This window comes from Pholis gunnellus (assembly GCF_910591455.1).
Source record: "Pholis gunnellus genome assembly, chromosome: 10".
In the NCBI taxonomy this organism is placed as follows: domain Eukaryota; kingdom Metazoa; phylum Chordata; class Actinopteri; order Perciformes; family Pholidae; genus Pholis; species Pholis gunnellus.
Window position 1 is genome coordinate 13,837,217 of NC_136537.1, and position 120,989 is coordinate 13,958,205.

At 41.6% G+C, this 120,989-nt stretch overlaps 3 protein-coding genes across 3 annotated transcripts; 2 read left to right on the forward strand and 1 right to left on the reverse strand.

Annotated features, from left to right (window-relative positions):
* Nucleotides 1–20,867: 20,867 nt before the first annotated feature.
* Nucleotides 20,868–108,502, reverse strand: dock2 (dedicator of cytokinesis 2). Its single transcript, XM_079167992.1, has 51 exons — nt 108,394–108,502; nt 106,115–106,198; nt 105,647–105,687; nt 105,408–105,463; nt 105,224–105,320; nt 104,983–105,131; nt 104,658–104,793; nt 103,753–103,910; nt 102,262–102,343; nt 101,867–102,002; nt 101,179–101,254; nt 100,947–101,023; nt 98,886–99,136; nt 98,484–98,582; nt 98,208–98,280; nt 97,834–97,937; nt 96,034–96,232; nt 94,538–94,635; nt 94,349–94,438; nt 93,979–94,079; nt 91,656–91,790; nt 87,273–87,381; nt 86,840–86,910; nt 84,305–84,411; nt 69,900–70,042; nt 64,858–64,953; nt 38,699–38,797; nt 38,479–38,573; nt 36,994–37,072; nt 36,754–36,854; nt 36,378–36,436; nt 35,899–36,047; nt 35,524–35,609; nt 35,034–35,190; nt 33,184–33,224; nt 30,773–30,863; nt 29,785–29,895; nt 29,111–29,200; nt 28,109–28,213; nt 27,409–27,550; nt 26,932–27,013; nt 26,679–26,763; nt 25,240–25,326; nt 24,938–25,114; nt 24,415–24,498; nt 24,170–24,307; nt 23,485–23,612; nt 22,615–22,819; nt 22,390–22,495; nt 21,685–21,833; nt 20,868–21,201 (listed from the first exon to the last, which is right to left on the reverse strand). The coding sequence occupies exons 1-51, from the start codon at nt 108,434–108,436 to the stop codon at nt 21,139–21,141; spliced, it is 5,520 nt and encodes a 1,839-aa protein (XP_079024118.1). The 5' UTR covers nt 108,437–108,502; the 3' UTR covers nt 20,868–21,138.
* On the forward strand, nt 54,482–62,783 carry insyn2b (inhibitory synaptic factor family member 2B; the record flags this gene model as incomplete). The annotated part of the gene is made up of 4 exons (XM_079168162.1): nt 54,482–55,557; nt 55,654–56,049; nt 58,438–58,512; nt 62,600–62,783. The coding sequence occupies 4 exons, from the start codon at nt 54,482–54,484 to the stop codon at nt 62,781–62,783; spliced, it is 1,731 nt and encodes a 576-aa protein (XP_079024288.1).
* Nucleotides 108,503–117,055: 8,553 nt separating the features above from the next.
* hrh2a (histamine receptor H2a) lies at nt 117,056–118,841 on the forward strand (the record flags this gene model as incomplete). The annotated part of the gene is made up of 3 exons (XM_079168042.1): nt 117,056–118,061; nt 118,237–118,408; nt 118,746–118,841. 3 exons carry the CDS (start codon nt 117,056–117,058, stop codon nt 118,753–118,755), a joined length of 1,188 nt encoding a protein of 395 aa, XP_079024168.1. The 3' UTR covers nt 118,756–118,841.
* Between the last annotated feature and the right edge of the window lie 2,148 nt (nt 118,842–120,989).

Below are 120,989 nucleotides of genomic sequence, written 5' to 3' on the forward strand. Positions count from 1 at the left end.
TCACTTGCTCATGCCAATATGAGTTTAATAAAGCAAACACCAACATAAAAGGATTATATTCAGTATATTCATGTCAGGTTGTTATTAAATAGAAAGTACAGTCTACAAATACACTGTTAAAGATTTATGAGGCAAATCTTATGCAAGACTGCTTTGGTAATCATACCCAACCCTGCCCAAAAACATACAAGTGTCTGCTTAATATATATATTAATTAATCATTTTAATGTTAATATGTGGAGATAACAAAGTCACTTACCACTACTCACCACCCCACCCTTCCATTCTTGCACATACAATGAGAGTCAATAGCGTACAGTACTTTCTCTTTCTGCATTAATATTTATTCCCTTATGCAACAATGTGGATATTCCACTGAGAGCCTCAGAGACGATTTTAAACTACTTCAAAAAGGAGAATGTGGAGTGCTGCTGCTCCTCTTTGCAAACCGAGAAAACAATGTTTAAGGTAGTTATACTGAGTAATGAAAAGGGTCTTTCCTCACAGTTAATTAAATTCATCAAGCTTGGTCTCCAGGCCTAATAAATATAATAGCACATTCAGGGGTATTAGGAAACCCGCATTTCTTGCCTGTCGCTAGTTTTCCCGTTATCAGGTTCTGGCCTTCAAAGATAAAGAGAGAGAGAGAGAGAGAGAGACACACACACACACATGGAGAGACTTCATAATATTGGGAGGAAGTGATACAAGAGGAGAGGAGAACGAGGGAGGAATGACAAAAGAGGCAGAGGATAAGCCGGGCGCTTGCAGTGTCTGGTCTGGAATTATTTCGTATAAGCACTCATCACAGACTTGTGATTCACAGCAGCTCACACAGTGTCCTTTTCCCTTTCAACTCAAATTCACTCCTCTGTCTCATCATCACCAATCACTCACAGACGGCACTGTTCTTCCATCTCTCCTCTTATAAACTGTCAGCCGAATTTAATTAACAAGTAAAAAAAGTACAACGCTCCCATTGGAGAGTAAACACAAATAGCCCCTTGAGAAAGAGACTTGTCAGTTTATAGTTTGTGTTCACATTGAAGAACACAATAGATGAGAATGGACAAGAGACAAGTGTCTACTGTATAGCATCATCGCTGTAAGTGGTTATAGTTGGGAAACCATTTAAAGTAGTGAGACAGGAAACCGATAAGAATCAAAGAATCAAAGAACCCAATCACAGCCTTCCACCGTGATAAATGGAAACTCTATACCAGACCAATAATTGAGTTATACAGCCCTTGCAGCTTCTCATTGAAAACACTCACGTAGATATAAAGGGCTCATTCTAAAGCAACGAAAACACAATGGTTCTTAATTTCAGGTGATTAAACACTAAACATAAACATATTTAGGAATATGTATTCCATTTCTGCTAGATCCCTGTAACGCTACATACTGGCCCTTTAAATCTATGAGCTAAATTCAGGGAAGAGGTTCGGAAGGAAAAGGCAACAAATCATCTCAATGTTAGAGGACAAGCACCGAGTAAAGCATCTATCAGACAGCAATTGATCGAAACTACGGAGTCCCAGGAAATATTGATTTTAAAAAGCACTGAGGCTTAGATTAAGACTTGAAACATAGATACATATATTTGCAGTATTGACTGATTATTTGCTTGAGTTTCCTAAAGATATACAGGTTCTAAGCTTGTGATGACATAATCGTATGGGGATTACGCTCAATATCTCCAACATTTATTTTTTCAATTTAGTCAAACAAAGTGAAACAGTGTTAGGTACTAAAATATGATCAAATAATGATTCATGCTTTCCTCTTTCCTAAGCTGACTGAGCTTAATCATACTACTGCTTGACATTGTATAAAGTCTTTGAGTAAATTGAATCAATTAGCTTTATTTCATTTAAAAAGATGACATACATTTTCAAAGCAAACAAAGTTAATCAATCATATATACATACATAGAGATACAATATAACATTAAAGAAAATGCATTAATAGACTAATGTCTAGGTACAGTAGGATGCATCAGTGCATCAATTAATGCTGTGCTCTGCTCTGTCCGACCACATACACATTTAGCATATGGAAAAATGGATGCTGACAAATATATGGCTATGGAAACATCCTCATGGCATGCTGCTCTTTTTAAAAAAAAAAAAAAAAGTGAGCAGCATACAGGGACATACAGCACAGCTGGCCCTGCACTAGACCCTTAAGAGGTCAACATCAGTTGAACTTGTATGAAATGCATGTTCAAGCATTTTACCCTAAACATTTGAGTTTCAATAATGATAATATGATTGAGCAAACCCCAAAAGCGATCAGCATTTCTGATTGGTAGAGGATTGTTTACTGCAGGCAGCTCCAGTTGTGCTGCTGAGCCAGAGCCAAAGATAGCTGGCAGCCCCAATTACCTTTTACCATGAAGAGTGAGCAAATATAAACGGGAAATTGGGAACGGTTGTACAAACAAAGCATCAGTTTGCTTATATTGAAACCATATTTATAGATGGCAAGGCAGCCTGAGAGAAAGAGACAAAACTGGTGGCCATAGTTACTTTGTGTTTCTATGTGTTTATGCGGGTGTGCGTGCGTGCGTGTGTGTGTGTGTGTGTGTGGGGGGGGGGGGTCTCCTTGATTTCATAACAGATAAATATGCTTGCCAGACCATTAAAACACATGTCTGCAGCAAATTAAATCTGCTGCCCAAATCTCAATGGATACCCTGTGAGCCCAACACATATTTCCTCTGAGACACCCTGCCTCCAACTACACTCTCAGATATTTTATTCTGTGCTTTGTCAGCTCAGGCTGCTTATGTTAGTAAGCCCATCAGTCCAAAATGGTACAGATGCATTACAGACTTCTCATAATCCACCTGATTACCATCCCGCCACTAACATTCGCCTCAGGGATCACAACGTAACATACAGACTTCAGCACCAACTGTCTGCAATACATCAAAACCAGCATAACACACAATGCAGAGATAACTAAGAAATCTCACAGTGAAACTCAGAGCTGTCTGGTCTAAGAGCAGCTGGGTTTAATGTGATATGACTATTACTGAGATATCAGACACAAGTACCGGATATAGTTTGGCAGAAAAGGAAAGGGGTATATCTCTTGATTTGAAAGAGGCAGAGTGAAATACATCAGAGAGAAGGATTACTAATAACACCTCCAGGTCTCTTTTCCCAGTCACAGCTCTAATGAAGAAGAATGTGTAGCCTGTGTGTGTGTGTACAGGCAAACATAAAGTTTAATGACTGAGTATTTGCAAGTGCTCACTCATATACGTGACAAATATATGTTTGCATGTGTGCTTATTTACCAGCACACTCCATCTACTAAATATTTGATCATTTTTAGAGGGCATACAGCACTGATGTAACTGATCTCCATAACAAAGCATTGTTCACCGTGAACTAAAAAGTTGCACTTCCACCTAGTAAGCTATAATGACTCATTGTCTCCAAGGGAGAAATATGAAAACAAAGTATTGGTAAGCTATCAACTGATTAGACAACACAAACAACAAAATGCTCATTAGTTTACTGTCCACACATTAGGCCTGTCTCGGCATTATGACTCATTGCATTTATGAATTCCATATTTACAACTTGCACACTCTCACTTGCCTTCTTCCCCCTCTTTCTTTGTTTAGCTTTTGTCCTCAAAAGTGCAAGAACGGCAAGGCATTCATACAGGCAAATTTGGTGACCACTTTGCGTGTTCCGTTATTTAGCGGCGCTGCCGTCACTGCGGTGGCAAGTCGTAGTGACTCAGTGTCTGCTAATTTTGTTGACTGGCAAATGCGTCCCTGGTTGCTTTTAGTAAGTATATATTCAAAATTGATGAAAGTAAAATTGGAGGCTTTTACGAGCAGACCTCTCAGCAGTCATTCACTTGCAGGAAAATGGAGGGAAAGCAGCCAAATGTAAGGAAATATAACCAGGAACTAATTAACAGGGCATTAAATAACTGAGACATCAGACAATCCACAGTATATAAAAGGTTAACAGGTTGTGTGCACTACCTTTAGAAATGTATTACAGTCATTTCCATGCATTATTGAAACACAGTATGTGCGTATACACACACACACACACACACACACACACACAGTAATAATAATTTGCAAGTGCTCATAAACCCCTCTTGGGACGCAAATAACAGCTGATTAAACAGCTATCAGATCGCATGAAGACCTCATGGTAAATTACAACAACCATTATCCCCGTCAGGTAGCAATATACAGTATATACACACACACACACACACACACACACACACACCTTCTCATACCACTATCAGTTTAATAAAGCAAACACGAACATAAAACGTTACCACAGATTGTGTGTCAGGTTGATATAAAATAGGAAATAAATAGAAGTTTAAAGATTGATGAGGAAATCATTCTGTTTATAAGCTTGATTTCTTAGACAGTGACTTCATTGCATAGAGCAACTACAGAAATACTAGACTGACCTCATTTTCTCTGCAGCTTTCAAAAACATTAATTTGGCGCTCAATAATGGAGACAGTGTATATGAAATTCAACAGAAAGACAAATTATGAATAATCTCATTTATAGCTGATAATGGATTGGTGGCTATTCACATAAAAACTACACAGTTTGACATTTTGGAACTGAAACCAAAATTACACTCTCTATTACTTGCTTTGAGATGTTTTTCTACAAAAACTATTTAACAAAAGAATTCAAACTATAGACAAGTTAAAGAAATAGTTTTATTTTTAGGGGCTAATATGCTTTCTTGCCACAAGTTAGATGAGAGGATTGATATCAGTCTCACACCTGTGTGCCAAGTATGTCGGAGGAGCGGGGCCGTCAATTAGCAACATAATATTTCTTAAAAATTGGCATAAAAGTGATTGAAATCCGGCGTTACCTGATCAAAACTAAGTAGACAAAACTGTAATCTGACCGGACCTTCAATTGCAACTGTCAGTAGTTGAGATATTTTGTGCTACTGAAACATTTCAGGTGATGCCACAAAAGTCCTGAGATTCCATACCCATTCAGCACTAATCAATGCATCAATTAGAAACACCTTCTACCAGTGATTCACAACAACATGAATGACTTAACAGAGGAGAAATGTGTGTAGGTGTTCATATCTGAATGTTCTTGTGCTGTGGTCCTACAACTCATTCCAGTCTGAAGCTTAAAAGGAACTCTACAAAAGCAATTGAGTGTAATGTGAACACCAGCGAAATGTCCTCACTTCTCACTGAGTTTATCATCTTCCTGACCTTCACAAGGATAGAAACACAAACAACCCCCTTTGCGTGGCCGTGTTGTGTGTGCATGAATGAGATATTGTAAAGGGGGGTGTTGTTTTCGTTGGATTGATGAGACCGCCATTGTCACAACCCTCCCATTCTGTTGACAGCCTGTCAGCGAGAAACATGAATGTAATTCTCCGTTGTGTACCTTTGACTTATGACTTAAACGCCTTCTGCATCAGCAGGAATAAAGCAATTCAAGGCACACACAGTCCCCAGCTGCACATGTCTATGTGTGTATTAAATATACACATAGAGACACAGCCGCTGTGCAGTTCCACTGTCTTACTTTATTGTTCCTTCACTTCGGAAAACAGAGGATTTATTTTATTTGCATGAACAGCAGAGATGTTGTGTCCCTCTCTCTCACACAAACATACACACACTTGCACAAACTTAGCTTATTTAAAATTTTGGTCAGTACCAGAAGAAAATAATTTAAAATGCAGAAGTCACTTGTGCATTGCTGCTGCGGATACATTTTAAATGCGGAAATCACCAAATGTTCGTTATTTGTCAGACGGCAAACAGCACGAACAGTCAGCTGCTCCCTCCAGCATATTTAAATAATGCAGCAGAGGAGTGAGGGAGAAACAATTCTCGGATTGACCTTGGAGTCTTGCCTATACGTCACTGTTAAGGAGGGCCAAGAGAATTTGTCTGAACTAAACTTTCAAATCCAAGAGGAAACATATAAGCTATTTTTGAGCAGAAAAAGCAATCTTTACCTACAATGCTTGTGATGTGATGTGTACACATATTTACAGTGGCGTTCCTCTTTAAATACATCAGATGATAAAAACACAACTATGAGGAGTTTTAACAATGTCCGTTTGCTGCCAGGACAAAACGAGCATGGAGTGTGAAAGATCCAAACATTTCCACGTCAGCTCATGTCTGGTACTTTGGGCATTGATGCAAGAGACATTCTCAAAGCTTCTCAAAATGTCTCCTGTTTACGCCCATCCCCATCTGGACAAATGGTCGAATGGGCTCCCACTCTACCAGGTGAGCTATCAAACATTTACCATTGCACCAAGGGTGATTCCTTACCGCAGCGAACGGGGTTCGAGTCTGACCCACAGCCCTTTGCTGCATGTCGACTCCTCTTTCCTCACATCTCTAAAAAACCTAAATTGACAGTGCAGTGGCCAGCTCCGACAGCGATACAGTTCTGCTGCATAGACTAAAGCAGACGCTTCAGATTCTCCTGGATATATCCAAAATCACTTTTTTTGTTTTATGTGTATTCATATATAGTCAGGGAGTGCAGTTAGTGACAGTGTGGGCTCCATTGTAGCTCTGCCAGCTTGACGGAGGAGGAGTAGGGGGCGGAGCTTAGCAAAGAGTCATTTACTATGACTCACTTCTGTGTCCACGGTTGACTTATTTGACAATCAGTACACAGAGTGTAATACCGAGCACCTGCTTCATTTATAGTAACACTGGTTTACTGTATAATTTCCCACTATCAGTACTTAATCCCTCATTCATGACTTTAAACTTTTATCCAGCTCTCATAGTTTTCCTGCTCTGCATTTTTCAGTCATTTGTCTCTCTTCCTGCCACTCACTCCATCTTCTAATAACACCGTTCTACTGGGAGTAGATAAGTGTGGCTGTAGTGATAAGGAGCTGGGAGAGGGAAAGATGCAATCTGTCTCCATCTCCTCCCACTGTCGCAGCAGTTCTGATCGACTAGTGGATATGCACGTCAGCTCTACTGATGTGCGTTACAGCATGGCTGGTATCTGTGATCTACAAAGGACGCAGCGTCTCATCCACAGATGCTGATCATTTTTCCTTTGCTTATCCTGAGTATTTCTAATAATGAAAGATGAAAGCTTTAGTGAGGATGTAACGGTCGTCAATGAATCTCTTTCAAAGGTTTAACAGGTTAAATGTTTCAGGTTATAAGTAATCTTTGATTTGAATTAAAAGATATAAGTTGATTAATTATAGCTCATTTTGAATCCTTTGGAATGTGAGAAACTTAATCGAAATACGTTTAATGGTTTTCCCTTTGCTTATTATTTCTATACGCATGTTAAAGACATACAGAGACAGGGATGTGCTGTTCAAGACTTAATTAGTTATTGATCTATTTATGCTGATATTCAGCCACTTTTCAACTATTGATCCAGCCCATCTAAAAGGAGCACATTGTGTTGCGTAAAGCAGCGCACATTTGCATGACAAACACAAAAATGCTAAATTCATTAAAAAAAGCATTCATTATTATTATTATAATTACTTGAGCTTACACAACTAACCCTTATGATTGACCTGACTTGGCTTCATCCTTTCATCACAATACCTGAACTGAATAAAAAAGATGTCTTAAACGTTATATAACTGAAATCCACTCAAATTCAGACACATTACAGGTGCATGGTGGATGCTTGCATTTGTTGTCAAAATGAATCAAAAAAATCACAAAGTGAAAAAATTACTTTACTCTAGATATTTAAGTTTCCCTCATCATCCCCACCTAAAATTGTCATTTCTGTGATGAGCAAGACCATGTTTCTGGACTTACCATCATCTAGGAGTCTGTGTTTCTTGGCTTGAAGATTGTATCACGTCCATCTCACACTTTTCACTCCTCCTTGTTATGAACATTTGACTGTCTAGTCCTTGAATATATAACAAACAAACATTTTTTAAACTATCTCCTAGAAAATCAATAAATCACAACTCTCCAGTAGGCTATATGTTTGTGCTATCGCCGGACTTTCCTTTAACTACTCTAGAAATGTACTCTCCATTCGCTGTGGGTTCTGTCACGAAGTCTTACTGTAACTGCTGGCTGAAAATAGCTTTCTTTTCATATGACCACAGGGCCCTCCACCACCTGCTCTCATTGCTCCTGATCCTAGCCTTAAACCTATTCATACTTTGTGGTAGCCGAGTAGTATTATTATATTTATTGGGGCCTGAAATTGAAGTGCCAGCAGAGATTTGATCTTCTGCTCCTGAAATGTGCTGGCAAATGCCTGCAAATCTTGTCACCAATCTGACGACAACAGTCTGCTCCAAGGATAATTGCTGATCCCACACAACACACACGCGTTCGTTCACACACACACACACATACACACAAAAACACACACGCACACTATCTCTCTCCCTCTAACTGTTTGAACTTGACTCAACCACTTCAGCCAGGACACACACACACATTTTCTCTTAAACATCTGTATTTTGTTCACAGTTTCTCTTCGTCACACTCTGTCACCTGCCTTAGCAAACATGTCTTTGTTCACCTCCATGTCATTGTTTGATCCCTCTCTACCCATTGCCTCGCTCCAAGGCACTCAGACACACATTTGTCTGTCCCCCACCTTTCACTTTCTTACTTTGACACATGCTCTAGACTGCACGTCTGGTGACACACACCTTTTTCACAGCAGGTATGTTGGTTTGGTTGTTCAACTCATTAATTACACCTGTGATTTTCCTGCTATCTGCTGTGTTGGTGCTGTCAATCTCTTGATGTTTTCTATCTTTTGACAAGTAGAGAGCAACTCTTTTCCCAGTTGTCATATTACACAAAACAAAATAATTACTGCCATGCTAAAGTGGCAGTGTGATTGTTTTTATCACTGAAAAAGTGTGGGAGGAGATTCAAATATAACTCCAGGGGGTTAACTCGTTGTATCATCTGATTCCTCTCCCTTGCGTTAGTGTGAAAACAACCCTCTGCTCTGATATAACCACCTCCGCTCAGCAGGAGTTTTCAGATAACTTCACCTCTGGCAAGAGACTTGAAGAAAACGGACGTCTCCGGGGAAGTCCCCCGCTGAATCCCGACATTTAAACTCCCCACGGGTCTTCCTCTTATTCCTCTTTACGCATGCTATAACCGGCCATCTGCTTTGCTTTTGAAGCATTAATATCAATTTCTGTTTCTCTTCAGCGATGCATTTGTCTCAGTGGGAGATTTGTTCAAAGATTGTATTATTTTTAGGCAGATAAAGGAGTTGGTATTATATCTTTCATATAAGTTCTCGCACCCAATACTGTACATAACTATGAAAAGTACAGTATGTTCATTTAAGCAAATTCTATTTGTTTTGTACCACCCTTTAAAGCGCCTTGGTATTGGTCGCATATCTTGACTGTGAAACAACTTGCAGAATTTGGCTGATGCAGCCATTGAGTCAATCTAAAGACTGACAAGACTCATATTTACATTCACATCCTCTTGCAATACAGGAAATAACTGTTTCACCTTCCATAGGGGAGAATGTTTCTGTAAGGTCAACTCCCTTTTAAAAGGTCAGGGTTCAAATGATATGGGGCAATACAATGTATTTCCCATTGTCATGCCTGGAAGAATCTTGTAATACGATTTCAGACGCCCCTAAAGTGGACCATAACTTTCCAGTCAGCTGCTGTTGTGTGTGTGGGTTTAACTGGCTGTCACTTTTGCTCTAGAATTAGCTAGTTGGTGACCCCCAACAACACAAGTTGTTGTGTGGCATTTGCTGCATGAGCTGGTGTAATGGATTTCGATTTATCATCATCTAAACAAGATACTGAAATGATTGTAAGACTGAAGCACGCGCCTGTTCTGTACTGGGTAGCCACTACACTCTTGCACTCTGTTTTAACTGAAATAGTGTTACCTAGTAACTATATGTTGAAGTAATTGTTGTCTACCCCATCGGCAGAGTTTGTCTTGATAAGGTTTCACTAAATTCAGAGGTTTTCGCCTGTTTCCAGCAAGGATTTCCTCACGTTTTTGGTGTGTATTTTTTTTTTTTGCAACATCTGAAATTATGATTCAGCCTTAAGTGTTTTCTAGTCACGCTAGAGTTTGAATCTCTTTATTAGTGTATTTTTTTCTTCTTTTTTTGTTCTGCATTTTCCTTCGTTTTCGCTTTCTGGTTGTTGAAAAAACCTAGTCCCTAAACTCAAACTCTAGTCTCTCGTCAAAACAATCAGCGCATGGAAAAGGAGGTCTTTGCCCGGATATCCATCGGCTACACCGGAACCCCAGAAATATAGCCCCTTGCCCCCAGAGGCTTATCCGTCATCTGACCGATAGCCGATGGGTTCTGAGTTTGGGGAGATGAGAAATGGCTGTGGACTTGTTTCTCGATTTAAGAGAACAGGCAATTGTGACTGTACCTTTGTGATACACACTTCACATCAAAGCACACACTCATGCACCTGGATAGATTACAACAAACAAAACATGTGCAACAGCTCACTCAGCAGCCTTTCATTGCTAAGAATGCAAACAGAGCGTCAGTGTTATACAGTTCCATGAGTGCTTGTTCTCACACTGGGTGACATTGAGACGGAGCACGCTGATCTGGAAACTCCAGAGTAATTAATAAGCCCACTGTGCATCACAGGGACGTGAGAGGGAGGAGTAGAAGAAAGAGGGATGAGTAGAAGGAGGGGCGCCAATGAGAAGGCTGTGTTTAATTAGACTCATACAGAGGACTGTTCGTCCTGCGGGACCTGCCTGTCCTCCATAAACTCTTACACCAATTACCATTCTGCTGAGACAAGAGCCAATAAATGGACAGAGAGAACAGGAGAAGAATTAAGGGTGGTAAAAGGCAAAGACATTGGCAGGCATTAGGTTGTCCCAGTGTACTGTAGGTAGGGCATATACTGTACTTTGCATTCACAACTCAAATTTAAATCTACTTTTCCTATATTTTCGGTTCTAATCACATTTGCAAATTCAGATTGCAAGCACTGCAAATAATTGTTAATAATCCAAAGAAACAAAGTGAGAATGCAAGAATGAACATTTAAAAAAGGAAAAGCAACCAGTGGGACCACAGAAGGGAGGACAACATTTAGCAAGGCACACAGTTCCAGGTGGGTAGATGTGAGTTTAGGTCTGTATTGCTCTGATTCGGGCCGGGCAAAGCTCAGCATCCATCTGGCAGCCAGGCGCACACAGATGGAAGGGGTTGTCTCCGAAGCTCAGGGACAGTCACTCTATTCTCCATCTCTGGCGAGGTAGACATTACCCTCAGCAGTGTGTCTCACTCTCCCAAAGGCAATTTCATTCTCATCGGCAGATATACAGGTCAGATATCTGTCTGTGCCCAGGTGCACATGTCCTTTTTTTCGTTTTCGCTTGTGCATTTGAATTTAAGGTACAATGTATGGAACATTTTTGCTGTAAATAAACAAAAAGAGACCTCTGCTACTCTCTACAACAATTTCTGAAAAGAAAAGCGAAGTGAGGAAGAGGAAAATGAAGAAAGAAAGTGAACAGGAAGTGGACGTGGACAAGGACAGGGAGATTGAAGGGATATGTGGACGGTAATGATAGATTAAGGACATGAAGCCAAGTTGGACTCATTGAAGCAAGGAAGCCGAGGGTGAAGAAAGCAGAAAAAATGGAGGGAGAAAAAACATGGAGGGATGACAAGGTTAATGGAGAGAAGAGAGCATCAGACAAGCAAAGGAGGGAAGGCACTGGACAGTAGTGTGCAATTAGGAAATTAGGTAAAAGGGAGATGGATGAAAAATGACAAGGGTGAGGAAGGTGGAGAAAGAGAACGGTGAATTATAAACAACTCTTTCTCTCCGTCTGTCTTTCCAGCTCTGCACTGACAGACTTGTAGTGAGCTGCTGCAACAGATTGGCATCACAGTCCATCACCAGGGGAGACAGTGGCCACTCTGCGTGACTGATAACACAAAAACATGCTGTTGCTAACACACACACACACACAAACCCACAAACTTACACATACACATGGAGATGGACGCATGCGCTAGAAGTTTGCGAGCACTTGCCCTTTGGAAAAGAAAAAGACAAGGAACATGTAAGAGAGTGAGAGCGCAGCAGACAGTGGAGAGCAGCAGGAAGCGAATGAGAACAGGAGGTGACAGAGGGCTGTTACCTTGGCAACCAGGCCTCTGGTGACAACTGCCTAATCAGTGGGAGGACAGTCAGATACCCAGAGTGATTCCCCAGAGACGTATGATCATTTCCCCCGTGGATCACTGCAACTGTTTTACATTAATGACCAAGATGCAACTTTTCACACAATCCCTTTAAGTCCTGACAAAGCCTGCGTCTGTTCTGTACGCACGCGATGGTTGTTTAACAGAAGCTTTCGTCCAACACGATGCTAGCTGCTGATTTACATAATTGCTGGACTTCATATTCTTTGTTTTTGCTGGGAAATAGTATGCTTTATTGGAAAGACTAAATTAGTTGTTTTTTCATATGAAAATGTCATGTATAATATACAAAAAAACAAAATGAAGAATTGTATGAAGATGACCCCGGTTTTTGAAATAAATAAAAAACAGAATTAAACTATCTTTTTGTGCATGTTTATTGTTAAGAATGTATACATTTGTGTTTGCTTTTTACGCCCCATGAAACTTGAACTGCTTAAGATGTTTTTTCATATATGGGAGCTACAATTTGGCTGCAAAAGTGGATTTGCATCCTCGTCTACTAGGAATCCCACAATCTCAAAAGCACGAGTCAAAGAGAGGCCTCTGATTAGTGAAAGTCTGCTCTGGGACGTAAAACACAAACAGATTCTAATCAGCTGACAGTGTTGACAAATTAAGACAAGCGTCAAACACTCTTTGCATAAATTTAGGAATGCAAACACTAAATATGTGAGGTTTTCCAAAGGTGTGACACAAAGGCACTTGAATGGCTCCTAAGGCTATCAGCTTCAGCACCACTAAGGCCCTCGAGGGCTTTACACCTCAATCACGTCAATGGAAGCATCCTTATGTAGAGAACCTAATCTTAAATGCAATCTTGTGGCTGTAGATCAGAGGTCACAGCCAATTTGCCAAACAAGCATCAACCAGATCCCTCAGGGTCAACACTCACCATCTATCATGGGGGGGGGGGGGGGAGGAAACGCAATTTTATATATGAGTGTTCAAGTGTTGACTACATCCCCATATTCAATGTGTTGATCCAAGAAGCTTTTTTTGTTTACGCACACAACATCTAAGCATGCCGACTAAAGTATAAATTACCATCTATTTTTTTATTATCAGAATGTAATCTCAGTTCATAATTCTCTACACAAAGCCCCTCACTGGCTATTTCTTTCTTCCACCAGCAGATAATATCCTCTCCTTTCAGTCTCCCTCCATCTTCCCGTTTCTCCATTTCCTCTGTTGCCATTGTGTCTCTGGCCAGCACAGACTGTCATTAGGCCGAGGAAATATCTGTAAGCAAAAATAGTGCCACAGAGCACACACAGACACAATACTCAAACAACTCATGTGGCACCGCAGATTGCACGCACTGAGCTTGGAGACAGTATGGCCATCACCAATTAGGATGTCGATTTAAGATGTCAAACTCCCTCATCATCCTCTGCTGCTGCCAGCCCTGCAGCTACTGATGAATGCCAGGCTTGTTAGTCACACTTCTATAGAGCGTGTGGCAGGATGACATGGATCCCGCTTACCAAACTTTAATTCCAGCCACCGAAGATCATTCCGATCAAACTGAGGAAGAGCTGCTGCCCTCATTGCTCCTGTCTGGTAGAAATCAGAAATATCTGCCTGCAGTGTTACATCCCATGGCAGGTTGAGCCATGAGATATGTTCCAATTTGTATGGATATAAACCTTAATATGACTCTTTCAGTCATACATTTTGTCACTTATTATTCACATCATTACTGTACTTTTGAGCAAAACGGAAAATGAATTCTCTCATCATGCCTCTCAAAAGTATTTCACATGAGTTTAATATTGATATTTTATGCAATCACTCTAGCTATAGTATTGCAATCTGTGCAGCTACAGCTAAACTGTATTTGTTATCTTCGCCAGAACACTCTTGCGCCTGGTTGTGTGTGTGTGTGTGTGTGTGTGTGTCCGCGTCCATGAGTAAGTGTGCACCTCTGTGTCTTTCCACAGTGCTCAAGAACCTCTAGTGGTTGCAGTGACTCACACTTTCTCAAACACCTTTTACAGCCTGTTTTCTTTACTGGCATTGGCTGCCTGCGGACTCCTTACTCACACTCTTCCCCAGCTCTCTTTTCCAGGGCGTGAAATACCGACGCTTTTGTAACCCCCTCCGCGTCCAATACTGATACACAAGGCATTTTTCAGCATCTGTAGAGACGCACTGGGGTTTTAAGTAATTACAATGTTAACCCCTCCGTGTCATGTTTAGACGATCAGAGAAAATGCTCTTGGAGTGATGACGTTGTACAATCGCTGAAAAAAACAACCCCTTGCGGGTGGGAGGGGAGGTGGATGGGTCAAGAATACACATGGACTTTCAACAAGCTGAGACTAGTGTCGAGTTATTTAGAGTTACGTAGTTATTTTAAGCCCAACTATATTTTCCCTAAACCTGACTAGTTTGTTTTGTTGCTTGATCCAAGAAAGCCTTTTTGTTATAAATCACAGCGTCAACCGTGTGTTTACTGCGAACAGGTGAGGGGTCTGACAGGGCCTCAGTGTGTGAAGAGTTGGGATGAGAACGTGTCGCCATTACACAGCATGTCATTTGTTACAAATCCTGATTATGCTGCATTCACATGGAATCAGACAGATGAGACGGCAAACTGGATATCTCACAAATGAATGGGCTGTCGTGCCGTTACGCCTGATTAAAAGGTGCTGAATCATGCTGATTACAATTTGCTGCATACTTCTGCATACCAGGTGGAATAAATGGTTGGATACACACAAGAATAAAAGTGCACAGAGTAGCAGACTGAATCTCAAATGTCAAATATCCTGCTCTTGCATCAGGTTGTAGTGGGTTCCCCCGCTACACACAGTTTACTATTTTCTGCTTAAGTAGAGCAGCTGGTGCCGGGCGAACATAAGCGCCCTATACAAATGTTCCTATATGGTGAGGGAGGTGAGAGACTGAATTATATTAACCTGACACAGTAACAAAACTCTATCTGTACCCCTACAAAAGGGAAGAAACATATATAATTGAGTTATCAGTAAGAAAGCAGACGTGCACGGTATTGTCATTACATTACGGTAATTCTGAGATCAAGCTGTGCATTAAAATCTGTCAGTAGTCCTGAAAATACTGTAATTCCTCTCGTCACACACACACTCCAGCACCCTGTCATTTGCAATTTTAAGCTGAACGACATGCTGCAGTGTATATTAAACAGTATATGTGCTGCAGTATGTTGTACATATACATAATCCATACTCACAGGCCTGCAGGCATAATTATATGTGATTCCAGAAAGAGGGAGTGTGAGCAGCTGCGTAGATGAGCTGTCACATTAAGGATTATTCCCATCAGCCCCATTAAAACTCACAGCACTACTGTTCCACTTTCTGCTCCCCCATCAGCTGTTGCGAAACCTGTCAGAGAGCGTTTCAATGGTCAGAGATTGTGGACTGGTAAGAGTAAGGAGAAGTTAAGAAGTGCTGGCAGTAACGAGTAAGAACAATACAATTAAAAAGAGGCAGGGAGAGGAACATTAACTGACAGTAGAAAAGTAGAGGATGCCGAGGAGACGGACGGCTGATAACGAGCATGTTGTGTTGGCTATTCAACGGCCTTCATTCCTAACACATCAGCTTCCTCAATCCAACCAAGGAGGCAAACAAAAGGGGAAATCACATCATGCAGAACAACACATAGCGCAATCAAATCTAGTCTGCCCTTGCCAAAAGGCTCACCAGCTTGTGCACGATCATAGAACATGGGGATGATTGATACGCTTCACTGAGGTGTCCGCAGTCGGCCTCGGGTCGGAGAGAGGAGACGTTGGGACTTGGGTTCAATAAACTGCCTCAAATCAAATGTTAATACGCAGCAAAACTGTAGACTATCTTTCGTCCCAAAAGGTTCTGTCAGGCTCGTTGCATCGTCTGCTGCAGCTCTCCAACGTCACAGTGCATTTGTCACACCCTATAGCTCCCATCAGGTCAGAGCCAGAGACATCATTCATTTAACAGCCTTGGGCTCACTGCTGGCTCACTCAACACTGCACTCTACAGCCTGGAGCCGGAATTTCAAAAGAAAAGGTGACTTGGAATGGATATTATAAATCTTTTTTTTTTATCTTAAACCAAATAAAGTATCTGATACAATTGCTTTGACCTGAAATTAAAAATAATAAGAAGCAGCTCTTAAAGCCTCTGTGTGTTTGTTTACCAGTTTCTCCTTACTGACACATTTGTCAACATGTAACACCAGAGTTAATTGACAATGGCAGCTGTTGTGTTATGTTGCCGTTTAGACACTGAACTGTGTGAAACTTGGTGTAGAAATGAAACTGAGTGCATATCACAACACAATAAAAGCAACAACTCAGTCAGCAATTCACAAAGCCACATAAGAAAAATGATAACCACAAAGAGCTGGACTCTATGAGGAGACACAGCAACGTTTCAACCTTGCATACCACTGTCATATTTTCTAATACAATTGCTTTCTTGTGCTCTTTTCCCACTCTTTGATATTAATACCCGACATCAAGCACACACTGTGATGTGACAATATTCCGTCTTCCCTAAACCCAACCGTTTATTTACACAAACGCATACCAAAGACTACGGGATTAGATTTTAAGACCGTGGCTGGTAAAAGGGGAGCATAGATCAAAACATAGCTGACCAAAGGCAAACTGAGAGCTGAGGAAATGAGAAAACGACCTTGTGCATAAGTTTAACTCTGGAGGGAGAAAAGCCAATATCTTGGAGCCAATTTGAACCATTACATTAAAGATGTAATACCAAAGAGAGCCCATAACACTTTGTTCTTTCCTGAACTTCAAGATCAATTCAGGTGTTAACCCAAGCAGCCTCTGGCTGTGTAGCACAACATACAGAATTGCTTGTAAGTGTGCTACAGGATGTGTGAGGATGGAATGAGTTACCCTTCATGTTTCTACTGGCTGACATCTTGGTGAGGTGGATGCTTGCTAGGAGAGGGGATGAGCAGAAAGTCCCTGCAGCTGTGTGTAGCTCACACTTCCTGGTGGCTAAAAACACCAGCAGGTGTGAGAAGCAGAGATTCATTGAAGCCTTTAATTCTCACAGGGGGTGGTCTGCCTCTCTAATGAGAGAAAACACTCTTAACTGTACAGAAAAAAAAACTACTTCACCTTTCCTGCGCTTACAAAAGCAGAACATATTTCATTCAGTCACCAGGACAGTTTATCACATGATTTCTTACATTTCTTTGTTCCTCTGAGGATTCACAACACGCATGCTGGGGGTCCGTGTCGTCATTGTTCTCGGTTCTGTAAAGCCTTACATCCTACTGCCACCTAGTGGACATATAGAACTACAGCTACCCATCATAGTGCTCAGGGACATGAGCCTGCCATCCTCAGGACTACAGGCCCAGTTTTTGTGCGACGACACAATGTTTTCACTGCCACAGTCGTTGCAATAATCATAAAACTTATGAGGAATTTGCGATGCTGATCTATAATTTGCTTGAAATTAGCTGTAATGAGCTTGCTTCCACTGCGCTACCTACACATTAGTATCACTGTTTTCAAATTACCACCTTTATTACTTTCCCAATTAATTTCTATAAACTGATACCTGCACATGAATGCTAAATCGTCGTCGGACCATTTGCCGATGGAACCGCTCATTATGAAATTCATTATGATCGCTGACAGAGCGGAGCTGCTCAGTCGTGTCTGTCATCCTCCAGAGCTGCAGCAGCACTGAGCAGCCTGCAGATCTCAGGCTCAGCAGAGCTCTGTGCAGCTGTGCACAGTTTAGATAGAACACTACACAGTGAGCTCAATCTATAATTTACTGACCACTTTACTCCATCCTAAATAAATTAGACCTCTTCATGTTCAATGGTGGTTTAATCAAATCCCCCGACAGTAACATTTCAAACAGCATTAACCAAACGCATCCAATCTTTCAAACTTTCTGGGGAAGCGCGAACAAGATACAGCTTTGTTTATATATTGATATACGTTTTAAGTATACATCCAGGCCTTCTGTCTGCCCTGAACCTCCAGCATTTTATGCGAATAAGCATGTGTCTGTCAGCTTCTTTACTCGTTATACATTTGACATTAACAGATATTTGAATAAAGCATTCATTGTGGGGAAAATATATAGTGATTAATAGATATACATTAGCCAGGTAAACACACAAGCTGTCTTTTTCTGTTTTGTGCCCTAAACTTTCTGTTTGACAAATTCAACATCTCTATATAACTGGTATATGTACTGGTACTTTGTAGAAGAACGATTATTTTCTATGTGTAAAATATACTGCAGACGTGACAACTCATGTCCTCTCTTAATACAGAAAACATCCTGTGATGGTTTCAACGAGATATATTTCTTAATTAGAGTGCATTTCATTCTTTTTAACATTTTCCAAATTCTATCACACTGAAACAAAATGTGCTTATTAAGTATAACTCATGTACTTTTGACAGACACAACACTGTCTGTTGCACATGCAAGCCTTGAGCTTATCTGATCACTTGACCCGCAGATCTGAGCTGAACAAGACAGAGCGGCTTTACGTATGAAGGTGGTGGGTTGGATACGATAACAAGTCTTCAAAATGTAGCACATAAGTTATACCAATTAATATGACATGTAAGTAATAGCCTTCAGAGGCTCAAAGCAACACTTAATAATAATCTCAGGAGATGTGTGATGAGCTTTTGACGTGTTTTCCGTCTGGAAACCGAAGAAGCCACAGAGCTGGATCATTAACTTTGATATGAAAATCGTGAATATAGCCACAGGCTATTAATGAGTCATAGTTTTCAAATAAATCTCTGATAGCTTTGTGAGCATGATTCCTGTACTTTTAAAATGCAATGTTTTACACATTTCTCCCTTTACACACCAGAGATTTTAACGATCAGTATTTTGGTAACTTTCCAAGTTAGTTCTTAGTATTTTAGATGGGAATGAATCGGTTGATCAGTGATCCGATGCAGCCCTTTCATCCCTTGTGAACACACACACAGCATATCATTGGACTGAGCCACCCACCCATCCTTTTCTTGCAGAAGTGAGATGGATGACTCTGGACTAATATCACTCTGTGGTCATGGAGCAATGGTTTAATCAGAAGATCCACACCCCGGACTGAAGTATTGCAGTACAAGACTTTGGATGAATTATACAAGGCTATTCTGCAACTTTAAATTGGCTGCGGAGAAATCTTGTGGTCAGTGTGGCACCAGATAATGGCAGTATTAATAAGAGAAAGGAAAATGTCTCCATTGTTCTTAATCACCCTCTGAATGTCCGCACTCCTGCAGGACGGAGCACAGAGAGGCCGTGAGGAAATATAACCACCATAGGGCAAAAGGGAGATATTCATCCACATCTATGAATCATTAAAACAGCCTAATTTTTTTATTTATTTTCGAAAATAATTACCTTTTTACAATGTAGGTGATATGTTGTCTCCCTCATTGACTGCACTGGCCACTAATTCCTATTCATCAAATGCAATGGTCTGTCTGCTCTTTTAACAATTGATCTGAATATATTTATTAAAATATCACTAAAGTCAATGAACAAAGCTAATTTCCTGTCCACCTCTGTCAGGACTTTGACGTGTTTTGTTGCATGGATTCAGGATGGACCTGAAGGGTTGACTGTACCTGTGTGTATTACCAACAAACTGCGTGAGGGTGGGATAGCACAAGTTGTACAATAAAGTTCCACATTGGCCTTAAGGCTGCAATGTTTCTCCGACTCATATTAGTTATTCTGCTGCAGGAGAAAAGAGAAAATCAGCTCAACACCCTCTTGAGCTTTTTTTCTACTTGAGTACTTGAGACCCAGGGAGATTTGTCCCTGCAGACCCGTCTGTCCTTACATTATTCACACTCCCTCTTACTCAGCGATCAGATTCTTTGGGGAAACCAATGTGCTCGTATCCAGCAACATCAACAAAGACTACAAATCACACAGTGTGCTTTTTCTATAACTCAGAGGAGTTGGCAACTCTCATACTCGCATACTAAGTATTCCGTGGTGACCCCCAAAAGGACCAAGCAACATCCGTGGCATCACCGTAAAATAATAATCACTAGCTCAACATTTCAGGAAACAGATCTATAAGAAGTAACTAGTTACATTTATTCAGTCACATGTACTTAAGTAACATTTTTGAGTAAATTGTTGTCGTTAGACTACTTTTTATGCACCACACATTTTACTCTTACTCAAGTACATTTTTGGAGAATCATTTTGTGAAGACTACGACATACTGGATTAAACTAGATCCAGGAGGCAATTAGCAAAACAAACTATTCCTTTAAGCTTGATGCTTTTAGATTTTAACAGGATTTATGTTGAGGAAAAAATACTAAACAGTTTTGTCTCATCTCTGTGAGCACACAACAAATCCTGTAGCATTTGTACAGTAGGCTCCACAGTTTGTTGCTCCCTATTATTTTTTAATTTATTAGACTTTGTTTGTTGTATCAGCTCCAAAGCTTTTTTGGCAGCGTGTTTAAAGTCCTTTGGGAGGACACGGTGAACCTTTGTGCTTAATCAAGTGATTATTTTCCCATTAACTTCAGTCAGTCACAACAATGCTGAAAACCGTATAATAAGAAGCTTTTTAATCAAGCACGGTGGCAGGATGGTTTGTGTTTGCTCGTTCTTGTAGAAGCACAATTGATTGAAAAGCTGTAAGATGGCATTTAGCTTCACTGGGAATCAGTTGAATTACCAGGAAAAGGTCACGCCACAAAAATAGTCTTTATTGACAGGCAAAATCAATTATATTAAGGCAACAGCAATACTGAGACTGACAGGCAGACTGAGTGAGTGGGTGCATAATTTGGTTTTGCTTGCAGGTTTATGTGAACTTCTTTGCAAAACAAACGCAGAAAGATAAGTAAAGCAAACAAGAAATTAAAATAAAGGATTTCAGAAATGATTGGCGCTGCCTTTGGCTGAATCACTGGGCTTCACATCCTCTGATTTGGAGCTCTGTTGAAACAAACAACATGCGTAATGTAAACACAAGGTTTAGCTCAAAATATGTCTGGGAAAATTGTGTTGATGTAAAATATATTCAAATAACACATATCAGTATATCAGATCTTTTACATTTTAACATTGTTTGTAATAAACTAGATACGACTGATTTTGGGATGATGTGAAACATTCTTATTCACTTTCTTGCCAAGAGTTAGATGAAAGGATCGATAACACTCCAATGTCTGTAGGATAAACAAGAAGCCAGCCAGCAGCTGGTTTCCTTAGCGTAGATGACCATAGCATAGTATTTTTACTATTAAACAGAGCTAGGCTAACTGTTTCCGTCTGTTTCCAGCTTTTATGCTAAGCTAACCATCCCCTGGCTGTAGCTTCATATTCGGCATACATCGTCTATACCCAAACTGCAGTTCTGATTCTTGAACGTCAACCGGATGTTTCTATAGGGGACCGCACGAAACCTGTTGGTCTCACCTTGGACTTGAAGAGGAGGTTGATGACGCCCTTCGAGCGTCTGTCCGCTGTTCGGTCAGAGTTCCCACAGACAGACATGCTCTTGCTGTCCCTCCTGGCTCTGACAGAGTCCACCTCCTCTGCGCCCCCGATCACCGCCAAGGACAGACCTCCACACAGAAAAACGGAGGATTTAGTTTTCGTCTCATTCATAACCAACTTAGAATGAACCCTCCTCCTGCCGCCAGACCATTTAATGTGACTAATTGTGCTCCTGCAGCTGTTCTGCTGATGAACTGCGTGCTCCGGTGTCACCGCTAGAACTTGTGTTTATGTTCAGTGAGGCTGTACAGCTTGTAGCCGGCGATGCACAATAGACATGGTGTCACCACACCACAGTCGATGCTGGCTCAGCTGGCCTGGACCAACATGGCAAGACGCCAGAGACACTGATACACTATTTGGCAACTGCGGCAATGATATATAAACTGAATGAGGTTGGTGCCCATTTCTGAAACGATTACAAGCAACAAGACTGATTCACTAATTTGCCACCTTGCATCAGAGCTTCTGTTAGGTCAGGCTATTACTGCAACAACTTGCCAGTTTGTTTTTAACACACATTATTTTAAAAACCATGAACTTATGTGTGTGTTTCCTTACAGTCAGGATAAAACAAAGGCCATGTCTTTCTGTTTTGACTCTGTGGGCCGTTGGTTTAGTCACCTGTGATGGCAGGCAGGGATCTGGAGTTGGCATTGGTCAAAAACACATTTCCTTCATTCGGCTCAGACAAGTTGGTGTCACTGCGGAACTCCTGTTTCTTGGACAGCTAGAGGGAGACAGAGATCACACAAAGTTCAACAACAACACTTCCACTCAGCTCTACTACTCCACTTCTTTCTCTTTACCTCATCCCATGATCTACCTCCCACTAAAGCTCAGTCTCACCCGTTTGGAGTCCAGTGTATTCATCCTTTCTCTTTCCTCTGTGATGAAGATCATGCTGCTCCTCTTCTTCTTCTTCTTACTCTTCCTCAGCTTTACCTCCGCATCGCCCACCGTCACCACCGTCTCCACTGTGCCTGCACTCATGCTGCCGCTGGAGCGCGGCAAGGAGGAGGTCCAAGAGGAGGGCGACTCTGGGGGGAAGTCCCTGGGAGGAGGCAGGAAGGGTGCGAGTTGTAAATTAAAGGGGATCTATGTTAATTGTTCATATTCACGTTGTTGTGGAGTATTTTTCATGAAGAATACATCTTTGCAGTTTGAGATAAGATGTATGCCTGACCTTATGCCATCAATTTGAAATTGACGGCCATGTTATTGCACCGCAGTACATACAGACTCAGCCTGTCTGCCAGCCTCTAGCAGACTTTGTTTGTTGTGATGTATGGAGAGAGAGAGAGAGAGAGAGAGAGAGAGAGAGAGAGAGAGAGAGAGAGAGAGAGAGAGAGAGAGAGAGAGAGAGAGAGAGAGAGAGAGCGAGCAGTGGACTAAAACGTCCTACACCTTGGCCCAGTGTGGAGATTCATTGAAAGGGTGGTTCAATTCCTGTTTTAGAACTTCAGACTGCTGCTTGGTTGAGTAATTTGTGTCAACACTTCCCCCCCCCAGCTGTTCCTATGGACTATGGACCAGGGCATATGCAGGGGTGAATCTGAACGGTTTCTTGGGCGGTCCTCGGCTGGGTATCATTGGGCATCGGGATAGTGGAGTCCAGCTCCACATCACAACATTTAGGTAAAACAACAAGGATCTAAATAGTGTTTCATAAAATGATGGCTTAAAACTGGACAAAATATCAATTTATGACAGAGCTACCTGTCTGCATTGAGCTTGGTTGGAGTCCCACATTCAGATCCCTGGAGCGAGGAGATTGAGATGATGGACTGACGAATGGAGCGCAGCATGGAGCGAGGACGAGTGGACTTCCTCTCGTCCATGTCCGGCTAGAAATAGAGAGTTGAACATTGTTATATAGGACAATGCAACAGTATAATATTACAATATATAAGACAACACTGCAAGGATAATATTCTACTGATACTCCTGTAAATAGTGACAGTGAATCAAAGCAGAAGAACTTCATTTGAAAATGTAATAAAAGCAAAACCAAGTGGGGTTACTCTTAAAAACAGCACATCACTCCGGCTCATCATCAGTTTAATCTCTCCTCAAGGGCAGAACCAATTTACAAGTTAACGACCACATTCAGCCCCAGTCAGACCATCCGAACCATGCTGTGGTGGGTAGAGAATTTAAAAGGTACAAAATCCTACATCAACAATACACTCAAAGGCTTTTGAAAGTGCTTTGATCTTTAAAGTTCGCCTGGGCCAGCTCATTTGCAGCTTAATTAGCGCAGCTTTTCCACAGTAACTATGTGACCAGACTTGCAGAAAAAGAACATATTTGGGATTACAGAGAAACACCATGTTTTAGTAAAAAGTTGCTCCCCACATTTTGTCTCTTCTCCCTCTCTCATCCGTTCTCCCCCAGTTCTTACCAGCTCTCTCACTCCGTACTCCTTCTCCACTTTCTTCTTCAGCTGCTTGAAACACTCCTCCATGCGCTCGTGGAAGGGACGCAGGTCATCCATCACTCTCTTCCCATGGAGAGATATCCCTCCACCCAATAATGGGATCTATAAATACAAATAACATGGTGTCAACAGAACGGCCACATAAAAGCAACACATCTATGTGTGGTGTGTACATGTATTCCAAAAACGTGTGTTAGAGTCTTCAGTACCTGCCATGCGATGAGGTCTTTGAGGCGCATCAGCTTATCTCTGTCCTCTGGGTGCTGCTGATTGTACTCTTCGGTGAAGAACGCCTGATACAGAGGAAACATTAAAAACTCATTTAAAACATTGCAGCTACACATATCACCTGCCCAGGCTCAGTTTGTAAATGAATGACTGACTCTTCAACCCACATGTGCACTTTATAAGGCCCCTGAATTCATCCTATGCGTGATATGATAACACTGAAAATGTTTGAGGATGAAAACTAATAATATTTGAAGTTATGCTTACACCCTACTCTCATAAGTTCCTTGTATTTATGTCATTCTCAGTGGTGAGTCACAATGAATCATAGCCTTTTTAGATAGAACATTAAGGCCAATGAAAAGCAAGCCAAAATCAAAGTAAACTTGTGATAGGTGTAATAAACAATGGATTTTTAAATCCAATGCTCCCATACCATCTTAAAAAAACAATATGGTCAACAATGGTTATAGCAAAGGGTTATAAATTGGGTTGATTCTTTACCTTTTCATACTTGGCAAAGCCGCCCATGACAGCAGGGTCTACGATGCCATTGAGCAGCATGGAGAGGGGGTTGATGGGAAGGGTCCAATCAGCCTGATATTGGTTAATCAGGGTCAGGATCTTCTCATTGGTGGACTCCATTGTCTCTATGGCATTCTCCAATGGAGACAAGGTAGTCTGGAGAGAGAAGCAGAGTGGTGGGATGTTGGAGAATAGAATAAAAAATTCAGAAAAAAAAGAAAATATTTTTGTAATCAGTGGTGCTGACACACACATACACACACACATACACACACACTTACATGTTTCATGTCAGTAGCTTCAAACCAGCGCAGGATCCCTGGCAGCTTATACACAGTGGTGAAGGTTGTGCGTTCAATCCACATAGACTAAAACACAGGAACGGAAAGGAGAAGAAAAAAATTAAGCAATAAATTGAGCGTCAGCCACTTGTGAATGCTCATAACAAGATACCATATATTGTATTAAAGTCTGAACTCTTTCCAGAGACTTAATGCTGTTGAAGACATCATTCAAAGTCCTGTTCAGAAGTTTGCTATAACGGAGCGTTTAACGGTATATACTGGTTTACGTTGAAATTGGTAGCAGGATGGTTTGGTCAGGACCAGCAGGGTTTCAGTTGTTTTTTTTGGTCAGAGTTCTGAGGCAGATCCAGTCTCCCGGTTGGATTATTTGGCATGGTTTGTCACTTGGAGAAGATTGGAAGGCCTCTACCCGGTAAAGATTATCTGAACAGCTGCGGTTAGGTCACAGTCGAATGAGACCATTTTCTCTTTCACAGCATGGAGAGCAAAACCTGCGATATCTTCTATCGGGGCATTTTACGAGTTCCTACTTCAGACCAGTTTGAGAACCTATCTTTACATTACATACAAAACATTTACAAATGATCACACCTTAAAGCAAAGCAGACTTTTAGCATTATTTAACACATCCCCCTCTGCCCAGGTAGAGATGTGGGGGCCATTGTGGACTCAGTCATTTAGATCTATGAGAAAGTCATCAGCTGTACTCACAAGGTTGTTAGGAGGTATGGAGGGACAGGGCTTTAACACGGTCTTTTTTATCTTCATCACTGTCCCGTTTCATATTGGATTTGGAGAGTTATGGAAGCTATAAGCTTCTGGCTCAAAGATGAGTTTTTTCACATCTGGGATCCCTTTCTATACTATATTGGAGGTGATGGGGCCTTTTGTAGTGGTCTCTACGTACTAGCATGGAGTGAGATCTCGCGGTACATTTCCATACAGGTAATAAGTGTTTAATATGCCATTATTCCATCATTATGCCTAAGGTGATCACCCTTGTACATACATGTAAAACCATTCCATCTTGTATTTTTTGTTCTCTTGCATGTGTGGAGAATGTGTTCACCCTTCCCCCTTAATGGTTTGTCCCTGGGAGCTAATCACATTCCTACTTCTTCCCATCGGTCCTACACAGACCTATTTCTTTTGCTCAGAGTGTTTTAAACACTCGGCACACATTTCATTGGCCATTTATTTTATTATTATTTCAGTTATACCTGAATCTAATGTTGCGTCTTAAATGCTCATTTGAAATCTTATAATATAATCCGATATACCACCACTCTGCTATTGAATAAAATCGTATTATCTTATTTAACAGGAGCTCATCTTTTCAGATAATGCAAGTACACACTAGTTTATGAAACACTTTAATGGTCCCGGTAGTCTTAAGTGTTTTAAGAAAAACTCACAACAAACTCATTGTTTGGGTCCACGGGTCCTTTCCTCACCGGCCGGGAATAGTTAAAACGCTGCACGTAGTTGGACTTGTAGAAGCTGCACATAGTGTAAGCATAGAGAGAGACAGAGGTGAAAGTCAAACAAAGAAGGAAGGAAACATGATAATATCAGGACTGTCTATTCTTTTTCAGTGCATATCATTTCACAGAAATTCACATTTTTCTTTATCAAAATATGCAGATTAAAACACGCTGTTTAACAGACTTGATAATCTGGTCGGGACAAGGTTTGTTCTTCAGGCGAGGAGGAATCTCGAGGACTGGCCTCACTGTGAAACACTGGATATCTGGTTCAGATCACTCAGGAATGAAACATCACTACATTTTAGAGAGTACCTCTACATCCCTGTGTTAGAATATATAGACTGATAGTTGAGAGATGCATCAGACCTCCAGCGGCTGGGTTTTAAACATTTAAATATGACTATACATTTGTGCTATTAAAAAAGTTTACTTTATTAGAACCGTCATGTACAAGAATGAAATTTGACCTCTGCATTTAGCCCATCGGAAGCATAAGGAGCAGTTCGCTGCTGTAAAGCACCAGGAGACTAACTTGTGGTTCTGATCAAGGACACTTCAACATGCAGACAGTAGGAGTTGGAGATAAAACAATTCCCTCTACCCACTGAGCTACAGCCACCACTTTACTAATGGGTTTGTTATGCTCGCAGAAGGATACACTGCAGCGGAGAGTTCCTGATGTCGTCTCCTGGTATGGTGGTGGTGTTGAGGCGCACAGCGCTGGGGAACTGGCTCATCAGCTGGTTCTGAAAGTCCTCTCTGCGTTCATACTCCTTGCCGCGGTGGATAAACACCTTGTTCTGAAGCCACGGGAAATGTACTGGTGTTAACAATGATACAGATTAAGCCCTTATTTCTCCTGCGACCACAAAGGGGCATTCTCTTTTCATCTGGACTAATTTATAGGACAGTCAGTTCATATAGAGCCGGTAGATCAAAGTGGTCCTATGCCTTGTCTCCTTTCTCTACCCTGCCCCCCTCAAAACAGACTAACTTCCTTACCACAGCAGTTCAACACATCGAATGAGTAAAGGAGCTATAAACAGTGGAATATTATATTTCTGCAATTTGCTGAAATGTACAACGTTCCCATAAGGTACTTCATGTCCCATTCTGTTAATCATCTCACTGGTGTGTTTAGGAGGCACTGCTGCAATTTTAAACAGCTTAGTTTCAGTGCTGATGATGGAGAAAAAAATGTTTTTGTAACCTCTTTGTAAAAGGAAAGGAGTCTGTGATACCTACCTGTGCTCCTCACTCATAGTGTGAATCTGTTTGCTTCTATTCTATGACAAGTGACAACTTTATTTGTAACACTGCTCACTTTTAATTTCACCAAACAGTGACAAAACACAAACCCTGAGGAATGGAGGGTAGCCATGGCCATAGTAGCCCACTGCAAAGTAGTCTGGTTTAGGCCTCAGGATCTTCATAATGTTTTCGTAGAACTTGGCTTGTTTCTCCTGTAGAGAGGGAGACAGAGAGACAGAGCACGTGTTCAGAAGAGAGATTCAGATGTGCACTGTGTGCAGCCGTAGCAGTTTTATCAGCTTGAGCCAATGAGAACGCTGCCCTCAGCAGAATGCTGGGCCTTTGATAGATGGAGCAAAAATAAAATGCACAGCATACAAGGGCAATGTCTGCAATTTATAGAACCACATAGATTCAACATTAGCAGAGAGAGCCACTGCTGCAGTAAAGAAAGATTTTTTTCCCATTGTTGGTGGAAAAAGTGTAATTCTGTGGGGAGAATTGAGGGAAGGGGAGATAGAGGAGAAGGTGGTGCTGGATTTGGGCATGGAGGGAATCACTTCTGCTATACTGTTGAAGCAAGAGATGAAAGAAACAGAAGAGTGATTGAGAGGTTTTAAGTTGCTAATGATTGGCAATGAAGAATCACACTTTGGGGGTCATATGGTAATTGAGGAAGCTCAAACTAGAGTTCTTCAGAAAAAGATTTATTTTAAAGGAGGACTTGAAGTGTCAAGCAAGTATTCATTTTTAAACATGGATGAATGGTTGTGCTGAATCGTTTGTAGTATCTGAGAGTGTCGATGACTAATTTAGTGTGGAAACTGCTGACTGGGGAGAATGTTTCCTGAGGTTGTGCAATTTAGAACTTACAGACTTGGCAGCTGGACAATTTACTCAGGAAGTGAGCTATGCTACTGCTGCTATCAAAAACTTAAATACATTGACCGTGTCTTCCTTTCCTTCTAACACTCCCTTACACCCAGGGACATCTATAACATCTTTGAAGGGAATTTAGGAGAAACAGGATGAGCGAATGAAATACAGAGACAAATGTGAGATCATGTGCAGAAGATAGAGCATGAAGGTTTGAGAGAGTCATGTATTACCAGTCTCCTGCTGAGTAACTCGTAGTCAAAGATCTCGTTTTCGTACTGTTCAGCTAGTTCCTTACACAGAGTGATGGCCTCCTCCCACATCTAAACACATATGCACACACACACACACACACACACACAAGGAGAGGAAGAAGTGTCCTTCATTACACCATCTGCTTATAGCTCGGCAGCAGCTGTCGTGGTGGGAATTCATCTGGTGGAAATCTCTGTTTCCAGGTCTCTGGAGAGTGGAGGAGGGAAACTTCTCTTTCTCTGCTTCAGAGAACATAAAGCACTCATAGAGAATACAAAATGAATGAAATACCAACATATCGCTCGGAGACCATGACTGCATGATTGCAACACTGTCTCATCCTTGAAAGATATTGAATGTTTGATACAGGGAAGGAAAATGTCCCTGAATTAAAGTCTGAGCATTGATTTCTGATATTCTTTTGGGCCTTTCACTTAAGTGAACAACGTTATTTGCCTAGTCTTGCGATTTTTTTCCAATCGTTCTGTAAAAGGAATTCAGAAACTGACTGCTAACACCTTTCTTCAGAGTAGAAAGCCTCTTTTTGATGTTAGAACATTGATCAACATTTCTTTGAAATCATCACGTTACTCTATGAGGGTGTTTTTAAGAAAGAGACTGTAGAGATGCTGTAGTCTAAAACAGGGCTGACCTTGCCCTTGTCAAAGTAGTCGATGATGGTGTCGTAGAGAGTTTCTTTGAGCTGCCGCTGGGTCTGCGAGCCATGGAACTCAAACTGGGGACTGCATGTCTCGTCTAACCACTGGAACGGAGACAGAAGGAAGATCAAAAATAAGGACAGGAAAGTGAGACACAGTATTGCTGAAATGAAAGAGAAAAAGTTACAGTCAGACCAACTTAGTTTTTTACTGTTCCATTTATCATGATGTTGAAACAAGAGAGGAGAAGAACTAAAAGCTTCGTTTCTGGATGGTAATAAATCAATATTAGTCATAGGCCGAGTGCACACAAAAACACGCAGCGCAATGTTCATTAATTATGATGAGACAATAGTTAATCTTCCATTACAGAAATTACACAGAAATTCATTTGGAAACAAAACAAAAATCCGAAACTGACTTATATTATTGGAGCAGGTCTATGTGCTAAGAAGGAGAGGAGGATTAGAGCATGCTGTGCTTTACAGCCCGCTCTTTTCAATAATGTGAAGCAGGTATGACAGGACTGACACTGGAGATGAATGGAGAATATAAAATGTTTTTATAGAGTTCAACTGCTTTGATGTGATGACACTAGACAGCGAGAGGAGAGAGACGAGAGAATGGGAGCGACGCCCTTATTCCCCTGTTCCTCTCTGTGGGCCTCTAAGTGTCCCATAAAAGAGATGAAGAGACAAAAGAGGTCCAGTACACATGCGTGCGCTGACGCTCACACGAAAAGCTGCGCACACACGGGATCGCGGCGATGCGCACACAGCGATGCGATGCCATAAACTAACCATCGGAGCGGAATCTTTTGGAGGCCAGCGACGAAGCAACCATTTAAAGGATAATCAAAAACTGTCTTGTTCGTGGCAAACAGAAAAGTGATTAGACAGAGCAAGACACTGGGTGCAGCATTAAAACATCAGAGGAGCGTGTGTGTGTGTGTGTGTGTGTGTGTGTGTGTGTGTGTCCTACCTTGAGCAGACGAGAGTGGAGCAGCAGTGTGTATGCTGCCTCGGTGTAGTTTTCACCCTCCAGATGAAGGTCCCTCAACTTGTAAAGGTACCTGAGCACATGTGTACAAACACACAAACACACACACACACACAGAGTTACAGGAGGTCAGGTTACCGTAATATGCAATGTATACATCACTCCACTAGATGCCCCTGTTGGGCAACTTGAAACATATGGAGCATTTATTTGTTTATTTATTTATTTACACACTACAGTAGTGTGTCACTGCCCCACTCAATCTGTCTCATGCTCACACACACACACCTATATACGTACCATGAAATATATACACAACAGAGACCGGTCATTCAAGCGCACACACATGCGAACACGCAAAAGTACAATTTGACGCAGATAATTTGTCAGATATTTTGTAGCCCATATGTTTATGTTTTATAAGCGCGACAAAGTGGAAGATGGGAACATTAGGCTGCTAGCCAACCAGCATACTCGTTTACTGCTTGTTTTTTGTTTTTCTGTATCTCTCTCTGTCTTCTCCCTCTGTTAGGGGAAAACATTTTGCCACACAGGCAGAGGCTGGACTTTCTTGCTTAGGGCATCGATGACAAAGCAAGAAAGCGGTGGCTTTCTGGATGCTTTCAAATGAAAGATCCTCTGCATGCGTGATGCACTCTCAGGTCAATCATTCTGTCGAGGTAAATGTTGAAGGGTCTTGCTTTCTATTCTCTTTAACCTCATCTCCTCCTAGAGCTTCCGCCTGTTCTATTAGTTAGGACAACAGTTGCTGTTGACTGTGTGAATGTCAAGTCAATCTGCACCTCCATCTACTTACTGAACCAGTTTGTTTGATTGACCCTTCGCTCTTCATCCTTCCTGTTCTTCCACCCTTCCCTCTCTTCCATCCTCCATCTCTCTCTGTGTTTTTCACCAGTAATTTGAGGTTTTCAATTAGCAAGAGACCAATTCTTCTATACCTGGGTGTTAAGAAACCTAGGAAACCTGGGAGATGAAGTTTGTAGAATTCATCTTTTCATTTTAGATTATTCTAAAGTTGCTCGAGTCTAATGTTGCTCTAATTAATTAAGTACAATTAAGGTTATATCATTATTCTATGTAAACATTGGCCAAGTTGTGCTTAAATTGTTGCAGAAACATCGCTGATGTATAATCTGTAACTCTGGAAAAAATACAGCCTTCTACCCTCTTTGAGCATGACATAGGCGATCACCCAATTCCACACTACACTCAAATTCAAAGCGTTTGAGTACAGTATGTTGTTTGTAAACGTTAAAAAGGTAACACAATTCCAGGAAGTACAATGATTAAAAACAGTCAGTAAACTTTTAAGTGCTTAATTCCTTGGTGTGCCACAATATAATGCAATATAATGCAACGAGGCAATGTAAGTTGCATCAGGGCTGCAGACAATTTAAATAAATTAAATCTCCTAATGAGACAGCTCCACAAAGATCTCATAAAACAAAACATGAAATGTTTGTAAACCATTTTCTAAAGTTACAGATTGATCGAGGTCTGACAAAGTTCCTGTTAGTGCAAAACTGTAAAGAAAGTTCAATCCTTACTAATACTAATTAACATAAACATACTAATTGGAAAAAATGGTTTACTATAAGGATACACATTTAATACCTTGGGCATATAATTAATACAGTTTAGGGAATAACAAGTTGTCATGTTAGCATTAGTTTCATTTTCAATATAAATGTAAGCAATTAAGATGCAAATTTAATGATCTTTAATTCACACGCTGGGCCAGACCATAATTAGTTTGAGGTTTTATTATCCATGCATGGCGTTTAGTAATATAGCTAGAACTGTGTAAGATAATATTCTGCTTTATTATACAGCACATAGGCTTACTGCTTTAATGTGTATTTCCATTAAATTATGTTTGTTTCCTAATGTTATTAAGCGAGCTGGCCAAATGTTACGGGTATTCTCCACAGGATAGATGGAGGCAGCTGATCAACCACAGAGTTGAGCTAACATTCCCACATACAGATAACTAATTATGTCCATAAGCTATCCCCAGAAATGCACGTGGGACCTGACGGGATATGTATTTCTCCCTCTCTCTCTCTCTCTCTCTCTCTCTCTCTCTCCTGCCATCATCCTGTCTTCCTCTGTCTCTTCCTCGTACCAATCATGTCTCTCATTCTCTCGGTTCGCCCTCCAGTCCGACTAAGAGCTGATCCTGTGGATTCTGACATTAATTCAGTGGGGCTCTTATAATCCCTTGTCAGATTACGGAGCAACACAGACACACACACACACACACGTACGTACAGACTTTCAGACACACACAAACACACACACACATGCATTCATTTACAAAGCAAAAATGCACCACTTAAATGTATTTAATGTCAAAGTCAGCTCATAAATACCTGATGTACATCCCTTCACGATTGATGTCCTTGTAAAAGTTCTGCAAAATCAAAAGGAAAAGTTGGGTCAACGTGTGTGTGACTGATTTTAAATCATTCTACTTTGTCGTCTTGTATTTATGTAGAGGAGTGTTTGTTTTAAAAGGTGGTTTGTGTGTGTTATGTGGGTTATACTTCAGACTGCCTGTGTGTGTTTGTGTGTGGGAGTGTGTGCATGCACATTTGTTAGTTAAGCAGCACAAACTCCCAGATTAATGAAGTTTAATGACATCTGCAGAGAACAGAGGAGTGGAATGAACTGATGTAACCCAAACTCTCATCCCCATCACGAGTCAGCAGACACAACACACTCTCCCACACACACACACACACACACACAAACAAACAATCAGAAATATGCAAAAACCAAGCTCAATTACTGTGAAATTCACTGTGAAGCCGTAGCATATGGTATGCATATTTATGGCTACTTGCTTTATTTTTGCAAAGGTCGGATACATCATTGTTTGCATCAATGCATTTTTACTTGAGTAGCCAATGTCCTGCTGGAGGCAGGTCAGATGATTTTACTCTGAGCAGTCTTTTCAACATGCAACACAATCCATAGTAGAACTACAGTATCACCTTCATGCATCTTTCCTAACCAACAACACACCAGGTGACAGCCATTTTAAAATCGGTATATACTGTATATCTTATATGAAGAAAGTGTTTTCTGTAATACCAACATGCTTTTTTCAGCAGCTGAAAGTATCCGAGTTATTCCGGAAAGCCTTTAGCACGCGGTTAGCCAAGGTTATTTCAGCCTGAGCTTTGAGTGTAGGCTTGTAAATGCATCTAAGTGTATTTGTGATTCTTTGAAAAGTGCATCCACATGAGGAGGCATAGCAAATACCTGTGCGTATGTGTGTGTACTTCCTAAGTGAAGTTAGCCTGGGGGGGCTGCTCGCCTGCAGGAGGGACTTTTTAGCTGGCCGAACAAATGAAAGAGAATAGCTAATAGGCAGCTGCCACAGGCTACAAGCTAAACATCTCTGTCATGTGGCAATAGCCTCAAGTCCGAAAGAGGAAAATAGCACATTGTAGATACCAACACAGACACAACCATTCATCATTAACTGATCCTGCTGAATGTTAGCGTGTCAGAAATGTCTTCTAATAAGAAATAAACAAACGCAGATACAAAAGAACGAAAACAAATTATGAAGGAACTATAACGTTTAATTGTTCTGTGGAGACAATAGCATGGTGGGTAGATGGGATCCATTTCTAAACTTGTGTATACAGTGGGGGAGAATATGATTAGGAGATCACATAAGAGAAAAGATGTGCAGCACACAGGAGCTGATGCAACGCTCTGCAAAAACAGTCATAGCCCAGACACAGAGATGAATCGTTTCCTTTAGATCAATCAGCACACATATCAAATGAGGAAAAGGGAAACAAAGACCTCGGCATGAAAGACAAGACATAAAATCTGCATTGCATAATGAACTGTTCAATCAGTGGGGCTCTTATTGTATGGATGAGATTATCGACCGAGGTCTCTGTGGAACAAACTCACTCACTAGTCTGTTCTCAACCATACATAAAGTTAATTTCAATAATAATGAGTTTAACGATGTGTGTGTGTGTCTGAGCACCTTTCTACAAAGTACAGAACATGTATCACAAGGTTGGTGTGAACAAATTCAAATCCATGGTGACGCATGCCAGATTCACAACATATAGTAGATTTCGAAAGATTTGCATCATGAAGAAAACAAAAAAATATTAAAGTATTAATGGAGAGGTCCACAGCAATATGGTGAAATTCAAAGATCTAACTTCTTACGTAAGTTGGGACTTACCAGAAGGTTGACAGTGCAGCTCATGCGGTTGTTGCGGCTGTCATCGCTCATCACAGTGCGGTAGTCAAGGAGACGAATGAGGAGTCCCTTCACCAAGGCGACAAAGTGCTGCACCTGTGGCCTCAGCGTGGGTTTCTCTGCAGCACAGTCCAGCAGGCTGGCAGACAACAAGCATCCACAAGTTAATCATCAGAGGATTTGGTCTTGATTTTCAGTGTTTGAGTGCTGCAAGCTTTGTCAATGTTTATCTGTTAAACCAGTGACATGACTCCAAAGGTAAAGCAGGAAATCCACTCTCTGAAGTCATGTTTAATGTCAATCGCAAAGCCAGGCCAGTCACGATTTACACCATTTTTCAAATGTCATACCGTATTTTATCAGTGCTATCCCTTTTATTCTCATGTGCGTGTTTATATACAATAGGCAGTATAACTTGTCAAGCATTAATGGCTGCTGTAATTGTCATTTCTATTCCAATACTAAGGCCTACATGGTCTCCAGTAGTTGCATGTATCGCTCGTCTCCTCCTCCACCCTCCACCTCATGGTCCAACTTCAGAATGATCTCGTTCTCAAACTACAGAAGAAAATAGAGAGAGAGAGAGAAAGAGCGAGAGAGAGCGTAAAGAGGAGAAAACAAATAAGAGAAGGAATAGAAGGAAAAAATCAATTATGCAAGCATAATTAAGGTGTCTCTTTTACTTTCATGCAGTGGCACAGGAAATCGATGGATGAGCACAATGTGCATGTGCCAGTGTGTCTTTGTGTGGTTGGAGCACGCAAATGTGAATTAGTCTTTCGCATCCTCTGATGTTTTGTTTGAACATTTCTGCACATTGTGCGACATTGTATTGGTGCGTTTCTACCTTGTGGAAGTCTCCAGAATGTGCATTTTCACAGGTGATCATGTCGAAGAAGATGGGGATGGTGGCCCTTCTCAGCTCTTCTTCTGGGATCAAAGTCATCTCCAGGATGGGGCCCACCATGCCGGGGATGAAACAGATCTTATGACTGCCTGAAAGACACACACACACACACACACACACACATACACAGAAACGTAATGAAAATGCACGTAACACCATATCTGACCCATCTCCCCTTGCTCACCAGCTATCCTCTGAAAGGCTCCACAGGTCTCTGACCACCAACACATCCTAATTCAAGGGCAGTGTTTCCTCCAACAATAAAGATTTGAACTCTGATTCCTATCTCCAGAGGATAACCACTCTACATGCTGTCTCTCTATGTGAATGAATTCCCCCGTTCACCCACCTACACCGGTATGTGTTCATATGAGAGTGAACATGTTTGCATACCCAGAAGCAAAACTACATTTTCTTACCTAGTTTGTACCAGATGTCACGTATAGCGAAGCCAATGAGTTCTCTCATATCTCCATATCTGGAATTAAGAGACACAAAATTAGACATAAACAGAGACAGAAAGAGAAATCAGCCCAGTAGTTTAAAACCAATGTCTTGATCAATACTGATATTTTCATCTTCAAAAACTGAGGACCCCAGTGGGAAAGATAATGCTGTGTTAATCTGCCCCAACATGAACTAAATTGAATGTCTCTCTACAGGCATCACACGGTTTTAATAGGCAGTGGGAGTGTAAACAGTAAATGCAGACTCCATAATAGATCACAAATCACTGAGTGTTTCATTAGAGCAGGGAGAGTGTGTGTGGTAAAATGATATGCCCCCTTCGCTCACTTGGCCAGAATCTTGTTCCTCTTGGTTGACGAGAAATGCTGAAGCTGCAGAGACTCCTGGGTAATAAACGCCACCGCCAAGTGGAAGTAGTTATTCCACAACTAGACGAAGAATCAAAGCGACGAAGAGTGGGGATGTAGAGAGAGACAATCGAGATCTTTGTTAAAAGCAGTACAGCCCCCCCAAAAAAGGCGCTGTCATTATGAGTAAAAGCCTGGAAATACACACAAACACACTTACCTGTACTTCAAAGTCGTCGTTATTCAGGAACTTTTGGTTCATTGTGTCCGCATAGGTATTGATGGCTCGCAGGAACACTCTAATGGAGAGAAACACACAAATTGATTGTACAAACACACACACACACACACACACACAGACACAAAGTAAACCTATAAAATCGAATGGTGAAAATCAATGCTACGAAAAAAGAACTTCCTCATGCAGCAGTTTGATTGCAGATGAGTAATTAATAAATATATTAAAAACCTTTAATTCAGAGCATTTTGCCATGTTGAGAGCCCTGATATAACAGCTTGCAACTAAAGGTGCTAACAGTGCAAACAACAGCAACAGTGCTGAAGGAGCTGACAGCGTTAACCTGGGGGGGGGGGACCAAAAGATGCAGCGCTTCTGCAAAGATGCCGTCGGTGTGCATGTTTGTTATCATCTGTAGCCGCCGTCTGAACGCAGGGCAGAGCAGCGGACATGAGCTACACAGTGGGTCACACACACATGCACTAACATGCACTAAGAGCAAGTGCAGCCGCCATGCGATGTCAACAAAGCAAGCTCAGATTACAACACACACAGAAGGGGAGCGACCTCATATCTGCTTCGGTAGACATTACTACTCCACTATATCTTTACATAGCAAATAGTTGTTTGCTGCAATATTAATGCCCTGAATGCCATATAGAGGACATTTAAGGAAAAAACGTGACAATGATCACAAATGCAATGTATTTGTTGTTAATCAACGATTTGCCACTTTAAAAGCTCTAGCCCACAGCTTTATTCAGCTATTTCAAGACTGCAATATTGCTTCAGATTCAAAGCTTCTGTCACAATGATAGCTCTTGATAGCAGCTTCACACAGTGTGCAGGTGCATCAGTGATTTGTGACTTTATGAATTTCTAAAGTTAAGTGGCAAATCTGTCTTTCTGCACGAACACGATCCATCTATCAATCATCGTTATTCACAGCCAACTGACATTACCTCTGCCTGCCCTTTTCAGTGGGACGTTTTCTCTCTACCTGCCTGCACATCTCTTCCCAAGGCCCAGTCTGCAGACTCCTTATTACCCTGTCTTTTCCTCTACCGCACTCTCACTTTTACCTATTTGCCTTTTCTCTTCCTCTGACACAGCTGTAGCCTCCCCTCTAGCTTACATCACAAAACATACACAGCAGCAGTTCACACACACAGACCTACACACACACACACAGGCATGCACGCACGCACGCACGCACATTTGTCACCTCAGCCTTTTTCATCATCGCAGCCCTGATCCCCAGCTTTACTATCTCTAAGTTATCCCAATGTGGGTTTGTGTGTGCAAAAGTCGCTGTGAATGTCTTTTATGATTCACAGACACCAGGCCTCACTGTCCCGAGAGCAGGTCGTACTGAGGCAGTTGTGGCCTATTCAGTTAGAGAGGCAGACCTGGGACAAGTAGGTGGATGGTTCAAATCTCGGGTCTGTATGTGTGTGCTTGTAGTACCTGTTCTGTACCATGATCATGGCCATCCAGTCAGAGGGGTACACATGTTTCCCAATCAGGTCCTTGAAAAGTAGGAAGGACTCCATCAGGAAGTCCTGCAGTGAAATGAGGAAGAAGAATGTGTGTTGTAGAACAGAGAAAGATGTATTTGTACCATTGGTGTGTATTTAACAGTAATCTGCAGGTGTGTGTATGTGTGTGTGTGTGTGTGTGTACATACCACTAGATCAGAGGATCCAGCGAAGGTTTCAATGTATGCATCATAGTGACGATCATCCATCTGACTGAGGATTGCTGTCATGCAGGCGACCACCCTGGACTACAAAGGAAAAGTGTGTGAGAGAGAGAAAGAGACGCATTACTTTCCGGGCAGTGTGCAGCTGCTCTTACACTGAATGCTATGATTCTAAAGCCAAAGACATTTAAATCTATTCAGGTAAATTATTGCTGCACCATGTCTAAGGCTGTCTGCAGTATATTTCAACAAAAACCTCACACCAGTTCTGTCACTTGCTAATTTGAGGCGCAATTCTTAAGACGAAACAGCATCGACGTCATCACATATTACAGGACCTGGAACAAAAGGCCAGCGCTCTGAGCAAGACACTGTGATGTTATGTTTTAACAATGCTGTTTGTATGAAAAAGTTGTTATTCACAAATTACCATAATTACGATAAACAAACATAACCAGGAAGACTGTCAGCCTCTCAAGTTTCTAAATTGGAAATTTACAGTAGAAATTGTGGCCGTCTGCTCGGTAAGATTTAAAAAATACATTCTGAATTACTATGTAACATAAAAAAAGATATACATAACTGCAAAAAAACAGCTTAATGAAAAATTACTTTTCATACGTGTTTTACTTTTGTAAAGAAGAAAAACAGAAGACAACTTCAGGACAGAGCAATATCAGCAACATCAAGGCAAGTGGTAATTTTGACAAACAATAGGGCGCTGTTCATATAATGTGAAATGCAAGATGTGATCTTACATAATGATTTACAGGTTGTTTTTTGTATTGGTGTTTTTAATGAGGTATTAGCTCCTCCGTATGTGCACTTAACTCTGAATATGGCCCACGGTGAGTACACAAAAACACACACAGAGAGACTGGTAATAGGGAGAATTGGATATAGATGAAAGTGAAGGAGAGTCGGGAGACAGGAGAGGGGGCAGAAGGAGTGAGCATCGCTTTGAAAGGAAGACAGACATGAAAGATGAGGAGAGGGGGACAAAAAGTTTTTAACAAGTTTCAAGTTGTAAGTGTGTGTGAAAACTACTTATGCTGAGAAAAGAATCCTTGAGCTGGATTAAAGCACTAAATTCACGGGAAAGTTAGAGCAAACCTTTCCACAACCAGAGGCTGAGAGGAGGAAGACACTGAGAGGGGCCGCAGGCAAAGGAGAGGAAAACAGAGAAGACATGGACAAATACTCAACTACACTGACCAGAACAGAAATAACCGATGCATGAATGTTGTTTGCATATATTACAGAAGCGTTTTTATAGACCACTGAAATATTAATTGGTTAGTCATTTATCATCCCTCTTCTCCATCTACTCCACCGGTTTGTCTGATTAATCATTCTTCGCTGTGAACATCCCCGCCCTTTGTACTTTCCAGCCAATACGATTACTGACAACCTAAAATGAAACATGGTAAAGCTCGAGTTGAAAATGTTTCTGGTAAATTAAAAAAAAGAATGTTTCTAAATGACAAATGATCTGCAAAACATAAAGCGGCGCTGTTACTTTCGTGATTCAATTTCTTTCCACTTTCTCTTTTCCATCTGCCATTTTTTCATTTCTGTCCGTAAACATGCAGGAATGACCCTCATACCACCGAGAGCCATCAGTGGTGTGCCGTGCTTAAAAGTCACCGTCATTTAGTTTTGTTCCACTGCTACGTTAATGTTTTCTGATCATTCCCTCTGCCGGGCTTAATTGCTGGAATCAAGTTCGCAAAACCTTTTTCAGAAACCTTGGCAGATGTGCAGGTATTTCTGCTTCATCGTAACGGCCACGGTTTGGGTGAAATTATTCTCCAGAGTTGTTGGCACAGTTGGGAAACACGAGACAGAGATGAAGCATGGTGGATGGCTGATTGAAGATGAAAGATGAACGGCATCTCATGCGGCGACGGCTTTCATCTAATCAAAATGAGAAGGGCGTGTGGGTATGCGTGCGTGCACTTGCCTTCATTCTAATATAAGAAAACATACTTTTTCAGTCACATATGCAAATATAAAGGCAGACACACACAGCAATTGGTAAAGGAAGTGTTTTCAGTTGGACTTCAAACTGTCTATGTCTTACTGGTAGAGAATTGTATGTTCTTGGATGTGTGTGTGTGTGTGTGTGACTACCTTCATCCTCCACTCAACTTTCTTCCTGCAGTGCAGTGACACCAGACCCACCCTGTCCATTTCATTTAACCTCTCCTGCTTTCTTTCCCCCCTCATCTCCCCAACACATGACTCTGAGATCAATATAATGTGACACGAAAGTAAGTCTTTAAATAATGTCTCTTTTGTCTTGGAGGCCTTCAAATTAACTCGAGTTATTGGAAGTAAAACTCAATATGGAGAAATTGTGTTATTGGCAGTTTTCCTAAGAGGATAGCAAGCGTTTACAGAGTGGCAAGTAGAGAAGCTCACTTCTCCGTCACCCTCTCTTCCGTCTTTGCCTCCTTAGAGTGTAATGGTTGATCAATAATAGGATTAAGCGCACACACACACACACACACCAAAACTACTCTACAGTTCAGTACTTTCTGGGTTTCAGATTCACTGTTTGTGTGAGCCAGTGTGTGTGTTTGTGAAGGTCACGTGTCGTATTGCCCTACTTCTGTGTAATTGGTCTTCTCTGAGGACTTATGCTCTCAATCTCCTATAACACCATCTAGAAACACACACAAACACAAAGGGCCAAATATCTGACCATCAATTGTTTGTGTCCTCACACATCAATGTGTTTAATCAACACATTACATGCAGAGGCATACAAGAAGCATCTGAGCCTTGTGCGTATAAATAAAACTGACAATTGGAGTATGACAGACAGAGAGAGAGAGAGAGAGAGGGAGGGGGGGAGAGAGAGGGGGGGAAGAGAGAGAGAGGGAGGGGGGGAAGAGAAAGAGAGAGAGAGAGAGAGAGAGAGAGAGAGAGAGAGCGAGACGAAGGCCTTACGCAACAGTGAAGAGATTACTGACAAAACAGGACACAGATGCTGGCGAGGTCTGGGATTTCTCCCCTCCTCCACCTCCTCTTTCCATCATTTGTCCATCCATTTTCTCACATTTTGGACACTCTCATTAATAATGTATTGACAGCTGTATTTTCAGAGTTGCATCGAAATGACAGCTACCTCAAAATGCACCTGCATGACTAGCTAAACTATGCCGTGCCAGCAAGCTAGAAGCTGCAATGTTGATTATACTCCACGGTGCAAAAGTGTCAAACTAAAGAACTACTAAACAACTTCAGCTGGGCCTTACAGCCCATAAAAGCTGGCCCATGGGCTCTCTGTCTCTCCCTTCCTACAGCTGACAGCCAACCTGCACCACCTTCTTTTCACCTTCAGCAGCTCCGGAGCACACATCCATCCACTGACGATGTTGCTGATTTCCACACTGCTAACTTTTCTTTATTTAACCATATCAAATCCACTGAGAAAAAAAACTCTTTTGCGATGGCGATCTTGCCAAGAAAGCAGGAAAATTCAACATCAGAATCATGTTTCATCCATCCAATAAAACAAAAACTAAACTTAACATTACAGAGTAAAAACGTAAGTCCACGCAGCAACAGAAGAAGATGAATTGAAACAGAACATGTATGAATCATGTGGGAGAAAAGGCAACAGGACATGACTAAATTGTTATGCATTGTAGGAGAAACAGTTTGTGATTTGAACCTCTGATAACTTTTGCCACCATAAGCAACAGGTCAAAGTAACGCTGTAGCTGCAAATGCAAAAGTTTCAGCTATTTCTTCTTTTAAAAGTCAAGTTTGAATTCTCTGTTTAAAGTTAATTATCCCCAAGAGATGCCAGGTGGGAGGAACAGTGAAACACTGCAATTAGATATAATTAACATATCATTCTTTTTAAATTAAGACAGAGCATGAAAGCAATTACTTTGTCAACTCTAATTTAAATAGATTCATCTGCTAGAAGTACACAAATATTTTCTTCTGGCATGTTGGTCTCAACTGTCACTCAATAGCGTGGAAGAGTAGAGCAAATAATCCACCGGCCACACTTGGATGATTTCGGTCTTTGTTCTCCCCTATTAAATTGCCAATATCTGAGACATTTAGGCTATTCTGAGGACTAGTCGACAGACGGACAAAGTAGAAAAATAGACTACGAACACAAATACATGAATAAATGACCGCAAGCTAAAAAGGGACATGATGACAACCATCCATTCAAATACGTTTTTATTAGACTCATTGATGCCTTTCACAGCCCTCCATTTAGGTCCATACCCTAAAGGTGCTCTCCTCTCTCCTCCTCACCCTTTCTTTGTGTGTGTGTGTGTGTGTGTGTGTGTGTGTGTGTGTGTGTGTGTGTGTGTGTGTGTGTGTGTGGTGTCCTCTCCAGGAAGCAAGTCATTTTTGCTGCTCTCAACTGTGATTTTTCATATAAAAAAAAAATAGAAAAAATAGAACATCTACAAAACAGTCTCACAGGAAGCCTGCATCATCCCTCACTGTATCATTGCAGACACACACTCGTCACTGACCCCGCTCTATAACATGCGTCTATTACACACACACACACATTTTGCCAGACAGCTGGTGGGGAGTAGAGGGGGGGTTGAAAGAGAGAGATGGATAGTGCGGAGGTGCAATTAAGAGTTGCTGTGTGCCTCAGGCTGATGTGACTGTGTCTTTGTCTGAGGCAGAGAAAGAGAACGAGGGAACATGTGTGTCTATGTGTGTGCATGGGTGTTTGAATTTCAGTGTGATATGTGAACATGTTCGTCTATTCATAAAACAGATCAATGCGGCTTCAGATTCCCATCTCCCTGTCAAAGTACAAAGAGTAACTAGGCGATAGAAATAATGAAGAGACAGCAAATAGAGGGAGGGAGGTCAAGAGAAGAGGAATAACAAGAGAGGAGGAGACGAGAAACCTATAGTCTCCAGCTCAGACAGTGTACTCATCCTACATTTCCTCCTCCTGTTCGATAATGACATACTTCTCCTCCTCCAATCCAAAATCAAATTACTGTGACCTCAGAGCTCCAGCCAACTTTCTCATGCTTCGTCAACCTTGTATGTTTTTGTCCATACGTGTGTTGTATATGAAGGACCATGTGTTGCACTGCACTCACACCGCATATGTAATTCATGCACACACACACACACACACACACACACACCTTTGCTTGCCTCATCAGAGGTCAAATGAAACACAACGCAAGGTGAGTCAACCACTTACATCACCAGTCATTTTCAGGTGGGGGAAGGGTCAACAGGGACATTTACACAGACACTGCATCAAGGGACCACTCAGGGAACACACACACACCTTCACATGTAATAATTCATTGTCCATACAATTTGAGTTATAACTCAAAACACAGACACATAAGCCCTTACGAATAAAAAAAAAAAAACACAACAGTTTTACCATATTTGTGAGAACTTAGTGTTCATCTCTTTCACTTATTTTAGCTAACTAACGTTGACCTTACCTTAAGTGAATTAACTGAACTCTGATTTAGAGGTTAAAACTCTTACACTTGCCTGTAAAAGATGTTAGAAATATCATTGTCTTCCCTGATGCATGACGAATGAGGAAATCATTTTTCAAACAGTCATGCTGTGCACAAAAAAACAAAAGCAGTCATAATTAAGCTTAATTAGAGCCTGATGTCATATGGCGTTTAATCTCACTTTCTATACAATTAATCTCGTGTTTTTTTTGTCTCGTTTGCCCGGAGAAAGAAAGCAGCAGCATCCCCAGCCGGTATGAATAGGAGCAGAGAAACGAAGAGAATGAGAGGATGGGAGCTGGGACAGTCAAACACAGAGGATGAGGTGAGTGTAAGGGATGAAGATAAAAGAGGAGGAAAGAACGGTGTGAGGAGGCTAAAGTGGGGCAAAGAAGAGGGAGGACAGCGAAAAAAACAGCTCAAAGGGGGAGAGCGAGGTGAAGCTACCAGGGAGATAAAGCGACAGACCAAGACAGAGAGAGAGAAAGAGAGAGGCAATAGCACAACGCGTTTGAAAAGCAAAGATATAAATAAAGTGACTGATAGAAGTGAGTGTGTGTTGCTGTGTGTGTGTGCGCGAGCAAGCGTGTGTTTGTTTGGGTCCTGGCTCGCCTCCCGGGAGCAGATACTTCTGTGCTGCCAAAGTTTCATTGGGTCTACCACCATGCCAGGGTCAACGCAGACACACACACACACACAAACCAGGGCATGGCATGGGATTAGCCACCATTAAAGAGACAGCAATGGGGAAAGAGAAAGAGAGTGAAAGAGAGAGAGAAGGTGGAGGAATTCAAATCAAAGTGACAGTATTTGAGAGGTGAGAGCTAAAGAGATAATGGGTTGAGAAGGAACTGCAGTAGGTAGAGAAAAAAACTGAGATAGAGATAAATCAGAGATAGGCGAGAAAGAGAGGCAGGGAGATAGAGGGGGAGAGAGGGGGGAGGGAGGGAGAGAGAAAGAGAGAGAGAGAGAGAAAGGAGGGAGGATCACTGGGCTCCGCGAGCATGCGAGGATCAGTAGCACCAGAATGAGACGGAGAGAGCGAGAGCGCGGTAAAGGGTTGGAGGAGAGCGCTCCGGAGGACTAAAGGACTATCAGAGATGAGAGAGAGACATCGAGAACAAGCATGTGGGCTAAAGGGGAGGATAAGAAAAGGTAAGGGACTGAGAAAGCAACGGTGGACAGTTGTGAGGAAAGGTTACAGTGTGCACAGTAAGTGTATGTGAGTGTAAGCAAACAAGCCTGAAATGTTTTCTTGTTTGTTAAAGAGGCTCTATTTTGACCATCTGTGGAATCTCTCCAGTCGCGTAGGTCGCAGCTATAGTTCTTTATTTTCAAAGCAGCTCATTCAAGATTTAAGACACCGGACAGAATTTGAACGGATGTACTGGTGATTGTATGGAAGCGAGCCACAGTGAGCCAACTGGAGTAATGGACAAAATCCTAAGGTTTAACCTCTGGACTCTGGAATCCCCCCCACACCCTTAAAAACAAAAACAAAATCCACAGTAAACGGCTTTGTTTGGGCGTCTTGTTTACTAGACTCAGTAGCTTTGACAAAGGTGCGCACATATCTACTTCAGGAAGGCTGTTTAAAGCAACAGTTTGTATGCTTATTTCTTTTTAAAGTAGAATGGTCACAGCATCACAGTGTGTATGTGAATATGTGTATGTGTGTATGTGTGTGTGTGTGTGTGTGTGTGTGTGTGTGTGTGTGTGTGGCAGGTGAGTAATCCTACCCATCTGTCACAGTAGGATTTGCTGCATATGATTACGTCTGTGTGCCTTTATGTACTGTCTGTGCATAGTGCTTATTTTGTGGGTTATACCATGCAACATCAGTTATAACTTTTGCTTTTAACAAGGAGTCCAAATGCTTCTGTCAATGTGCAATGTGTGTGTGTGTGTGTGTGTGTGTCTGTATATGAGGGTGTGTTTGTGTGTCTGTTGCCTGATTGCTATTAAAAGCCTCTGAATCAATCGTGAGAACAGCTAGTGTAGCTTTAATATGGGATTATATTGCAATAACCCTTCTCTTATACACTAATGCTGCCTCTGTACATCTGCGTGTGTGTGTGTGTGTGTGCGAGGGAGAGTACAAGCAAATGTGTGCAGGAATCTACAAATGAGACAGTGTTGATAAATGTGACCTGTGCACTTTACTATTTAATAACCTCATCAGTTAGTTAAGAACATTCCTTACGTGTGTGCATATGCATGAGTGTTTGTGTAACACTATCAAACAGTCTTTCATTGGCAAAGACAAACATCAAGTCAAGTCAAAAACAGTCAGGACATATTCTTAGTCTCTCTTTTATATTTAGTTATATTCACAGATTTATTTTGTTTGAATCACTCTAAAAAATCCAATTTGCTTGACAAATATATATTTTATAAAATACTTTGAAGCACAATTATTGATAGAAATGCCAAAACACTTGAATGTGTAGGGAGCGTGTTGTGGGTTAGGGGTTATAAATACTAAGTGCTTTTCTCGGTTTTCGTCCTTGGATGAAAGAATGATGCAAAGCCAACATATGCTGGAATTTGAGTCAGTACTAATCAAATCCTTACAGATTACATTTCTTCTAACACATGTGTACTATACATTTGTATTTTGTTATTATCTTAATGCTTTGTTTTTCAATGTTGTATATTTGCTTTGAGTCATCAGCTAAGAGAAACAAATCAAAACTTATTTTGCCAACATTTCAAAACTCTGTGTAAGATGTGCTTGCAAGTTGTTTACATGTCTCGTATTAAAATCATCCAGGCAGAGATAACACACATATTGGAAACAACTGCAACCTAGAAGGAGATCAGGGGTATAATGGGTATAATGCAAATCAGAGGCTAGGGAAACCCAATCAATAGGTTAGGACATGAAACGGCCTTCACTTTAATTACATCACTTTTCTCCAGAGAATGACGGATGATGGGTAGAAAGAGAGATAAAGGTTAAAAGAGATTGACAGCGAGACAAAATCAGGAGAAATGTGTGTACTTTCATATGCATCCTTGTGTGTGTGTGTCACTGACACTCTGCTAACTGTGAAAAGGTGATGAGAGGCGGTGAAAGAGAGAAGGACTAGAAAGTCAGAAGGGCAGGGAGATGGATTAGGGAGGGGGAGGGAGGGCAGCGGGGGGGGGGGGCAACAGGATGGAGAGGAGAGAGGAGGAGAGATAGACTGGGGGTTAATGATGGAGATTGGAGGGGATGTGTGGACAGGATGAGTGATATGGCAGAGGAGAGAAGGATAAGATGGTAGAGGAGGATAGAGAGAAGAGAGAGAAATGAAAGAGTGAAGATAGGTGAAAAGGAGAGATAAAAAGATGACTCCAAAACAGACTATACAGTATCACAATCTATTAGCACACTGATAAGATGTGTATATGTGTGTGTGTGTGTGTGTGTGTGTGTGTGTGTGTGTGTGTGTGTGTGTGTGTGTGTGTGTGAGTGTGTGTTCCCCTGATGGCTTACAGGATCTAGTTTTCCACTTTATCGTGTTTATCTCTGATTATCAAATATTTGTAGGCAAATCTCATAAATATTCAGTTTTACTTTGGTTTCTCGGCTCTGTTGCTCAGCTAACACACTCTCCTCTAGCCAACAACAAAACAAATGAAGCAAGCCGGCAGAGGGATTTGTCAATGGTACACTCTTTGTCTATATTTCACCCCTTTCCTTGTTACACATAACTGGCTGTAAATACGACTGCACCATAAAACCAAACATAATTATTATTTTCTTCCCTCTGAATGGAACAGGACATCACGTTGAATCTTGTCCTATTTTTTTCCCTCGTAAACAAGTAAAAGAGGCTAAAAACTTTTCAGGAAAAGAAGTTCAAGTTGGATTTGTAGAAAAAGAGCCCAAAACAGGTATAAACACATCCTCAGTTAATTAATTCATATTTGTGGAAGTGCAAATGAAGATGAAAGTTGATTTATATACTGATATTAAATGGCCATTGATCTCTGGATGTAATCCCTTAACATTTTAAGATGCAATTTATGACATCTACTGATGTTCATGCATGCTAGGTGCAACTGAAAAGGCTCAAACACTTTCTAATTAAGTCAAATTAATATCATTATTATTCCTCAGAGAAGCATAGTCTGCTTCTCATGTCTAATGGACTAAATTCATTTTCTGCCTTTGTCTTAATGGTGCATCACTGATTAAAACATGCACACACACACACACACACACACACACACACACACACACACACACACACATGGTGAAGTACAAGGTGAAGTACACCGTTTTTGCAGAGGCGAGGACTGTTGGCTCACAACAACTTATAGCTTACAGGGGGTCTGTAGACACATGACGGCAAAACACAGAATCCTGGAATTCATTCATGTTCAGAGCAAAGTTTAATTCTCATAAGCAAATCAAAGATGGTGGACTAGATTGTAACGTAACTTTATCATGAACACAGGGCAGTTGTTCCCAAAGTCGGTGCCTTGAGGACAGGCCCTGGATGCCACTAGATTTATCATATTGTTCGTTTATGGTGCCTTTTTACAGTTTCAAAACTTTCAAAAGAGCTAATGACTTAGTAACACAACATGCTTTCCGGCTCGGGAGATTCTCAGGAGCTCAGCAGATCAGAGAAATAGTGACGGTCAGAGCTAGCGATGATAAGATATGACAGAGCTCATAGAAATGATGATACATCTCAGCCCTCAGGAGTAAAGTCAGACTGGCCACTACTTGGCTTAACGGACGGGTTCTGGCTGCTGTAGAACGAGGGATATCTATCATTGTCCGATTAACTGTGGTATTCCCACCATCATACACGTGTGACGCGGCTCTCTCTTCTCAGGTACACTTGAAAACAAAACAAGAAACCGACAGTCAGTGGGGTCAAAACCTGCAGCTTGTGTTCTCTCTCTCCACATCGACAGCTGGCCAACATGTTCTATTAAAATGCCTGCAACCTTTTTTTGTTTTGTTTTGTTAATCTGTCCTTGTACACCTGAAAAATAAGCTCAATTAAATTTAGAAAAAACAACTAATACATGTTAGCGTATTTAATTGTTTATTTTAAGTTCAATATTTATCTAATATGATATTGCATAGGTAGGGGATATTTCCAGCGTTCTAAAAGTTTGGGATCCATCACTGTAGCGCACAGTCCTTTCTAATATTCTATTTATCATCAAATAATGTTTTGTGAGTGAGTGTCGAAAACCTACATTACGTTCTGTGTTTCCATGTTTCCATTGTTTGAACTATAGCTGCCTTGGGGAGACACTTGAGTGTCTCACTATCAGCGAGGTACACGCAATCTGCCCCAAACAATGCGAATGAGAGCCAAACTTGGATTACGCAGGGTTGGCCCGAGATACTTGGCTTTTGAGAGATGAATTATTCGCCTTTGTGGCTCTTCAGTTGAAATGCTGATTAAAGTGCACTGTCCCTGAAAAATACAGTTGAACCCAATTAAAATGCACAACAAAACAAACTGCAGAAAGCTGAGCAGGTTTCCGGGTTGTTTTGAGGATCATTACTGGATCCCTCCTTCTGCCTGAAGTGCAGTGATAAATGTTAAACTGTACCATGGCACTTGTGAAAAGGTGAAACCAATTATGTAGACAAAAGAATAAAACGTTTAAAATGTGCAAACATCTGCAATGCAGCATGCAAATACCGAACATCTGCAGACATACCATATTCATTTACAAGCAGAAATTAAACTAACACTAGCATTTGCTGCTGCTACTGACAGAAAATAGTCCCTTTCCATCAGTTCACTGTACTTATTACACACACATGTAGAACATTACGGTAAAACACAAGCTGCCTTATATTTCTAAAGAGTATTATCAGTAATTCTGCTGAGTTTCCATTTTAACCATGTTCATTCAAGGTAAAGCAGAGAAGTCGTAGATTTCCCATCAATCAGATCAGAACGAGTTTGAGAGGAGGTCTTAAAATGTATCAGCTCACAGCCATACTTAGTTGATTGCTGTGGCTTCTGTGCTGACATCACTCCAGCTTCTTCCTACAATTATTCATTGACAAATATCTGTGCATGTTAATATTTCAGATGTTGTGCTTTGATTCATATTATGGAAATATAAGATGTTGCAAGAACTCTTTTACACTTACTCACATTGATTTGGGGAGGGCCCTCAAGAGTAGGACCTTGTTTCTTTTCAATTATTTTCACTAATACAATTATATAATAATATAATGGAAAACAAAATCTTTTGTTGCTTTGAGCCCAGACAGCAGAAAAAAAAAAAAACTGACTACACTACCCAAAATGCAGTGTGTGCCCTGTCTCTAAGGGCCAATAAAGAGCTGCGTTTGTTCTGGTGGTGGGTGGGCGAGAGACGGTAAGTGAGAAAAGCAGTGTGATTACAGAGCAGTAAAGCGAGTCTCAGTCTCCCTAAACCCCCCCCCCCACACACACACACACACACACACACACACGCAGCCCGTCAATCGGCAGTTGAAAAATGAGGCTCACCTTGAAACGACAGAGGACTAGACTCGCTGGAGCATTCAGTGCTCTGTTACCACTGCAAAGGCGTTGGTGTGCACTCATTCACACACAGACATACACACACACACACACACACACACACACACACACACACACACACACACACACACACACACACACACACACACACACACACACACACACTACAAGGCCTCACTTGTAGACAATTCTTGAAAAGCCCAAATCCACCAACTGGTAAATTAAAACTCGTTGCATGTATAAACAGATTTCATAAAAAGTGTGTGTTTGTGTGTGTGTGTGTGGTGACAGATGCTCAAGCACACTTGCAGTGCGTATTGGTTACTGGCAAGCAGTGTGTGCAGCTTCCCACATCTTCCTCCCTTTCAATGTCTGTGTCTTCATGGCACCCTTCCCCTCTCTGCCATGCTCCTGTCTTTATTCTTTAACCAAACACTTTTGGAGATTTCAACATAAGAAAATGAGCCTCTTCCTCTCGCTCTCTCACACACACACAATCACACGCACCACTTTCATCTTGTCTGTGATCCTTCTCCTTCATCTGTTCTCTCCCCTTATCCCTCCACCACCTTTCTGCATCTCCCAGTGCTACTGTCTCTCCCCCGTTCTCCACTTTTGTCGCCTCCCCTTCATCCCCTTCATCCCCTTCATCACCCCCAGCCAACAGAGTCACCACCCATTCTCCTCCCCGCTCATTTTGCCCAGCCAGAGGTGGGATGTGGGCGAGAGTTTAAGATTAAATATAGAGACAGAGCGAGAGGGGAGAGGGAAACACACGGCGAATCAAAGACAGCATGACAGAAATGGAAAAGGGGGCGGTGAGTGGAAAAAGTGTGACAACAAACACGGGTAACGATGAAAGACGAAGGCGACAAGAGCAGAGTGGTATCCAATAAGATATATATAGAGAGAGAGAGAGAGCAAGAGAGTGGTAGAAGGATGAAGAGAGACAGGCGTGTGAATCAGAGAAACTGACTTCTGAAGATATGGTGCCACTTTCTGCCCGACAGCCTGGAGGTCAGGGGTGAGACTTGAGATGGTAGACAGACACACACACGTACATGCACTCTCACACACACACACACACACACACACACACACACACACACACACACACACACACACAGGTAGGCAGTGACAGCAGGTGCTTTAGTATTTGTTGTGGCTGCTGGTGGAAAGACAAATGCTTGGAAATGAGCTGCAGTGAAATTACCTTCAATTGACTTAGTCTGAATCATTCCAAAGCAAACTGCCTGACAGCACATATAAACACTCAAACATGCACATCTGCAGTCCTCACGCTCTCCATCGCACACACAAACACTGGCTCTCTCATTCCGTCTTCCCCTCTCTCCCTTCAATTTCTTCTTGCAAACAACACAATCCCTTTCTGGCTGCAGCCTACTTTGCAAATAGATTACACACACACACACACACACACGCACACACCTGAAAGGATGGTGTGAACTCTGGGTCAAGACCCTTGTGGTCGACTCCAGGACCATTTTTACCACACTTACCATGGCAACCAGTCTGGACTGTCAATTATGTGTGACCCCATGGCAATGTAGCAGTCCTTGAGCCAAACACACTGTCACGATATTCATATAAATAGCAGCAATATGTCACTGAAGTGGAAATCCTTTGATCTATAGCGTCTTGCGTAAAGCGCTTACGTTTCCAAGCTCTGCTGGCTGTCAGCGAAGCTCTCGAGCACAACTGTGTCCCAGGAACTTTGTCATGAGCACTAACAACACAGTACTGTGTGACACTGTGTAGAAAGTTTCATAAACTAGAGATACAGAGAGAGAGAACATTCTAAATTTATACTGTTCCCAATTCTATAAAGCTGTCCATGGGCAGGCCCACCAGCATAATAAACTGTATTCACTCAGTTTTAATAATTCACGACATTAAATGAAAACTGAATTTCCGAAGAGATTGACAAAATTAATTACACTTGCTGTCAGGGAAGAAAAGGAATAAAAGGGCTAAAATGCCCATTTCTATTCTGCTCATGCATCAGAACAGCATGTGACATATGGCTTAAAAATTAGTTGAGGTCACACAGTCAGCAGTCAGTCAGTATACGAGTCCGCTAGTGAGAATACATCTTTAACTGCTAGGCCATTACTGAAAGGCCCATTTCTAAAACCTCTGGAAACCTCGAGCATGAATCCGACGTCAGCCTTTGCTTTTGAGCCTCCGAATGGATTTTTTTCATTTTCTTTCTCAGTAATCTCGTGAATATTTAATCTATCAGGTGAACAGGGCCATATTTCATTTATTTTGTAAAATAAACTGTACTGTTCTCCAACCTTGACCTCACAGCCAGGATCTGCTGTGATATTGCACCAGCTGGCAGGGGTCTGATTTAAATGTAGGTGGATGTACATCACGTCTTCAATTGATGCTTTTATTTTGTGCAGAGACACATTGAAGTCACAAAGCAACCACATAGGATTTTAAACCACTGCTCCTATTGTTTTGCTCTTAATAAAGCATAACCTCCATTTACTCTCTTATTTCGTCTTTTTTTTCTCCTTGATGTGTCCAGCCAATGTGTACTTCTGCCATGGCCCAATTTCCTCCAGAGGAAAGATGTGATATATTGCCCCAATTGTGTCAGCTAATCAAAGTGTCATCATGCAGGTATTCTGAGTCAATTCTCGAGTGCTTTGAAGTGGGTCTAACTTCTAATTGTCCTCCCCTTCCAAATATTCCCAAAACCGTGACCAAAAATAATAATACAAAACCAGAAGATGCTTTAACATAACCTAGCTAGGCATTTAAATACATTTTCCTACCCAACACACAATTAAATAAAAGTAACAGATGTATTAACACCGAGTTTAGGCAACATGACTGTCTTACACAATTAAACAATGTTGTAGAGTTTATCATTATGCTGAACTCATTAGACAGATTTCCAAACTGCTTCCATGAGAGTTGTCAAGGGATGATGCATCATCAGTTTACATACTGCTGTGGGAGGCAAAGATAACCTCATTTGAAATGCGTCACGCTGTGTCATCACGTAATAAAAGACCACAACAACATCTGTAGTCCTAAATTTATAAGATTTAATGACATAGCTCCTTGGGGTTTGTGCAAATTGACTATAGAGATATAAACTATTACCCTAAGTTTTTTTCTGTTCCCTCAAGAGAAACCGCTTGATGAGATTTAGAGTTTTGCCTCTGTAACTCCCACCCACCTGCTGGTCTAATAAGAGGTTGATAGAGTTCTATCGATCTGGTCACTGTGTGCATTCGGTCGAGGTTGAAGCTTTTATATGGTGCTTTACGTGCCTAATGTCTGTGTCTTCTTGCCAACCTGACATTTATTCCCCGTCTCCCTCCTTTCTTCTGTCGTTTCTCTCATTCATTGCCTCTCTCTTTTTCTCTCTCTCCAGAACGAACCCGCAATGCCCAGAGACTCCGTCCAACTCATCCTCTGCGGGTCATTGGTTAAAGACTGAGAAAAGCCTTGACTGTGATGTCCAATCAGCAGTAGCTAATCTAGTAAGGAGGTCATTAATGGAAGGACATTGAGAGTTTAAAATCTTATTGGATATTAAATTCCTGTCTCCAGCCTTTCACATACAAACGCTCTCACACTGCCTCACAAACCCACTAATTCACTTGCGTAAACAAAAGCTGGAAACATTCCGGGTATTTTATTGGATATAATCCTACTGACGTTAGCTGATGTCTATGCTTGCCGCCATCGCGTTCAGCTCGTCTGGGGGCTGAGCCAACCTGCAGAGGATTATGGGCAGGAGGGTGGCTGATCCAACCAATCCCGTGCCTGCGCTGGGGGTTCCCTTGGCGGGGGGGAGATGGGGGCCGCTGTGCAGTGTCGGGGTGCAAACATCTCCTGGACTGCGGACTATCCCCTCCATCAAACGACACGGCAGCCAACCGACCAACACACATCGGCCACTCACCACGGCAACAGACAAAACAACGACAGTGGAGACTGGGGGAGTTATCAGAAGTGACAGCAACAGTCTGCCGGTGTCCAAGGAGAGATCTCAGAACGAGATCAATAGCCTGACACAGGACGACATGGGGTCACAGGGGTCAGGCAGTGGAGTTTACTGCCAGATCAAAACGATAAACCCCAAGGACACAAGAGATAAAAGGACAGCTAGGTATACAAATGGCAGTGTGGTGGCCTCTGATGCGGTGGGAGGGGTTTGCACGGAGGCCACAGAAGGTAAGGAGCCGGCCAGAGAGAGGAGGAGGGTGCAGTCCCTGCGAGGGGAGGGCCATGGCTCGGTATTAAAGACCGGGAGTGCTTGTACGACCGTGCACGCCACCCCACCGCGGCCCTGTCGCGTGATGCCGACTTCTTCACCCAGTCTTTGTGGGACATGTGGGAGGAGACGATCACAGATTACACCGTGCACAGGCGCATGTCGCAGGAAGGCTGTCAATCAAATAACAGCCAGCCAGACTTTACCTAATCCGCCACGGAAACCCAACCAGTCAAGAAAAGAATCTGCTCTGGACTCTCAGCATTGCACCAAAAACACAGATACGGCAAACACCTCCACGTGCGCATCAGTAAAGTCTTCTCAAATACCACAGCTGTCACACACTATACCAAAAACACACAGCTCCCATTCCAACCACACATCACACACCCAGAACAAAACAACAGAGTCAAAGCAGCAGACAAGGCCACATTCTGCAGACTTCACTTATTACAAGGACTCAGCCACGCAAACAACAGCCACACAAATGCACAACAACACAGACAGGACCACAGCTACCACGCATACACAGCGACCGCACACACCATCTGCAGAAGCAATGGAGCCACATTTGACTGACAAACGCAAGTATGACTTGGCTAATATCCAGCACGCTGATGAACACACACACCAACACACATCAGTCCGTATCACTTCTAAACATCCAGCTCCTTCCTTTCACAGTGACTTAAAATCTACTGACACTCCACCTCTCCCATCAAAAAACTCTCCGAAACCCGATGGTTCCAAACCGGCCACACCTGTAGCGCAAACCAAAAACACTCAGGAGATCACAAACACACCGAAACAAACACCCTCAGAACGGATCAAACTCAAGGACTACGCAAAACAGGAGAGCAAATCATTCGACGACGGCACTCCGCCTTGCAAGACTCATATAAAAGCACAATGTAATGGAGCTCCAGGAGGGTTGTTGGTTGCACCCGCAGGGAGCGCACCACGCGGGCTGGAGAGGCAGCTGCAGAGCGTGGAGGAGAACCTACAGTCCAATCAGGAGAAGATCAAAGTGCTTCTCAACGTCATTCAAGACCTGGAGAAGAGCAAGGCCCTCAGCGAAGGGTGAGAGAGGGTAGTAAATGGGGGAGACGGCAGGAATGAAAAAATAACAAATGGAGGATGTTGTGTGATATGAGACAAAACTAGATGGTTAGACACCTAGGCAGAGAGTGAAAAGAGGGAGGCATGAAGATAAGGATGACAACAGAGATAAGAGATGGAGAAAAAGTAAGATGCAGAGATATTCATTGCAATAGCAAGTGCTTCAGTTGGAGTGTGAGAGAGAGAAGAAGAGAGTATATTTCAGTTTTTATGGCAATATATACTGACAGGCTTTCAAGTCTGTGTAATAGATTTTAAATGTCAGGCCAGTGGATAACTGCTGCAGTGCGTGTGTTAGTGTGTGTGTGTGTGTGTGTGTGTGTGTGTGAGAGATGTAATCCTGTAGGGATACATATACAGTAGATGATACCTGCCAGCCTGGAGCCAATGCTAGTAGAGTCTTCCTCTGTTCCTTCACCTTAAAGGGCATGTACTCCCCATAGTAACAGTGTTCCTTATATATCTAACTAAAGCAAACTAATCAGTTCTTGCTTTCTCTCTTCAGCTAATTCTTTTATTCTTAAATTCTAGTCTCCTGATCCACATCTCTTTCTCCGCCTCCACTTTCACACCTATCTTTCTTCCATTCTTAATTAATACCTTTTTCTCTCTTCCTCCTCATTTCTTTCTGCACCTCCACATGTGAATCATGCCTCTAACACCTACATCAGTCCATATCCCCTCTCACCATTTTGTGATCTTCCCCCTTCTCTCTGCTCCGACAACCTGTCCATCACTCTCCCCTGCTGTCATGTGTTTGCTGTCACTCTGTTTGTTTCTATCGCTCCCAATTCTTTGCCTCCTCTTCCTCCTCCTCAACATTTCACCTTTACTGTCAGTAATTCTTCTCCTGAAGTTTATATTAGAGGTCTTTCTCCCATCCTAACTCATAACCACTTTCTACCACCTCATACCCATTGGTTGTTCTCCTCAGCCCAAACAACCTAAAACTAGAGTAGGAAGGAAAAAATACCCATCCTCTTTCAGCCCCATCTTCTCTATAATGATCCATCTTTCCCGACCTAAACAACCTCTTTTTAGCTCTTGACTCATGTTTTTACCCTGCTTCTTTCTGTTTAGGGTTAACAGATGAGCTCCAGACTAATCCCTATCATATTACCTTTGAGGAATGAAATTAATGTGTAAGCTGGAAAATAAGGCTCCTAAACTGTGTAGCGTAGCGTACACGCTGTCCTGCCCTGTGTGAGTCACTGTTTAAGAGTGTGTATTCATATTCTTCAGTGTGTGTGTGTGTGTGTGTGTGTGTGCTCACATGCCTCATGATAAGTGACAAATACTGTAAAAAGGCAGACAAAAGAGAAGAGACAGAAAGAGGGAGCAATTGAGAGATAAAGACATAAAGAGTGAGAAAGTAAGAGAACCAACAAGTAAGAGGGTCTACATGTAGCTGATGCTGTGACAGAAATGAAAGCACTTTAAGTGGGCCGCTGTGATAAACATGTCGGCTGAGCTAAGAGGTTGTCGCTGTGCTCAGCTCCTCGTTTTATTTTCTCTCCCGAAGCAAATAGTTGTCTTCTCTTGTGCCATTTGTCTTTGATAAAGACTGGTGGGGGAGAAAATATTATGCCAGTCACACGTTCTCCCTCCATGTAATTAAAATGTCTAATTTATCAACATAAATCAGCTACTCGTTCATCTGAACAGTTCAGTGAAAGGGGCAGCCAAACTATCTTGGCAAAATAAAGTGTTCAAATTAAACATCAGTCAGCATCAGCTTGTCGGATGTTTTTATCTGACTTTATTTTCCAAAAAGTCTTCGGCTCATGCTCTGTAGTCTTGTTCAACCTTGACAACATGGTTTGCACGTGTAATCATGTTTTTTTTTATAGCGAGAATAAAAGATACAAAGATAATGTTCATTGAACACTATGCTTATGATATGTGTGTCATGTAATGTTAAACCCACCTACACAGTCACTGCACACAGTGCTTGGTGGTTATTTTCACCTGCCTGGAATGCCAAACAGGCCACCCACCAAAACCATTCAGGTGAAGTCCTGAATTGTCCTGTTGTGGTACATCGTGTGCACTAAACATCTTTTGACAACCCCCAGAGAACACACATGATGTTGCTGCAGCATGTGGAGGGACCAATACACATTGTGACACCAGCAGTCAAGAGAGCGAGACTATTTCCAGTAAAGAAAAGCAAGGCCTGTTGTTAGTGCAAAAACAATCTATTGCTACCGTCTTCCTTTTCAAAGACGCCACATTTATAACACTTAAAAAAAAAAAGGTATTTGTAACATCAGATGTGTCGGTAAAGTATGTTGAATTAAACTTCTTCTGCGAGTGTGTGCGAATGTTTTACATCTGTTGTTTCTGCAGTCGCAGCTCATACAGAACTGGTCAGGACATTAACAACTGCTCTACCTGCCAAAAGACAGCCTGCATCATCTACAGGTAACCTGATCAAGATAATGAGCTTACTGCATTACATAACCCAACAATGACATCTCATCCTTTCCTGCAGTGGAATAAACAGACGTGAAACTTCTCCTTGACAACTATATGGCTTTTGTAGACTTGGAAATGTTGCATTTCACATTGTTTTTCTCACAGCTTTTCCATGATTTTTCACTTATTCAGCACATCTTTCTTTATAATTGTATTTTTCATTTGCCTTTCTTCCTGGTACCCTGCTGTCTCTGCCATTTTCCCCCCACTCTGATAATTGTGCTACTCATACAATATATTCCTATTATACGAAAGATGCAAGACTATGAGTGATCCGCCTCATCAATATTGAAAGAGATTAGACGAGGGTGCTCTCTCCAGGAAAGTTATTTACACATAAAAGAATCTTCTGTGCAAACAAGCAAATTAATTCAGCACCTAAATGATGCGTCTCTCCCGTTCCAGTCGTCCCTCGGGTGTGTGACCTAAATAACTAATTGCATTCTTAGATTCTCTGCATTTTACAGAGCTGCAACCTCACAATCTGATTCCACATACTGTAGTTTAATCCTCCCATCACCTCATCCCATCCCTCTCTTACTCTAATCATGTCATGCCTGCTCAAGCTCTCTTTCTTTCATCTCTAACTTTCAATCAAACTGGTTTCCACTGGACATCCTTGCCTCATTCCATCTGTCAAATGTCAAAGCTATGAACGCCTGAGCCCCACTCCCACCCAATCTCCAGGACTCTGTATGTGCACTGCGCCTCACACAAGCTGGAAATGTATGGTTTAACATATACAGTAGCTCCATGGAGAACACAGAAACATAAAAGGAAAATATTGACTTGCTGTAACTGGAATAATCCGGTATTAAAACCTCCTTTTAGTCCAAAACCTTTGTGCGGGCACGCATCAGACCCAAGCAATGCGTAAAGATAAATCTGCTTGTTTACAATCATAAATATAGATAAATCTCTCTTGCAGGCCACAGGGGATGAAGACACATTTTACAAGGCCTTTATCTCTGCAGCTCTCTCGAACCCAGCAGCCCCACATGCATCCTTCCTGTATTTCCATTTTCCATAACTTTGTTGTTTAATCTCTCCATCTCTTCACACACTTCTCCGACTCACTCTTCCTCCGATTCTCTCCTCCCCTTGATCTTAATTAACACAGCAGGATCCTTGGCCAAGTAATAATGAACTCCAAGGGGAAATGACTGCCACATGGTAACAAACTATCCCATCCATAAATCCATACAGATGCACACAGATGGGAATGAACACGCACAAACTTCCCCCACTTTACACAGAGTCATTATGCAAGTACATACAAACATCGATGAACTTGCATTACAACAAAAATTGCTCGCAAAAAGCATTATTCTGGTAATTCTTAAAATAGTTTGCTCTTCAAGATGCATTTCCTCACATGAATACGATGGAACTGAATTTTGAATAAGCAACAAGACATAAAAAAAGCTTCCAAAAAGCATCAAAGCTCTGAATATGTATAGTATAGTATAGATATTTAAGATTAGATAGATAGATCGATTTGTAGGGGCGTGGGGCTTCCCTAATCTGAAATATCTGTTGCTGCTTGCTACTCGCATCATTATCATCCAATTCAGAGATTTTCTTTCAGGCTCCACTTTCCCTTCATTCATTTTGCACACATGCAAATATAATCATGCATACATTCATGCTAATTAATCCAACGATAAGCGGAATCAGCTTTTATTGGGAACGTCTGTGCAAGCTTTTCATATGCATACTTGCATGCACACACTCATACCAACAAACAAAGAAATGGATATACTTCACGCTATTTGAAAGACATTAAGGACTTAGATAGATATGCGGAATCTCCTTGGTAATCATATTTCTCATATATTGGTTTAAGTTTCATACAAAATAATTACACATATTATGTAAGCAGAAAACATTTTCAGTGGCCCATTGTGACAAAAACACAAAAGTCAGAAGCTCCATTTGTTTGATTGGACGGCCTTATCAAACCGAGAGGATTCTGGGTAAAGAGGATGGCAGATAGGGGAAGAGAGACACACAAGCAGAAGATGAATTACTTGTGGGAGTGTAACATCCATCTTAATGAATTGTGGTAAAAAAAATTGGTTTTGATGTGGGCTGGCTGCCTGAAGATGTTTTGCCATTGTCTGTCCAGCTTAAACAGCTCAAACACACACACACACACACACACACACACACACACACACACACACACACACACACACACAGAGAGAGAGAGATATGTATGCATGTATACACACCCAGAGTAACACTTCTACAGTTCTTTTTCACACACACACACACACACACACACGCACACACACACACACACACACACACAGCTAATATGTAAGAGAGATAACGTGCAAAGCTTAACCCTGTCAATGACATGACTAACGGTCACCCTCACTTAAACTAAAAAGTAAAGGATACAACATTTAACAGGCTTTCACAAGGTAACAACAATGACACACAGTCACGCACAAAGTTGTGAAGATGACAGCTTGCACACCGAATTAAGGGCAGCGGCTTTTCCCATTGTGTCACAATCCCATGAAAAATTGTGAGAGAGGTATTTGTGGGTAGAGACAGGCAGTTAGAGAGGATTGAAAGAGAGGGAGGTTGAAACCCAGTGAAGTGTGTGGGTAAAGAGAGACCCAACAAAGAAAAGTCCTCCGCTCTAAAACATAAATTGAGTAGATGTGGGACAGGTGCACCACTTTATCTTTCCTTGTTTTTATGTTGTGTGTGTGTATGTGTGTGTAGTAATACAGTAGTACATCTCCGTAATCATTTATTCATGGCAGCCATCTCCCTTCCTCTATGCCCATCGGAGCTTTTACCTTCTACTTTATTCACTCGTTCCCTCACTCCCTCCATCCCTGCACTCCTTCTTAGAGAGCCAAGACCTTTCTGCCCTTCTCCTCTTCTCGTCTCTGGTGGCACTCATCCTCTCCTCCTTTACCTCCCTCTGCCCTGTTTTAGTAAAGCTTGCCCTTCTTTCCTGCATCCATCCCTCCAACAGCTTCTTTCCTCTCTCCTTATAAAAGTCCCTGCATGTTTCCCCTTCTCCCTCGCTCAGCCATGGCCTTGTTGTGGTAGATGCACACGTTGGGCGTCAGGGGAGCACACATGTGTTTGTACAGCATGTGTGTGTGATGTGTGTGTTTGGATGTTGGAATGTGAGATGAGGGGAGGGTGGGTTGTTGTCTCTTCTTTCGTTGCCTCATCATGTGGCTCATTAACTCCAGATGCCGGGCCCTATGCAGCTCCCACCCCTGTAATCCAACACACGTGCTTTCACACACAAAAACCCACTTATCAAAAGGAGAGACAAACTCAAAGTCTACTACACTATGACCCGAAGCGATGGACACTTCAGAGAGATGGTGAGAAAAAGAGCACGAGTCAGAGCAGAGTAGGGAGGGGGAATGACAGAAGCATAGAAAAAGAAAGCCAAGAGGGTCTGCTTTGAACATATCAAGAGGAGCAAAAAAAAAAAGTTCCTTCCTTGAGCTCGTCCATTTTGCAAATGCCCCTCTCCTTTCCTTTGCTCTCCTGCCTTTCCCGCTCTCTTTTTCCTTCTCCTTCCACTCCTCTCATCTCACCAGACTGTGATCTATTGGTGCACGAAGTGCAGAAGTATACTGGAAGTGAAATAAGCTGACTTGAGGCCTGTGTGGAAGTATGTGTGTGTGCTGAAGGTGCATATATATATATCAGAGTTAAGAACACAACATGATTTCACACCTCCATATAAAGCTGCATTATCCGGAAGTACAACCCAGCATTTTGGGATACACTTCGCATTTTGATGTCACTAAAACTCCTTCGCTCACCTTTCTCTCAATCCCTCTTTCTAATCTCTCTTTCTGCACAGTAAACTTCTAACTGTACTCACATCCCTCTGTTCATCCTCCTCCCTTATCTCTTGAAAAATGAGCTACATAAATGAATGTGACTCGACTTGACACTACCCAAACCTCTAAGTCGTGCTCCCGCTGCCTCTCCCTTATCCTCATCAGCCCCTTCATCTGCTCTCTCTTTCTTTCCTCTCCAGCGTAGAGCATGATTTCCGACAGCAGGAGGGACGTTTCCAGGGGGTGATGGAGGCCTTGGAGGCGGAGTACGATGTGCCTGCAGCCACTCTGACCAAGCCCACGCCAGCCCCTTCCTCCTCCAGTCGGCCCAGCACCAAGGCCCGTGTAAAGAAACTCCGCAAGAAGTGTTTCTGGTGGCTGTAAGATTTAGAAAAACAAAAACCCTTCTAGCCATATGGCATATGGGTGGCGATTGTGCTTTAGGAGACCACAGGCCCCAACGTTTTGAAAATAAAGCATCTCTCTCATGGGCCTGTTTGTGTGTAGTGTGTTTAAGTGTCATTAAATCAGTGGTGGCATCTGGTGCATCCCTGTAAATGGCACTTCTTCCACAGCAATCCATCCTCATCTTTGAAACTATACACCAGGTAACCAAGTAGAGAGAAAAGAAATGCACTAAAGACGGAAAACAGGACCAAAGGAGCTGCGGAACTTTCCTTTCTGATATATTTCAGAGGAATATTGAGAACAAGATCACCATGAACTTCTCTCTGCGGGAATCAGACGTCAGCGGCTAATTTGTGATTCACTTTTGACTGTGAGGATACCATTTCCCCATAATAATGCTGTAACAGAGAGATGAAGCATTGCCACTTTGGACGACAGACAGGCGTATTGTTTTTGTCACTTGGCTGAGTGGCTGTCTAGACAGATGGACAGATGTATGAACGGATTGACGCCAAGATGGATTCACGCTACAGCTGGGAATGAATCCCCACAAAAATGTTGGCTGAATCACAGCCATTAACAGAGGAATCAGAGCAATTCTGAAAATCCAAGCAATTTAAAAACTAGTCGCAATACTGTGTCTTTGGACGGCTTGACAAGCAAAATTTGAATGTAGCAACAACTGAAGAGCTAAAGAGGATACGAGTTGAAAATAAGCTGATGAGCTCTCTGGAAACAAAGAAACATGTCGCTGGAAGGATATCAGGGTTTTGGAGAGCAGTGGAGAGTGTTAAGACTGTGTTTAGAATACATTCAGAGACAATGTGATAGGCAGCTGATCACAGACTGACAAGCCGTGTCAGATGATTAAAAATTCTGTCATAGCTGTCTGGCAGACTGATTGATTCTCTCCTTTATTACCATTCAAAACAGACGTGTTTTGATGTAAGCTCAATCTAGTTTCAAAGATTTTCCAAGCACACATGTGCATACAAACACATGTATAAATGGCATATACACTTATAGGTACGAACACACACACACACGTGCAGTAAACTCACTGAAACACAAAGAAGTATATACACTTGTAAGGGTACACAAGTTATCACTCCACAGTTAGTTATTGGCCTGTGTTCATGTTTCAACATTGTATCAATAGTTGTAAAGCCTAAGCTAATGAGGCCCCGATACATTCTGTACACATTTATTTGAAACTAGCTGATTATGTCTAGAGTCTTTCTTAAGTTCCCATTGCACAAATTGTGCAGAGGAATGCTCTGTTGTTGTGCAACATATGGAAAGGCCTACATCATCAGTTCCACAGTCAGTACAACAAACATCACCGTGTTCACATTTAATATAACGTAAACAATAATTTCCATATTTATGTAGCAATCAGGGCACACTGCCACTGCTAGCTGGTTCATTAAGCTACAATAGAGAAACAAAACATGATGTTAAAAACATACGCAACACCAAAATGTACAAAAGAAGAATCTGTACCTTGTCAGGAGAAAGTACGTTATTCCCAATTCGTAGAAGAATATGGTATTTTATATTGACAGACAGTCTTTTATCAGAAATTCTGATTGAGTCTATCCCTGTTGCAAACACACACCCACATCATTATTTTGCACACACATAAAAACACATTATTTGCACAATGCTTAGTCTACAGCAGCTCAGAGGTTAACCACTAATCTCAGAAGGAGCTACTCCAGCTGCTTCTGGCTGACAAGTTGCCGCTAATTAGAATCCTGGATGATCCCACACTTAGTAATTATCCAAAACAGTGTGTGAGCTCCCATGATGCCCCTATCTTCCCCATGTATGTGCAATAAAAGTGTGTATTATAAACAATATGTGCTGGTGTTGGCATACGTTGTGTTTCAGAAAGACTTTGCAGAGCAGACAAGAGTGGATACGGAGTTGGCTTTTCTACAAATCCACTTTAAACACCAGAGAAAAAGACAAGAAAGAAGGTTGTGCAATGCTTGACTCATGGAAAGTCAGGCATATATGACACTTATGCAAAGTCGCATGTACTTACGATTAGAGCATGCTCACGACCCATTGTGATGACTGTCCGGTTGATGATCCTCAGCAGAGACACCACAATGTCCTGGATATGTTGAAATGTTTCACCCTAAAAAGACAGACAGAGAGCAGAGTAAGAGAAAGAGAATATCACAGAAGGATGGAGTGAAAAAATAGAATAATAAAGAAAAGACTTTTCTCAGGTGTAAACGCACACGAAAACACACACACAGATGAACAGGATCCGGTCCTGTTCATCAGCATCCACTCAGGCATGACGTTGGCGCTGCTCTGACAAACATCTCAGAACAAAACTTTGGAGATTCGTCAGGTTTTGTTTGTAGAGCTGGTTTCCCCTATTGTGAACTCTCCTTGAAAACAACCACGTTTGCACACACAGTCTAAAGCTTCACAGGGGCTCTGAATGGATGATTGGCAGATCAAATGAAACAAGAACGGGAATAAAGTTGTCTGCATCTGAAATGTAAAGTCTGTTCACTAATCAGAAATTGAGCCTCCAGTGTGGACATTTGAACCTCAAAAGGCACGTGGATGTGGATTTTTTTTTTGAGTGCAGACCTGCTTTCGTATTCCTGTCTCTCCCTTTGAAGCCCCTTTTCTGTCATCTTTCTTTTTCTCCATCTGGCCAGAGGCAAACAAGGGGAATCTAACAGTCTGTGTTCAAAACCAGTTCCTGTTCCAAATAGTTAAAATGTCATGAAATATAATATATATATATAAATATATATATGGGGCTGTTAGACATTAAGACCGGAACATTTTGGTTGTTTCACCTATTGAAACCTTTCTTGTCTAACTGTGTAAAACTTAAGAGTAGAAGATAAAGATACATCTTCTTTCACGGTATATGTAACTTTATAATATTTTCTGATAATTTAATTGAGAACTACATGTAAGTAAGCAGTGGTGATATTGAACAATTTAAATCTTACATCAAATATGTCATAAACATATTGATAAATAATACCAATATATGAGAATATAATGTGGGGATCACTAAAGGTGCTTTAAGAAACAAAACAATATCTTTGAATCTGAATATGATATCATTTTGGTGAGCAATATTATTTAGATGTTTTACTCTGCTGTATTTTCATCCATTCATCTGTATTATTTTTACATTGGACATGCAGAAGCCTGTCAACACATGATAAAAGAAAAACCTTCAATGGTACAACATCGCAGACATTATGCTAGTTAATAAGGCAACAAAAGCAATACAATTGTTTGATGACCTGTGAGGACTGCAAGTTGAGAGAAATTAGGTCTGACTAATGACACACAGAAATAGCACAAAGTCCATTCTCAAAAACCATCTGTGTCCATGTGCATACGACCACACACACACACACACACACACACACACACACACACACACACACACACACACACACACACACACACACACACTGCTAGAGGGAACCGGTAAATGGAAGCTGACTCAGACTTGCCTGGAGGTAACTCTAGTGAAGCATCTGCTGCATCCAAACACACCTTAGCAAAAATGCTACAGGGTGCATCTGTGTGCAACATTGTGAGCATAACTGACCTAAATGTGTATGTGTGTGTACTTACGTGTCCTTGTCTGATCAGTAAAGCATAAAAGCAAAGATCTGAAGGTCCGAAAAAAACAGTATTAAAAAAAGACTCAAGTTCAAAGTTTCAAGTACTCTCTCTTTTGCGTGTGTGTACATGTTAGTGTGTATGTGCATTTGTGTGCTGGCCTGATGGCAAATGATTTGAAAGATGAAAATCAGGTAGGCAAGGTTAAACCACATTGAATGCACCGACTCACAGCCACAGGGATAAACAACTGTACAGTTGTGTGTGTGTGTGTGATGGTGTGTGTGTGTGTGTGTGTGATGGTGTGTGTGTGCGTGTGTGTCATCTTGTATACCATTTCCATCTCAGACTACCTCAAACTCTCTCTTTCTCTCTCTCTCTCTCACACACACACACACACACACACACACACGCTCATGTAGATAGGTTGAGGCGCAGCTGTTGATCCTAAAATAAGACTACGATTGAGAATAGACACCGGAGCAAAGCAACCAAAAATCATGCACAAAAGAAAGGGAACTACCAATTTTCAATGTGTTCAAAATCTGCCTCGAACATTTAAATATGCCTGCCATATGTCCACTCTGTCAACGCAGCAATACACATTTCCAAAATGCTATTTGGTTTCGGCTGATTTGAAGTCGTCTGGCTATACTATGTCTTGAGATACATATGCAGCAAGTATATAGTTGTGCACAAAGAGCCAGTAGTGGGATCGGTAGCTAAATATGTAAAGTTATGGCAGGTTCCACTTGGCAGTCCAGCACTTGTTGCCATTACGTGGCCGGGTTGTGTGTGGGGTATTTTGGTTTCCTGGAAAGTTTTTCAGACAGTTCTCTCAGAGCAGGAAGACGAGAGAGGTGAGCCACAATGCTGTTCATATATTCCAAACTGAAGCCAGACTGGTTTATCATCTCTACTGGCGACGTGATGTGAAAAAGAAAACATTGTCTCGGGGGTAGGGGAAAGAAAAAAGCGAGAGTAGTCATGTGTTCCTGTCTGACTGTTAGCATCGTCTCTTTATCACACACACACACACACACACACACACACACACACACACACACACAAGTTACTTATAAATTCAACACAAACTATCCCACAGACATGAGCATCTGTCTATTGTGGAATCATCTCTTCCATCTCTGTTTCCCTTTCTTCATCTCTCTCCAGTTTGGAGACATCTGTGGTGTGACGACTTAATCAGGTACCACCCAGAGCGAGGAAGAGAGAGATGAAGAGATGGATGAAAAACAAAGGAGAGAAAATGCAGAAAATGAGAGATGGAGGGCAAGGAGGTGACACAGTCTGTCATCACCTCTTCCTCCTCTATTTTCTATCTTTCCCGTTCCAATTTCATCATCTCTTCAGCTCCCTGCATCGTTTTCTTGTTATTGTCTATGACATAAACACATTTACCTCCATCTGTTGAGTTGTTAACTCTCTATCTTGCTCCTGTTTTCCATCCTCCCTGCATGGCCATGAGCAGTATTCATTTCTCTGGCCTTTACTTTAACAAAAACAAAACACACCCATCTGTGTCTGTGTGTGTGTGTGTGTGTGTGTGTGTGTGTGTGTGTGTGTGTGTGTGTGTGTGTGTGTGTGTGTGTGTGTGTGTGTGTGTGTGTGTGTTTTACAAAAAGCTGTGCAGCATAAAGAGTTACAAAGGTTACAAATGAGTTGCCAGTCTGCATTGTGAAAGACTCCTCTACTCTAACTGACATCATTTCTCCTTTCTTAACTGCTTTAATGACAATTGTGTCTCTTCAGGTTTCTTATACGAGTCTTTATGTCCAAATCCACAACAGCCTGATAAGCAAGGAGCTCACTCTTCACCACACCCAACTCATTCCATGGCTCAAAACTTAGATTTTACTCCACTTGATGTGATAGAGGTCCACAGAGCCTGAAAGCAACTTGATCCTAACAAATCCTTAAGTCCTGTCAAGCGTGGTCCTCACTTGTACAAGTTAGCTGGAGACTTTATAGAAGAAGCTCTGACTATTATTTGGGACATTATTAATCGTTATCAATTCAACCATGAGATTCCTCACATATGGAAATCTGCCGACGCTCTCCCTTTGCTGAAAGGGGGATCTCTCAGTTGTTAATAACTACAGGCCTATCTATGTGTTTTAGCTGAGGTTAGTTCATGAACAACCTAAAGAATTCTTAAGACACAAATGGTATTCAATCACAACATCAGTCAGGCTTTAGAAAACCACAGAGCACAACATCGTATCAATCCGTGTGTGCGTAATCAGATTTGTAAACGTCTAAAAAAAAATCTCCAAATTCGTATTGAGATTTGGAAGTGTATTGAGATATGTAAATGAGTAGACACAACTGTAAATGCGTACCCAGATATTATTGCCTGAAAAGCATTTTGCTCCAAGAACTGGAAATACAGAGAAGTCATCAGTTACAACTCAGCAGGCCAATACATGTTCACATGTGAATGTTGCTATACTTCTGTGGTAGAGACATGTAAATGTGTGTGTACATATATGTGTATACATACTATACAGTATATGTATATATACTATGCTACCGCCTGCTTTCGTTTTTTTATACCTTAACTGACCCAAATTCGTCTCATCATATTTACTCCACAACATGTATTACTACTCTCTCTTCTCTTAGTTTCTCCTCTCTTGGCTCATGCTTCAATAGTGATAGCCATCGAGCTGAAGAAAGCCACACCTTCACTTAGAAGACTAAGCAGGTTGTCAAGAACTTTACTTTACTCTTTAGGAGACTGGTGACACTGGGGTAGCACAGAGATGCTAAAAAGATAAAGAATATGTTTTCTAATTCATGGAATGGATCATTTTTTTAATTTCAACACTTTCCCAATAACTACAAACATGCACTCAGCAGAGCGTAGACCTCCACCAGGTGTTTCTGCAAGGACCACTGCTGTAATGTTCATTAAACACATGATTACGCCTGGGGGAGATACAAATGCTTTGCAAGAAGGAGGTATTGTGACCGGTTTATACTTTTATGTATGCAGATTGTGTCTAGATAAAACGGGTGTATTTTCTGCTTGCTCCTGGCACTTGAGTTGCTCCTCAAATGACCCCTTGGGGTCTGATTTTGCTTTCCACTGGCATTTGATGATATCCGTGGAAACTGCAACCGTGGTAATCTACACATGATTGGGATTGCTGTTTGCATATCGGGTAAAACTACACAGGCAACCTCAAAATCAAAGAAGGTGTAAATAAATACAAGAAATCAGGTGACATACTGATGAGAGCGAGAGAGGAATAAATAGGAACAATAGAAGCTGGGATTATCAGTTTGTCATACTACAGTATATGCAACAGCATGGACCAGGTTGTCAAAAACATAAACATATGTTAAAACTACACTGAATTTGAATCAGTCACCCACAATGCAATTCAATGCCATGTGTGAGCATTGGCGTTGTGCGTTCTTTACTATAAACTTTGCGGTGCGTCTCACCACATTGTCTCTGCTCAGGACCTCCAGAATGTTGTTGAGCAGCTCCAGACTATTTCTCCTCTCATCATGAGGCCCGTCAGCCATACTGGCCAGTGCCCCGCCCAGCTCCCGCAGCATCATGGGTAACAACACATCACGGCACTCTGTAGGGAAACAAAACCACACGTGGTTAAAGATGACAGTCAGGTTTATTAAGCAAGAACAATTGGACGGTTTGAGAAAGGGAACGACAGAGTGATGTTTTATTTACTTCTTTTAGGCAAAGCCGTAAAAGATGAGAAGGCCTTAAGATGTTTAAACACAAGCATCAACAGTCACAACATCAAGATTTACTTTTATGTGATTTCTCTCTGAAAAACCCTTCAAAACCTAAACCCTGGACCCTTACATCAATTGGTGCAGCACCTGTGGAGACAGCTGCGCCCCCACACAGCTTTGAGTAATGATGCCACTCCACCCTGAAGACGAAATTCAACCATAACCCCAGAATGCATAATGGAGCGATATCAATCACGTGTTTATTTACAGTTCCATGCATGTCTGCGGCTCCGTCAGCCACACAGGCAACTCATCAATCACCATAGTCTAATGTTTTCTCTCTCAAATCTCGCTGATTGATCCTAATCTTTACTAATTCATGTGTAGTTTTGGTCAAAGGTGCAACGCATCATCAGTACTTACTTTAATAAAATATTATGTCAAAGTGGGAAAAGAATTTCACCCAGTGTTACCGTGAATTCTTAAACTAAACTTATTTTTCTTACATGCCTCCACAGAGAACGGAAAAAAAAAAAAAAACTGTTTAAACCTTACTATATAAAAAAGTCTCACGCTTTCCAGTCCAAAGTGTTTTAAATAGTCAAGTTTTACCTACTGTACATGGAGGCATCTATCACTATTATACTACTTAGATCATGGTGCTAAACCACTCCATAAAATCTTTATGGATGTTATAGAGTCACAGTCTTCTCTGGGGATTGTCCAAACTCATTTGAGGAATTATAGGAAATCACTGAAGGACTAAAGTAGCAAAAGTACTGTCATGAAATGAACTTCAAGCAGACCTGAGTAAATTAAAAGTGTGTCTAAAAGCAGTAAACATGTCATAAATCTTCTCAAAAGGGGTTTTGCCTCTTCAATAATAACATTAAGACTGGTAGTTTGCCATGCAGATAAACCGAAGAACGGATAGTGCTTCATGCACACGGTGATCATCGTTGGTGTTTAATGGCATACTTGGAAAACAAATTAACTGATGTAACTTTATTTGCTGTTTAGAGAATAAACACACACACTACTAAAAAGTAGGAATAAAAGTCAAATATACTGATCAATGTTTTTTTTGTTTTACTATATTACTATGATTAATTTATTCAGTGTTGTACTTCTATTTATTTGTTTTTCTTAACTTTATTTTGGGTGCAATAGTCTCTTCACCTTCTCTCCATTTTCATCTTGTTTTCGTCTTCTTAATCATTTGTAACACACTTTGAATTGCATTTGAATTGTTTGAAAGTTACTATATATATATATATATATATATATATATATATAAAACGTGATTGGTTCATTGATTGATTGATTGATTGATTGTGTTTATTTGCTGTCCAACAATATCCTGAATGCATCTGTGTTCTCAGCTGCAAACACAATTCATGTTATTTTAAACCTAAAGTGATTCAAGTTTCTGTTTATTGACATTCAAAGAAAAAGCTATGCTTCTCCAGAGGCTCCCAAAACGCAGGGTTTTTTACCTCCTGCTTTGTAAAATAGTTGCCTTTTCTTTTAAGATGTCTTTCTAAACTTTTCGCTTCTTTTGAGAACACAAAAGAACAACACGCTTCTGAAACTACACCTTGTTTTGTGGACAATAACACTGTCAATACTTTCAATTTGACCAGGCACGCTTTGACAGATAATTCAAATTATTGATTTTCATCCTACTAAAATTCTCATCGGATATTGTTTGAAAGTCAGCTAATTCAAGTCAAATAATTTACCTCAAGGTCATATTCAATGTTTAATACGAATATGCAGATAGAAATATGTACAATATAAGAAAACGGCGATTGCAATATAACTGAGCCTTCCTTTTTTTCAACTTGTCTACCTTGACCACCTCCTTCCTTGTCATCTTCTTTCTCTATCTTCCCCCCCCCCCCCCCCCCCCTCATCCCTCTCATATAGCTGCAAGTTGACAGAGCACATTAAAAGCTCATTTAGGCAGATGCTCGTTAGTTCCATTATTAACTGAGCCAGGCTTATACGCCTGCTGAGTGGACCCTCATCACAATACTCACTCCATCACACAAACATGCAGAGAGGACAGGGGAGGGAAAGAGAGACAGGGGGGGGGGGGGTCAGCATGAGTCACTGAATACCCTCAATGACTCAGAGAAATTGAGGGAGGAGACGGAGGAGGAGACGGAGGAGGAGACAGAGGAGGAGACAGAGGAGGAGATGGAGGAGACAGAGGAGGAGACAGAGGAGGAGATGGAGGAGACAGAGGAGGAGATGGAGGTTGGGGCCTGGACAGGTAGAGGAAATCCAACGGGAGGAAGGTGATGTTTCAGTGAGAAAACTGGAAAAAGTGGATGTCAACCAAAACCAGTATCTCAGTGCCATGCAATTTAAATATAATTAACATCATGTTTCATGTGAAACAAAAATGTCCATTAGACAAGAGGGAGGCCTCCTGGTCTGTGGCCTTACAGGATAGTGTTTTAGATGCTGCCAGCTTTGTATTGGAGTAGAAACCCTGATAAATCAGTTTTATCCATCAAAAAACAAACTCATCTTTTCTCCTTTCAGATAGAGAAAACAATGGGTTGTGTTTTATGGGTTGTGTTTTATAGCAGTATTCTTGTGTGTGCAATAATGAATCCATCTGCCTTACGGATGCTGGATGTAACATTAAACATGAGGAGAACTCCATTCCTGGTCAAATGACCCTAAAGCTACCTGCTTCCTTGTTTCTATTGATCTAAGGAATAAACCAAGCTGGTATTTCTAGGTGCAAAATGTTCAGGGGAGAGAATGTGAAATAGAGAGCAGGTGTTGGGATTGAAAGCGTTTCGTTTTTACTGTGCAGGGAGCCACGCGTAATGAAAATATAACTACAATTCAATTTCAAGGTCTACGCTAATGTGCAGTGAGATGGAAGAATACATTTACCGAAACTCCTCGCATAACATTACTGCACATCAAGTAGAAAACTAACGTGAATATACACAAATAAGTCGCACTCTATATGGCATCTAGCCTTTTGCTAAGGTGTTTTACATTTAAAGATTAGACAAGAACATATGGTCAAAGAGAACAAGTTGCCCTTTCTTTGTAGGTGCACAATTTTGTCTTGAGTAAGGTATGACCCGTCTTACTTTCTAAATCTATCCTCTCAGCCACCACACAGTGTTGCCTTAGATGAAAAACTGATGGAGAGAAAGAAAAAGCAATAGAAAGAGTGGAGATGGAGCGTTATAGAGACAAAGATTGAAATGTGATCTTATTTCCTATTTCATTGTTGTTTTCTAAATAAAGAGAACTTTCAGTAACAGTCAGGTAGCAGACTTACTCAGATTTCATGTACAGTACTACAGACTTGCAATGTCATGGTCCAAACACAGTGACACAATCCACACGACTCTGGTGGTACTTTTTACATAAGAAATATTAGACATTTTCATCAATTTAAAGAGTGATGGAAAAACAACCAGAGTCTCATGCTTTTTGAATACTCTCTATACAACGTGTGCTCTGCTGGGAGACTGTGTATGCAGAGTGAAACACCCTTGGTTCAGTCTGCAGCTGCTTCTCATCTTTAAATTCAGAAAACTTATAGAAAACCATGAGCACCCTAATAGCTAGCTCATCTCCAGCATCCTACTTTGACAGATCTGTCGGGGTGTGAATCGTCTGTTTTGATTTTACCTTACTTCCCTTTCCCTTCAAAAATGCCTCTGGAGTGCCTGAATATGAGCATAAAAAAATGATGAAGTACAGGCTGCCTTGGCAATGCTCCTCCAGACTCTGCGGCTTCAGTCACCAATGTGGAACAGTGCCTTTAACTCTGCACCTTGCCTCGCCTGGAATAACATCAGGAATGTTAATAATCTGCTGCTTCAGCCTGAATGTAAGCTTTCTTAGAGACTTCTTTGAACTGCAATGTGGTCCTCAGGGCTTTCAGTCTTGTAAGAACACCAACTACAATGGTGTGCAGCTCCCAGGGTCTAGGTCATTCTTTAAGAGGGCATTTGAAATTACAGCTAATTCAAAGGAATTCTTGCTCTGGGGCACTGCACTGTGGCTGACCGTACACTCAGACCTCTGTGAAGAAGGTGTGTTTGTCCCAACAAAGTGTATGCAAAAAAAAATAAAAAATCTTTCATGCACACCAATGAGCTTTTTAAATAAACAAATGATGCTTCCACACAGTGGATCACATCAGTGGTCCAATCAGACATGGTGGATGCCTCTTACATTTCTTGACTGAGGCAACATAAACATTAATAAGAGTGTTATCCTATTGGTTGAGTTCAACTATCTGTAAAAAGAAAAGCCTTTATTTGAGCTAGAGGAACTTTCCTTTTTACTGTGAAAAGCAATGGCTTGCTGACAACACGCAACTAGTGCCTGCAGATCTGTTGGGCCCTTAAATGCAAAAATCGTGTTAATTTAGCTTCCCACTTACAACCTGAAGCTTCTGCAACCTTATCCTCATCTCACTCCTCCTGGTGGCTTCCTTTCACTCTTGTATGTGCCTCACACTCTTCATCTGTTATTTCTGTTATTTGTGTTCCCTGGTTCTCTATGCATATTGCAATCTCCGTCTTCTCCATCTCAGTCTTTTGATGGTTGTTTTCCATCTGGTTTTTGTCTCTCTGCTGATCCCGCTACGTGTCCTTTCACACATTCCTCTTTGTTTCCATTTCTTGTCTTTCTGTCTGTCCGTCATAATTCTGCTTCTCTAATACAACATTTCAGGTCAAATTCTTTTTACCACAATCGTTCAATAAAGTATCAGTAATTTGAAAGCCATATAAACTAGTCTGACCAATCATCCGTTTTGTGCTGTCACAAGCTGCGTATCTCGTTTTCTCAGCGAGTATGTAGAACAGTACTACATGTGCCATGTGCTCTAGATTTTCTCTGGCTTGAGCCACTAAGACAGAACTTCCTTTCGGGCTCCATTCAAATCCGGCATTCCTTCTCTAGGATTGGTAGTGTCTAATCCCAGTCATGGACCTAATCCAATAACCGTAAACCATTTTTGCAAAGGTCTGTTTGGTCGGGCTTGCTAGCAGATGCCTTGTAAAGAATCATCCTAAAAAAAGATGCTGCCTGAGAAGCTCAACTAAGGATGGGAGGGGGGTCAAAACCTGAAGATGAAACCTCCTAATTTACAAGCCATTTTGTAATGGAAAAGGGGCAATTTGACAGACACTAAAATGAACATAGCTGAATACACCAATGGTTTCACTTTCTTATGCACACTTGTGCCACTTGCCTGTGTGATTTAGATGCGTGTTATGCGTTTTATCCCGTGGGACAACAATGCAGTAAATCAATCCCGCCATGCTGTGGAAGAAAGCTTCGCCAACAGGCACCGACAGGCAAATGGAAATCAATGTCTTACGGCAAACATTGGGATGCATTTTAACTTTTTCTCATCTAGCTTTAACCGTGAGCCGTTATACACACTAGTTCAAATAAACAGAAATCCACACAGGTGCTGACGCACAAGACACAAAATATTCAGAGTGCACACCAACAGAGCTTCAAGTACTCATCTATATTCAATTGGAAATGTCTATGTATTCTGGCTGTAATCTCAGCCTTTTATTATTAATACCAATGTGTGTCTATGTGCCCAACTGCAAACTGTCCTTTTTGTATCCGAGTTAGTGCTTCACCGCTATTTGATGTGTAAGAGTTGGAATCTCTTTGTGCCTGGTGTAAGCATGTGGAAAGTGTTTCAGTTACCAAGTTGGTGAGAGCCAACAGCCACTCGTGCTGGCAAACCACCACACAGAGAGTAGCTTTGATGGCTCAGCAGCCAGCTCATCCCTTCTCTGTTCTATGTTTTTCATTTGACAGCCAAACACAATAAACTATAGCACATGATAATGAGATGCAATCTCAGTTTCTAAGAGGCATGTAAATCAGAGTTTTCTTCCTTTTTCTCTCCATCCATCCCTCTCTCCTCCCTGTCGTCCCTTGCTTTTGGGAAGATAGAGTAATAGAAAAGATGATAATGAGGAGTTTTGGCAGCGTAACGACAAGTAAATCTTTTCTGTTGAGAGGGGGTTGGGACCAAGCCAACTGTCTTCCTATTTGTTGACGACTAAATGCCTCTCTCAGCAGGTTTTTCATCCCTCTGTGTCACTGTGGGTGTCTCCCCTCATCCACTCTGCCTCCACCCTTCATTTGTCTTCCTCCCTCATATTTTTTCTCTTGCTCCATCTTTAAAACCCTTTTGAAATTCAAAGCCTTACATTTTCTCTGTATGAATTTAGGTTGTGCCTGTCTGTCCTCACTTCTCCCTTTATTTAAATCGCTGGTTTGTTATGGTGTGGTGATAAAATATGTTTGACGAACAATTTGTAAACAAAATAGCCGTCTCAAAATGGTTTAGTGGGATGATATTTCTTTCATAGAAAGGCATAAAATGGTCTTGCCTGTGTAAATGAGTGCTCTCCCGAATAGTATAGGGCTATAAGTTAGTGAGGATAGAGTGCACTAGTGAATTATGTTGATATATAATGATGCCCAAAAGTGCATTTTTCACTTTGATCGTTGCTATGATGCTGAGGAGACTTGGCCCAGAACAAATACTGTCAGCAAAACCAAAGTAAACACAATCACAGAAAAGGGTGCTGTCTGGAACATAATTGCTTTTCTTCATGATTTCTTCAAACTATAGCTTGTTTGCGATCACCTGACTATTATGACACGTGACATTCAGATGGATGGCAGGAAGTGAAGAACCTATATCCTGCGCAAATTGAAAATGGAGCAAAGTGAACACAGCAGTTATCGCCAGAAAATAGAAACACATATTGTTGGATGGATCCCTACAAAATGAAGAGCGATTTTTCCCACAAGCCTCCACACCGATTTGCATGGTGTGGAGGCGATCGTCCTCCAGACCTCCTACTACACGGCTTGCCAGATGAAGGCGTACAAGAGTCTAAAGGCTTCCAACTATTTTGTGTGTGGTTGGGTCCACGACCTCGGAACCAAATTAGCATTGAACGACTGCCGTCTTGTTTTTTCCCGGGTAGCTAGCATCGCTAAAAGCAAATCTCCCAGTAGATAGCCAACTAGCTTTCTCCCGCATAAAATTAATGACAAAAAACACCAACAAAAACACCGACCATGTGGTGATGTCTTCGGAAACATAGCCAGCCACATCTGTGATATTATCACCCTGTGGTGTTTGTGCTGTGGCTAGTGTTTCGCAGTTTTAGCTTGCTCACTAGTTAGCTGGAGATAGCTAGCTAAAACACTGTCGTCGTTTCTCTGTGAGTTTTTTTAAACTTCTCACCTTTGTGTACAACTATTTTCATGGCTTAAAAGTAGGCCTTGTTTTTCCCCCGAAAACAGCCGTAAACACCGTAGGCATTATTGCTGCTGTATTGAAACTGCCTCTAGTTGCCTGCCCCCAATCTGAAAAGCATGCCGATGTGTAACATCATCTGCAAATAACCTATTTCTCATTAGTCCAGTCAGAAATGGGCATGTTTGTCATGTTTACCACTAAAACAAGAATGACAAAAACTAGATACTGTTGATACTGATCAGATTATCCCTTGAGCTGTCCTTTCAGATGTAGCTTTCATTTATTTTACCCTGTGATTCAAACAGCTGTCTTAGTCACTGTCTAGGAGTCACCCACTAATTGCCACCCCTCATATGTGCCTTCCTCCCCTGCTTCATCTTCCATATGACTATTTAATTGATTGCCCAATTAGGCTGTTGGTATAGCATTAGTTGCTACAGCGTTTTTGATCAATTTAACCAAGGCAGATCAATGGCAGATCAATGGCTTGTGGTGAACCATGTTCATGCTTTGACTGTTGGGCCGGTTAATTATCAGTGTCCTCGAACAAGAGAGTAATAAATCACGAAGCTGCTGGCTCTGCTTACGCCTGTATCTGATTTCAGTTTTTAAATCCTGCTTTGTATTTGTTCAGGTTGAAAGATAGGGTGAGCACAATTGTGATAACCTATGCTGAATCTTCAAATCTTTGTTCACATATTATGTATGTCACGTCCATTTTACTAAAGTGTTGAAATCATTTATCGTAATATATTCAATGCCATCTATTTCAACTGTTATCGCTGCTGTATAATGACCCAAGGTCCCAACAGGGATCACGAAGCTTTAATCAGTCCAAGAAATGTTATTTTGCTGCAACCGGAGAAACACAACAGCTACAGCACACCAAGCTGCTCTGTCAGGTAGCACCTGTCTCTGGTTAACATTCAACTACTCTCACACCTGTATTAAATTAATTAATGGGTAAGTGCATTGATACACTGACTGTTGTGTCCCTCCACTGTCCTTGGCTGCATTTAGTTTCCATCGAAGTCAACCAACAAACTCAAATGGATAAGAATATAAATGAGACAAAGGGAGATTGTGAGACAGAGTCATTTCCAAAAATAATTAAACTCCATTCCCTTTGCTCCATTAGTCTCATCCGTCCCTCTTTTCTTCCAGCATTACATCCACAATGTCCCTAACTGCAGCCCTTGCAGCCTCTGAATGAATGGCAAAAATACCTCCCTCTCTCATTAACCCTCTGGAACCATCAACCCACCGCTCTACAGTAAGCACCGCTATTTTGGGTCGGCTTATAAAACAACAGCCAAAAATAATATGTGGCAGACGGCTCCTGTGCTGTCAGACACCCAAACCCAAACACACGCCACTGCTTAATTTATGTTCATAATCCTCTACCAGGTATGGTGGGCAGGTTTTGCTGGCGTTTGTGAGCATGACCTCAATGCAGTTACAGCAAAGCGTGACATGGACCTTAATGTGATGTAACAATGGCTGATGTAATGTAACACGGCAAAGAATTATATATTAGAGCAAGACACAGTAGGAGGTAAGGGAAGAGGTGAGAGAAGAGTAGTGAGAAGATAATATGAGATAGAATAGAATAGAAGAGGTGTGCTGTAAAGATACTGTAGTGAAAAACAGAGAGAAGCACTTTAGATTTTAGACAGCTTTAAGAGAGACACAGCAGCCATTTGATTTTTTTTTCTTCTATGATTCACATAACTGTCTTTTAATATGTCTATATAACTAGGGATAGAACATATGGACACATGGGGGCTTCTTGGGCCAGCAAGCAACCTGTTTCATACTCAGACAACCTGAGCAGCAGTAAAGCTGACAGCTTTGAAATTACAGCTCAACAAGCTGCTTTGCTAAAGGCTTGCAGAAAGCCATAACAATAAATGCATGCAGGTCGTTTGTGGTGAACACACTTGCTTACCTTTAGGGTAACCCTCACACATATCACATACCATATTTTCACCAATAAAAACAATGGCTTTTTGCATTTGCTTTTAAACAAAGATTTAGTTTAAGATACAAACACAGCCTAATCTTACTTTAGACCACATAAATCCAGATTTATAGCCAAATCCTGCTTAGTTACAGGGTGATATCTCAGTCATCTTAAGCTCTCTTACAGGCCAGATGTAGAAAATCACATTCAGAATCCCCATAACTGGGGCCTTAAGTGACCTAGAGTCACTAATGCTGATTGGTACAGAATGCTGGAACAACCAAGATCACTCAACACTGATTAAATCCTGACGATAATAACTGTACAGTACATCACTCACCTATATTCATCAAGCACTGACATGCATCTGTTAAGTATATCACAGTGGGGGAGATATAGACATAGGTGTGAACAATGTCAACAATACGGTATAATGCGCTGCAGTAAAGCACAAGCAATTTAATAAATGGGATTGCTGTCGTTTTTATGGATCGATATGGATGACACATTAAAAAATAAACCATTGTTATAGTTAGAAATGGCACAGGCAGCTTTTATGATTTTCTGTATTATGGGATATTGTCACGTAGTGTTAAAGGGGTTTTCCTTGCTGTAGAAATTCAACTTACAAGAGCATTACACCAAAGCAAATGGGGTTTCCTTTAATCTCTTTAACAAGACGAGTGACAGGACTGCAGTCTTTTCTCCAGCTGTACAGATGGAGGAGGGGAAATGGCGGCCTGGCTGAGAAAATGTAGAGGGTTAGTGGATTGAATTGAATCGGGGACTTTGGCCAGCTTTGGGAAATGAGTGGGCGAACACAATGACAGACTCATCCCTATGTCCCTCTGCTATTTGCTCTCCCTGATCTCTCGTTCTTTTTTTCCCCTTATCAGTGTTGATGCTCTCAATCTGTCACAGTGATTGCCTGACGGCATTGTAATTTGCCTAAATTGAGCCATAATGCGCCTCGTAAATTTAATTTCGTCTCAAAATCAGATTAACCAGTAAGACAGGATGCACATGTGTATCTGTGCATGTGTGCCTGTGTGTGTTTGTGTGTATACAGTATGTGTTGCCAAAAGCCTTAATCAGGAGCGTAAGAAAGAAAAAAAAAATCCAATCCTTCAAATGCTGCCCATGGATGCAACCAGTCATGAGAAAGCCAAGCACATGGACAGACAAAATCTGCAAGTTAGCGCACACACACACACACACACACACACACACACACACACACACACACACACACACACACACACACACACACACACACACACACACACTTCAAATTTTGGAGAAAACCAAATACCTGTGACCATGTGACAGGACCTCATTACAAAAATAGCAAATGCTTTCCCACTGAATAACAACAATCTTACATACATGGTTGTTAAAGACTTATTATTTTCTGTGTTTTGCTCAATTTCACCAACATAATTTTCAGAAAGGAGCTGATTCATTGATACCAACTTTCATCCAGATTTTAAATACAGAGAGGATGCATTGCAGTCGGTGCTTTTATAATCCAATTACCACCCAAATGCTTGTATAATGGATTTTGTAATCAGTTCCTTTTACATCTGCAATAAAAGGACGATGAATATTCAGAATATACAGTAAAAGCCAAAAAATAATGATCCCTTGGATCGTTCATTCTTACACTCTGTCAAACATGATGGTGATCTCTTGTCTTACACTGACACACACACACACACACACACACACACACACACACACACACACCCTCCCCTTCTATCATCTAACCTCTCCTACACTGTCAGTGACATTTTTCCCTGGTGAGCGAGTGTGGCAGACCTGCTGAGACAGACAGTCAGACAGGCAGGTAGGGTTATTAAATATGTATTGCAGAGCAGTGATAGGACACCGGGGGCCATGAGCCATTATAAATATATGATCTAGCTCTGCTGCATTTTTCAGCCTCCCGGACAAATGACACCCTAGCATAGAAGCCCTCTGATTAGCATCCCAGTGCTAAAATGCATCTCAATTAGACCGAGTGTCAGCGCTCATTTGGTGAGGCAGAGATCGAGATGGAATAGACCAATGTATAAAAGAGCGAATAAATAAATAAGCACAGTGCCAGAGGATGGGGGAGAAGAGAGGGGGGAATGTGGGTTTGCTGATAGATTGCGTGTGAGCCGGCCTTAAAACTTTAATCACTGGACTGTTTAATAGCAAAACAAGGCCAGTCTCTCTCACAAACTTCTATTTTGCACTCTCCCCAAGCTATTTTGTTTCCTTTTGGCACCATCACCACCCACCTGTTCTCTCCTCTATCTTTATTGGTCTCAAATCCCTCGTTTCTTCTTTTTCTAACCAGCCTCTGTCACTTCCCTACTCCTCTGTCATCCATCTTTCCCATCCCTTTACCCTCTGCCCCACCTTTACCAATCATCATGTCGTCCCTCTTTCCTCTCTTCCCAGTCTCGTTTCTTCTATTTTCCCAAAGATTCTTCCCAACTCCTTTGTGTCTCATATCCCTTTTCCATTTTCCATCCTTTCCTCCTCTGTTTGTTCGTGTCTCCTTGGTCTCTCCTCTACCTCTGCCTGATACCATCTTCATAATTTTTTGCATCTGAAGTGGTTAATTCCCAACTGACACTTCCACCATTTAAAAAATGACAAACTCTATAAATGGCTATTGGCATATCGAAACACTCCAGGCTGATGATGACATAATGATAATTCCGAGGACTTAGTTTGCCAACAATATGTAGCTATATCTCTTTATTATGCTCTCTCTCTTTTCTACCCGACATCCCCATTGCTCCCTGTCCTGTTATTTCCATCGCTCTCTTCCCTCTCCCCTTCCTTTCCTGGTGACAGAGTGTGACTTTGAGCGTGCTGACAGCTAGCCAGAGACTGAGCCTGTCGTCGTCGCCCCCGGGGAGTCAATCATCTGAACCAGGATCAATACCAAAGGACCGTATTCTGGACCGGCCACTGACTTGGCTGGCAGTGACTGACTGATGAGAGGACCCACTGCTACAGTGGGAAGAAACAACATCCAAAAGTAGTGCCCATTTAGCATGCACCACTGCACAAACACTTAAATGCACAAATACACGCATGCCAGGATATAGTGTCACCAGTCTCTCTGATACAAATGCATACAAATGTGTTTGCTCCATGTGTGCATGAATTCATTCTCATACACAACCTGCAATGTCCATGAAGTCACTGAATCTGTCTGGCCCAGCCCAGCAGGTACCCCTTCTCAGTCCCACTTAGTGATTTCTGAACCAACTTTGGTCTACCACAATCACTCACAGCCTACTTACAACTCTTCAGTTGGCGCTGCAGAGTCCCGATTATCCCCCTTATCAACTGTGTAATATACACCAGCAAAACATTAGCCCACTCTATCCATCACCATGTGGTCCCCTGCAGGGGGAACCGCCACTTATCACCCCGCTACAAGCAAATTAGACAGACATAAAAGGGCTGAACAGAGGTAGGGGGTGCACTCAGATTGGTGGGGGGGGTGCGTTATCATTCATGTACTGGATTTTAAAGGTATGATACAGACAAAAACATGTGTCCCTGGCAATTATGCCAAATCTAGTGAAAATCACTTAGAATACTAGGCATGGTCTGAGAAGTGACACATTAATGACAGTGAAAACTGCAGCACTCTGAAAACACTTCCTGTCTTACAAATATGCCTGAAACGTTAGCCGACATTACTTCTTCTCTTTTGGCAGAAGACTCACCTGTGACATTAATATGGATAATGTTTGTATTTCTCTGTATTCACCACCATCACCTACTGGGGCGTGAATGGCATAGTCATTCTCTGCTTGCAATAAGGTTCATGGACATTTTCAGTCTGGGCGGATCGGTAATGTCAACACCTCAAGGACAAAAAAATATATATATATATATATTGCCAATGATTACAAATATATGTTTAGGTCGAATTTATTTTAGCCTCATGACTGTTTAATCTCAGCAAGAGTGACTTGAATTGACATTTACCATGACATTAACTGGTGCCTCTGCTGATTGTAATAAGGTGGTATCAGACTGGGGTCCATTGCGCTGATTGTAATGTCAGTGGAGGTGAACATAGCAGCACTGAAATGGTTTGTTTCAGCATCAACATCAAATGTCCATATTGCTTTCTTTATCTCAGTAGAAAATACCCAGAGGAAAAGATTGTTTTGGCAAACTACTCACAAATATCTATGTCGCCTTTTATTTGAATGCTACCATAATGGTAGAGTAGGTGTATCCTTCATTTTTTTAAAACCTAACAACAAACAAATGAACACGGTAAATCGGGTAAATATTCGCAATTCAAAATTCTTTCATTATGTTACATGATGGGACAAGTCATTTCTATATAAATGAAATCAACTTGAATGTGTGTGTGTGTGTGTGTGTGTGTGTGTGTGTGTGTGTGTGCGCATCAGTAAAGCAAATACAGCATGAATGCATAAACACTAGTATGACCTTTCACCATTTGGCTAATGCTTTTATCCAGAGTACTTTACTGGATTGCCCTACAGGGAATGGATATACCCTTGCACTTTGTATCACACTTTTATGCAATGTGCTGTATCAAGATTAAACCTCTGAAGCAAAAGACACCCTTACTGGTCATAAAGTACAGTGGGAACAGCTGTGTGCTCAGTCCTGTTGCTGGGCTGGAATTATTCACTGTATAATAGACCTTTTAATGTGATCTCAACCTTTAAGTGAGAAGCAACTAATGCTTGGTTGGATTTCAACCCGATTGAGTTGGCATTTGTTTGGTACTGTGCACATCTGTGATTGGTTCTTCACACAACCATTAAGTCAGCTATTTGTTAGCAGCTCAGTGCGAAGGCCTATAACTTTAAAAAAATGACACACCTTGTTTCTGGAAGAGTTGGCTGCTGACAATTTCAGTCATGGAGGCCACCTTCCGTTTCTGGAGTTTCTCAGGGGGGATGCAGGAATAAAAGTCATGCAGCTGCTCACTGGAGAGAGAAAGCAATAGGCAGTGGAATAAATAATCAGCAAGATCCTTACACAGGAGGAGCAACAGGGTTGTTTTCTTGAAAATGGGCACAATAAATTCTTCCACATTTTGATTAACAAAAAAAAATTTGCCTCACTCTGATTATTCCCAATACGTAATAAAGATTAAAAACACAACCACATCTTAATAAGTCAAGCTTTAAACATCTCTCCTTTAAGGTCATACATTATGCAACCACTAATAGCACAGTGGAAGTAGACATGAGCAAATCTGTGTATGCAGCATGAAAACAAATGAGCCAAAGCCTAAACACGCTTTAATGAAGACACAGGTTTGAGTCATCCTCCGCCCCAAATTCAATTTTAGAATAATTAAACAGGCTGGTTGCAAGCCCTGATGTCACTTAGGAAGATTGATTGCTCGGAGCATGGCAAACCCTCTATCTACATTTGTTGGTCTGTCTCTTACTTTGTCTCCATCTCTTTAAATTATGCCACACTGGTTGCAGAAGCACTTTTAATAATGATATAAAAGAATGAAATGCACCACTGCCACCCCCAAACACAACAAAGGTTTCCATGACTTTTGATGTGCATAAGCTGGCACGAAGACACGCTGGGGCACAGAGGCTCAGCGCAGACTTATCAGGCCCACTAATCATCTGAGCTGAATTTAATTAAAACCCAAAATGTCAGCCTATCCCACATAGGCCCCGTTCAGACCTGGCATTAACATGCATCTTGGGTGATCCGATCACAAGTGCACAGCTCTAAGTACATGTGTGAATGCGGCCAAGATGCCTTCAGATTTAAGTTTAAGTGTATGCTATCTTTAGAATATTTTCCTGACAGGGAACTAAACTGAAAGTGAAACTTATCTTTACTGTTGTAAACTGAGTCTGGTGGCTATGACGAGAGCATAGATAAGCTTTGCTTAAAGTCAAGTTCTCCTTCGGAAAGGGCCGTCTGATAGCGAGACGAAGTGGTAAAAATATTGAAAATATAGCATACGCTTGACTGGATGCTGATTTTTTTTAAGTGGGCCTTTCTTTTAGGTGGCTAAAATACATTTTGCTGCTGCCCCCGTCCCCGTGTCTGTTTCTCCAAACTAGGTGCATGTCAACCGCCATCAACCTTATAGGTAATACACGGACTATGGATAAGTACCCAACACATCTCCACTTCAAAACACCCAAGCAATCCTTTTAATGCCCCGCCTGAACAGGACCAAAGTCACACACAGGAAAGGACACATAGAGCAAACAAAACAAGTCATAGGGGACGACGTCTGTGCTCGTCCCGTTTACAAGGTGCAGGAATGTGACTATAAAGAGGCTGAGACAAAGCTTTGATGTCTACCTCATTGCGTGGTGATTGTAATTCACACAGCTTGCGTTTGGAAACCTCGCCCGAGGCATTTCTGATCAGGAATGCAATGGGGACCTTGCTTTCAAGTTTAGATGGCTCGGCTATATGTTTGTGCATGTGTGAGTAAAGAAGTGAAGAAGTCAGACAATAGGGGTTGAGTGAATGTGTGTGGAAGAGACAGAAAGAGAAAATGAATGACAGAAAGTGAGAATATGTGCGCTGATTTTTAAAACGCTCTGCCCCGCATCACCTCATCTACCTGTGTATGTGCGTATTTGCTGGTGCGTGTCTTTGTGGCAGGTGTTAAAGGTGGCACCTTTGTGACACCGCGTTGACATCGAGCCACTCCAGAGACTGAGCTGGCAGATGTGGATAATCCAAACTCACAAAAGCACACATGGGTCACAGAAAGGTGAAAAGAGAAATCATGAGGATGAGGGTGTTTGAAATAGAATGTGGCCAGTCAAGAGGACATCAATTAAAATCTTCATCCGGTAAAGTAACAAGGCCGTACCAAAGAAATGGATCCATGTTAGGTTGTGGAATTGCTAGAGGACAAATCAACTGCCTGAAGTGTTGCCACTGGTAAAGTGTATACGCTGAAGACATTTTCTGGGCTAAACTGTATATTGTACATTTGATGCGGGGTCAAAGAGAGGTTAAACAAGCCATTCCAAGTCCGTCGTATTGCTCGTCAGGAGACTCAGAATAAACCTGAGTGAAGAGGTTCAAATGGGTTTTGTTTGATGGTTTCACCGAAATTGTCAATTCACTCACAGGCAACATGAAGGAGGCACAGAGTGCGTTTGAGTGTGTGTCCTTGTGGATATGTCAGTTTGATGAGATTTTTATCACCTGATAAAGAAGGTGGGCTCAACCAGGATGGAATGTGTGGGGGACAGAAGGATGGGGGTCACTGAACAAAGCCAAGAGGAAAAACTTCAGCTGAGCTGAAAGCTCCCATATATCCTCTCTATCAGTGTCCCTGAATGGGACTAAAGATAAGGTGCTAGTGTGTGTGTGTGTGTGTGTGTGTGTGTGTTTAAAAGGCAAGCTTACCTGAGGAGTTTGGCATCAAACACTTTCTCAACATCATGCAGGACTGTTGGCAGGTACTTCAGAGCAGCAACCTGATGACACACACAACCAAGAAGTAAACACTTAAAAAAAAAACTGTCTTGAAATGTGGAAGCTGCTGTTGAACAGAGGGTGACTTTGGCATCAAGTAGCCTCTGATCACAAGTGTGAGAAAATGACTTGTTTATGTTTCACAAGGCTTGTTTGTCTGCCTAACTTTTTGTGACTTTTTATAATGTAATAATTATCAGATTGAGAGATCACATTAGAGAAGGAGCATGAAAATGAGACAGAATCAGGTAAATGTTGAAAAAAAAAACGAGGTAGAAGCAGGAAAGGGGCAAGAAGAAAGATGAGAAGAAAGAAGAGTGCTAGGTGGGGAAGTATGCTGTGACGGGTGAATATGCATGATTACCCTGAGCAGCAGAGTGGTGTTGTAGTCTGTTCTCATCAGGCTGTTGATGGACTCAAAAAGCTTCCTCAGTGACTCCTCAAACTCCTCCTGCTCCTTCCCCTCGTACAGCCTAGGAGGGCAACAGGAAATTAATGGAAATGCTACGGAAAAAAAAAAAATCAGGAACAGATTGAAAGACAGAAGCATCAGACGAACATCAGAAAAAAAATGCGTGACATGATTAGCAGGAGAGATGAAGTGAAAGATGTAGGAACGAATTGACAAATGAGATAAAAACAACAGGGGGATGAATAATTAGTGAGGGTGGAGAGAGACAATCAGAGACAAAGTGTCAAAACAAGGAAATCTGATAAGAAGCTGAAGTTGGATGTAAATGTAGACAGAAAGAATCCTTATTTATATGTTCCAGAACAACAGAAATATGGAAAGATTATTTAGTGCAATGCAAAATAAAAGTTAGTAAGTGTATTACCTTATATAAAACAAAATAAAGTTAGATGAACATATATGGCTGGACAATTCATTCATGGTTTAGTTCATTGCATCTCTTGTACTTGCTTCCTTTGCTTGTTTGCTTCTTAATCATCTGTCGCCTCCATCACTTGAGCCAGGTGAGAGTTTCAATCAATGGGATGTAAATTACAATGCTGTAGTTTTCTCATCACAGTTTATACTGATTCAGAGTTAGTAATGATAATGTTTTTAAAGTTATTTTGATCGGAACAGCGAAGGCTCTCTCTGTGATAAGTCAGAGCAATCTAACAACAAGGGAAATTACACCGAGATCCTTGTGATTTCATGGAAATGCGGCATCAACTGAATTGGCTGCAGTTCCTCACTTATTCATTTAATAATATGGTTGCCCCCTCCACCTTGGCTCAACGAGCGAGTTAGTGAAGAGAGGGAGCGGCGTTAGCGAGAGCAAAGCAGTGAATCAGAGAAAGAAAACGTTATTTCCTGATTGCTTCGTGGAGGTTAGGTTCTAAAGCACAAATAAACACGCCCACACTTCCTGCCGCACAACCCTGCGGGGAAGTGCAGCACTGACGGATTTTGAGTGAAAGCAGTTGAAGGGCACGCCTCATCCTGTCCACTGTGACCTCTCTGCTCTGCCTTGTGTGTGTGTCCCACTCTTGGTAAAAAAGACACACAGACCCTCTTTATACATCCATGACAAAGACAGAGAGCAGAGGAGAGACGGAGACAGCGATGGAACCTGGTCACTACGTTTTACTACGGACGCACTTGAGCAACCTAAGGAAAATGCTTCATTTGATGCCTTTAAGTCAAAATTGAATTCTACATATGAAGCTGTAAGACTGTGACACAAGAAGTGTCACACTGTGCACAATGTGTACAACCACACAATGTGATCCAAGGACTATAGTCTATTAAACAGGTGCAGCAAACTACTGCAGTATTAAACATTGACAAGCACTGACTGCAGTGATTAGAACAATGCTCCTCTGACTAAAAAAAATAAACTGGGTTATCTTTGTTGCCGCTATGCACATCCCATACACACACCCACACATTCCTCTACCATCCCTTCAGTCGAACTTCCTCCACCCCAAGCAAACTTCTCTCTCATCCATTTCTCCGCCCCTTTCCTTCCCCCGTCTCCTCACTATCTCTGTGCGATTTAGTGGAGCTGTGCAGTTGTTAATTACAACAGAAGTTATGCGTTCTGGAGGGAAGGATTAGCATGTGGCACACAGCAAATTTAGCATGTGGGGGGAGGGATTAGGTGGTAACACACAGAGGTATTATCACTGGGCTCTTTGCAGAGTACAATTATGATTACAGACGCATTGTCCTGCTTAATCCAACAGGCCTATCTGTGCATGAATGTGCGTGTGTGTGTGTGTGTGTGCATATATATATATATATATATATATATATACGCACTCTTCACTAAAATAGTTATACTGTGTATAGCCTGTTAGAGCCTGTAAAGTACCACTTCACACATACACAAATACACACGCACAGGCACTAAATACCCACACATGAGCACAACAGCAGAAGTACATCATACTACCTCAGGAAACTAATACTGGAGATGGATGGAGAGGAGAGAGAGAGAGGGATGAAGGACAGGAAATGAACAGAGGGGAAGGAAATGAGTGAGGAACACTGAGGAAAAGTCTGAAGAATGGAAGGTAGTGGAAGGAAAAGTACAGAAGGACGGCTCAGCTGCATGCAGTTTCTAATAAGAGGAGGAAAAGGAAAAGGAGAACAACAAGGGAAAATGAAATCAGTCACAAATGTCAACTTGTTATAAATTATAATAGCTGTTCCCCCTCTGGACCAAGCAGTAAAAAATGTAAATGCGGATCATTTGCAAGTGAAAAAATGGTGCAGTGACCAACTTTGCTGTGATGCATCAATAAAGTATTATAAAAATGATATTGCTCCCAAGACTGATCGGTTAAACTTTCAAAAATTGGGGCAGAGTCACACAATTACCTTGGGTATTGTAAAATCCTATCTGTTTAAGAGTTTATTGTAGACCCCTTATGCCAATAAGTAAATATTGTAATAGTAAATAATAATAATAGTACATCTCAATTCGATCAATGTTATGTTATTATAACCAGATATTATGTCTGCCACTATTGAGATAAGAACATTGGAAAGTCTTTGTGATAACTACAAACGATTACGTAATCATATCATAAGATTTTTTGGGAAACAGGGGTGATCTCATAATAATAAGATATATAATGAGAAAACCTGTTCATAATAGAAAACATCCTTATTTTTTAAATGATAAGATGCATCGTGCTTCCACGGAAAAAGGGTACGAAAAAAGATTAAAAGAGGCGGAATGAAGGGAAGGGAGAAGGTGAGATTTAAAGTTGAAGGGAGGGATGGAAAGAAAGAGAGGAGGATAAGACAGAAGAGAAATATAGAACATAGCAGGTGCTCCAGGGAAGGAAAAAGAAACCGATACACCTGATGAACTAGACTACGGGGAAGTAATGTGAGAGCTAGGGCGTGAAGGACAGAGAGAAGGTGAAGGAAAGAGCAAAATCTAGTACAGCATGCCTTACATATTTTTGAAGCAAACATCACACGTTCGTAATAGACTGCATGAACATGAAGCCGGTTTGACAAGCTAATAAATCTTCAGTTCGGCCTATTTAACTATTAATGACTGCTAGTCTTGATGGCGATGACGATGGAGCCTTGCAGATTCACTAACAGTACCAGGGGCTCCCTTGAATAGCTGATTCTCTGTTGGCATGGCAAGGTCTTGTAAGTGGAGAAACCTGATGTGAAAACTTTGGATGCAGAGCAAGTTGAAGTTGTCGGCTGCAGGTAGTTGGGGGACGACAGATAGAGGAGGAGAGGAGGAGAGAAGGAGAGTGAGATTTATCGGCTTGGAGATACTCAGGAGAGGCTGGCGACTGGAGCTCCAGGAGCCGTGGGGCTGTAATGTGGTCCGCGCACGCGCACACACACACACACACACACACACACACACACACACACACACACACAGGCATATACTCACAGTATGATTAAACGCATATGTGTGGGCTATTGTACACACATGTACCTACAAATGCACAGAAACACGCACACACACTCACCCACTAGGGAATCCACACTCATGCAGCCACACAAATCCGCTACACACTGAATAAATAAACAAACATGTCGATAAACAAACCCACCAATTTTAGACCAAACAAAGCCGGCACAAACAATGCCCTCCAGAAGATTAAAAAGGCAGACCTTCATCGACGAGTGGACTTCGAATGGCAAACGCACACAAACACATCAGCACACGCACACAGATAGATACCACTCCACCTTATATACAACCACTAATACACTGCTTCTACACAATACACACAGTAAGCCTTGCATTATGTGAACAAGCACTCAACTACACACACGGTTGTGTCTTATATACCAAACACACACACACACACACGTACTCTTGCCACCAACGGGCGAGGAACACAACTCTTGCTGTGGATCATGTTTCTGATCTGTCAGCATAAATTTCTGTGTAGTTATAAATGGTGTTTACACTTATCGTATGGTGCAGGTCTGGGCTCAGCACATTGGGTGTCATAAGTCTCTGCTGCAGGAACTTTGTCTGCTGTTTCGACGGCTGACCATTCAGCAGTCCTGCCCTGCCCCGTCATTAGCTCTCACCCGGACACCGCTACTCATCATCAATGCTTATTAGCAACATTAGCGCTGTAATCAGCAGCCTTTTCTTACAGAGCTGTCAGAAACAATTACTCCTGCAGTGTCACTGTGCTCTGTGCGTGCTCAACAATAATCTGTATTTGCTTCATTGTGGGTCCAAAAAAAGAAATCAGTCGTCATTATGATAATGAATAAAGGTACACCAACACTCACTGGGAGTAGAGCATGCGCGATCGGACGATGAACTTGAAGATATACTCGAGGGCTTTGAGGGTTCGGAGGATGGGCTCACACTGTTCACCTCGGCTGGACACATCCAGATACCTCTTCAACACCGACATCAGCTTTCTGGGAGAGAATGATAGGAGAAAGCAAGTCAAAAAAAAAAGAAAATCACAAAAACATCCAGTGAGAATTGTCATCCTTTTCTGATGTTCCACAGGTTGGAAAATAAATCACCAACTCCATGTTTCACTTCCATAGAGCAGAAAGACAGAGTGCATCAGAGTGAGAGTGAAAGAACGACAGAGAAAAAGACCGGCAGAGAGAAGGAGGTGGGAAAAAAAATGGCAAAATAGTATTTCACACCTCAACAGATTTTGCACAGCTCACAGACATTTTGATTTTCCTTCAGATGATAGGTGAAAAAAAATCATTTTCCGACACATGCACACCCCCACAGGCGTCTTTACACACACACGTAAATATTAAAGTGTGTCAAAGCAGCTGGAGAGAGGTGTGGGTGGCACAGAGTTCAGTCTAAGTGTACGACCCACCAGCATTTCTCTGCCCAATCACTCACTGCGCCATCCCAAAGGGCATGCAACACTAGCATATTCATAATACATGAAACAATACAGAAGGCCTAAAGAGGGCTGAGACTCTTTGTGACGGCTTTATTTCCATGAAACGGCAACTCATTAACTGGTTTAAACTTACCCAATCCTCTTAAGCAATAAAAGTCTCCTTGAAAATATTACCAACGTTATTACGATGGGCTATATACTCTGGTTTTCCTTTGGTGCATGGCTTAAAGGCAAGCACAGGAGGATTTATTATTTTTTAAGAGCAAGCGATAGGGAGTTTAAAATGTAGTTAGAGGGAGATAGAGAGTTTTACATAATAGCCTCTCGGCTGATAGGCGTTAAGCTGCAGTGACCCTCTTAAAGAGGGTGAACCACCAACACACTGGCAAGGGAGGAGTGGAGTGATGGTGGAGAGACCGATGAGTAGATGGAGTGAAGAGCAGACAGGAAAAGAGAAAAGCAAATAAGAGAGGAAGAGAGTCGCAGGGATAATTGGGCCAAGGAGGCAGGGAGGAAGAGAAGCAGCTGGGAAAATGCAAGAAAAGATTCAGCGAGAACGAGAGCAGGAAGAGTTAGAAATGCTTTTAATTTCCTAACTGAAGCTTTGGCAATGCAAACAAATGTTGTCTCTAGCGCCCACTGAATCAAGTTAAGTGAATTAACAGAGAGTAAGAAGCCGACAGAAGTGTTTGGGGCGTATGCCTGAGTGCTTATGCTGCTACTCCACAGAGAGGCAGGGTTAAAACTCTAATCCGATTCAGTAAAGTGCTCCAAAGGCCAACACACACACACTGACCTCCAGTGGCAGCTAGATACAGTGCAGTATTCACTAATGTAACATTAGATCTCCAGGTGACATTGAATTTATCGCAATAGGTTTAACACTTGTATACCTTTGGCATGAAGTTTGGCAGACCTGACAGGTTTACGAGTGTGATTCTGAATGAGACAACCCAGATTAATGCAATGTATGCGTTCCTGTATTTTAGGCTGCTACGTCCAACTTTCTAGGAAGCACAAAACAGCCCGTTTTCTGGCTTGATGACAAAGCATTATCGAGATTATCTAACGGGATTTAAAAGATTTCATAATGCCCTAGAGGTGGGAGAATTGCCTCGTGAAAGATCGTAATCCTTCATTTGAAACACAAACAAGAACACTGCTGATACGCTGTTTATGTTTTGTTTTCACACAATAGAAGATGACATGAAGTCTAACATTGTCATTACACATCATACTGATATCTACATTAGGTTAATACGTTTATGGAGCCCACAGTAAAGTGGTTTCAACCTTAAACAGACAGTTTTGCTCAGGGAGTTTAAATTAAGATTAAATAAGGAGATGTGACGCAAACAGGATTGTTGCATGAGCAAACTGATTTGCGACTGAACTCGTTGCTTTTTGGAGCACCTATCAACTACCTAAGTGACTCTTATTATATATTTTGCTCTTATACACATTCTATGTTACCTGCCTACAGTGTTTATAATTGTCTTGTTGCTTCTTTCTCAGTCTGGATGCCTAAAATATAATGTACCTGTGTTTCTCACATTCACATTCAGTGTTCTGATGAGAAAAGGGGTGCAAACTTTGGTCGTCATATATTGATTAAAATCTGATGCAAGACCTACGTGTCGAGGAGAACATCGTCTCCAGTCATTCAGGAAACGCTTACAAAATGTAACAGCACTGAAAGGAAGTGGGCTGTGATCCAGGAAGTGACCTACTTGTAGGCCAGTGTAGCGCTGAAATGCTGCTTGATGTAGGCCTCCAGCACTGTGTTGAAGTGCTGGAACTTTCTATCAGCGATCAGACCTATGATGTGTATCTGGCAGACAAAGGGGACAAACAGAGAGAGACAGAGAGGGTTACATGATTACATAGCGGTAGACATTTACAGTATAAATGTAAATTTACATAAAACAAGTTATGAACAATGATTCGATATCCATCTTTATTTGGAAAAAGATGGATTTGTAGATGACGCAACGATTTCAGACTCAATACACGCAGAGACAGCCTGTCACAAAATCAGCTGCATCTCTTGACAAGCCATACACACATGACATTATCTGGGTAAACACCCCACACACTCACCAAGGCGTCAAACACGAGGATGTCGTAGTCGTCAGTCTGAGAGTGTTCCATCATGATGTTGAACAAGGCATCCAGAGTGTCCTGCAGAAACTAAACGCACACATACAGAGAAAGGAGAGGTCCGGTGAGAGCGCACACATGGCAGTCTACACACTGATGTGAAAGCACACGCATATTCACACCACTGACCTTGACCACCTCCTCTCCATCAATGATTTTGAGCTTCTCAAGGTTTTCTCTGAGGAGTTCGGGCCGAGTCCTCCACTTTAGCAGCCCCAGCAGGCCCACTGGAGAGGAGAGACACAGGGAGTACATTTGTGTTCAGCTGTCTGAAAAACAGCTCTCTTGTTTCAAATTGGATGCTGATCAAAGCTGTTATAAAGAAAATAAAGTCTTAGTTGTAGAATGTAATTTTCGAAATTGTTGTTTTCTCTCCTAATGTGTTTCATTCCGTGTTGCGAAGAATAATTGAAGTGCAACACTGTATTTACCTGTCAGTGATACATATATGCAGTATAATCTGTTAGTGAGACTGTCAGCTGAGCATTCAAATCCACAGTTTCTGTCATTAATTCTGCTGCAGTTTGACAGGGGGCAGATTTCCATGTTTCTAAAGGGCTGCCCGCTTGAAGCTCACTGCATTTCCTGTCCAATAATGTCTGACTCACCAAGCCAAGCCGAACATCTGGTGGGTGCCCCCAAACAACACTGTGTGCATGCCTGCCTGAGAGTCTTTGTGTGTGTATAGGCGTGTGTGTGTGTGCGTGTGTGGTACAAGTGATTAATACTGCAGGATAATGTTCATTATAGTGATGGACCGGCTTCGTCAGTAACAGCTGTTGCACTGCACCTGTGCCTGATGCACCACACTGTCTGGAATGTACGTGTTCTTGTGCATTTGTGGATGTGAATGTGCACTTTAGTGAGTGTGTGTGGGGAGGGGGGGGGGGGGTATATGCGTCTGCTCGAGTGGCTGCCTGCCAGAGTGTGTCGGACAAAATGACGTGACTCTTCACTAATCAAACCCATGTACACACACAGTTCTCCCTGTCCTGTGCTCACTATCCCATGACCAAAACACGTCACACCCACATGCACTCGTAGTTCTGGTAGCTTTTACATAATTAATATACTGTTGACTCACCGTTAATTGTGTGAACGTCTCCTTTACCCTTACCTCACCTCGCCCTTCAGCTATTGTCATCATGCCTTAGCTTTTAGCCCTAAACCTAAAAATAACACTCGGCCTAACAAGTCAGATAGTGTTAAAGGTTACCTGCAATTCAACGCTAATGCTATGGGTTTTCTAAGGATACATCTGGATTGCCTAACCGTTTAGCCCAAGAGAAGACGGTATGATCACTAGATCAGGAGTGTTTTCAGACTCAACGAGACTTTCTAAGCAGTGGATTTGTCCTCTACCAATTTCACAGCAAACAGATGATTCATTGTCTTGGCTTGACCTTATTACTCTGTTGAAAGAAGATGTCAAGTTTAATTTCAAACACCTTCCCCTTTATAATTTCTGCCCCAACCTTTCTTCAACCTTTGTGTGTATAAAGGTGTGTGTGTGTTTGGATGAAAATGTTTTGCCCCGCCAAGTCTCAAGAGTAGCTTAATGTCAAACACAATGTCACAAACGACACCTTCCCCACACACGCACATCCGAACAAAAACACACCAACCATTCTGGGTGAGTTTGGTGGAGCAGACCAGGGTGGAGATGGTGAAGCTGTCTCTGGAGCTGACTGACAGGCCTCCACTTCCTGACACGTTGCTGGAGCTGCGGCTCAACGCTGCCACCTTGTGGGTGTCGCCATGGTGGTGGCGGGTCGAGGGCAACGACAAGTAGCAGTTCACATCTTCCATGCGCTTGCTGTCACCCTGAGGAGGACAATGAGAGGCGAGTCATTTTTAAACCACCAGTAAGGCTCCACCTTGCTAATGATGGAACAGATGTTTGGTGGCTGTCGCAGCAGCATTGGGATGAGAACTATATTTACTGTTTAATCAAAACGTCTTGATGCAAACAAGGAGTAAAAGACTCGGGGGTTTGCTGCACTTGCAGTGATTTATCAGGCCAGCCCTGACGGAAAAATGACAAACAATGACTGAAGTCGCCAGTTCCACAGCAGTAATCCTCTGTGATCACTATGGCTTTTCTACCAAACTAAACTTCCGTTTGTAAACTTACAACTTTGGAAACACTGGGGCCAGGACAGATCAGAAAAATAAGATCTATTATTAAAGCAATTTTCTTGCAGTAAGTGTTGGAAAGCTAGAGTAAGCACATAAACAGGATATCTTGGGATATTGATATTCTGTTTGTCAAAGATTCATTATGGCCTCAACCTCAAACAAACTCTGCCCTCCTTAATACCAAACCAGTAAGTAATAATGAGTGAGTGGGTGGCAAAGCAGGGAATAAGAGATTTAAGCCATGAGTGGCACAGAGAAGGAGAGGAATGCAGGGATAACAAGAGATAATCGAAAAAAAGGGCACATGGAGACCATCCATTTGGTCTTTGAGTTCATCACGAGTAATTAATCTTCATTGCGTTTGGCATTTAATCAATAAAGGGATTCAATCTTAGCTTTGGCTCATTTGGCAGGAAATCTATTTGGCTTCAACCAACCTGGGGGGCCATAATCTCCCATCCAGACTCACTATAAGATTGTCTTTGATGATGGATGCAACAGAGCACAACTGTTACAGTATATACCGTATATTTAACGATTAATCTGCTTTTTACTACCATGTTTAAGGCAAATCACCTCAGCGACTTGTAAAATCCATTAATTTGTCACTATTATATACATACAAATGCCTCCGGTATTACGTGGGGAATGGCAGCGAGCTTTGGTAGAGTTAGAATATTATTCCCCTCTCATTCAAGTCTGACCATGAATGATGTATCAAAATAATTATATGAACTGGCTGTGTTACTGTACTAACCACCAGTTTTAATTAGACATACTACTTCAGGGAGTGTCTTGGTGGTCGAATGGTTACAGTGCTTAACACATAACTGCAACGTCCCAGGTATGATTCCAGCCGTGGGAGGTTTGTTGCATGTCATGCCCCTCTCTCTCCCTCAATTCCCAGTCTGCCTTTACACTGTCATCTATCTAATAAAGGCAAAAATGCCAAAAAAAAGACATCTTAAAAAAAAAGAAAAGATTCCAAATTTATTGTAGTTGAGCTGTTTCAATCTAAAACTGGTTGATCAACAAAAGCAATGAGCTGTGACCTTTCTCATCATAAAAAGCTCACTATTTTTATGATGAGAGTTCATTACTCTCAGAGAAGCTTTAATATCTTAATAAGTCTGAAGGTTTAGGTCAAGGTGACTGTAAAAATGTTGCACATCAATTTTAAAATCAGGTTAATTTACTCTTTATTTAATTTGTCTTTCTTTTGAATAAGACACTGAACCTGTTCATGAGTTGATCTGTTTTCTTTCTGCAAAAGTTCTGTTTCTGACCTTGAAGACTACGAGGTCATGCGGCCCATCTTGTAGAACTGTCCCATCTTCCTTCATCAGACGCACAAAGGCCATGGCAAAGTTCTTCTCACTCTTGTCCTTGGCTGGAGACGGATTTGTAAACGGAAAGATGGAGGGTCAGGGGAGACACACATCAGGGAAATAGAAAGGGAGGAGGGAGGGTGAGACTCCAGGCATGGGAGGAAGGATAATTGGTTTATATAATCAAGTGTGCGTAATGATGCCTTGGGTCATTTTCCAAATTGCTTCAAATCACTCGGTCCTTTCAGTGTCCCATAATGCTCAGGGGGATCAGAGTAGAGACGAGTGTGGATGTATGGAGAGAACAGACAGGCAGAGAGGCTGATACTCACACTCCTGGGAAGAGCGGTGTCTGAACATGAAGCGTAAATGAATTTTGTGCATTTCTTCCAGAGGGACTGCCACCTGGAGGACATGTGAAAACAGGTATACCATGACATTCTGGGGTTTCTTTTTCTATAAAAAGAAAGTTATGGTTGAGATGAGGAATGCAAATGCATAAACATCAGACATGTTCAAGGATTCCCAACAAAAAATGTACAACTAACTACTTTTGAATAATTCTGCAACTCCGTCTACAACACACGCACACACATACACACACACACCTTAATTGTCTCCATCCAGCGGGGCTGTTTGATTTGGTAGTAGATGACGGATCTGTACTCACTGACCACCTTATCCCCTGCTCCCAGACAGATGGAGTTCTAGGAAAGAGGGAGAGAGTGAAAAATACGTAACATATTGAGCTGAAGGATTTTATGATTGTTTGTGTATGTGCTAAAATAGATTTTCTTTCTGGGATTACAGCCAAGTCTATGTATCCCTGACTATGAAAGCATGAATAAGCTCTTGATTTGTGCTGTGCTTGCTCACTGGCCCATACCAGACACACACACACACACACACACACACACACAAAAATCAATCCGTTGACACAAATCCCTTCTCTATTCAAACACAGTGATGTGCTCTGTGCGTCCCCGGCCTCATCTCTTCATGCTGCTCACCTGTATGACCTTGCCCTCCTCATCGCAGACCCACATGATGACCTCCACGTTTTTCTGTGTCGTCTTATTGTATTTGTCATAGTCGCCGCCCTGTAAGGTGAGGTAGATGTCATTGCGAACATCTCCCGGCATAATGATCTCTGGGAAGCCCAGCTTGCGGGCCACCATAGTGCTGCGGTCCACCAGGTGAGGGTACTCCTTCCGGATCTGAACTATGTCCCCTACCAGAGCCTTCATAGTCACCCACAGACCTGGAGGGAGGTGGGGTAGAGGAGGAGGGAAGGCTATGCATTAATCTTTAACAGTATGTTTTTACACAACGTCTGGAGTCAGACCGATGAATTCGTTTTTCCTTTTTTAAACAATGTTCCGTAAAGAAATACATATTCTTGATAAGCCCCTGAAAAAGTATCATCATGACACTTGATCTCAAGAATTGTGAGTCTTTAGACAAATGACAGACTGATGCATGGCACATATTGTCTTGGATATATTATATATTACTACCTCGAATTGGGTCGTTAATCTAGAGAGTTGATAGATGTATTAAATTTGTGGAGGAACTATGTTTCATTGTGGCATTTAATTAAAGAACTTCATCATATCAACTGTTTAGTATCTGTTTTTTTTATTCCAGGTGCTGATTTATTGCTTATTCACTCCTAATGACACAAGATTGTGTGTCTTTTCACTATCCAGTTTCACAGTCCTGGGAGATAGACATACTGTATTGTCCTGTTACACTTTATTAGTGACCAAAATTAAACCCCAAACAGGTTAAGAAAACACAGGGTATGTGTAGCTTTTAGAAAGTTAAAGTCAATACTGTACTTCACACACTTTGTGGGACCAAATGTCAATAAATTGAAGAAGATTTACTTGGACAAATAGGTGCCACTCCAGGTTATTTCAAATGAGGGATCCAGAGAAGAATTTTCATTTCTCTCTGCAGATAAGTAAATTCAAATTAAAGGCAAATGAATAAACAAGGAGTTTCAAGGCCCCGGCACTATCAAAACGGAATCTTAAACATTTTAACATGTTTTCAGAACCTAAAGAAACCCTGAATCATTCAGCCAGAGGGCTGAATTTAGAGTGAGATCCACTTTGTCTAAAATGTTAGTGTTTATCTATGGGGAGCATAACCTCAAAGTGTTTCAAAGTGAAGCGTGGAAGTGAAAATGTCTGCTGTTCTTTCACACCACACTGTAATTAATAACACTATAAAATGCCTGTCTCCTGTTTGTTAAAGGGGTGTAAAACAGGTAGAGGCGGCGAAGGAGACAAAGAAAGGGTTATATCTTAATAGGCAGCAATTTTGTTCAAAGGAATATGGGCTCTCAAAGCTTTCAGAGAAATGATGTGCGAAAGCAAAGAAAAAGAATGGACAAAACATAGAAAAAAGGGTTACTTTTTCAGGGGAATACAGAGTTGGTGAAAGGGTTAGGGTGAATGTCACCAACCCACATTTTTTAGGGTAACCACATACCTACAGAGAATACTCTGCATGTGTGTGTCAGTGTTTATATGTGTACTTTTGCAGAAGCATCTCAAAGTGAGAGGAAGGACAAATTAGGGGTTAGTAATGTTGAGAACAGACATCTGGTGAACTCAGGTGCTCTTTTCATATCTAAGTTATGCTCAGAGCTTTCAAGAGCGAGAGGAAAGATAAAGGCTGAGCGAGATGACAGTGTAGTCCAACATGTCCAACGCTCTATGTGGAGCAAGACAGTGTCACCCATCGGGGCTGTCAATGTCAGCCATAAACATGAGGTAGCGGGCAGCGATACTGGAGGCTGGTGAGGGAGAAATAAAGGGTAAGTAATATGAAGACATTGGCTCGAGGACGCGTGCTATCCATCAGGATAACGTCAGTCATATTTACCCAGGCAGCAGCGAGAAGAGGCGATGAGGTGATGAGAAATGGTCATTTTGTCTGACCACAAATGACTGCAGCATACACAGTCCAGTGGGAACCTTAATCGCATACAGGACCACTGACTTTAAGTCACATGGCTTACACACACACACACACACACACAACAGAGAAAGAAGCCAAACCTTGTCCAGCACTGTCTCCTCGCGATGCTGTCACTTTGTTCAGCAAGGAGTGGAGAAAGTCATTCTCAGCAACTACCCTGAATAAACACAGAAAGACACACTTTGAGAACACACCAAAGCAGTTTGATCCGAAAATCGTGCAGATGCTAAAACCTTCACAAACAAAATTGCAATATTGCTATTTAATTACCAGGAGGATTTGTGAGTAATAGAAAAGGAAAATGGGACATACGGGAAGAAGGGGATGAAAAACTGTTTCTCCTCGTCGCATTCGATCTTCCCTTTGATGAGATCACTAATGTCCATCACTGCCAAGGAAAGGAAAACAAATGTGTCTGCGATAACAAAATCAAAGACAATGCTACGGAGAGTAATTTCAGAAGTGGATTCACATCAGTCAGCAATGACAGCCTCTGTGAACATTTGGATTTAAATCTCTCTCACAAACCAGTCCAGCAAACGTGCCCCTCTACACACCCTGACAGCTCTTTGCAGAGGTGGACGAAGGATATACGCAACTTGTGTGAGCCAGTGGGAGTTACAATAACCTCAAGGTAATGAGAAAGTTAGTGGACGGTCTCCATCAATATTTTAGTTTGGTTTGTGCAAAAGGTGACTGTGGTTGTATTGGTCAGCTCCCAGGTGTAAATATGGGCAATAATACGTGCGGTAGCAGCAGCAACTGCCGACAAATCAACCTTCAAGGTTCAAATGAACCTTTCTGAAAACAAAAGCAAAAATGACTAGGCGACTAAAGGCCATTATTGTTGGCTATACTGGTGACATTTAGCAGTGGAATAAGGCAAATGAGTCTAATAACTACAAATAAGACTTCACACATTGCTTGAACACTTGGATTGGCAATTTAGAAGCATCTTTGACCAGAAAAAAAAAAACTGTATTGGCTGATCTTCAAGTACCTGCCACTCCGAACGGCCGCCTCAGGCCTTGAGTGGATTTCTTGTTGTTTGTCTCTTTCAGGTCCATCCTGCCCACTCTCACTATCTGACAGATCAGGTAAATCTTCTCTCTGCACAGGTCCTTGTTCCCCAGGTCCTGGTGGAGACAAACAGAAAGGAGAACAGAGAAAGAAGAAAGCAAAACAATAAGTATTGAGTGGAAGTGGGAATAAGAGACGCACGGATGAAAAGAGGGAGGAAAGAGGAGTTGGGGGACATCAGGTTAAGCAGGAAAGAGGGTGAGAGAGAAAATGATTAAGCAATGCAATCTTCTAAGAGGGGATACATGTATTCATACAGTGCTGTGTCTGTAGTGCTGAGAAACAGTGTGATAGTGCCCTCCTCTGGTTACTTACTGTAAAGACAACCTTCAGGTTGTTGAGCATGTCAATCTCCTTGGGGAATCCTTTACTGCCCCAACGTACCAAGTAGTTCTCACTGCACAAAGCATGGAAGACAGTTGTTGTTACTGTTCTGCAAAGCTATCCTACACAATATTGTAATTTACAGCCACACATAGCATATCAATTGAAGTTGGAATAAAGATTGTCTCATTTCCCTTGACTGAAACTTTGCAGATTTACTCTACTTGAGAAGGTATTTACAATGAACAAAAAGGTAGAGAAGATATCTGGGTCCATTCCAGGACTGAGCGAGTGCTCGGTCCAGATAAAGCTGGACTGTTTGCCTCCCTCATCTTTAGGTTCTCTTCGGCAGAGGATCACAGAGGAGCCTGTCTGGTGTACATGGGCGTGCTACAGTATATGAAGTTCACTGATGTGACATTACATGATTTCTGGGAAAAAAAATTTAAAAATCTCAGTTTGAGTGGAAACCAGAATGTTACCGAGTGCAGCTGCATAACAATTTAGACTGAAGTGCTAAAAATACAACTCCCTCTATTCCCAATAGCCTTTTTTCTGACACACAGACATGTAACAGACACTGACAGAGAGATAAATAGAGAGAAAGACAGCAAGACAGACACATAGACGAGTGTCTGTGGGTACAGCGGGGTGAATCAAAGCTGGGAAAAAGTTCCTCAACATTCCTTTCACAAAGCCCACTATCTACCATTTTTTACACAAAGACCAACAATGTAAGGACCAATATACCAGGCATAAGCAGAGCAAATGAGACAAAATAAACCAGGACAAATGCCAAGAAAGTAAGAGACCATCGGTGGTGGATATATATCGAGAAAAACACGATCGATCCAGATCTATCTTAAAACTCCCAGCCTGCAGTTGCTGAGACTTAGATATACACAGTACGACAGTGAGTGACAGGGCTTAGCATCAGCACTGTCAGGCACCACATAGCACTGCCAGTCAGTATCTGCTGCCCTATAATTTGTGTTTTCTGTATTCTTATTTTTAGTATCCCATTGTTCTAATTTAGAGGGGTTCAACAATGGAGGATGCAGGACAAATGAGGACGCAAGAGGAGAGGTATACAGACAGATGAGGGACGGGGGTGAGGTTAAAAAGAATCCTAACTTGAATTCAATGATGTTTTAGTCAGTAAATAGGTACTAAGAGGGATATGGTGGAGGCTAAACCCATCTTAATGTTTATATTATATTTAATGGACAACGTTTACTTGTTTTATGATCTAAATCCTTGACAAAATCACATCAATATAAGCTATACAAAGACCATTTTTTAAAGAAACAACAATAGCTGTTCATAGTTATGCATCTTTTTTTTTTTTATCTCAATGTGACTTAACACGACACCCAAACATTTCAAATTTGATATGAATCTGGGGCTTCAAATCCTCAAATCAACCTGAAAACAATGAACTGAAAAGAAAACTTCAACATGTGAGAGAATGACTGGTGACACCTAATGATGTTCTGTTTGACGGGGTCATAGAGAGACATGAAGAGCTCTGAGTCCTCTCCGATGCGACAGACAAAGTTCCTGACAAAGACGTAGAGGCTGTGGGTCGGGGAAGACTGGATTCGTGCTGAGATCCCGCTGTGGTCCGTCTGGATGTTGGACTGCAGGAGAGGACATAAGTTGAAGGAGGTTAACTTGGGACAAGAGTTTAACAGGATAAGATGCCAGCCGAAAGCCTTCATTTCAAGGTCCTGAGAAATCTGGTTGGCTGGTATAAGAATTAATAGTCGGTTACTTTATTCTGGGCCGTAACAGCTGCTATATCCAGATTGCGGGTTTGAAAGGGAGAAGAAAATTAAGGAATCAGAAAATCGTGATAGAATGCGTTCTCTTCTTACTTATGAATCAATGTAAAATAGGCTGCACGGAGATGAAATGAAGTCAAGACAATTTGTATGGAAGTGAAATGTTAATTAGGCTTGACTGGCAGATATGATTGGCAAGTAAAATGAATTATCTGTGTCCTTTTCATGCAGATGAAGTTTCATTGCTACATTTCATTACTACCGTCTTAACAAAAAAAAAATGAAATGAAAAAAAATTGCTATTCAATCTATTATCTATTTAATATATATAAATATAGTTCACAATAGCTTTTATATTTTCCCATGAACAGTTTCCCAGGATAAATCCCATGGTACACATGTCTCTGGGAGGTCTAGTGCAGTCAAAACACAGCAATATCAAAGAAGTTGCCAAATGAATTATATTATAATTACAACATCTGCCATCACATCCACCCATGAGATTCTATCTCTGTCTCCTGAAACGTTCTGTCTGGCCCTTTTCCCTCCTGGGTTCTAATTCGTCTGCTCCCAACTGCAGTGCCTTCTCATCCTTTTCCTTACCTGCTCCTCTTTGATGCGCTCATTAATCTTGGCTGTGGCCTCCTCGTGGGCCCGAAACAGACTGATGACACTAGCCCGCTCTGGGTCCAAGATGTTACCATTGTCATCCCGAACCACCTGGTCCAGCTCCAGGATCCTGTAGTAGGAAGCAGGAGATACCACTCAGGTGAGGATTGGGAAGACTGATTGAAGGCATACAGAGGACAAAAAAGGCAACAAGTGGAGATGGAAATGCTGGAGGGAAGAAGACTTAGGGGTGATGGGAGGGAGAAGGGAGCAGAGAGGAAGGAAATATAAAGGGAGAAGTGTTTTTAAGCGGACATACTTGTTGCCATAGTCAATCTTGGAGGTAACTTTCTGCTTGAGCTCCTTGAATTCGTCACTGGGCAAAGTGCCAGACAGGAGCTGGGAACGCCACTCCATTAGATCCCACATCAGCCTCTGGACCTGCTTCACACGCTTCCGTTTATTGGCCTGGACGGGTAGATGTATAGTGTTACTCTCAGACATACACACATTAACATTAACACAAAGGGTTTTTGCTTGTTGTTGTTGTTTTTTTTTACCACAAAGAGTTGCTTCCATATGCTTCCCCACTCCCTCAATGTGGTGGTAACCTCCTTTACCAAGGGCATCTCTGCAGACATCACTACCTCCTGATCGCTGTAGTTGCACACACAAACCAAAGAAGACATAAAGTCAAAAAACATAACTTTTGGGATCAGATGAAGACTTTTTAAATGCACTCACCCTTGTTTATCAATGACGACCCCCTTAAGATGAATGAAACTGGCAGGGAACACTCCCTGGAGAGGAAAATGCAAAAAATGAAATCAGTGGTAGCTTTCACCTCTCCTCTCTACAAAACTAGCAAAGAAGATCTCCCAGTTGAATAAAAGTGATTGTGTTATTATCACCTTCCTGCTAAAATCAATGTGATGCGCTGTCTGGTGTTACAAAAAAAAGGATATGTTTGTGTGAGGTCTTACCCGTTGGGCATGGTTCCTGACCAAGTGGCCTCTGTACCATCCTGAAAGACAAATTGACTGTCACCTTACTGCCATACTGACATGTCTACATGAGCAGGCCTGTGGTGTTCACATTGAAATGTGGACGTGTCAAGACCATATGTTGAAGGACTGAAACCTAGTGCAAAAACTATGATGCATACAATATTTAACTGATGCAAAAATCAAACAAATGTATTCTACTGTGCAGGAGAGTTATAGTATTTATCATGCACCGTTAGGCCTAAGTTATATACAAATTATTGATACCTGATTATGCGAAATACATAAAATAGGAGTGACAAGATGTGCAGACTGCCAACATATTTTACTTTAACTAAGAAAAAGGATTGTTTATGAAAACAACATGGAAAGGTTATTTAGAGGCACCGTACAGCATAAGTGAAAAAAAAGATTACTTCCCATTTTTATATTTTGAGATATTCTTACCATCGCAGATCTCCTGGATCTGGACTGCATCGCCTACCTCGAGGGAGAGCTGGTTCTCTCCGCTGCCGACAAAATTCCACTGAACTAAAAAGGAAATAATTACAAGCTGTTGAGGGGTGCATTTGATAGGTCGCTGTTTAATGGCAATGCAGTGAAACAACTTCCCAAGCACACAAACACCAACTGTGCAGAGCTAATACTCATGTTATGAATGTTAGCACAGGCAGTAAGCTAGCGTTAGCTTGGTTGGAGACGTGCAGCAGTTCTTTTGGTAACCTTTGCAACCGCCCTTGTCAAACTGACACATGTGAGGCTAGGGCAATGCGACTAAAGAGCCAAAAACCAGAGCACGTCCATGATGGTTCAAAGAGAAGGAGAAACACTGAAGTAAATCAGTGGAAGAAGAAAGCTACTCCTTGTGGAAGATGAACATGTTGAAAATAGTTCACCTCAAGCTAAAATGAAGTGTGGATTACCGGTCACCAACAGATCCAACTAACGTGCAGGTTTATTCCTGCCTGTTCTCACTGTCAACACCTTCTCTCTCCCTTTTTCAGGCCTCTTCGGTCAGTGAACCAAAAAGTAAGTACACGGTCACTGGCTGGACTGTTGGCAGGCCAGATTGCCTATAAAATATTCACACTGAGCTGAAATGATTAGATTAAAAGAGGTAAGTCATTTTTTAACCAATAATGCCAAACATTGCCTGGTTCCTGCCTCTCAAATTGTAATACATCAACTATAAACTACATATCCTTGAGCTTGGGACTGTTCGTGGTCAGACAAGCGGATAATCTGAAGATGTCTCTGTCTCTGAGGGAATTGTGATGATGGCAAGGCAGCTTTATTTACATGGCACACTTCAAAACAGGCAATTCAAAGAAAAACATTTAAATTACATTTTAAAACAATAAGCAATCCAAAATAGCACAACATAACATAAGATAGAACTGAATGAGATTTATTAAATTCAATAAAATATTGTACACAAAGGAAATGTTTTTTTTACCATTTTATAACATTTCATAGACTTAATGATTAACCTAAAAATGAATCTGCAGATTGATCAGTAATTAAAAGGCTATACTTCTCATTAGCAGCCTTAGTGCAGTAACTACTGTACTACTACGGTTTGCATTGGATATCAGTTTGTTGCAGTAAATTAGAGTAGTAGTGAAGCTGTTGTCTAATTGTTTGTACGAGCTCACAGGCTTGCTTTGCTCCTTCCTATATGTCATGGCTTAGGAAAACAAGCACTTATACACACAATTAAGGCTAAATAATTCTTATTTATTTCTGGACCAATACTTCAATAATTATTTCAAAATGAAAAGGTAAGTGTGTGTACAGTTTGTGGTTTCAACAGTATTTTCGGCTTCAAAGAAAATACGTCCCTCCTTCTTCCTCCACTTCCTGTCTTGTAGTCTTACACAGACCAGGAAGAAATTCAGTCTAAATACAGTAAATAAACAACACTTCATTGAGTAATGTTATTAATAATTGATTCAAAATATAAGATAAATATATTTCCATTTTCAATGTCAATCTTAAGCTATAAAGCGGTAAAAGACTTAAAGACTTCAATTAATCGTCATGATTGACTTACAATGCTAACTATGCCTAAGTAACTGATAAATGAATGCATCGCCTGCAACAAGCCAGTGAACCTCTGCTATTACATTCTGTCATTCTGTATTTGAAGTCAGAAATCAGTATTCTTGCTAAGCTTGTGTCTGTCACGCATATCTAACGGAAACACATGGTGATCAGCTCGGCCATATTCAACCCACATACCCGATAAACTACAGATTGTAGTGAGAAGTTGAGCTTTAACCATCTATGATTTCTTCCTGGTGCCAAAAGCAATCTCTCCACACTTAAAAATGTCATCTTCTTGCTTCTGTATTCATGAGCTGCATAGTGTAATGCATTAAGATTGCCACTCAATTCTCTCTCGTTTAAGATGGATTGTAACTTTAAATATGATTTCATCCACCAAACAGTCCACTCGCTCTTTTACGTTCTGTTGCATTGAAGGTAAACGGTGAATATGATTTTAGGATTTAAGTTATTTTATGGAAATTACATCTGACGCGTACACCTTACAGTTCTGTAAGGCTGTTAGCACCTGCTCACATCCTGTTAAACAGGAAGCGAGGGGCATCTATTTTTCTCCTTCTTATTCATAGCACGACTAAATAGAGAGACACTATAGAAACATGTATGTGCATGCACACATACAAAGACACACACACACAAGCGAGCTCACACTGACTTACCTACACCGTACCGCTCCGTGGTGGTCCTCGTCCAAGGAGCCATGATTGCATGTAGCCCTACTTTCTATTTTGAGTCGTCTTTCCGACTCACCTCCTATTTACCGCTCCCTCTCTCTCTCTCTGTTTTTTTAAAGAAGACTGCTTGCTGAACTTTTCACTTCTGTATTTTTTTGTTTTACTTCAAATGAAAGCAACAGGCCCATCCCTCTTTGCCTCTCTTCCTCTTCTGTCTCTCGCCTCTTCCTGACTTCAGGCCGTTAAGAGGAAGTGAGTGAGTGTGACAAGGTGGAGTCCTGTAGAGCCCACAGGCCTGTGCAGTGTGTGAAGTCTCCCTTCTTCTCATTTGGACTTAGCCGATTACTTTATCCGTATTATAATTGAATGTAAAACAATGTTAGGGGTTGAGCAGTGATGTAAATAGCATGCAAGTTTTATTCGTGATTCATTCTCCAATCTGATCAAAATGAGTCCTGGACAACACACAGTGTACAAAGTCGGTGAACCGTGGATAACTTCAATCGATAGTTTACCAGCTCACACTGTGTGCACTCACCTCGTCTCTTTATGTGTCATCCCTCAACCTTGTGAAATCCAAAGTGTTTGAAGTTGGAAGACGCAGCACCACAGGCAATATAGCTTGATGTTGTGTCACCTGCTCTCTCCACCTTTCACAAATTACGAATATAAGATGCTTATGTTACAAGAAGTTACTCTGGAAAATGGTATCACTTATTTACAAATACGCATATAGCAACACAGCAGCAGCTCAGACAGCATCCGGACTGTTGATTTCACCGAACACAAAGTGTTAAGTCGTTTCTGAATTTGCTGGTTTCAGGAACTCAATTCAGAGATGAAATGACCCCACTCAAGAGTAATTATGAACTACTGTCTGATACGTTCAAGTAGATAAACAGGAACATGTTTTTTTTTTACTAATTTATGGATGAGATAGTAAGATTTAGCATCCAAACGCTGCATTTCTAAACAAATAATCATCCATCCTTAAAGGTTTTATCATCAGCATGAAGGTTCGCTGTTGCGTTTTTGCCCTCAAATACCACTTTTGAGCTTTTTTTTTTCCATGAGTGAGTTCACGTTTTGTTTATCCTATGCACACGCCTGCAACAGGGAAGAAGAAGACTGCTAGCAGGAAAACATGGATGTAAACAATGCAGGAGTTAAAATACTTCTAAATAAATCAGCTTTTCAAATGTTTTGAAGAAGGAATTGCATTCAAAATGTTTGTTAGAGCTCTAAGGATACAGACAATGTGTTGATTCCTTGGCTAAATTTGTCTTGCCTGTTTTCCTGTGGCTATCACACTAACACACACACTAACAAATGGCTTATTTCTAGAAATGAAGTCAATACTTTGCAGATCCAATAGAGGGTGGTAGAAAGTTCTAAATCATTTTTCGTTTTTTGTTTCATTCCCCTTGCATTACCTCATCTTATCAAAATATGGCATATTTTCTCTGTGTTTTTATTTCCCACAGTAAAGATTTAAATTCCAATGCTAATGGCTTTTGAGGTATCACTGCCAACAGCCTTTTTACACACTACCAGACAAATAAATGCTCCCTTTCCTCACTCTGCCTTGCATGGAAACACTCTAGCCCAAAGGCATCAAAGCCAAGAAACACCCAACTATGAAGTGAATTATTAAAGATATCACTGATGACACTGTCGACCCAGAGGTGGCAGCTTCAGAGGTATCTTCACGAGCTCAGAAACATCAGAGGGTGCGTTGTTATGGAAACATGAGAGGAGACAGAACGTACCAACACACGGATTGGATTTTGATTCCACACTGACAGAAAGGTGAGCATAGAAACATCAGGTGTGAACATGTGAGGAGGTGACACTCAGTAACATGTGACAGAATGTGTTTGCTTTATAAAAGGGAGAGACCGGTAGATGAAGAAAGGCGATAAGGACAGAAGAAAGAAAAACAAATGATAAGAAAGATACGTTATCACATAGGACTGTGTAGTGGAACAAAACTGGAACCCTGTTGCTGTGACACAAGGAGAAAGAAGGGTGAAGCTAAAAGGTGCGTGGAAAGAAACAACTTGACTGATATAACCAGAGATGAAGCTGTAGATGAAGGAATACAAAGAGGCAGCAGGCTTTAACAGCAGTAGAATAAACAATAAGAGATTAAAAAGAAGATTTAATTCAGAATCAGCTATGATGTCAAGAAGGCCACAGGAAATGAGACAGAGCCAAAGACTCGGAGGTGAGACCGATAAGAAAAAGGGACGAAAGTTATAAAGAGAGACGCAATAATGAGTTGTTGAATGTTAGCCTGCAACCCAGGAGATGAATTTATAGGAAATGATAGAGAAGCCACAACAGGGGCCATAGCGCATGAAGAATAAATACAAAGGCAGAGTAAAAGGCTGCACCAGAAATAGAGAGATTGATTTAGAAATCTTTGTGACCTTTCGGGTCATTGAAATCCCACCAGTGCAACTAGTGCCAGTTCACATAGACTTCCATCGCCCGAAAGCCATCCATCCATTAAGCTCTAAAGAATCATTAAACTGTTTAGAGTTTAGAGTGCAGTGGTATTTCTGTCAGCATGGGACACGAAAAGTAAAACAAATCTTAAAAGACATGAAATGATGCATGCATGGATACCATGCCTTCCTGTGTCTGCCCTCTACAGACTGGACTTATTTGCCAGCAATTCCATTAAGGCAGAATGCAACAGGTTGCTTGGATTATTCTGCCCAGTCTCCAAAGGCAACCGTTTGTTGCCGCTTTACCCCAGCAGCTGGCACATGCAAGTTAGAGAATGGAAGACCTATTAGAATAATTTCAAAAGCAATTTACCCTAAAGAGATGGAGAATAATAATAGGAGGCGACACGGGGGGGCGGGGAACTGTGCGCGAGTTTCTGCTGCTCCCTCGCTTTATTCTCTCTCCCCTGTCTCTCCCACACACACTCATTACGCACTCGCTTCACAAAGCGAGACTGTGGTTCCCTGCGCTCTCAGGGAGCAGAACAGAGTAGCGGTCGTCTCAGAAAAGGAAAAGCGGCACGAAGGTGAGTTGATAAATTCCTACTTTATAATTGTTAAAAATGAATTGAATGAGTTGTGTGTGTGTGTGTGTGTGTGTGTGAAAATGTAGTCAATCCAGCTGTGCTTGTGGTCTAACAGCATAATTGAGTTTGACTCAATATTTACTCTGAGTCTGCATTGATTTGCTGCATTTCAGCAGATAAACAGGAATATTAGAGGAAAAAAACATAGTTTTCAAGTAAAAGGCAGAGATAGTGAGGCAGTAGTCTATGATTGGTGAGTACGACATTCAACCTCTGTCCTGAACAGACTCATAGCATCAGTTACTGCTCTAAAAGTGTGTCAGCTTAGTCAGTAAGAAAACTATTTATTTCTGTTTTTGCAATTGTGCTTATATCTGAGATTCAATTTGCTGTTTGTGGTTGTAAAGAGCTCAACTGAGTCAAACCTGAACCTGGTGTGAGCATGTGAACTCTGCACAAAGACAAATATACAAAGGGGTCATATAATCAGTACTGAACATGAGGAAGTGAGATTATGCTCTGCGTGTGTCTAAAGCTATAAAAACATACTTCACCTGGAGAAGTACTATCTGACGTCAGATATTTAAAGGAGAAATCACTAAATCACGATCATGGCAGCAGCTTAAACAAAAGCAAGTAAGACAAAAATGTATTACAGTGAAAATGTTGCACGTCATTATTTTTAGTTTAACCTGTGGGAGTTAACCCAAGAGAGCAACGAAAGGTCATTGTGCAATGTGTGCGTCTGCTGAAGCAGCCAACAGAAAATATAGAGATGTGGTTAAGTATCATGACTTGGTCAGGGAACCAGACGCATACGTTCTAGTTCCCGGTTTAAATAGCTACCAGAAAGAGCAACTATAAGAAATGACAGGACAATTCTGGACCTGTGCGAGTGTGTTTCTCTGTACAAATGTCTGAACGTACTTACACCTATTATGTTGAGCTACTGCATCCAGAAGCGGTAATGTTGACATAACAGAGGTGTGGTGAGGACAAGACCGACACATTGAGGGCAATTCATTATCCCTGTGTGACTTAAACTTCTTTGTGTATGTCTGAGACACAGATATGCATGCTGTTCTTATCAATGCATATTTTATGTGCCTGCTCCCCCCCCCCGTTGTCTGTACCTGTCTGACCTCACGTCTGTCGCTCACCGTGTTTCATTTTCACGCTTCGTCAAGATTTCACAGCTTCCTTCTACTGGTCAGGACACACAACTGTTACCAAGCAACATCTCTCTCTCTCTCTCTCTCTCTCTCTCTCTCTCTCTCTCTCTCTCTCTCTCTCTCTCTCTAAGACAGACAGACACGAGCACACACTCACATCCACGCCACATTCACAAAAATGAAGACAGCTATAGATTTCTAGCCTCGTACAATTGAATTATATCACAACAAATGAAGCATTCAGATGTCTGATGTCCTCACTAAATACATATTTCTTGACCTCATGACAATTCCTTGCTTTTCTTTTATGTAGGCCTATAGTAAATCTAGAATAAACAATCTACAACTCTCATAATGAACACAAGCTACTGCCGCTTTCACTCTCACACCTGTCTAGTCTTTTGACCACTGTTCAATTGACCAACCACTCCCACAGAATCCATGTGACTGAGTTCATGGCGTCACTGCGTTTTACTTGGGCCGTGCGGTGCTGCTGACGCAAAGCTCTCCACACGTTTCAGCAGCATTGCAGACACATGACACATGGCAGTTGGTGTGTTTCGGTGAGTCATCTTGCCAAACCTCCTAACGGCAGATACGCTGACTGTGATTGAGTTTTAATGGCTTGAATGAATTAATTAATCAATGAATGGGTTATTTCCTGCAATTCGTCTGCAGCAACCACATAAAAAAAGTGAATTTGACGCCCTTATCCCAATAGTTCAGTGATTTTTAGTAAGGCAGAATTAAGCAATTTCTCCGTGTAAACATAGTTTAACACATTAAATTGCATTCGTGACAATACACATGATTACTCAATGATTGGGCTGAAGAAAAGACAGCTGGCTGGCAAAAAAGGTCACAGAATGAATACATGGTATTTGGAGAATCTCCAATCAAGCAACGAGTCCCAGTTGAGAGGTAAATAACCTCATTACTCATCTCCGAGCTCAGACCGTATCTGGTGAAGAGCCACTGCTCCACGTTCTTTTCTGCCTGCCTTTTATCTCAATACCCAAATTGGGCTCTTTTCACCAGACCACTTACTGAGTAATGGAAGGTCTAGATGGGGCAGATCGAAGCCTCTCCATCTCATTTGCATCGTTCTTGTGCTGGAAGATAGCTGACAGTGAGAGGAAGCTGTCTCGGAGTTCCTTAAGGTTAACCGCTTAATATTTATATATTTACCAACTGTTGCACACAGATAGACCTGGGCCAGGACAACCTCTTAAAGCGCTGTCCTCAAAACCACAGACCCGTGCACCCTTTTTGTTGTCTCTTGAAAACATGAAACAGCATTCTCCTGCAGAAAACCACAGAAAGTAGAGCAGCCTTTACATCCTGTGGAAAACACAGCTCTCAGCAGTCATTACAATCCATTAAAGTCCTCAAAATCCATTACTAAGACACATGTTTCAGGTTGTGCGTTAGTGTGCGCATGCACGCCGACATGCGAGTGTGTGCGCATGTGTGTCCCTGGTAGTATATATATATATACAGATGTAGTAACACTCACCGTTGTTTTCCGTTAGGGACAACTAATGAGAAGTTTGTGAAAGAAAACAGATGGTCGGTAATAAAGTAGCACACTGTCTGACTGAATGATGCTTTATCTGCTATCATTCTTCAACTTAAAAAGGTGAATGACTTTGACTGTGACTTTCTGCTGTAATGCAGTCTGCGCAGACTCACAGCGACTTGATGAAGTACAATTAGATGCAAGTCATTTGTGCTAACTAAGCTTGTGCTCACCAGTGACTCTTGATAACAGAGTGGTCAGGATTGTATATTAATAAAGTTTTATTAACACAAATGTTTATGCAAAAATAAACAGGAAACGAAAATGGTTATGGTCAGACACATGCTCTGTAACATGGGAAAAGGAACTAATGCATTTGGCTGAAGGCAGATAAGTGAACACACACACACCCTCATATACATCATGTCCCAGGGTTGAGACGAGGTTAATCGAAAGCTTCTATGGACTATAATTCATGTCCACATGAGGACATTCCTCACAGACGCGTGTAGGATCCAAGCCAAAACTAGTTCCAACTGTGCACGTGTTTGTGAGTGAGACAGGGGGTTGACAGTGGGAGAGACAGATTTTGATGATGAAAACAGTTGAAATGTGAGGTCTCAGTGAGTCAGACAGGTCTGTGGCTCTGTAAGGCTGAGATGTCATGTGCATTTGAGAAAACGCACTTCATACGTTAGTGGTTGTGTTATCAGTGTTTGCTCTGGATGAAGTTCAAAGCAGTGAGTCGGTGACAGAAATGTGTCCGTGGAACAATGCAGCCAAGATTAGAGATAGATTAGAGACGGTGTTCTGGTTTCAGTAGACCCAGATTTTAATTAAAACCTTTCTTTCTGTGGCTCTTTTTTTTTTTTTTCGTCCTGTGAAGCCAGCGTCTGCACCCCTCCAAGTCGCTCTCTCTCTTTGAGGCGATAAGTGAGCGGCTCCTGATAAAGTCTGGCAAATGTCCCAACGTCCATTACAGTGTTAGAAAGTAGACGAGCAAACATTACCCACCACCCGCTAACGCAAACACATGTACTCCACACACACACACACACACACACACACACACACACATCCTCACTTATCAAGTAGTTATGCGCATTCCTCCAAGCACACATTAAAAACTCATGCCGGCATGCCATTAATGACTTCACAGAAGACAAATAACTCTCTGAAACTCTCTCGACAAGGTGGAAGAAACAAAAGCTGAAATATCCAAAAGAAAATGATTTTTGTCAAAATTACCTTTACAAACTAGTCGCAATTATGTTTATGTTGATTGTTTGACAAACAACCTTTTTGTTATTCATGGACACTATCTGGTAACTGTATTTATCATCATATCATTATTCACTCACTGCTCTCATCAGTCAAACCAAACCTTCCATCCATGGCATTGCTGCATCAAAATGTTATTCATATTTAACTGATATCGAAACAAGACTTGGCTTCATCTCAGCTGCAGCAGTTTGCTAAGAGATACTTTGTCATGCTGGCTGTTTACACAGTGGCACATCTTGGCCTAAGCTAAACAAACTACTGTTTTGGTTCATAGATTTATTAGAGATGGATTGGAATTCCCATTAGCGGACGGTCTGAAATGGCACCTTCACTTATGACCAACGTGAAATAACTGAACATTATAAGGAACAAATTAATTTATATTTGACAGCAGGCGTAGCACCATAGTCCTTGTGATCATGCAGAATAATAGTTGTGGCTGGATTTACTATTTCTATGTTGCCCTCACACTGAACTCTGTACCGCCATAAATCATGTATGCAAAGGCTTTAAGTTTAGCAAGCGACAGAGAGCGAGCTGTACAAGAGCAAGACCTTTGCTGGTGCTACACATGAAACCACAGGGGCCACTGATCAGCAACAGATAGTTAGACAGTCACACATAGTCTTCAGATAAATCTCACGGTTCTCACACGGTTCTCACACGGTTCTCTCACATCACACGGTTCATTGAAAACTTATCAGAGAATAAAATCATAAACATAAATCATCAGAGTTAGCTCCAAAAGCTAAATATGTTTTCCCCAACACACTGCGAGTCTTTCTGTCAGTGGTAACCAATTCATTATCTTGATCAGCTACGTCAGATCTGGAGCCAAGTCAGTATAGTTTATGTCATTGTGACTTCAGTTTCAGCACTTTGTCTTTATGACTTCACTTTTTTTACTCGATTCCTTTATATTCTCCATTCTCATGATAGTTTGTGACTCGGTTTATACAAAAACATATTTTTCTGCAATAGTGTATTCCATTGTTTAGTGTACTGCATCAGTCCATAGATGGAGAAAAGGGTCTCAGAGTGCCCAAAGATAAAATGCACACATAAACACACACACACACACACACACACACACACACACACACACACAGAAATGAAAATACTGTGTCTCAATATTTTTGTTAAACAAGAGAAATGAGAATGTATCCAGAAGTGTTTTTAAACCCATGTTATGTGGTACATATATAGTTGCATGTAAAGAAGGCTACTGTAATAGATAAACTATATATAAATCAATCAATTATATATAACAAGCTACAGTTCTAACCAAACCTCTTTGTTGAGTAAGCATGCCAGTGCAATATCTGAAACTACAGGAAACCCTGTGCTGATTACCAACTGTGTGTCTCATCTCTGTCCACTAGATGTCACTACAGCCATAGAAGATGGTGTTGAAGCCAAAGCGATGCCATGGACCAACAAGAATAGGAACACTCTGAATGATCATATGCAATAGCGGTATACGTGAGGCTAAGGCTGATAATGTGTATGTCCTCTTTGGAAAAAAGAGAGACCTCTCATTTAGTTTAAAACTGAAAGGAAAACGTAACAATGGTTTGCATCAAGCTCCAGCGATGAAGTCATCAGATTGTTTCCAGTGAAGCACCAGCGATAATGTTGTCACAAGGGATGCTGGGTGTCATCCTGTCCCTCCTCATCCTTCTGACCGTCAGTGGTAATGTGCTGGTGTGCCTGGCTGTCTGCGCCTCCCGACGCCTCCGCTGCCTTACCAACTGCTTCATCGTGTCGCTGGCTGTGACGGACTTGCTGCTCGGCCTCTTGGTCCTCCCTTTCTCCGCCCTCCTGCAGCTCAACGACGAGTGGCCGCTCGGCCCGGCCTTCTGCAACTTCTACATTTCCATGGATGTCATGCTGTGCACGGCCTCCATCCTCACCCTCCTGGCCATCAGCGTGGACCGCTACCTGGCAGTGACCATGCCTCTGAGATACGCCTCACTGGTGCTGCCGTGGAGAGTTGCTGTGGCCATGGGCAGTGTTTGGACAGTGTCTGTGGCCGTGTCTTTCTTGCCCATCCAAATGGGGTGGAACACTGTAAACGGCACGGTGCAGAACTACGGGCCCTGGGCTCCAGTGGGAAAATGTCGTTTTGAGCTGAACAGGCCCTACGTACTGACAGACTCTCTACTCACTTTCTGCCTGCCTCTGGTGGCTATGTGCTGTACGTACCTACGAATACTTTGCATTGCCCGGGCACAGGCCAAACGTATTATCAGTGCCCGACCCACTTGCATCACGAGCTACAACTGCAGGGACAACCCTTCCACCAGTACCACTGTAGTTTCCAGCGTAACAGCAGTGGCTCTGCGGGAGCACAAAGCCACAGTGACACTGGCAGCAGTGATAGGGGCTTTTGTGGTGTGTTGGCTGCCATACTTCATCCTGTTCACAGTGTTGGGCCTAAAGGAGCATCCAGACCCAAGCACAGTACCAGAATACTCCATTGTGTTGTGGCTGGGTTACACCAATTCAGCCCTCAACCCTATTCTCTATGGAGCCCTCAACAGGGACTTCAGGTTAGCCTACACCCACCTACTGAGATGTCGATGCCCTACTTACGGTGGGTGGACGAGCCGTCAGCCGTCTCAGACTGTAGCAGCAGGTAAAGCCGTAAAAAGCTTGAAGGGTGAAATTGCACAGTTTTCAGAATTCAATCCATTTAAGAGCGGACGTTTATTTATGAACAACAAAGTGTTGCAACCAGGGTTAACACATCACACGTTCTTATCCCAGGTTCTCCAGTTTTTTGTCTTCTTTTCCTTCTTTCCCCCTCTCAGCCAGAGACCAGCTTACAGAGGTGACACTGCTGTGTGGACACACCCCTGCCACATGCAGGGCAGGTCAAACAGAGCAAAACTTAATGCTTCAAGAAGTGAACAGCAGGACAGCCACAGCAACTATCCATTTTGCAAACGGCACTGCTGTCACAGATGTCAACGGCAATGAAAGGTACATTATTATTCAGCATGTACTGATATTATGCTTCATGAACACCAACAAAAATGACATGACCTGACATGATGCTGAGATGTCCATGTTGGCAATGTTCTATCATGCAGAGTCATGACTCAAAAAGTGATCGTTCACATCCAAATTTGGGTGAAAATGCTACAACACTCACAATGAAACCAAGAAAAAACCTTGATCCGTGCATTACGCTGTCTGTATGTGACGCCCTGCTCTCAGTATGTAATTGCACCCATCGTATATTCTTACTTTTAAACACAAAATCTGAATCAGTCACACAAACATTTTATACTTCGCTAATTCCTCTCTATGAGTGCAGGTCGTGCTGAGCCTGTGCTGGTGAGGTGGGTGCTGTGTACTGCGGTTGCAACAAAGAACCAAAATCCATCAGCTTAAGAGGAAAGAGCAACAGACAGACGACGGAAGACGGACACAGATTTAAAGCCCCTCTTTGGAAGCCTTCAGTGCTGCAGTTGATGCACCCATAATACAACACGTAAGTAGATATACACACAGACTTCCCTGTTACGCCCCACAGACGATGTCGGGCCCAGAACAAATGAACTGTGACACACAGATCCTAGCGGTGTCATCCACGCTGCATCAGGCCATATGGCAATATGCTTATTAGGCCAAGAAATTAGCCTTCAGCACAAAGGAGATACATTATCCAGTTTCACATCCTGCTCTCACTTCTTTGTTCGCACTTTGTGAACAGTATTGACTAAGTGGTTTGCTCTTTGTATGTGCTGCCTTTGTAAGCGTGTATTAGTTAAAGCAACAAAACAACATCTTCATGATAACCGATACATTCTTACTTAAAGACTGCCTGGTAATTCAAACTTGAGATCAGTATCTAACTATATACGTTAGTATTATACATTAAATGTGCAACATCAAACACTGTTGCCAACATAAGCACAGCCTTATGGTTTTTGTCATATTTCATGAAGCCAGTACGACTAAAAAAAACTAACTGATGATGCCTTGTTCTGTCTTTAAGAGGAGAAATCATTACAGCACTCGGATAGAAAGCTAACATCACATCTTAACTGTCTATATTTGGAGAGGTATTTCTCTAAACCTGAGTGGTTGATCTAAAAAGGTCATGGAGGCTGAATTGTAACCAGCAGAATGTATTGTTATTTATGGTTTATTGTAATCGCTTCTCTTTTTCTGAACTATTTGTTTTGGTCTTACACTTACTAATGCATTTACTCAATGTATTTTGTGTTGTTTTTTTCTATTGCTTCTTTGAAAAAAAAAGGATAAATACAGCAGTTTCTCAGCGGTAAAATATTCTTGTATGTGCACACAACTTTTAACATCTCTAGCACCCATCATACCTCCTACAAAATTGAATGTGCAGCTCTGTATTGGAAGTGATTGTTGACTAATCTCTATACCAAGAGGTGGAGCTGATCCACACTCAGTGGTTAAGTGAATGCTTCTTTCCTCTCTGCATACTGTAAACCCAATGTGATTGAATCCTTTTTTGATTGGCATGTCTCTTCTGCCTGTTAGCAACCACTCTATCCATGATTCAACAAACAAAAATTGGAGAAAATGGGACCTCAGCAACTCCACACCTCATCAGCAAAAGCCAATACGCACACAGCCGGCCTCGACCAATCGAGAGCCGAACAAACGACGATGCTTCTACGTGGAGGGAGCTACAGCAATAATCACAGATATGCTCTCGAACTAACGGTGGGTAGTATTGAAGCTCTGCAGGACCGAATGAGACCAGCCGATTAACACGTCGGTCATCAATTTCATGAACTTAATTATTTATGCTGACTCAAGAGTGCACTCCAGTGGAAACACAACGTATCACAACTTTAACCTGGACAAACTCAATGGAAATGGATGTTTCACAAACAGAGATTGGAGGGGGGAAATGTGATAAATGGACTTTTATTAAACTAAGCTCTCCATGTAGAAACTAATGTGTCTATTTCGAAAAATGCAGATTGTGTCTTTTCTGATGCTTATTCAGTGGCATAAAGCTGGCAAATGTATGTATTGTAGCATAATGTAAAAGTAACTGAGGACTGAAAATGGCATGTTCTGATCCTCAAAAATACATAATTACAACCATACTGTACGAATAAAGGGCAGCTTAAATAAAGAATATAATGTACACTACCGTTTTTAGAGGGCAATATGAATAGGCTGTAGTTACGTATGGATAGCGATTATCATGTGGGATGATGTGGAAAACATTGTATGAGTGGTAATACAAGTACATTGGAAACAATTCATCACAGCTGTCAGTACACATTGCCTCAAACTATTGCCACATTAACACTTAACCTTCTCCATACTTCAAGCTATTTCCTTTGAGGACTGAGACAGGAGTGTACATAATATCCATCTGCATGTCAGATACCAGCTGGAAACGAGTGATGGAGGGGGGGGGGGGTTACAACCCATTCAACAACATGAAACAACTTAGAATAACCAAGCATTCCTTAAAATCAGCTCCACAGATTTTAATCTAACCATCAATTCTTTGCGCAAGTGATCCCTTCTACTGTGATTACACAGTAAAATAAGAGGA

What these genes read in the sequence shown, in the direction of transcription:
- dock2 (XM_079167992.1), bottom strand. Translation starts at nt 108,436, where the DNA reads ATGGCTCCTTGGACGAGGACCACCACGGAGCGGTACGGTGTAG. An exon ending in ATGATCATGGTACAGAACAG is followed by an intron (nt 37,073 to 38,478) that starts GTACTACAAGCA and finishes TCTCTCCATTAG; the next exon opens with AGTGTTCCTGCGAGCCATCA. An exon ending in AGGAACAAGATTCTGGCCAA is followed by an intron (nt 36,437 to 36,753) that starts GTGAGCGAAGGG and finishes TCTTAATTCCAG; the next exon opens with ATATGGAGATATGAGAGAAC.